This window comes from Leuresthes tenuis, unplaced genomic scaffold, assembly GCF_036924035.1.
Source record: "Leuresthes tenuis unplaced genomic scaffold, fLeuTen1.0.hap1 SCAF_11, whole genome shotgun sequence".
Classification (NCBI taxonomy): Eukaryota; Metazoa; Chordata; class Actinopteri; order Atheriniformes; family Atherinopsidae; genus Leuresthes; species Leuresthes tenuis.
In genome coordinates, this window is record NW_027325365.1 from 8,442,398 (window position 1) to 8,564,293 (window position 121,896).

At 39.5% G+C, this 121,896-nt stretch overlaps 2 protein-coding genes across 6 annotated transcripts; both read left to right on the forward strand.

Annotated features, from left to right (window-relative positions):
• Positions 1-49,697: 49,697 nt before the first annotated feature.
• On the forward strand, positions 49,698-57,616 carry cxcl14 (chemokine (C-X-C motif) ligand 14). The gene is made up of 4 exons (XM_072395270.1): positions 49,698-50,085; positions 51,631-51,736; positions 54,783-54,896; positions 55,636-57,616. The coding sequence occupies exons 1-4, from the start codon at positions 50,022-50,024 to the stop codon at positions 55,649-55,651; spliced, it is 300 nt and encodes a 99-aa protein (XP_072251371.1). The 5' UTR covers positions 49,698-50,021; the 3' UTR covers positions 55,652-57,616.
• Positions 57,617-58,536: 920 nt separating this feature from the next.
• On the forward strand, positions 58,537-118,041 carry fam13b (family with sequence similarity 13 member B). Of its 5 annotated transcripts, none has more exons than XM_072395307.1 (24): positions 58,537-58,776; positions 73,714-73,861; positions 74,827-75,048; positions 79,353-79,565; positions 80,443-80,620; positions 80,732-80,876; positions 88,648-88,775; positions 101,674-101,718; positions 103,849-103,944; positions 104,334-104,481; positions 105,892-105,989; positions 106,445-106,496; positions 106,669-106,798; positions 107,807-107,881; positions 108,447-108,720; positions 108,958-109,096; positions 109,861-109,942; positions 110,605-110,802; positions 111,956-112,170; positions 112,623-112,706; positions 112,801-112,896; positions 112,994-113,349; positions 113,978-114,079; positions 114,636-118,041. In XM_072395307.1, exons 3-24 carry the CDS (start codon positions 74,883-74,885, stop codon positions 114,757-114,759), a joined length of 3,144 nt encoding a protein of 1,047 aa, XP_072251408.1. In that variant the 5' UTR covers positions 58,537-58,776; positions 73,714-73,861; positions 74,827-74,882; the 3' UTR covers positions 114,760-118,041. The 5 variants fall into 5 exon arrangements, with proteins under 5 accessions (XP_072251408.1, XP_072251410.1, XP_072251409.1 ...); XM_072395309.1 differs by having other exon boundaries at positions 107,810-107,881; XM_072395308.1 differs by having other exon boundaries at positions 73,718-73,861.
• Positions 118,042-121,896: the final 3,855 nt, after the last annotated feature.

The following is a 121,896-nucleotide window of genomic DNA, read 5'->3' on the forward strand; positions in this document are numbered from 1 at the left end:
TGAGGCATTTTCCTACTCACTTGTATAGCTTTGGGGTATAATTTTTCGAAATTGACTGATATGCATCACCAGTATCATTGACATTTCCAATGTTTAGAATAAACATTGACTGGCTCATATGGTTGGAGCTGCAGTGACAGATTTTTGCCACTTGATGTTGCCATAGTTAGTGTATATTTCGTATGCCAATGGAACCCAGCGAAATAAATGGTAAAAAACATTCATTTTAGGATTGCACTGAATTGGTTTCGGCTGTACCGAATTCTGTAAGACAAAAACACATAAACAGTGAATTTATGCACGTTGTTGCATTGCAACATGTATGCCAATAGTTTGTGGCTGTATTCACACTCGGCATGATGAAAAGCTATAAGATAAGAAATGCAGACACTAAAATCTTGAGAAAGACAGTATGTTAAAAGTGTGTGCCTAAATTAAATAGAAACCACTCTATTACTCCTGCACAAGAACATGAAAATATGAAGACAAAAGGACAGAAAGAAAGACATAATGGATATTTATGTGTGTGTGAGGAGATGTAGGTCTGTTTCCAGTGCTGTTGAGAAGTAGAAGAAGATGAATATGTGCATTTTACATAAGATTGATATGGCTCTCTTGTAATGCATGGCTCCCCTCTGGTGGCCAAAATAGAGGCGCACAGCGTCTCGGTTGATTATTTAGACAGGTTCTTGCTCTGCTGTCTGACTTTAAATTATGTCTCTGTTGGTGATATGATATTTATAACTGCATATTGATTTTGTACTTTAGATTATCTCAACTCCATAGCAGACGAACCACAGTAAACAGACCATTGATTACACACAAACTAACATTTCCTGCAGGTCAGCAGCTTCACTTTCAAGTTGTTCCTTTTCATGCCGACAGGTTCGTCGAATGGAAATCAATGTAGTCTGAATCACCAAAGTCCTGACACGGAGTACATTTTTACTTTTTTATTGTGCAGTAGGTGTCAGTTTCAAGTTTTATTCATCATTCGAAATGTAACCCTTTTAATAGAGAACACAAAGAGCAGAAGATTTAATGTTAAAATGAACACAAACTGTATGTTTACAAAACTACCAAACTATCGATTGTCACGGTAACTGAAATTATTTTTGAAAATAGATATTTCCCACCAAGAAATCCATTTCCATGCTCGCACAAACACGTGTAGCCTGAGGCTAAAGGACTACAAAGTGCTTAACCTTGGAAGTTTTAGCAGAGGTGAATCTCAAACTGGCTTCAACTAGGAAACCACGCTAATGAGCCTTGAAGTGATTTGGTATGAGAGTCATGGGATGAGGTTAGAGTGTGTGAGGGAGAAACAACAGATGTGTTTGTGTGTGTGTAGATGGCAGAGCATGACGGGCAGTGTGTGAAGTGAATTTCTCACCACACAGCTGGTGATGGTTGCCATGAGAACAGACGGGGGCAGATGGTACCCAAATGGTGCCTGTATGACACACAAACACATACACACACATTTGCAAACATGTATTAATTTGGAGTTCAGTGTAAGGAATTCGTAAATGTGTGATTTCATGTATGTTACGGTCGTGTTTTTCTGTGTTGGTTATTGTTCATGAAAGTGCATCCAACTTGGCAGGTGATGAGTTCAAACTGGAAACATCAAACAGGAGGGAACATGAGTTCAAACGCCAAAGAAAACAATCTGCTTTGCATCCTTTTGCTTCTTTTTGGCAGCAGCCATTAGGTTAATGTAAACACATACAATTCCACATAATATTGGTGATTCTTAATTGATTTGCATCTATGTAACGTCAGAGATGAATGGCTGCGTAAAGCTGATAACAGTGAGATTTAGAATTGTGTTCTGTTTCGTTATGAGATTGGAGGACTTTAAGAAAACCATTTTGCAAATTCAACCCTTATCCTAAAGTTTCCAGGTTCCCTCTGATGATGGTTTCTTATGAGGAAAGGACATGAGGACGTGAAGCAAATCACCTTGAAAATATGTAGCATAATTTTGACTATGGAGGCTGGTTAAGGTCCCTTTGATTTTCATTAGCTTCCCTCGGTGCTCCTCTTTAAGCCACTTGTGCACATCATTGCTTATTTGCCCACAGTAAAAGGCTGAAGCTTAATAAGAAATGTCTCTGGCTAAAATACGTATATCAGGAACTTCAAACCCCTGCCCCTTAGATCACAGAAAAATTCTGTGTATGTGCTTTTGATGTGTTAGAGAGTGCAGAGCCACAGCTGAGCCTCAGGGGTTTTGGTTCCACAAGTGTGGCAATTGATTTGGCCCAATAAACAAGGTCAGACTGTGCAATAAGACACACGCAGAGAAACAAAAACAACTAGAAAGAGAGGGCTACACAAGAGATATGCAATGAAAGAAACAGAGCACGGACAAGAAACATGCAAGATGTTTTCATCCAGTCTCAAATGAAAGGTTAGAAGTCAATTCAATTCAGTGAAACTCAGTCAATTCAGTGAAATTAAGTAACAAGTTAATGTCTTTGTTTGTAGGGTTACAAAGTGGCCTCTAGTGAGTGGTTTACACAAAATGTCCTCACAGGTCCACCTGATCTGATCCCAGAAAGAGCTGATAAACTCTAACTCTTGTGTGAGCAGTATTACATCTGGGGACAAGCCCATGGTGATCTTTGCTTAAGCTCTATAAACAATGAGAGAGAAATCCTCAGTTCAAGATGTGAGGAATGAATTATCAAATCTAAGGTGTTATAAGTGGTGACTATGTTTGGTTTTTGCCCCAGATGAATATTTTTATATTATCATCCACTGCTCTCATTCTACCACATCTTCATTATAGTTATATACTATATAATACTCTCAAGGTAATGAATGTGTTGGCTTTGACAACCCAGCCTGGCTTCAAACCACTCTAATATTGCTTTGATTTTGTCTTCAAAAAATGTTTCCTTTTACCTTTTTGTTCATGGTTATGTGACAATAGATTGATTGATCACAGGTGAAAAAATACCAGATGATATTCTTAGAGCGTGATTCAGATGTAATAACATCAATGTAAATCCTCTCAAGACTAAGTTCAAGTACGAGCCAAGAATATTTTGGGACATGACACCTCATTTCTGCACAGATTTCACAGCTGATTGATGTGAATTAATTAACTTTTATTTCTAAGTTGTCAAAACAAAAATGTGTGCCTTTCCAAATAAAAGCAAGAGAGCATTTCTGTGTTGTAAAGATGGTCAAAAACATGACGCAGTGGTGAGAAAACCTTTGGAATAGGTCCAAAACTTTGTGGGGTTTTTTCTTTTTCTTGCCGGGTATCAAGGTCGTTGGCTGAAAATTCAGACAAGATCATATTTTTCCATTATATGCAGTCAAAAATACAGCAATCCAAGCAGGTCATAAGTCACCCAGCAGCTTATAATTGACTGTTGTTCACCACAGGATCGGACTGCTGATACTGAAACAGCCCGGAGGTGCACACAACCTGGGAACAAGTCAGTCTTAACATCCAAGTAGTCATGTCTGCATGAAAAGGCTCAGCTTATATACTGTATTTTGGCCTTTTATCAAAAGCAGATTAAAAGCATTGAAATGATATCTCGGCGTAGACCACATTTCACCTATCAGAGCAATCTAACTTCGGAGAATTATCCCAAAACTGCTCAGTATCATTCAATCAGTGTTTTTGCCACATTGCAGCTTCTTGATAAGACTCTATAGTGAAAGCCATCAGTCTGACCCAGGAAAGGTGATCTCTTTATTGTTGTATCTGTATTGCTTTTTATCATTTCGCGCATCTTATCTGGTAAAGAACAGATTCTAAGGAATGAACGAGTGTATGGTGTCACGCTGTGTAGACCATAAAGCTTGTGAGGAAGATCCCCTAATTCTAGAATAACTCTGCTTTTAATTCCAAATATTTGCTGGCTTAAAAAAAAATGCGGATCAGCTCTTGAAGATTAGAATTTTAAGAGCAATGTGTGAGAAATAACTGCTCCCATCATCCACAATACTACAAGAGTGATAGAATATGTCAAAGAAAACAGTCATGAATTATGACAACCAAGGTTATACTGCAACAGTGTGAAATGTTAAACACGTATTATACACTTCCAGATGTTCTTCATTTTAGAAATAGTTGTTACATAAAACATGTATTGCTTATGCTTGTGACTGAGTAATCTAATTAAAATTCCTTCTTTTACGAGTGCAAGCCTGCTGTTGCCTTACTTAACTCCACTGATTGAAGTGTGTGTTTTTGTTCATGTGTGTTGGGGAGCTGATGAAGAGGAGTCATGGAGTGGCACAGTATCGGAGCCTTTGATGAGTGTGAAGCTGGTTCCACTGTGAATTGTATTGTTACAAATGTGTGAAGTTGGAGTCTCAGTGTCCACTTCTTTTAAAAGTAGCCATGTTCACACACAAACACACACATATTGCATATAACTGCATTCAAATATACACATATTCACTGTGAAACCTGCAAACAGACTTTTCTTTGTTGCGCGATTCCACTCTCCTGCTCTTTGGGCTACCATCTGTTCTCGGCAGTCAAGCTGTCTTGGCAGCCCCTCGGGATTGGGAAGCCTTCAACGACTCTTTCTCTGCCTCCCTCACATGCTCACACAACCATGTTCAGGCCAACAAACCGACCGGTCGTGATCATCGCCACTCACCTAACAAACTCACCACTCAGCTAAAAGATGATAATAATAAATAGATAAACCCAGTTTAACATGGTGAACCAAAAACATATAATAAGTGTTTTTGAACTATGTGTCAGATAATGTTCCTGATTTAATTTGTCCATATTTTGACAAGGAAAAGGAAGGCAACTTATGGGTTTACTCATGTTTTCCTATACTTTTGTGGAATTTGTTCAGTGTGTTTAATAAATGAACCCATTCAAGCATACAGCTTGTTTAAAAAACCTAAAGATTTTCCAAATATGTGCTTCTAAAGTGTTTTATTTCTCCGCCTCTGAAGAACCTATAAACATGAGACAAAAACCACGTAAGAGGTTTAACCATTGACTTTTCTGTGAATTATTGACTTTACCCATATCTTTCTCTCACACTAAATTCTTTTATATTCCCGTTTTTAAGGAATTGTTTGTGTCTTGAAAAGTTCAGAGCCCACATATGTTGTGTTGGGTTTCTGTGGGACTTAACATGATTGTTGAAGAAGACAAGACAAGAAAATCAGTTGCTTCTAAAATAACTTTCATCATGACAATGGTACTCAAAGAACGAAGGAAGGATGACTTTGTCAACAACTGCTGGAATAGAAACAACTGATGCAACCCATTTAATGAATGAAAGCTTTGTAATCGGAGTGAAACCAACAACAGCGATAACAGATGTAAGTCATCGGATCAATAAGATCACAACTTTTTCCAGTTCAAATGTTGATTTCTAAGACTTAAAATGTATGTTTGTCTTGAGCTGTAAGACACTTTTTGAGGATGTTTTACATGGTTTTGTGCATGGTGCTTGCATGCTTTCCCTCCGTTGATTTGTTCTCCTCCACAGTCCAAAGACATTTTGGTTAAATGGGAACTGTAATGGTTTGAAAGTATGAGGTTGATTAAAGGCAGGGAATCGATGTGCAAGCCTTCTAATGGAACAGTTTGACTGTGAATTGCTCCTCAGACAAAATCCAATATGGATTTGCCACTTTTGCCATCTTACATTGATTTGTAGAACTCAATTTGGAGAATTTGAAAGTGCAATACATAATACTTTTTCGGTTTTAAGCATTTAAGCAAAGACTTTTGAGTAATAAGTCATGGTGTCTACGTTTTGTGTCACAGATAAATCTACTTTAATATGCTAACTAGCAAGCGGTAACTCCTATCCTCAGTAAATGCAGCTCTGTATCACAGCAGGTGATATTTCAATATGTTGTTAGGCATGTAAAAAGACAAGTGATCAATGAACAATACAATAATTTTAAAACCAGCTCTGCTCGTCCAATCCGCTGGCCTATGGCCTATTGGACAGTTTACGTAATCTGTGGTGGACAGAGAAGGGGGTGTGTGGTCACTGTAGCAAGAAAAGATTTATCATCTTGTCAAGATCGTCATGCCGGCTGGCTGGATGTTTTCTTTGTGTCACAGAGTTTTGGATCGGTGGGCACAAATACAGCTGGTTGCTCAATGAGCAGTAGAAATCAGTGCAAGTCTTACTAAAGAACAACATTTGTAGAAAATGTATTTCTTTTTTCTAAATCACTCCCTTAAGTTTTGGGACATTGGAAATACAAGTGATACGTTTGCTGTTGTGCAGCTTGTTAGTTAGTAACTTCAGTCCTTTTTTCTTTTCTTTTTTTTCTTAAATCCCCAGAATGTGTACACCACACTGATCTAAAAATGTGTTCATGCCTGACTCTCAGACAGCTTGAATTTAGACAGAAGTTGTGACACTCGTGCCCTGTGTTTTACAAATTACCTTTACTGTGCCTCACTTCAGGCTACACCTGTCACACCCCAGAGGGAAGGCACACACAGTTTAAACTGATCATGGGCTGACGTTTGACGTATTTTGTAAGACAAGCTGGTTCCTGTGAGATGTCCCTTTCCAAGTATTAGTCCCCCCACACACACACTCTTTTTTCTGAATAATTGTGCTTTCCTTAATATTTTTGTCATATTTTTGTCAGGACAATTGAAATGAAGCACCTGGTTGCTATGCTAAAATCAATATGAATAAATAATGTTTATCTCACACACACACCAGTACATTCTTGATGCTCATTATGGTGATCTGTAATGTCATGAACAAGGATCTGTAAACCAACTGGAGGCAGAGACCACCTGTGTGGAAGTAATCTGTCATGATGTGTAACAAGTTTTGGTGCTTGATTTATCTATACATTTATTTATTGGTACATGAACATTATGCAGAAAAAAAAGCTGGTGGATGTCATTTAATGTTTACAGATAAAGTTACAGACTGAAGTACAGAGGAAGGCTTTGACAGCCACACATGTAGACTCAACTCGTGTTAAAACAAAAAAAAGGAACAGAAAGACAGTATTAAGAATGTGGGAGGACTTGTGTGTGAGAGGGAGACAAATCAAAGAGTATGCCTGAGTGGTTTTGATGTTATTGTCATATAAGAGAGTCCCACGCTCTGCATGACATTCTGCTTTAACCTGGGGCTTAACACACACACACACACACACACACATACAATATACGCCTCTTTACAGCCAAAGTAATAAACACACTAGCGCACGTTTAGTGCCAAGAGAACATAGAGTTTCAGTGGCTAACAGAATGCTTTGAAGTGTGTTTTCTGTATTCATGTTGACAACAACAAAAGGTTGCAGAACTGTGTAACACGTGAGTGATTGGTTGGGTGCATTCCCACAGATTACAAACCAGTGCAGAGATACAGACAGAATGATTGTTTTGACTCCTTGGAAAATGTTTCTTTTAATTTAATATTTTTCATTGTATTCACTCCCGCTCAGTGTACAAATGTGGTAAATTGTACCACTGATGATATTGTTTAACAGGATTCAGAAGCAGAGATGTGAGGGAGGTGAAAGGTCTGACAAGAATTGTTTGTTCTGTGTAAAACAGGAACTCCTGAACTATTGCCAGATCAAAAATGCTTTGCAGCAGCAAACAAGCTGTCACCTGTGTACAAGATGTTTGGGAACTTTTGGGTTCCACTGGGATATTGCAGCTACAGTTTTACAGCTGTTCGCTGTTTAAGCTGTTCAGTGACTGATTGAGTGACAAGTAAAAAACACACCATCATTGTTATATCATCTCTAAAGTAAAAGCAGAGGTTTTAAGTGTTGTTTGCCTGTCAGCAATATTAGAGTCGCCTCAGAGTATTTGGAGATAAAAGTGGTGTTTAATGATTTAAGTAGAAAATGGGAGGCTTAATATTATAGAAAAGTTATCAAAACTACATTTTTTAAACAAATATAGCGGCATCTTGTTTTTAGCTCAGATATGACATCATTTGTCCTACATTGGTTTCACATACCACGCGGTGGGTGCTTCGCTCCTCTGCTGAACCCGTTCATGCCTACGTGTTCTGCGACACAAGAGCAGATTGGGCATGCCGCCAATGTGCTCTGCTTTGAAGTTGCACACATACATATTGATGCATTCATTTGAGTCTGCCAGATCTCAAGAAATCCCCCTTTTCAGATGTTCTATAGAGTGGCTGGAAGTTGAACTTTGAACCAACATTGTACAGGTGCAGCTCCTGAACATGCCTAGAGGAGACTGTCTTGCCCTGAGAATATGATAAACCAATATCATTAGCTGCTGTTTGTCTCCTCCTCATCAGCAGTGACAGCACCGCCATGACTTTCTTCGAACAGCTTGACAGATAAATCATCTGCATCTAAGTCTGCAGCTGGAAAATATATCTACCTCCTTGATATCTTTTCAATTGCCTGGCAACTGGCACTGAACTTAAACATGATTTATGCATGTATAGCGTCCCCCCAGTTCTACACCTCATGCCTGCAGCAAGCACAGTGCATCCTACATCCTGTGTAAAAGCAGAAATGTGTAACTTCGCTCCAGTCTGATACATATCAGTGAGCTATTTATAAAAAAGGACCACGTAGAAAAGAAGGGTTTTGTTGTCAGGTGTACTGATGGCTCACAGGATCAACAAGCTGAAGTCTGAGACTGCTCTCTCTGTGCTTGATTTCCCTCATAATTAACAGTGCACAGATCATTCAAAGATCATTCACAGATCATTCAAAGTATTCTAACTCTGAGGTGCACCATAAGGGAAGGGCAAAATCATTTTTAAAAAATGATCATTTCCTCTTAAACAGTAAATCTCCATGATTTTCTATATTTTATTTATCATTTTCAGATCACATTTACAGACTGCGTTTTAAGTCTTTTTTCTGATACTTCAGAGGTTTAGATACCATAATGAAAGTTTGTTTTTGCAAAGTGTCTTAACCTGAAGATCCAGCAGCTTTCTTTATGTTTTCTTATCAACAAAGGATCCAAAGGGCTTCTAATGCTTTTCTTTCCTCCTGGACAGCATCCATCATTATCTACTTTATAGTTTTGGAGAAATTTGAGATGTACATATGACAAAGCTCTAACCATCATGTCAGTCATGGTCAATTTTTTACTAATTGTTTAGTAACAACACAAACTTTGTGAAAAATTAACGTCTATATGGTCTAATGTATCTAATAACATAATAGTTAAACTACGTCCTATTAAACCAAGTTGTTATACAATGATTTACACAGTGGTTTATGCCTCGTTTGGGCAACATTTTCATGAAATATCTAAAACCGGCTTCCTCCCTCTGTCCTAAAAACATGCATGTTAGGGTAACTGGTGATTATGAATTAACATAGGAGTGAGTGTGTGCGTGCTTGGTTGTTTGTTTCTCAAAGGTGCACCTCACCTGATGGCAACTGGGATGGGCACCAGCCGCCTCCACCACCCTGAATTGTGTTAAACAGGTTTAGGAAATGGATGGACGCATGTGTCTGAATGACTAAATGAAAAACACATCACCATAAAATTCACCATATATGTGTATATTTACAATAAGTTGCTGCCATTTCAGTCTGATTGCATGGTTAGTGAAGTTATTTATAGTTTAATAAAAACTCTATTTTGTGAAAACTTTTGGTGAATTTGGAAAGAAAGGACAGTTCCGCTTTGTTTGTTTTTTTAGATATGCTTCTTTTTTAACTGTTTGAGAGATTCCTACAAAATATTTGAATGCAAATCACAATTAAAATTTTTCATATGTAGGAGTGGAACCATAGTTTCCAGAAAATGTGGATCACGTGTTGAAATGAAACTTTACATGTGGGCATGGAGTCTGGAGGTTCACATTATGACTTCCGGTAATTGCAGCAGTGTTTAAAACTTCCTCCTTTAAATCATGGTCTCTTTGTTCTCACACCCTTCCTCCATCACTGTTGTAATGCACATAACTACCATTCACATCATCTAAATCCTCTGTGCCCTTCACATCTTACTCCTTTCTCTTTTTCTCTCCCGTGCATGCGATGACTTTTCCCCTCCAGCCCTTCCTCATCTTTTCCTTTGTCCCTTTTTCCTCCATCCCATTACTTATCCCTTCTCTCTATTTCTGTACCACCACCCTCTTGCTCATTTTTTCCAGAGCTCTTTGTGTTTCTGTAATCCTCTTTCTGTGGCGCTTTCATCTCCACCTTTAAAAGGCAAGCGGCTGCAGGCCTTTTTGATGGCCGTTGGATAACTCCTTACGTGTGTGTATGAGAGACTGTTAGTGAGTATGAAATCCAGCCTTTTCAGTTTTTATTACTCTTTTGGCTCCACATCACATTCTCAGCTTCCAATAATAAATCTGAGATGCAGCCTGTCACTTGGTTCATCAGTGTCAAGGTCAGGGCCACATCTCCTGGCTTTATTGCGATATTTCTCACCCATGTCTAAATGTTTTGCTCTTTTGGAAGGAGAATGATAGAGAAAGGAATCTTTCCCTCCTTTTTCTGTTTCACCCATTGACTGTGATTATTTGTGCCATGGTCCTCTTTTCTTCAGGGATCATAAATCTATAAATACTTACATGTAAACAGCTTTAAGTCCAGATCAGATGATATGAATTTGCTAAACTTAAAAGTTTGTCTCGGCCTAAATGACCTTGAAACAAATTACATGTTGAGATCCAAATTTAATGACCAGTATGTGTTTTTGGTTAATTTGATCAGTTTAATGTTCAGATTAAACTAACACTGTTTTTAACAGCAAGTGAACGTCACACAGCACAGTTGTCAAGAACCTAAGCTTGCAACTTTTATCATTCCCAAAGTGATAAGATTACAATATTCTATCTGAAAGAAGCAAAGAATTAAATCCGTTGTAAGGAACAACTGCTGAGATGTCATGGGATGAAATGCATGTTTTTCTTCTCTACAAGTAAAAGTGATTCATTAAATCTGTGCATGATGATGAGTTTTAGCTAGTCGATCAGAGACATGCTCCTGGGGATTCTAAGTTGACAAGCTTATATTTCTCAGGAGCATCCAACCTTACCTTACAAAACAGCAGCAGAATTGTCAGACAGCAGAATTTAAAGAATCCATTTGTGGCCTAAAACCAAAGGTTTGGACCAAGCAGTATCCACTGCTGGTAGCTACTAGCAGGTTTCATGTGTGACGACAATCAAAATGAATGCCTCTTAATGGTCTCTACGAACTGCGTGTCAGGGTTTCATCCAACCTATAATTAATTCACTTGTTTGCCCACACCGTTTTCATTGGCATTTATCTCTTGGAGTTTATTATTAGTATTTACCTCTGCGGTGCATGAATATGTCTGCTCCTGTCTCTTTCTTTCTTTTTCCTCTGTTTGCAAGACAACGTGAAGAGGACACATTATCAACCACAACATTAAAACCACCAACAATAGCTTGTGTAAGTCTCCGTGGTGTCACCAAAATTGTTTCGACCCAAAAGGAAATGAACATAATACTTCTTGAGATTCAGACAGAGCAGAGCATTGGTAGCAAATACTTTTGGCTCTTTTCCATTTGAGTTGAGCTACAGGTAGAGTTCAACCTGGTTATTTTGCTGGACTGCCGTCCTCGTTCCAGTTTACATGCACATGATGCATATCAAGTTATTACATGTCAGTACAGCTAAAATCACTGCACAGACATTGTTTTTAAAATATTTTAATATAAAATATAAAATCTGGATTTTAATACTGCAGAGCAGCAGTGTTAGTTGAAAGTTTTAATTTCTGATGTGTTTAACTGTCTGACAGAACAAAAAAGAAAAAAATTGTGAATGAGAGCAGATTGGATGAATGATATTGGAAATATGTCTGTGTAAAAATCTACTTATGCTTTATTGTTTTTCCACAAAAAAGAGGCAAAAAGAAGAAACTCGACTCAGGGGGCCAAGGCACTTTGTACAAGCTTGCATTATACACATACTTACACGAACACACTTAAACATATGCACATAATTGTTGTTTCTATTTGATGATGTGAACCCTAACTGCATTTTCTGGTTGTGTAAGTCCAGAAATTAGAAGCTGCATTCTGGTTGGATTTTGGTTGGATCCACACTCTTTTTGCCACAATCTTTTTTCTGTGGTCATGAAAACACGCTTTAAATCCGTATCATGTGATCATTGCTTTGTTTCAAGATTATCAGTTTTATTGGCACTAAGTAACAAGAAGTCCTGAGGAGATCGCGATCTGTTTATCAATGTCAATATTAATCAGTATTTTTTATGTCAGCCATGTCTGACTCTCACATAGGATGTCGGAGGTAGAACCACAATCTTTATCAACCTTGAATAAGCATCATGCTGCATTTAAAATTAACTTATTACACCACTTCTCAGTCTGCACAAATCATTAACCATGTATCTATAGTGTTAGCCTAAAAAAATGTCTTTGTTTCTGATTATTTCATGTCACCTAATGTTTGCTGCCTTTAAAAGCTCCATACTGATTTTTGAATGCTCCTTTAATACATATCTGGTCATAATCTCTGTTTCTTACATAAAAGTGAATTTTGTGGAGCTGCATCATAAAGAACTGCTTTAAGAACAGGACAACAAAGTAGAAATTGCTTTTTTGGTTTGACTTTTTTATTTTTTATTTTTTTTCAAGGATCTGATCTTGACAAGGCTGACCTCTCCCTCTATCCTTTCTCTGGACCTCATTACTCTCTCTGTCTTGGTTTCACACACACAGCAGAGTCCAGGGTGAGCTTCTGGACCTCATTAGTTTTCCAATTAGCTGCTGTCATCTGTCAAGTGTCCTCCTGGTTACTTTGGGCAACCATGACTCTGCCCTGATTCATCTCACTGGGAACAGGTGGACTTCCTGCCATATCTTTTTTCCCCCTGAAGGAGAGCGAAAGTGATTCCTCACTTTGAAACTTCAAAGTTCTTCCTGAAGTTAGACAAGAGAAGTAACACAAAACATCCACTCATCTATCAGGGGAGAATTCATCTCAAAACATTAACACAGTTAGTCTTTAATCCAATTATCATGAGAAATTTTACTTAAACCTCACACAGTTTTCCCTTGATATGGCACATATTAGAATCCATTTCTTAGAAGTTATCATTTTTATTTCACATTGCGGCACAGGTGGTACAATTTACAATTTATTTATTCAGCAGCCATGTGAGCAGAGACTTCTAAGGCAATTTCAAATTTGCTTATGTTATGTTAAGAAGAAACAAGTCGATAACATTATCCCGGAATCTCCACCAAACACAAACATCAAGGGTGTGTTAGTACACCATTAGGTGAACCTTGCGGTTTAATAATTACTTGCTGGAGGCAAAACTGACATCAACCTTATATCTAGATTTTTGAGGTTTGGTAAATGGCCACACCTACACATGGGCACACACAAACATCAGCTAGTTATTTGCTACCGTGCATGCACATGGCAGCACAGAGTAGCCACCAAGCTATTAAAGCTAATGGTTAAAGAACGTGCTCCTCCTGAAAAAACAACTTCTTACATGGAAATATTTGGTAAAGTTGGTAGAGACTAATTGTAGTTACTTTCACTTATGTACAAACTTGAAGTGAGTGAGCTTTATTGTGCTTCTGCTAGAGGTTTCTTCCTGTTAAAAGGGAGTATTTTCTTTCCACTGTCGCCTCATGCGTGCTCAACGGGGGCTGTTGATTTCCTCAGTTAGGTAACTTTTTTTAGCCTGCTTTGCATGAATTTTTTCATCTGATTCTTTATTATATGGCAATTAATTGGATTGTGTTTTTGAAGTGGCTTAAGGTGACATTTAAAACTGAATGGAATTTGATTTAATTTGGTAAGACATTGCACACCAAAGACATGATAAGACATGTGACAGACATGTGACAAGTCTGACTTGTCTGACAAGTTATCTAAAGGTGTTCCCCATGGTTTCCTAATGAAATGGTGATAAGTGAGATCGGTAAAGAAATTCAAGAAAAAATTCACCTGTTCACTATAAATGTGAATATAAACTATATCTGTTTTAAAATCATTTGATGTATTGTATTACAGTCTTTAATGTATTATTAACAAAAACAATCATTATTATGATTTGAGGTGTCATCAAGCAGGCCTACTGTAGGCTGAAACACGAATTATGAAACAAGTTATGATTACTATTAATTGGTAAATTAATCAAATCTCAATCAGATAAACACAAAATGATTGTAAGATTTAATGAAACATATCTGTTAAATTTATCAACATGCAAAAATTTCTTGGTTTACTTATTGCTCTGTAATTTCCTTGTTTTGTTTAGTTATTTTGTGTAGCGTTTACCCCCTTGTGTTTTCAGTTAAGTTTATTTCCTGTTCTGATTCATATCTGATTGCCTCACGTGAACCTCATTTGTTATCACGTCCTTCAGTATATATCCTCCAGGTTTTCCTTTGTTCTATGCCAGTTCATTGATGTTTCCGTCCAGTCAGTCTCCATGCTGTTTTTGTTTTACGTTATGCCTTTGGATTACATCCCACTTTGGCAGCATCTTTTGATTACTGAAATAAAGTCCTGCATTTGACTGTAGTGTTAGATCAATGTGAGCCCTGTATTTTAATATCTTATTCATATTAACTACAACCATAATATCTTTTTAAAACTAACTATCTAGTTTTTGTGTCTATACCTAACTAGAAAATTGCATAGACTAAGCATAACAAACTAGCTGTGAGTAAACCTAACCATACATGGAGTCAAAGAGTGTCTGAATGAAAGCAAAGTGAAAAAAGCTGCTGTTTTTAACATCAGTTTTATGTTTGTTGATCCTGTTACTTTCCTCCAACCACATTATGATTCCATTGTTGCGTGTAAAGTCATTAGAATGACATTAGCAGCGTTTGCTTAATATAACAAAGTACATAAAAAATGTACAAGCTGTGGTGTTGTTTTCTTTTTTTTTCAACAATTAACAAGTCAGTTAACTAGTCAAATGTAATACATGTTAAATTTATGCTGTGTTATTTGCTGGAACATGTTACATACATCATCTGGGGTTAAATGCTTTTCTGTCCTCATAAAATATCTGCAAAGTTTTTTTTTATGTGTTTTGAATCCTGCATTTTTAATCCAGTTCTCTAGCTCATGTTCTGTTTCCTTGCTGCCTTTTCCGGTCATCTCAGTGTTTTTTTACTTACCATATAATTGTGTAGTTTCTACAAAGGGCTAAGTACATAGTTAAAGCACATCACAGTGGGAATAATTACTTTTATGATATTTGTTGACTCTTGTAGGTGAGGGTTTATTTATTTTTTTCAGACAGAAAGATTAAAGAAACCCAAAGTTTAATAGTTTACAAGAGAGTATAGAAGCTAAAAGAAAAGTGGCACATCCTTAACCCTCTGAGGTCTATGATCACGCCAGCATGATCAGATCGCATGACGTCATTACAGTTCAGACCCCAGAGGGTTAAAGGAAATTAGTTTCCATGGCTGTGAGGCTTGTGGGACGTTAATGTTGTCTTCCTCATCAGTCTGCAAGGACCCATCACTTGTGCATCTGAATAATCTCCATTCAGAAAAAAAGTAAGGAGCAGAAGAACAACATGGGCACTTTAAAGCAGAGACTTTGCTCAGAAACTGTCTTCATCCACACCTCCAAAAAGTGCTGATTACACACCCATGAGTTGGAAACATCACCACAGCTGTCACTGAAGGTAGCATCACCACGGCATCATGGCTCCACTTCCCCACAATGTAATTGATTATCCACCTTTGCACAAATCGCCTGTATTGAAACCCATCAGCAGTTTCTGAGATTTGTTTCTCCGCGAATGGTTTTCATCAAAAGAAGGTTCAGCTTGTAAAGCTTACTCAGCAGGGCAGAGAGTTTGTGTCAAACCAAACTGCATCCTTTGAAGTAAGACAATGAATTACATAACAACTGCTCCAGCTCTTGTAAGTGTTACATTAACATTTGGGTTGTCAGTGTCTGCAGGGGGATTTTATAACAAAATGATGACATGAATCACCATGCTTATCTGCAGTCTTCCTCGACTGTATTACAACATGTTCATTAGTTTCACTTCTATTTGTTTTATTTTTGTCTCATGTGGGATTTGGATCATCTTATCGAGATTGGCAGCAAATCCACCAGGATACGTAGATGTAAATGAGGAAGACATGCAAAAGAGTCGCTGATTTTGGCCTCTGTCTGTCGGCTGATGGATCACAGAGCTGCTATAATTGCTACAGCGAGAATCTTCCATTTGTTCCATTCGTCACTCAGAAGCTGACTGATCCACCTCCGCCCTCATTTGCAATATTTGCTCCCCCTGATTTTTTTCATGTGTAGTCTATTTACATTTGTTCCCCCAGGATGTCCTTTGATACTTTGAGCACACAATGTTTCTCCAAGAGAAAAGGGAGAAGTCAGAGCATTCCTGGAATTTTTAACAAACACCACATGCATTAGGGGGGAGAAAAAAGTAGTTTATGTGAATATGCCACCTCCTACAATAAAGAATGATGGATTTCAGATCTTCTGTTTGGCAGGGCCATGTAACCCTTTCCTCCTTATTCCTCCTGCTTATCTGAGCTGCACTCATTAATTTCACAACTGTTCTGGTTTGTTTTGTAGAAGGTGTGAGAGAGGAGGGAAATAGGCTTGCAGGCAGTTTTGTGAAGATTTATTTACAAGTCTAAGTGTGTTATTACTGATTACTGATATGAAGACTGAGCAGGCCTCAGGCAAACATCCTGAAAGTGTTCATTTTAATCTAACAGGAATGTGATCCTCTTATCTAAAATAAAGCAGATTTCAGACTGTTTAGCAAGTTTTAGTTGCTGGTTCCTCATTATACATTACAATCCATCTAGATATTTGTATTATGGATTTTTTTTATGCTTTGTCAGTCCTTCTCAACAAAAAAAAATTATATCTATTGCAATGTTTTTATTCGTGTATCTTACTGGCCTGTCTCTTGTTCTTCTCCATCTCTTACCATCATCCTCTTCCCACTCTTACCAGTTTATTGTAGTCAACATTACCCTCATGAGTTTTTCACAATTTATAACTGTTAATTGTTAAAAATTCTCCATATATAACAGAAACTCAATAACGTGAGGATTTATGCTTGATTTAGCTCCATCTTCTTAAGCTCAACCATATAACTTGCTGCAACAGCCCAGTCTTTTGCCTTCTGAGATTTTGCTGGCTCTATTGGCCTTTACTAAAGGTTGAGGAGGGACATGAAAGTGGGAAGAGAAAAAGAGGGAAACATGCAGCAACGGGACATAATAAAGGTTGAATAACCAGCGGCTCAATAATCTCGGCTCAATAACAGCTCTGAAGACAAAAAAAAAGACCATGTGAGGAGAAATATACAGAAAATGCTACAAAATCCTAGAAAAAACAAAGACATCAGCTCTTAAATGATTCAATTAGAGCCTGAAGGCAACCAGAGGAACGTTAGATTTGAATAATAAAAGCACCAAATGCTTCTATTATTCATCCAATCTAGACATTGTCAATCTGAGATAGTATTATAATTTATAAATTTTTCTGGTTCTCAGAAAGCTCTGCAGGAAAAACAAACCACATGAGGAAAAAGAACTCTGAAATTGCTTCAAAATAAGTCCAATCGCTCATTGAGAAAAAAATTAATTCTGTGTAATCTCTGTCATTAGGAGGTTTGGTTTGTTTGGTTTGTCAACGGGCTTTGTGTGTTTTTAAAGGGGGCAGCCGGTGATAAAGGGCTTTGTGCAGGATTATCTTCTTGATCTTGTTGCATTTCTTACAATTGTGACTCATTCCTACAAGTTCTGTATGGTGGCCCATGGAACCCACAGGATTCCTGACCCCCACAACCATCTAATGTGTAACGTCACCTGAATGCTTGCAGACAATGCCCTAACTTTTGTTTCGCTCTTAGTCTTTCAGACAGACCAATTTAGCTCTGTGTTTGTACTGTAATGTTCTGATTTAAATTTCCTCTCAACTTCATCTTTTAATCCCAACATTTTGGCTTAATGCACAAGAGCCACTGTCATAAGAGGGCATGCAGTTTATTACCTTACCATCTACTGTCGCCTGTGGCAGCTTTAAAACCTCACATTCCTCTGAGATGTATGTCAGGTCCTACGGGATCCCAATACAGCCCTCAACACTAATGATTTCCTGAGCTTAAAAATGTTGTTTTTAAAGCCTAACCATGTATGTTATGAATGCATCATACAGCCATAAAACAGCAACTGAAAACATGAGGAAACAATGAGGGGACCCAAACATGACATTTAATAAATAAATTTACTTTCATACAACACTTGTTGGAAAAGTTGTGAAAAACTGAATTCTTGAAGTTCCACCAACCAGCACCTCCGACCTCCAAATACAGAGTTTTTCACCAGGTTCAACAGTCCTTATGCGAGGATTTAAGGAAATACAATTTCACATATTGCAGGATTGGCCACAATATTATCAAAAATCACTTGGGTTGGCAATTTGGTGATTGTTTCCACTTTGTTCTACAGATGCTGTGCAATGAACAGAAAGAAAAAAAGAGAAATGAGTGTCAGAGAAAGATATGTCCATTAAAGAAAAATGAAATGCTACATGAGAGGATTGAAAGAGAGGAAAGGAAAAACAGGAGAAAATGATGGCAGCGTGAGCAGCAGAGACATACTGCAGCGATTCCAGGACTCTCTGAGGAAGCTGGAGGGGCTACTGAGGAGTGCACGTGTGGCTGCGTGGGGTGCGCTTAGAGATGATGAGCACGTTTGCAGACAAAATACATAAGCAGTGTTTGCAGGCATGGAAGATGACCGCATGAGCATGTGAGCCTGACAATTCTGCACATAAAGCTGAGCTCTCATGGGATGCGAGCAGCCGACAAATGTGGATGCACGTGAGAGCTTTGACTGTATGTTGGAAAGAGTTGAGAAAGTCGAGGGGAAAAAAGTGAAGACTAGAAAGGATGAGAGTGGGTAAGAGAAGCTCATCTTCCTACAAAGATTTGCAAGAAACTATATGTATGCAAAAAATAAGAAAATATCTATATTCCTTAACTTTGCGCTCTTAATCGTAATAACTTTAACAAAATTTAAGAAAAATGTTGTTTAAAAAAAACACTCAATTGGAATCCGTGACTTGGAAAAATTCAACTGACTGGATGTGATTTTAAAAAGCGAAACAGAAAATTTATTTAAAATTTCAAAGAACTTGTTTAAACTTAAATCAAGCCTCTAGGTGAACTAAACTTTCCTTGCAAATTCTGTGAAGGAATTGTTGTCAATATATGAATAGTACATGTGGGATAGAGCTGGACTCGCGTAATTCTGATGATGGTCACTGCTTTCTGACATCCTTTCTGAACAAAAAATAAACAAAAACACTTAAACTACACTGAGAGCAAGAAGGAAGAGATCTGATTAGGCTACAAATTAATTAGATGAGGACACAGTAAGTGTCCTTTAAATAAACACTTCAGGACAATAATGTAAGATGGTTCAGGGTTTTCTTTTCTTCTTTTGCCTCTTTAGAAAGTCCTTTTTGCCCTGTTTGGCCCAGAGTGCTGTCTCATGGGAAGTGACATCATAGTTCATAATACTGACATCAGTGTGCGCGTCAGAGATGTGCCCTCTTGTCTTTAGACTCCTTGTTCTTTTCAGAGCCATTTCCTAAGAACACCCAGCACACAGATGGAGAAAATCCACTTCAAATCACTTCTGGCAGTGTCTGGCAGTTCCAAGTTAACATAATGCAGGACTGTTTTTTTAAAGGTGCTTGACTGGTGAATAATTTGGCCTCACAGTGCACAGTTAGACAATTTAGGTCCGGCAAAATCTTTATACGGTGCCTTTATAGCCCTTCGTAGTTATTTATATTTAAAATTTGAAAAAACATAAAACAAAACTTAACTGTTCCTTAAAGTTTTAAGACAAGTTGCAGTGAAGAGATATTTCTAAACAATTTGAAAAACTGTTAAATCCAGCAACATCATAACACAAAAAGATCGTTGGTTTAATCCCCAACTTCCAAGTCTGCATGTTGAAGTATCATTGGGTAAGGTGTTTAACCTCGCATTGCCCTCCACTTGATAAATGCATTTAATGTAATGCATCAAACAAACACTCCTTCCACGTATGTGTGCATAAAGAGGGGGTGATATATGTGTGAAAGATGTTGCCAGTGCAGAGGAACACCATCAATGCTGACAGGCTTTAGAGCAACATTTGTCACATCCAGATATCTTTTTCTGGGAAGGCCTTGCCTATTTCAGCAAGACAATTACAACAACACGGCTTCTTGTCTGCCTGCAGGCCAGACCATTTTCTATTGAATCCTTACCAGACAAAAATGGGACAATGTTCCTCTCCCTTAGGTCCAGATGTTTCCAGATTGTGGTTAAAAGAAAAGGGGGTGCTGCACAGTGGGGAACTTGATACTTATACTACTTATATATACTTAATATTTTGTATTATATGTTTTCTGTATTGTTTTCTGAGGTTTGTTTTGGCCAACATTTATTCTCATTTTACCAGTTACATGCGTTGCTTTTGGAAAGTAACCAACGGTATGGGTCACAGTTAAAAAAGCACACACATCAGCCTAAAATAATCCATGTGGCCGAGCTAGTCCTTCATATTCTTCTAATAAGACTCTATATTAAAAGACAATAATTCAGGTGAGCTGTAATATAAAAACAATACTGGAAATATATTTTTTGAAAATAGTATTAATCGCCAAAGGGAAATTATAATGTTAAAGTACAAATTAACGAAGAAAAGAGAAAAAATAAATATTGGCAAAATATTGCCATGTCCCAGTGAAACACATAAAGCTACATTCATTTATTATAATTAAATTATTTAAACTTCATCATTATTTCTTTTCATTTTGCTAATACTCTACATCAGTAGTGTTTCCTCTTCAGCTTGTCTGGATTTGGGGTCTTATTCATGGCGCTACTGGGGTTTGGAAACCTCAATCAGCTGCTCCGACTTGTAAGCATCTTGTTGTGTATTGTGTAATTTGTTGGCATGGTTACACATAATAACATAGCATGACATAAAATGCTGGAATTATTATCAGAAATTCCCTTTTAGCAGCACAGCATCCAAACCAGAGTGAAAAAAAAAGTATTAAAATTAGGGGGGTGGGTGATTTGTATTTTTACCGAAAATCCCAAGAGGATGCAAAGAAAGAACTTATATTATCAGAACTACAGCAACAGGTTGGTAATAGACAAGCAATAGAAAATCAACAACAAAAAATCACTAAAGTTATGATATATTTTTCCAAAAATAAAATGGTTTCCTTTAGTTCTCCTTTTACGTCGACAGACTGACACATGCATGTTTGCACAAGCATTCACTAAGACACACCTGTAATTATTTCACTGATGAGCACCCTACAACATTTCACACACCTTTACCACTCAGGCTGTATCTGCACAGATTGTCATGTTTGGGCTGCCACCCAGTAAGGCTGAACTGTCCCTCTCAAATGTTTTGACATGTCCACAAATCTCCACCTGCGCGGGGAAAACGATGAAAAGTCTGAAGTGAAAATCCTGCCAATAACTATCATTAACTCCATTTCCGCACAAACATCCTGACTGCTGGGTGGAAATCTCCACTGCAAAACAAACATGTTTGTTTCTGTTTTCATGGCAACACTCATGTGTACAATGTACCCTTGTGCACAATGACAGTCACTCACTTTCCCAATATCAGGTTTCCATGCTCACGATTAATTGCTTTTTTTTCATAAATATACCTCTTCTGGTGTGTAGATGTTCTAAAAAAAATTAATTGAGTAACTTTATTGATCAGAATGTAGAAAATCCAAATAATAGCAAATTGAAGTCTTCATGCCTTTCATTCTTAATTTTGAACATTTGGCTTCTTCTTTTTTTGTTGTGCCCATTTTATTCTGATCACTGATTTATTATCTGTAGGTTTCAAAGTAGCATGGTATAAAATCCTTCACTCTGACTGGAAATGTAGTCTAACTCCCACACATGAGCCATAAATTATCTTTATCTGCTTCTGTTCTATGTCTGTGATGCAGTTTGTTTTAATAATAGTACATCTGGAGAATCAACACACACTTAGCCAAAGTTTGCATGAAAACATCTAGATTTAAAAGTGTTGTGCAGCTCTGTTCATAGGATGTGACTTCAAACACAGCAACTAATGGGACTTTACAAAAAAGTAAGCTGATAAGCAAAGGAAACTGCTTAGCTAAATAAACGGAGCACTGAAATGTGTACTTCTTGACCCCATAAAATGTGGGGTTAGTAATCATCTTTTTAAGTTAAAATCACTGGACTACAAAGGATTTCCTCTTTCTTTCCAAGGCATCAAGAATGTACCTCAAGCAGATTGATTTAATGATTATTATGACACATCTACTCCTGTCTTTACAATGGGTCCCTGATGTTGATAAAGCAATAAAATTTGAGTCTGACTGTTTTTGGGGGACTGAAGCAACAGTGTTTCTTTTAGCCAAGAGAGAATATACCACATATTATGAGAAATATGTCATTCTAGAGACATGTTTTCAACAAAAACACATTAATATGACTACTCAGAGTCAGACACAGAAGGGTTTATTAGGCCAGACACCAAAAAGGTACCCACATATGATTCATGTACAGAGCCCCTTGTGATGGAATTTTTGTTACTATTACTAACCTTTATTCATACAGGTTATCTCACTGAGACACAGAGCCTCATTCTTTTCAAACAATAAACAGGTTTGAACTATGTCACTGTTTAATTTGATTGGATCATGGTGCTCAAACATTTCCAGGTCCATCTTTAGTGCAGTGTTTTATCCTGTTAAGATTAATCAGTGAAAGTATATTCTAAAAATGAAAGCTGAGTGCTTTCAGACAGTGCCATGTACTTTAGTCACCAGCTGAGATGTTAGCTGGAGCGCAGGTTGTCAGGTGCATGGTGTATTTGATATTGAACTCCAGCACGCCCCCCCCTCCCCGACTCTGTTAGGAAATGAAACCTCAGATCTCATCACTAAGAGGATTACTTAGGAGAAAAAGACTATCTGGGAATCACTGGGGGAATGTATGCGCAAATCTCTGTCATTCATCTCCTCAGGACACACATTGACTCCAGGATGTGAATTTCTTCGCTTTTCATTTTCTTTTTTTTATAGAAAATTAAATGGAAAAACTCACGTGGATCCAATGAGTCTGAAGCATGAAAATGTTGTGCATAAGCCTTACACTGGCAGATTACTACACATACTGTAGCTGCTCTCTACAAACAGGAACTTGACTAAGGCACATATGCCAGCACATAACTGTCCAGAACATTCACTTTCTGGACATCTTTCTCATCTTTATCTCCCAAAAAGACCAAAACCAGCACTGACTGACATGTACAGCTCGTTTTGTTTTTATTTTGCTGTGTTATATTGTGTTCAGCACTTTGGTCAACTGTGACTGTTAAAATGTGTTTTATGGATAAAATTGACTTTATTTGTATGGAAGCAAAGAGCATACACGCTAATCGAAACATTTGAATGTCTCATAAACATAAACATAATAAGATGGGGTATTCACAGAGGAACCACCATAAAGACCTTGTGATCTCGAGAAATCAAACCATGTTTTTCTCATGATAACATGTCGTGATCTCTAGAAAACATAAGGCCAATTTCTGGCGAAAAGATAAATGATCTTATTAAACGAAAACAAGTTGCGTTATCTCGAGCTAAAAAAATAGTCAACTCTTAATCTTCAGATAACTTCACCAAAATAAATCATTTCAGGCAAATTATTGCTCTCGGCTCCAGCGATTTGATACTGATGTTGGAAAACTTGTCATAGTATATTTTTTCTGCCATCTCCATGGTTCTACTGCTTCACAGAGTAAATGGTTCTGTCTTCACGATGCACTTTTTGTTCTGTAGATTGTCGTGAGTCATTCCAAAATAAATGTGTTCATCTATGGCTAAAAATAGCCTCTTACACGCATGGGGTAATGCACAGATAATTCCTATTTAAGTAGGATTTATCAAATAAATCAATAAAAAATACTTTGACCAGCTGTAATGGAAAAATAGCTAGGTCTCTTTTCTCAGAAATATCTGGCTTGTTTACATAACATAGCATCTGACTAAACCTCATCACAATCTAAAATTTGATTGCACAATTAGCAAAAAAGTTCCTGCTGTTTGTTCTCAGATGCCTCAGAAGAGCACATCAGGTGTCGTCTGGCTCCAGCAGCAGCCCGTGGTGTTCACGGGACCTCATGCTGTCTGCTCCCAGCTTCCCTTCATTCTTCGTTCACCTTGCTTTGTCTCGTCAGAAGCAGTTTTGGTTGTGGTGATGCATTTTGACCACCTTCTGGCAGGGTTTGTGGCTTAAACACAGAGACTGCAGAAGAAAGCACGACTGATCGCAGGGAGGAATGTGTGCAATGAGTGGCTGTTTGTCAGATACACAAAACACACAAAAATGTTGCATTCATTGATTTTACAACACAAAAACTCCTTAAACGAGGTTTAGCTGTGTCCAGGACGTTCTAATACACCTGAAAATATTTGTCGGGGATATTTAGTAAACTACCCCATTCCAGTTTTTTATAATTTCTGCATTGATTTCATTGACCAAATAGGCCAACTGGTATCTGTTATTTCCCATCCCACACAGCTATAAAACTCATGGACGTTTGTCTGGTTTGGTCAAAACCACATGCTCGTGTGGGCTGACATCCACAACTTCCTTGTCTCAGTCAATTACTCGAGTGTCTAAATGCAAATGTTGTAAAGATGACGACACAGATAAGATGGTGAATGGCTCCACTTGCATAAAAACCCACTCAGGCTCAAAGAGCAGCTAAAATTGTGTCATGAAAAACTATGCGTGAAGAAGGCGTGGGACAGTCCTGAAGTACGTCAATCGTTCAAAGAAAAGAAGGCTTTGTTCAACTTACATTTTTTCCCATCCAGCCTGAAGCCACATGAAAGAACCAGAGTGACTCACATTTAATAAAGAATCATATTCAGTCATTACAGCCGTCATGAAGAAGAAATAACAGAGCGCTGAGTCAACACAGAAGCGAGGCCTTTTGTGCTTCCTTCCGATTCGTAAGACCTTTTTGTATTCTTTGCCCTGTTATAACTCATGAGCAAACATGATCACGGACATCAGCCATGGGCAAAAATGTAGAGTCGTTGTTGCATTGTCACGTTCGTCTATACTCTGTGTGACTCATATGGCATGAACCCATAGTGCTGAACAAAGGGCGGCAGCATCAGGTAATATGCTGCCATGCATGTCTCCATACATCAAACTAACTTCTTGAACACTTGATGTCCAAGATCAAACTGACAATTAGCCAAATTTACAATATTCTTCCACTTTTCTTAAACCTCGTCTTCATGCATTTTCGCTCACATGCTTGACCCTAACTGTGGAGGGGGAAGTGTATCTTTTTTGTATTTCTGTCACCCAATTTAAGATTTTACGCTTGCATGGGCGTATCCCACTGCTTGAGAAAATCTTTGTCTGCTCACATCTACTCATATTTGTTCATGTTCATATCCTGTCGCACTGCCTCAAAATGGTCCTTCAGTTGTGCTCCAAATGAGCACAAAATGAATGCTGATACAATGAAAATATATACAAATAGATAGTGATTCCTCTGGGGACAAAAAACATCTGTGTGAGTTGAAATTCAGCTATTTGGTGTCTTATTTTGTATTTGATGTTTTGATCTTCATGTTTTCAGCTTATGTTCTCGCTCATGTCACCTGTTTCATTGTCATCAGCTGCACGTCATCACTAATCACTCCCTCCACAGCATTTAGTCTCCTGGTTTCCTTTCACTCATTGCAGAATCCTCACCAACCCTTCATGTCATTGTCACAGAAAGTTAAGTCCAGGTTCTGCCACCTTGTTCACAGTTTGTCCATAGTCTTGTTTATTTATTAGTCTTGCTTTGCCATAGCTTTTAGTACTTTTGAGATCCGGCTCTGCCGCGCCTTTTGTTCGTGCTCCTTGTCTTGTGGTTGGAAATAAACCTTTTTGATTTTGAAAGTTCTGCATCTGGGTCCTACCTTCATCCACCGTTCTTGACATTTTGTTTTCATCACATTTTTGCGACACTGCATAAACGTGTTGAAAATAAATAAGGGCCTCTGGGGGAAAAAAGATGGATTTACTCTGTGCACAGGCTGCCTGTAGTGTTAGTTTACTGGTTGTTAGTATTTCTGCTATGATGATGTCCAGTGTGTACACTTATGTGACTCAGACAATGAAACATGTCTGCTATATTCCTTATGTCACTGTGTCCGTGACAGCTGCAGCTCAATGTTCTATGTTCTCTGGGACATTTCCTGTCCCGTTCTTATGAACATATCTCAAGAGTGCCTTAATATATTTCTTCAAATATGACACAAACGTTCACCTTAACTCGAGGATCAGCTAATTAGATTTTGTAGTCAAAGGTTAATGTCACTGTAGTCATACTTCTGGACTTTTTTTTTTGGGAATGTGATGAGAGACATGAGGGAATCTTATTACATCTGCAAGCAGTAAAATGTCAAAACCTCACGTCATTTTTCTTGCAAGTTAAGAATTAAAAACAAGAACTATGTCCAAGTTACGTGCTCAGAGAGAGGGAAAAATTACATTCTTAATTTACATAATCGGGTTGAAATTCAAGTCAGCTGCACTTTTAAAGGCCTAAAAGATCTGCATGTGTATGTGAGGCAAAATAAGCATTGGTAAAGGAAAAAGACTAATAGACAGATATTAGGTGTTTGTCAGAGTGGGTGGATAATGAGAGGGAACTGAACTTGATTTATTTAAAACTAGAACAAAAAGCAAAGCTGGAAAACCATGAACTAAACAGTGGAAACACAAAACCCCTAAGAAATAACAAAACCAGACAATAACCATGAACATGAAGCAACGAAGAACAAACCATGGACAGTAACGGCAAGGATCTGATAATCCTTGTTCGTGACAGTAAGAAAACAGAGAGCTTAGATACTGCGGGAACTGATGAGTGAATGATTGCAGCTGAGAGAATTTAACAGCGGTGAGCTAATAAACTGAACACGGGGACTGAGGAAACAATGAGTGAAAACATGGAACTAGAAACTAAACAAAACTAAGGCAAGACCCAAAGACCCAAACTAATAAAGACAAAACACAACTATCTTCAAAAGCAAACTGAAGTGTAGAATACAAAATGAAGAAAACCTGATAACAAACCAATAACTCAATAGTGAAACAATGAACCTAGAAAGTCAAGAACAAAGTCTAAAAGATACTCAAACCCTAACAGAGTTTAATTGGTGAGTCTAAATTGACTGTTGGGGTGTGTGTGAGGATGCATGGTTGTTTGTCTCTTTGTTGGACCTGTGATGGACTGGTGACCCATCCAGGGTGTCCCCCACCTCTTGTACGATGGCAGCTGGAATAGCTGCAGCCCCCCCTACGATCTTGAATTTGATTAAATGTTAGAAAATGGGTGGATGGATAGATAAATGATTAATATTGTAATGCTGATGTGAAAGTGTTGATTATATCACAACTTCATAAACTGAGAAACATGAAATAAATAGTCCCACTTGAAGAGTTGCCAGCAGCTGCTTGCCTTTAAACTGATAAATGAATTTAATCTTTTTGGGAGCACACATCAAAATACTTTTGAAGAACAGCACTATCATAAGAACTATATTAAATCTAAGCCAACTTCAGGCTGTTCTGAATATGCTTTATCAACTCATAAATACTTATATTTAACTGTTTTGAACTAACCAGCCCTTCATCCTGTTTTAATATTTTTATCAATAGTTGAGGTTCAAGTGAACATTAGATTCACTTGCCGGTGTTTGACTATTTGAAATCAGTCAGTGGTTTGTAGTTTTTATGTGGTTTATGATGATTTTGTTCTTGAGTTATTTAACAAGGTATCACTTGCTGCATGTCTTCTTAAGAGCAAACTTACTGTTCTTTCTCAAAACTCTGCTTGCGTGCAAAGATGCTCTGCTTTAACTCAAAACAAATGGGCATGGAGTAATTGTTGTCCTGAAAGAATTTAGTTCAGAAAGGTCTGAATATCCTTCAGGAGTTGCGATAACTTTCACGGAGATCAACTACAGTCAGAAGAGAACGAAAGGTTGATTTGCAAATCCATCCTCAGCTAAATAAACATCTTCATGTTCATGAATTTAGTTTGGTGGTGTGAAGCTGGCATTCATCAGCTCAGAGTCAGCCACATTTTATTTTTACAATTAAATTAGGAATAATGAATAAACTGTAGATAAAGTTGTCTAATATTTATGTGATCACATCGTACAGTCATTTTAAAACAACAACACACATCTCAGTGCCAATAGAATACAACCTCATGTGAATACAACCTCAACAACACCTGACATATAACAATGTCTTTATTTTTTTTAAACAAAAACAAAGCCCAAAATAGAAATGCATCATGAAAAAATAAGTACATCGTTACTGCTTCCATAGGTATTGAGGGAGTAAGTATTAGCCAGGTACTGCTAGTCAAATGGGCTCGATTAAGTGATCATTAGCAAGTGCGCACACCTCTTGCACAACATTTTGTTGGTCTGTTGCATTCAGTTGTGAGTTGACACAATGCCAAGGAGGAAAGACATCAGGAATGGTCTTAGAGAAACAATTGTTGCTGCCAATCAATCTTGGAAGGGTTATAAGGCCATTTCCAAACAATCTGGAGTCCATCATTCCACAGAGAGAACGATTATTCACAAGTGGAAAACATTCAAGACAGCTGCCAACGTTCCCTGGAGTTCACCCCAAGGTCAGACCGTGCAATGCTCAGAGATACTGCAAAAAATCCAAGAGCTACATGTCAGACTCTACAGGCCTCATTTAGCATCTAAACCCAAAGACTAGCCTTCAACCTTAATAACATGACCTTAAAAGTGTGAATGAACACAAGTAATTCAAAGAAGAGTGGGACAAAATTCCTCCACAATCATGTGGGAGACTGATAAAGTCATATAGAAACTCATCAAAAAGTACTTCTACAAGCTGTTGAACCATGGGGTGTACTTAGTCTATCACAGTGCTTTTTTCATTTTGGCTATTTAATCAAAGAGATAATGACTGTATGTGACGTGTCATGTTGTTGATTGTCTGAGGTTGGATTTTCTTCACTTTAAGACGCGATAAAGGCCATATGATTTTTCATTATGTCCTGATATGTGAAAAACAAAACCTTTGAATTAAAAGAGTGTACTTTTTTGTTTGTTTTGAATAACAAAAAATCAGGAAGAAATAGAAGATGGCCATAAACTGAAACATGAGCAGTATGTTGATGCAGGGCAGTAATTCTAGATGCTATAATTACAGTTTCCCTCCTTGTTCATGAAACACTGCCTGGTGTGTTATTTTCCAACTACTCTTTCAGACAGACAAAGTTTGCTCCACACTGTAAGTGTATATCGCATCACTTCCTGTAAAGCAAACAATGCATAAAGATTCTGGTTGGGGGGGTGGGGGCCATTAGGCCTCGGACATCTGCCTGGCCCGTGTCTGCAATCCCAAGTAGCCTGAGCCTAACAGCTACATAATGAGGGTACAAAGAGCTGGTCTCTGTGCTGATGTGTGAGTGGGTGCTTGCCTTAAAATGTGGACACAAAGCAGTGATTAGGTGTGTTTATGTGTGTGTGTCTGTGTGTGTGTTTAGCAGACAGTCAGGACACAAAGCTGCTTTTATTGATTGAAAAAAATGCCCCGTTCCCTGCTGAGAGGGCTTAGGACAAGTGTGTGGATGTGTGCACTTAAAGTGTAGTGTCACTCTTCTCAGTCATTTTGATGGTGTGTGTGTGTGTGTTCTGCCCATGTCAGGGCATGTATGGCTATGTGTTTATAAGCCACTTCATGTGTGTATGCACGTGTTTGTAAATGTGCATGTGTTTATCTACGTGTCTCTCAGTACTCTGCATCTCATTCACATGAGAGTTTCCACTGCAGGTCGTTAGCAGTTATTTGGATGCTGATGGACTTTGTGTGTCAGTTAACATACACACATACTCACACAAACTTGTTTCTCTATCTTTGTGGCGATTCAACAAAGGCATAATGCCTCCCCTAGTCCCTTACCTTAACCTGAACCACCACAGTTTAGTGTCTAATCGTAACTCTCACCTTAAGCCTAACAGTAACCTGACCATAAAACCAGGTTTTGACCCTCAAAAATCCCTTTGAAAACGTGGTGCCCTTTATTTGGTACCTACCTACAAAACACAACGGACCCCAAACATCCACATCTCAGGCTGAGGGTGGCTATTTTTTAATGTAAAATATTCTGCACACCTGCTGATATTGGAGCAGGATTGGAGCTGATATTCAGCTTCTTTCTCTTGGTCAGTAGGGGGTGAGTGTGTGCGTTCATTTGACTTGGATGTAACGACGATCCTGAAGCTCCTAAAGCTCACTCCTGATGGATCAGATCTTACACAATCACAAACTTTAATCAAAAATTGGTTAACATCAACATTGTGCTCTTGAGAGTAAATTTCAAAACTCAATGCTTGATGGACATTTTCTATAAAGTTGCTCACAGCTGAACATAAAGTGCTAAAAACACGTATTGGCACTGATAGTTGACAGTGCTTGCAGGTTTCCTTAGATCGACTGCAATGACTGTTTGAGCCTTTGTTTGATTATGTTGAGGACTAAGAATTAAAAGAAAAACCCTGAAGAATGAGGGGTGATTTCACAGGAAATGTGCCCTCTTTATAGAATGAAATGAGACCCATCGTCAGCTCTGCCACGGGCCTCGAGTGTCCTGCTTACCTCACCTTTGTGAACCATTACATTAATGTGTTTCTGTGAATGGAAGGAGGTGACTGACTGATCACTCAGTCCTGTTGGGATCCTGTAGCTGCATGTCATATCTGTTACCACAGGCTGTAGCTGCAGCATCATCGTCTTCCATCACCTGTGACATCTCAAAGAGTTCAGAGCTGAATGTGTGAGTAGGTGAATGACAGAGTTAATAACGTGCTGCCGTGACAGATGAGAAGGCATCTATGGCCTTTCACCACAACAAGAGGTCTCAGGTGTCTGCTTACCTGTATGACCGGTCTTGTGCATTACACATATCAACACAAACCTTGAGTGACGTAGCGCAAGTCATACTTCTAAAGTTACTGTGGTCAGAAATAATCTGGTTACTAATGAACTGGTTCATTAATGACTAATGAAGACAATGTAAAGCTGTCACATGTCCCTCATATCAAGACTCTTTCTGTGGCCTAGTTAGAACAAGTTCTATTAAAATATGTGAAAGTCTCTCATTTCTTAAAGATAGGTTGTCTATGAGGGTCCAGTTTACTCTCATAAATGTCAAAGTTCTTTCTCTTTTTTTATGCTGAAATAGAAACTTTTTTTAATAGTTTTCATCCAATTTTATTAGGTAGAATTGTCTGATATACAATAGTAATCAGCTGACAGTTGATAGGATTTAGATAATCATTTTCACTGTTTTGGGTTAGACAAACAGATGTGTTTATGTCAGAGAATACTGTATCTTTAAAATAATGTCTCAAATCGTAAAATTATGTGAATTTACAGTAGCTGAACTTCCTAGACCCATCAGAGGGAGTCCCCTTGAATTTTGTGTCCTCAGCTTTGAAAACACCATATTATTTAGTAATGTTTGAATTTCTAATTTCAGATTTTCTCAAAAATGTAACATTAGTCCCATTAACAGATTTTTCACAGATGTTTAAAAAGTTGGATAACTAGATGGAGACTAACATATGAAACCTTTTTTTTTTTGGACAAACATATGTTTATGTTTTAATTTTACTCAATATTTGAGGTCGTAATTCGGACTGATTTGATTCACCTTTGTTGGGAATTATCCTCGGCCAGATGGAGTAAAACAGGCCCAAATCATCCCTCTACCACCATGTTTCATAGATAAGGATATGGTTCTTGTGCTTGATTACAGTGTTTTCTATTCTCCAAATATAATTCTTCTATCTTAAAAGTTCTCTTTTGGTGTCATCTGTCCACAGTTTTTTTCCCCCAGCAGTTTTCTTGTGAGTCAAAAGGAACTTGAGGAAGTTGCAGACGGGCAGCAATGCTCTTTTTGGCTTTCTCCTTGCAACCATGCCATGAGCTGCATATTATTGTGGGTCAGCGTTCACCTGGTGGTGGTTTCATGAACACTAATGTTAGAACATGCACGAGTGGCCTTTTGTTCTTAAAAGTTTCCTCTGGGTGCTTTTATGAGCTCTCAAACTATGACACATCTTTCTCTTGGAGGGATTTTTCTTGGTTGCCCACACCTGGACTGGCAAACATTGGTCTTGAATTTTCATTTATTTGTTTCGAATAAATATTTTTTGGTTTTTCATCTATTTTTTAAACCTTTAACAGTTGTTATTTTCTAATGTCTTCAATGTTCTTCTTTTTTCATGTCAGACACCTCAACAAAAGTGTTGTGAGAATTAGAGTTTTATAGATCCTGTTCTTTCAATAAAACAGAGCAATCACCTGATTGTCACTCCATTTACTGAAATCACCTGACTGTCTCTAATCATAGAGGTTAAAGTTGATGCTCAAAAATATTTCATATTTGATCATTTCCTCAGTTAAAAATGACCAAATATCTCTTTTTTAATTACGTTTTTTTCATTATCCCCATCTGAAAATCGAATAATATTTTATGTCATATTAACACTGAAATTTTAAATCTAGGGGGTTCACAAACTTTGAAGGACCACTGTATATCCCCCAGCTCCACAAAAAGTGAGGTTTTGGTGCTATCACTTCACAAGACTTGTAAATTATTGAGGAGTCTGGTCACGTTTCCAAAGGGTGTGCACCTTGTCTCGTGCCAACGTTAGTATTGTGACCTATATTATATTTTCAGCCTTAATATACAGACCAGACCATAAATCTTTCACTGTCGTTCTCCTCTTGGCCAACATTATATGCTCTCAGAGACCTAAACAGCTCAAATCAGCTGTGTCTGTTTTTCATATGTTGTGAAAGTTTGAAAAAACTTCTTTCTAGCTTAACTCTCAGCTCTTGTGAGCTGTACTCGACTAATATCATTCAGTAGCTTCCAGTATTTTCAGGGAACCACCTCAAGATGCACCAGAAGCTCTATAATTAATGTACGACTCAAACCTTAACAGCGTGATCTCCTTGTTTTCGTCTTTCAATAAAGTGATACAAAATCAAAGTAAAACACAAATTAGATACAGTTATTATTTCTCTTGCAAGCACTTAAAAGTAAATCAGATTAAAGAAATCTTTAAAAAAACAAGGTCTTATGCAAGACAAATTTGCTGGTAAAGCTCACTCATAAACAGATGCCCTGCCACAAGTCAGTAGCTGTTTGTCATCTAGACCCTTTTCCTTTCACACTTTCTTGCTATAAACCTCAAACATAAGCCATTATCTCTATGTCCATATAAAAAATCAAGCATCCACTGATGTGGTGTTTGATGTGATTCCAACATCTGTGAGGAAGCTCTGTGAGTTAGACATGAGGACACAGTGGTCATTTTGAGAAAATTGGGTTTTATTTGCCCAAAAACTGAAGTAACTACACAGGGCCATAAAAGGAGGCCAGAAGAGTAGTAACTCAACAAGTAACTCCAGATTAACTGCCCAACAGTATCAAACTGACCTAAGACAAGAAACCAAAGGGATCAGACCAGTCTGACACATAAAGGGAAAACTCATACTAACAAATAATCTAACAGCGAAGAAACAAAATCAGCGGTTAGTTTCACGGTTACTTCAAATTAATAGTAATCGAACAGGAGACTAAATAGGTAACTCATAAATAAAAGAAAATACAAGATATTTAAGATAAATTCCTAGATTATTGTTAAGAGGAAATTAGTTGTAAAAAGTATTCTAATTTCTGGCATCACCTGTCATTATTAGGTTATTTAATAAATTTGCAGCTCTTCACAAATTATTGAAACTGATTTTTTGTTTTATTAGAACTGGACGCAAAATCCCAAGTCCTCAGGAAACTGTGTGAGGGAGAGCTGACACAGCTGCTGCTTTTGACAATTCACTGTGTTATGAACACATCCTGGATGTCATTACTCACTAGAAATTATGAAACAGTTTTGTCTGATTTCACGTGGTTGGAATGACCTCACCCCTATTACTTTCTAATCAGCAATGATCAAAGTGTAAGTCTGGGGTGTAGAACACTCAAGCAAAAGATGGACTCAGACAGATCCATATGTTGTTTTTGGAAAGATTAAGTAGTGAAAACAGGGCCAGCGTGGCACAACCGAGGTGACTGGACACTTGACTCAGTAATGATGGACTGCAAGCAACGAGAATTGAGCTTCAGTGAGTTGAGTTTGGTTTGAAACATTTTATTGCTCAACCTACACAAGTTATTTTTCTGACTTAGTACTTCTCTATGATATACTGTACACAAAGATTTGGAACAGAGAAGGAGCTTAGCAGTTCTGGTTGTTTTTGAACACGTCTAAAAGGGTTTCACAGTGTCTAAATTTTGTCATTCGAGAGAAAGTTTGTAGATTTACAGCCATGTCATCTCATTAAAATCAGATACTGAGCACTATTTATTTCAAGAGGAGTTGAACTCATTACATTATTCTAGCCAAGTGTAGGTGTCTTTTGATCTGTATGTGTGTGAAAGAAGCATTTTCATTCTCATGACATATGCAGCCTAGATTAATGCTGCCTTCCGTCCAATCACAGAAATTTACATTTTTAGGTCATTTGATATGTTTCTAAATGCCTCTGTTTGCTTATCTGTGGCTTGCCAGCTATTTCTGGCTTCTCTTTGAATATCTGAATCTTTATTGGTGGATTTTATTTTATTTTTTATTTTTTGGGGGATTTTTAAACAACAGCAACCATACTTCAGTCATCTTGGAAGTGCTTCTTTGCCTTATTATCCTCAGTCAACAAATGTCATATTTGAAATGCACAGAAAGGGCCTTGAAAAAAGTATCTCCTTCAAAAATATGCCTTTGAACAATTCTTAACATCTATATCTACAAATCAACAAAGGAGCACTTTGTTACTTTAAATATGTACAGACAAACGGTTAAAGTCTTATGGCACTTGATAATTTACTCATAATCGTTATGAAGTTTTGTCTTCCAAACATCACACAGCTGTTGGGCTACTGAGTGGCAGCTGTTTGTAAAGAAAACAGCTGTCAGAGGCAGGAAGTAAATTTGTCCATGTTTTGGTGAGTAAATATGTGGTGTGTGTGCAATATGTGTGTGCAAAAATTGTAGGGGTTCAAAATGTGAGGTTTATGTGTAAATGGTCTGTTTTACTCCCCAGTCTTTTCTTGTTTTCTCCCCAGAGTGTTTGGGCAAATGCTTCCCGGGGGTCTGAACACCACAACGGGTACCAGATAAGAATGTTTGGGGTGGAGGAGTTGGACTAGTCTGGTTTTAGGTGTTAGAAAATGGGTTTTTAGGGTTAAACCTTGGTTTTGTAAAAGTATGTTGTGGACACATCTGCTTGAAGGAAACTCTTGAAATGATATAGTACAACTATATTGTAAAACATCCTTGTTAGGTAGAAGTGGTTTAGCCCTGATCTTCATGGTAATTTTGGGTGAATAGATAATTTGCTAAAGATAGCTAAATTGCTTGGACAGTACTCTGCCTTGGGTGTCTTTGCTTTAATCCAGCAAATCAGAGACTTATGTCTTATCACAGTCACACTTTAAAAAAGTGCTGTACACCGAATAGCCACAACATTAAGACCGGGTAAAGTGAGCAACACGTCTGATCTTGATCCAGTGCAAAGTTCTGCTTGGAAAACCTGCGTCCCGGGGCATTGATTTTACTTTGACACCTACCTTAACTTTTCTTCAGACCAATCACCCCCCACAGCCGTACAGTATGGTAGTACCACTCCCCTAACTTCTTATGAGCTGCTTAGGAAAGGCTATAAAGCATGTCAAAGAGCCTGGAGTCTTCTCCTGACCTCTAAACTCTACAGATACCAATCTGATGGGATCTAGTAACATTTGTGGGAAGTAAGCCCAATACGTGAAGACCCTCCCCACAGGGTCCTTTGCTAAGGTCCTGGTACAAGCCACTCCAGGACACTTTCACATGTTCTTTTACCTCACCTTGACTGGTCAGAGCTCTTTTGGCAGGATGAGAAAAAGGTTGGTAAGCAATCAAAGTATAGAAAGCAAGAAGCTTACTTTATAGTATTTAACAAAAAAATTCAACGTCAACCATCTAGCAGCTTGTGCGGGCAGCAAACTGGTATTTATGGAGATGGTAAAGCATTTGCAGTCAAGCACACACCAGAAGCTACAGTTAAACACAGCAGAGGGGGGGGGGACAGAAAGAGCCTGGGACGAGGCAGAGATCATGAAAATGTGCAGGGGAAAAATGTCATGCTCAACTAGATTTTCTTTCAGTCTAAATGGCTTAACAGCACACTTTCTATGCTTAAACGCTGCAAACATAAACCCAGTACTGAAAACCAGTAGGTTATAATATAAGGAACTGCCTGGTGGAGCTGAATAAATCTGGAACCACTTATTTTAAACAGCAGCCTTTCAAAAGCAAGACAGGCAACAGCCCTCGGCTGTTTTCTTGTTTTCCCACAGTTACATTCATACGTTGGCATATTCTTGTTTACAAGGCCGTTCTTGGTCTACTCCCATCTTACCTCTCAAACTTCCTCCACCTGAAGAGTTCAGGACCTTATAGCCTCCATTCACAGGATATTTTATTATCTTCAGTCCCAAGGGTACGAACGGAAATGGAGAAAAAAGGCTTTCATGTATGATGCTACCTTTGCCTGGAACAAACTGCAAAAAGACTTGAAACTTCATGACATGGTCCTATTGGAGGCTTTTTAAAAAAAATGCTGGATGACTTGGAGGCAGATACATCTGTTTGTAGATGTTCTGCCTGATTTACAGGTTTGAATTTGATACATCAGTCAGTTTATATGTGTGTTGATATGTCTGTTTGTACATTTTTATATGTGTGCTGCTGTCTTGGCTAGGACACTCTTGGAAAAAAGTTTTTTAACCTAAATGACGATTCTCCTGGTTAAATAAAGGTTAGATAGAATATGTTATGTTATGTTATTTTGGCGTACTTAGAATCAACATTTCAATCAAAGCTGTCACATTAATGTAAGGTCACCTTGAGAGTCCAATCGATCCTACATTGTAATCAGAACGGAGGCAGAAAAGAGCAGCTACAGTGTTCAAGCTGGCATCACTTTGTTCCTGCCTCGAGCTACTGTAGTGAAAAACAGTACACAGTGTTTTTGTGTGCTTCCCAGATTGAACAGCTGTGAAGAGATGCTTCACAACTACCAGGTGCAACACTTTGTGTATCTTTTTGAAGAAACTTTTTGAGTTTTTTTCTATCTATTCAAACAATGTTATATTGCTCCCGCTGAAAGCTTTTGTGCTCCTAAAACAGCACCACGGATGTCTACTTACAAAGACTTATAGGGTCCAGTTCAAGCATGTCCTGTTTTATCCAAAAATAACTAAATAGTGAACACATTTTTAACAAGAAATGTCTTGTCCACGGGTTTTGATCAGCTGCACGGTTCATGTCAGGACAGCACAGGTCTGAGAGTCTTTTCTTTTTTTCACTTCTTTTCCCACAAAACAAACGTGGATAACATCTCACCCGCATCTGTTCGCTGAAACATTCCATCTCAACTTGGCAACGAGGAGCGACCCTCAGAGAGAGAGAACACGAAGTCCTGAAAAAGAAAAAGAAAAAAAATACGCTGATCCATGTTAGATTTTAAGGTTGAGTGAACATATTTCACTGATTGGTCCATTAGTCGCTTTGAGACTGAGAACCAGACAGTATTTCTGTATAACCATCAAAAAGGTTTCCTGGAAGTCTATCCATTGCCTTTGGTCAAGAGGCGGGGCATGCTCGAGACACAAGAGTTTTCAGAGTTGTTTAGGCAGTAATGAAGACCTTGAAGAAAACAACATTTATTTTCTATATTTCTATATTTATTTTATTTATTTATAACAGAAGAGCTCGAAAATCTGAGAGCACGTCCTCAAAGTCTGATTGACAATCATGGAGGGTGATTTGCCATTGTATTGCATTATATAGATTTTTCTTTTTTTTTTCCAAATGAATATCTAAAAATATATTCTATGTAATGTCCTTTTCATTTTGTATTATTTTCAAAACCTTTTGAGTTCCAAGCTTTTACGTCTAATTTTCAAGGTCATTGGACTAAAACTAATAAAAAAACTTAAAAAAAACTTAACACTGCTCAGTAGCAGCAATGAAAACACAAATAGAAAGAATATTTGGTACTTCCACATTATGACACAGAAATGGTTCTAACCTGCCAGGGCATGAACACATTTCTTTATTTTTACCGATAGTTTCTTGAGTGGTTTTCAACTAAGTTTAAATTAATTGTGAATGTTTTATAGTTCAAGCTGAAGAGCTACAGATTCAGGTCAGTTTCGTTCACAGGGGTGCAATTCTGTTAATCTTATGAAATATTACTCGTCATCTACAAATCAGCTCAATATAAACCTTGTTTTTCTCTTGGAGTCTGGAAAGTTTAACATTTCTGACAGAAAGCTGGAAACTATCAAGCCCATTCTAATCCCAAACCAGCAGCAAGCCAAAAGATGACTGAGAAGTACTTGAATCATTGACTTCTTTATGTGTTGTGACTGCATTTGTTTGTGTGTTTGCATGAGTTTATGTATGACTCATACATGTATACAGAACTGCAGGCCACACAGGAAACAGTGAGGCCCTGGTCTTTGAGAAGGATATGTTTAAGACTAATTTCTGCATTTTCCATGAAATTCATGAGAGGATTCATGGTCACCACAGAATAAATCCTAATGTGTCCTCATGATATTTCTCTGAAATTGTCCCAAACAAGATGCTTTTAGTTTTCAAGCTACCTCTGACAAGTTAACCCACTCCACGACATGTTTACGTACAACCTCTCAAAGGCATGTAGTTTGCAGCTGATGACCCTTTACAGGTCATGACGTGAACATTTTCTGTCTGGTAGTTAAAGTCATATGAAGTGTCGGACTCAGGACTCAGATTGACTCTTGTGCGGTTTTTTTCTTTTTCTACCTGATGATATATCTAATTTGTTCATTTCTTACAAATCAGACATCTGGAGATGCAGGATGGAAACAAATCACACAAAATGATCCAGCATTTTTGCATGGCACATACCCACATCTCCCTTTTTAATCCTGTTTTTATTTTCCTCCTCTTTACCCTCCCTTGCTTAAATTAAATGTTGGACTCTTAGCTATACTCTTAATTTCAGTGCGCTGTCAGCTGTGGCCCGTGTAACCTAGTTGTGAGTGGATTTAGCAATGAGTTTTTAGAAATGGCCTTGTTGATGTGATGTGATGTTTAAATAAGAAATTATATAACATCAACATAAGCCAGGATCAGTGTCATGAAATACCTCAAAATAGGACATGTCCTGGGAACAGCATATGTTGCTTTCATGCTGAATTTTATCACATTTGGAGCACATACACGAGTGCTTGCTTGGTTTTTCCCTCTGACTTAACATCCCTGTCATTGGGGACCTCGTACATATTTACAAGTTCATTCTTGTTTGACGGATGATTGATCGCATATTCTTTCAATTCTGCTTTTCGTTTCAGTATTCTGGTTCATATCTGTTTTGTGTCTGTCTCCAACAAAGTTTAAAATTATTTTTCTGAGCTGTCATGTATCTTCAGCTTTGTGGTTTGAGGCAACAAATTTACTCTCACATACCTCAAAAGATAAACAGTGGTCCTCTTTGCTCAGCTCTAATGGTCTCTCTGTTTATGTGCTAAGTGACACAGATATACCGAACTGCAAGTAGGAATCTTTTCTTCTGCATACCCACCTTTACACATGCTCTCCCACTCTGAAAAGCAGTTTACTGTCCATAGAATCTTTTGAATTTATGAAACTTTTCCCTTGTAAATCCATTTTAGATGGGCTGCACTTACAATAGCTTGTTCTTCTCACCCATGTTAGTAACTTTGGAGCTGAATGCAAGGCATTAGCCAGTGGCAGTAATCAAGTCAACAGTCCTGTTACTGGACACTCTGTTCACTTGGTGCCACCTGAGGCAACTAAATTTAGAAGTATGTTAATCCAGAGATAGTCACAAAGCAGTAGTGGTGAGGACCCAAAAGCAGATGAGGCTCTGAAGGCAGGAAGGATTAAGAAAAATAATACATTTTATTCAATTAAACAAGAGGCACCGCAGGAAAGCAGTGTACATAAATTCGGAGTGCACCAACTTACAAAAAAAACTGAATAAAAACAAAAGATTTGGCATGAAAGTAAATCCAAACCGAGCGTGAGGACAGGCGGGGAGCACTCAACTAAGCAAGATGAGGATATGGCACAAAACAAAGTGAAATCAGTGGGACCTACTGACAAATGAAGGGTGCTTGTGTTAATTAAGAAACCATGACCAGATACCCGGGAAAGTAAAAACAAGGTAAAAGTCTGAGGACGTTGAAATGAGAGCAGATGAAACTGAAAACCCTAGAAAATCTGAACAGTCTATCACAGAAGATATGTGAATAAAAACGACAAGTAAACACAAACAGGAACAAAACAGAAGAAAATTTCAATTAAAATAATGCTTATACACCCTAACAGAGCTGGAAATATATCTGGATTTCTGGAATAGAAGAAAGAAAAGGCAGAGGCAAGTTTGTGATAAGTTTGAGATGTCACATGGATAAATAACTAATTGACGGCTAGTTAGCATTATTGACCTCACTTATAGAACATGCTCAATATGAAACAACATTTTAATGATTACAGTCAGTGTTGGCAGAACAGTACAGAGGTAAAACCAAAAAACAGTCCTAATAATTTGGGTCATGTTGTCATTTCAAGATTGGAAATATAATAAAATAATCAAGACTGTCATCAGTAGAATGATGTTTTGAGAGGTGGGTATGTTCTTAATTTCTGACTGATTTTATTAGCAGCTCATCCAGCAGAAGATAAACATATGACTGCCATATTTAGTTGACCCCAAAATGGACGAGTGGTATTTGAACACTGACATCTGTGTCCTGTCTCCCGAGTGAGCATCAGTACAAAATGAGACCCCTAAATTTCACGTATGAATTTAACCAGCCCATCAAAAACAAGGCAACTAGTACTTTGAAGTGAAAGGCAAAGATGGGCAGGTCATGTCTTTGCCTTTCTAAGAAAATTGAAATTGACATGCAGCTCATTTGTGAACGTGATGCACGTAACGGGAGAAACATAAGTGGGTGGACTCCTCTCATTACCTAAATGGTTTATGAGAAGTGACGTGAATGTAACCTAAAGATCAGAGAGAGAAAAATAAATAAAAAATCCAAAACCTGCTATTATTATAAACCCTGCTGGCTTTAAACTCATGAAAGGAATGTGAGGAGAACATGACAACTTCAACTGCAATTACATCTCTGCCCGGGGCAGTTGGCCCTGCCCTCAACTCCACCTCAAGTCAGCTGTTAGGAGTTATCCCCACACACCTGCCTGTCGTGCTACAAACCTTTCTGCATACCTTTGTGCCCTTCTGCTGGAAGCTCTGTTACACAACTTAGACTCACAAAAAACTTTAGTGCCCAGGGAGTCAACAACACTGAAATATTGTGGTCTTTCCTATGATTTATTCATGGATTCATAGTCAATTGCAGAGAAACAGCAAACCACTGCCACTGCTTTAGAGCCCATTTTTACCTGAAACTACTTCCCCTGTATCTGTGTGCAGCGTCCGTACATGCCTGCACCATTGCTTAATGCAGTTACCTACCTACCTGTCTGACCATATCTGATCCAGGAGTATGGTCATACCCCAGTGACTGCAGATGTCGAGAGCCTGGAGTTAATTGGCCAAGTGATATATTACAATCTATAGGAAATCCTATGAGTAAAGAAACTTTCTTAGAATCAAATCTCTGATATTTTACACTTGATATACTCAGTGATCAAAAATAGTTTCTTTAATCTGAGGATGTTATCTAAAGTCCAACCTTTTTCATCATTTATTGATTGTAATGCTCTGTATGCTGGCGTCAGCCAGGCCTCCATTTCAAGGCTGCAGTTGGTGCAGAATGCCGCAGCTCATCTGTTAACTCGAACATCTGTTCAGCACTTGCTTCTCTTTACTACGTTTTAGGATTCATTTCAAGGTTTCGTTGTTGACTTTAAAGGCACTTAATGGGCTAGTTCATTTTTAACTGTTTGACCTCTTACAACCATATGTGCCATCTTGGTCACTCAGCTCTTCTGATCAGCTGCTTTTAGTTGTTAGAGGAGACCAGGCCTTTGCAGTTGTAAACCCCAAATTATGGAACCAACACTTCAGATTTAGTCTTGTCTTAAAAAACACTTTCAATTTCTCGTATTTTAATTCCATATGTAAGTTGATTTATTCCTTTTAATTTCCAATAAAGTTTCTGTCTTATATGTCAGTTTTTGCGATGCCTTAATTGCTTTTTAATGTACATCACTTGTTTGTTTTTTTCTACTTGTGCTTCATAAATAAATTTGACTAGACTTGACAGGAGTTTTAATTTAGATGTTCACACAACAAGGTTTCAATGATTCTTTCAAAGTCCTTTAACAAAGGTTTTGATCTGAACTAAATCTGACAGTTTTTTAAGTTTGATTTAATCTCCTTCTCACACTTACTGATGTCAAACACAAGCTACCATCACAGAGAACCAGCTGTGATTTCCTCAAAAGACACACAGTAATAACATGACTGTGATGATAATGTGTTTACCTCCTGAGCTTTGAGTCCTCAGACAGAGGAAATCTGTTTTTCATGGGAATATCTTTCTGTCCTCACTTGTAGAGGAATCCTTTGCCAGAGAACTAAACTAGTTTACGGAAAGCAGGTGGTCATTTTATTGTTCAGTCTTAAAAATGTAGGTTGTATAACTTATCTTAAAAACATAGTCACATAGTATGGTGCAGATTATAAAGTTTTTTAACTTTTAAAATTTTGATTAAAAAAATGATTGTGCTATATATTTTGGGCCGTTATGGAACGCAGACCAGCACTATCAAAATGAAACAAAATCAGTAGCAGTGACAGAAATGCCACCTCCAGCATGTTTGTAAACCTCTGAGCAGACTCAGGAAATTTCCACAATAACAATTACAGTTTAATTTTGGAAACATGTTTTCATGTTTTAAAGCTGATGAGCTGTCAGATACAATCAACCCAAAAGGTTTTTGTGTGCTGTTTGTTTCCCAATACCTCTCTGCCACTTTCTCTCCATCTTTTACCATCTATTACCACAAACCAGTCTGAACGCACCTTTCCTGACATTGGAGTGAACTTTACGTTTTTTTTCCTGTAAATTACTTTAAGTCTGCGCTTGTACTGCTGCCGAGCCCAATGACAGCCATTAGACACATAGCCAGTCAGCTCATCGAGACAAATGAAGTCCACAATCTGGCGTGCGGTCCAGCTCCATGTAACCAGATGTGGTCCTTCTCTTTGGGACAAAGATGCATGAAGTTTTCTCAAAACAGCTGTCCTACTTGATGGTGTGATGGAAAATCTTTCTATCCTGTAAATGTATTAAGTTTTTACTGCCAAAAAAGGCATTCATGATGCTACCACAGGCAGACATCTTTTTCTTTTTTTAGATTAAATTAGACAAATTGATATCTTAGAGAACCCAGTTTAGTGAAGACACATTGAATTTTTGTGGTCGCTTCATTTGGGGTCAGAAATCAAAGGGATTTCCAATGTTTTTTATCACATTTACTTTCATTGTTAAATTATAACCCTGTGATGGGCTGGTGATCAGTCCAGGGAGTACCCTTCCTCTCACCCAGTGGCAGCTGGAATAGGCTCCAGCCCCCTACTGATCCTACATTGGATTAAACAGGTATAGTAACTAGATGGATAGATGTATGTCAAATTTGGTTAATTTCAGTTTTTGTGCTGCTGTCATTTTTTTATTATATCAATTGGTCTTAAATCTGTGGAATCAATTTTTAAATACATTTCGGTTACTGCATTTTAAGCTCATTTCTGGGTGTCTAAAGAACACCGGATGATGAGTTTTTCTCCTGCCACTTATTTAATACTTGATAAAAACAACAATACAGCGTATTAATTGTTCCAATTGAATAAAGACTTCCAACTAAAACAACTGAATATTTAACATTGGGGGCACAGTAGCTTTGTAATAAGTAATACGAAATGTTAAAACATCCTACAGAGCAACTGAAACAACAATAGTCTGCAGTATTACCTATTAATGTTGTCATGATATTCTGCTGAGAAAGACATGAAAACTGTTGTCAGAACTACAAAGTTTTTTGTTGTGATCCAGAGAGGCCTCAAACAGAAACACACAAGAGTTGCTTATGAACATGAGGACCACGTTCAGTAAACACTGAAGTCAGTGTCATCAGTTTTGCATGAATTCTAAAAGATATCTATCCAACATTACAGAGGCAGTAAACAAAACGTCTAAACAAAAATGTTTGAGCATTGTCTGTGCCAGTTTTTCTAATAAGAGTAATGCAGCTTTACAGAATAACATTAAACTTTGCCCTCTTGGTGCTGCCAGAGGTAATGCTACGACCCCTACGATCATTAGGATTCATCATCTGGACACCATGAATATTTGTGTCAAGTCAAAAGTATTCATTTAATGTATTTTATACATTTAGGAAATTTCTAGTCTAAAACTAAGTGGTACACCCAATGATGGACCATGCGGCTGAAATTTTGATAAACCACATTGCCACTGCCACATTGTGCATTTAACCTAACAACAGATAGTATGATAGCACAAAGTGGAGCACATGAGTTCCTCTAATGTGCAGTTAAATTTTGTCAAACAGAAGACAAAATTGAGAACAGCTACTTTAGAACTCTCTAGATTTCATAAATGATTATTTGAATGAGAAGATGGCACCAACCTCTACGTAGCAATTGTTAAAAATGTTGCTCTTTATTTATAAAGCCACCTGTGTTTATCTGTTTATGTATAAAGAAATGAACACACTGTTGAGATTAGATCATAACCATCGGTGAGCATAAAAGATATCAACCATCTTTAACTGATGTAGGAGGTCAATTTCATCAACTATTCAAGGCTAATTTGTTTTGGCTGATATTCTCTGTTTATTTAGCTGCTACCCTCAGTTTCTATTTCCTGTATTCAGCAAAGCTAAGCTGATCTAATGGATGAAGACAACGGATGTCCGACTGATTATCAGTCATTTCAGCTGAAGACTGGAACAGACAGCTCACTGATGTTTTTTATCACAAGATCAAAAACACTTTTTCAGGTTGTGCACCCATGTAATTTTTCAACGATGTACATGCTCGTGGTCATGTAGACACGCACCTTCAAATTTAGACATGTGACCGTTGAAGAAACACACGCACTCAAAGGTCGGTAATGCAGAAAGGCAGACATGTCAGGGCCGCTGGTTTGAGTGACGAAACGAGCTGATTGCATCAGTGTTCTGGGCCATGAGGTGAACACAAATACACGCAGCAAGAGAGCAGAGTGAACACACACAGACAAATCCCTCATGATGCAGGATGGTGATGAATGCTGTTCAATCCTGTGGCGAGGGCATCCCAGGTGGGAGGGGTCAGACCCCCTTCTCAGGGCTATCTTTTACAGGCCAAAGGTTCAGCCTGATGGCATCCCCAGATACAATAGCTGCATTGACTGCATTTTTTCATATGCAGAGAAAAGAGCAGAGCTTAAAATTCCACAATGTTAAAGAACACATATTATGACACAGTTTCCTGAGGTCTTAATGAAATGTCTATGACATGCTTTGATCAAAATAACATTAATACCTAGAGTAAGACTCTGAATACTATACTCACCAATGGAGAAGGGAGGTTTGTCTCTCCCAAATCTGAAATATTATTACTGGGCAGCTCAGCTCTCAGCTACATCACAGTGGATTAACAGTGACCATGAGACAGGTTGGGTTAAAATAGAGCAGAAATAAATGCAAGGGATTAGTCTATCAGATTACATTTCTTGAGCGAAGAACTTTGGAGTAAACTTAAAATAAAGAATACGTGGATTAGACATACCCTGTCTGTATGGTCTGTATGTCTGTAAAACTGGTGGAACACCCTTTCTGTCATGTGCCATGCCAGTTCCTAGCAACTTAGACCTCCAACCATCAATGTGGGATAGTGGATTTAAAGTGAGGCAAGCTGAAAGCCTAAACATAATCAATCAAAAGGTAATGGATTAAAACCGTTCAACCAACTATTAAACCAGTTTCAACTACCCCAAAACCAATGTCTTTTGTTATTTACAAATAAAGCATTATATCCAGAGCCATGTAGAATGGGAGAAGTTGTCACAGTTTATGTTCTGTTCCATGTCTTGTCTCGTCATTTCCTGTTTTATTTTGAAAGCACTGACCTTTTCCTCTCGTTTCAGTTATCTTGCCCTTCCTCCCGTGTCAAGCGTCTCATTGTCTTCCCTGATTCCCAAGTGTTTCTACCTGTTCCCCTTGGTCCCTCATGTGTTCAAATAGTCTGTGTTTCCCTTGTCTTGTGCCAGTATGTTGTCTCAACACATGAGCATCATTACCAGCCCCTTGTCTAGTTCCTTGAGCCATAGTTTCCACGAGCCTGCAATGAGCGATCCTCCTGCAGTGCTATCTTGTTTTATAGATTATTCTTGTCCATAGCCTTAGTTTATTTATTCTAACACGGTAAGTTTCATAGCTTTGTTTTTGCTCCGTTTTCAAGGAGTGATTTTTGTTGTAACTTTTCATAGACGCCTCCGTTAAAGGAGAGTTTCAAGTTTATCGTTATAGAGCCTCTGTTTGGTCAGAGTGCATCTTTTGTTTTACTCCGCCTCGTTAGGAGAGTGTGACATTGTTTTGTTAAGCATTCATAGCTTTTTGTTTTCCTCCCAGTTGGAGAGTTTTATGTTTGTACCTTTCATAGCTGCGCTCTTCCTCCGCTTAGTTACAGAGGAGAGCGCTTAGGTTTTTCTTAGCCTTTTTCTTTTGCGCTGCCAGGAGATCGCCCTGTGCTCTGTGTGCTGCCTTTAAATAATAAAACCTTTGGAACCCACACGACCCTGCATCTGTGTCCTGAGTCCCCTGGTAAACCGACAGAAGTTAAAAAGAGACCCAATGGGTGTGTAACAATATTTTATCATTCACTCATTTTCTATACCCGCTTAATCCAACTCAGGCTAGAGCCTATCCCAGCTGTCATTGGGCAAGAGGCAGGGTACAACCTGGACAGGTCACCAGTGCATCACACGGCCTCACAGAGACAAACAAGGAAAACAACCATCCACACTCACAATCACTCCAAGGATCTGTTTAAAGTCAATATTTCATTATGATAATGGAAAAACATCTACCGACCAAGAACCACTCATATATTTACCGGATGCTAATAACTGGCATGGCAGAAAACACCCTCAGTACAAATTAAAAGTGGGAGCTTGAATTAAGGGACAGGACCTGGGAGGACGTGTGCATGAATAGCCATCAAGGTATCTACTGCAGTTTGAATTTGATTGAAAGATTAAAATTAGCTTCATTAACTATCTCATCACTTTATAAAAACTCAATGTCACCCCTGTGCTGGAGGAATTGTGGCAAGACAGGAGATCATTCACATGTCTGTGAATGTGTGATATAAAATGGGAGACACTGGGCACTGTCATTCCTTTGGATCCAATGTTTTTTGTACTTGAGGTACTACCTCAAGTACAAAAAACGTAGAAACGTATAGGAACGTATAGAAAGAGACCAAAGATATATGCTTCACATACTGTTACTTTGCTTGGAAAAGCAGAACTATGAACTGGAAGAAAGCTACTTTCTTCAAGCCCAATGGATCTATAGACTGAAACAACTTTATGCAATAGAGTACATGACAGCTAGAATCCAAATTCAAACTCACAGGAGTCCAGTTATGCTATATCTGAGTACCATTTCAGATAACTGTAACCAATCACTGATGTGAATAGGACTGTCAAGGACTGTTCGGAAAACGTTCAATATTGTACGTAAGTTAGGAATAAAACCTACATTAATTTACACTTTTATCAAAGCAGATCATTTTACGGGTTGACTGCACTCCACCACTCTTTTCCACAGGGTCTGCCTCTTTTGATATCTGTAGTACTTAATAACCCTTGGAGCATGTTATTATTGTACAACAGTGCACCAATGATGCATTCACTGACAAATGTGGAAAATGAATGTCTATCAGCTGACAGTTAAAATAAGAAAAAAACTGCTAATTATAAGACCGATTTCCTTGTCATGATGTAAAGCATTATATAAAGTACTGATGGAGTATTATTAGCTCATTTATTAGCTAATTATTTTATTTATTTATAGGTTTCATCTGATACTGAAGTTAGGCAGCCATATAGAGGAAGGATACTGTGTAACCTTGTAGAATGAGATACATTTTAACTGAAAATCAGTTAGTGAAAAATAACCCAAAACAAAATTTGTTTTTGAGTTGGTTATGACATCAGACACTCAAATATATGCTCCTCACATGTTAAGTGTCTTCAAACTTTGTGTTTGGTACTATTAAGGACCAAAATGCAGCTTTGTGAATGGACACCGGAGGAAAAAATCCACATAAATGTGTTTTACTGGACACGTAATGAATGAAGCAGTCACCAACTTTAATATCTAATTCATTTAATTAAAGAAAGACTTTCTAAGACTTTACTTAGAAAGTGTTAAAGGAAGTGCAGAAAGTGGCTGCCTTCCACTGCCTAACAACTTCAGGTTAATCGGGGTAAAACTAAATTTACCCTAGGAGTGAGTGTGAACTGTTTGGCTTGAGAGAAACTTTTGTCATTGAGTTGTTTGTCTCTGTGATGGGCTGGTGACATGTCCATGGTGTACCCTGCCTCTCTTAACTACCTACTTGGATGCTATTTTCTTTTTATTCTAATCTAACTGAAGCATTTTACATGAGTTCAAGGGTCAACCAATCATGACCATTTTTTAACACATTTGTTTTGTTCACATTTATACTCTATTTTGTGATATTGTGCAGTTTTTAAATATTATAATGTCTAATTTAATAGGGAATATTTCTTGCCTTTAGCTTTTATGGGGCATTTTTTTTAAAACAAAACAAAACAAAAAACTATGTTTTTTTAAAATGTAATGGTCCAAAATTCGTCTTTTTAGAGTTAGCTAAAATGTTAGCCAGGAAACAACAACGGTCTTTAGTTTCCATGGATACCGGCGCTCTGGTTTGGAGAGGAATTGTAAACCGATAACCAGAACTTTCTCTGAGCACAAATGTATTCCTGACAATGTCGAGCAACAAAAATCAAATTTTAAAGCTTCACTTTCTTTTCAACCGATTACTATTCAGAACATAAACACATAACATAAGTCAATAAATGCACCAGTATCTGTCGCTTGTGCTTTTACTGTCCTGAGAAATGTGATGAATAATGGCCAAGGATTTCACTTTTCTCTGGAAGAAAACTGTGGAAACAGAATTCACAAAACATTCTCTTTTCTTTTCTAAGTTTTAAAATACAGGAGTTGGCTAAACCTTTTCGTTGTGCCGTAATTTTGTGTCCGTCTGAAATCTGACAGGATAATATCATAAAACGACCGAAACAGATCTCGTCCCACCCTCGTTTTGGTGAACAAAGTGTAAATTATGTGGGGTTTTTCTTCTCGTCCTCCCTCTCGTTGTCCTCCACTTCTCTCTCGCAGGCCACAAGTGTTTGATTCGCTGCCTGGCCGTGCATTTTAATGAGCAGGGGGCAGCAGGCAGCTTTTTAAAGGCTGCCTGCCTCCCTTTTGGAAGCGGCAGAGACAGAGAGAGACCCAATCGACGGAGATTCATCCAAGCGCTCAGGACGCACAGACGGAGTTGCAAAAACAGCGATCCAAGGGGACTCCAAAAGCAGAAAACCCTCACCTCACTTACCTCTGCCAGTCTGTTATCACTGCAAGTGGATTTGATCTACTTCCCGTTATACTTTTATAACACACGGATTTTTAGGGACTTCTTTTACAAAACAGATTTTTTTTAGCCTACCTGTGAAGACATGCATCGGTGCACAGTGGTACTGCTTTTGTTAGTGGTGTCCTTATACTTCCTGAGTGCAGAAGGTAAACCTAAACGCCTTTTGGTTTTATAATTGTTCCTTTTTATTTTTGAAAACGGCAGTTTTGCAATTAAGCTATGGTGATGTAACTGGATAACAGACAATAGGTGAAGGCTGCGTGGGCTGGTTTCATGCCCTGTTTGTGTGAATGTGTGGTGGTGAAGGGAAAGATTGAGGACTAAAAGTCTAAAACTAAATCTTCCTCTCTAGAGTTTGCATGAAATTAGAGTGGAGTTGATGGGAAAGATCCTCCAAATCCTCAGCAGAAGCTAATGTATAAATAAATAATGATTATATAAATAATGATTTATACCAAACCCTGCTGCATGCTCCTTGTTTATAACCATATTGTATCTGTAAACATCTTTCATTTGAACCTAAACTGTTTTGATGAATGCAGCCACTCTGTAAAGGTCAGATCCCATAAAGTGCTTTAAATTGGCAACTCTCAACACTGAAACTCATTGTGTCTTACGAGACAAGTTAAGCCAGTAAATGTTGCTGAAATAATTTAATTGTATTCCAATATGTCAATGATTTTCACTCAAAACTGTACACCTAGTAGTATTGTAATGATTTGTTTCCTCTATTTTGTTGAAAATGTTCATATATTAACATAATTTTTGACAGAAAGGGAGCCTAATACTCTAAATACCCTAAAACAATATATATCTGGCACTCAATCCTTTGTCATTTAGGGCTATAAAACTGATGACTTTTAACCACGTTGGTTTTCTAAGATGGTTGATGTTTAGAATGTATAAACAGAGGCACAGAACCACTTTGTTTTCGATAAGTGTAACCGTGAATCTCCTCTGGTTTGTCTGTGAAGTGTCAGAGCTGGTCCCCTCCACCAAGTATTAACTTCTGTGCTTCCCCTGTTTTATTGGCCTTTGTTGTCGAGTGTGTCTCTGCTCTCTGTTGGCTCCACTGTGGAGCTTGTGACAGATTTAGGGGATGGAGGTCAGCGTAGATAGCAATTGATGGATGGAGAAAACCTTGGGCTATCTGGGTCATCTCAAATATACAGCCCAGCAAAAGTAATTTCCCCTGCCTGTTTATTCAGCAGCATAGAGAACCCGAAAGCTGGACCCCAATAAATGTATTGGTAACTTTAGAAATGTGACAACATGTAGCAGCACATTGCAGTGCTTCTTCCAAACGAAATGTCTTATAGAAAAGAGCCATGAAAAGTGAGTTCTGTGCAGTTGTTAAAGACGTTTAAGCCTTGTGTTCTCCTGCATCACAAGAATCATGATCGTGAATCATTTTGGCACTGCTAAGATTGTGAAGGGTTCTAACCATAGTAATGCTACTTTTCAGACATGCTTTAAATATGATTTGACGTGAAATTTCAACAGCTGGGAATTTGATGTGTAATGTCAGTGTGACATCACTGTGATTTGTGGCTAGAAGTCATTGTGAGATGGTCTACAGATGATTGTTTTCCTCTACTTTTAATCTCCTGCATTACATCACAGTTTAGAGAAAATACATTGACTGACAGGCACAGAACTCGTTTTCACGGGTGTGTCAAATTTCTTGGCAGCATACAAGTGCAGGTGCACCAGAAAAGGACCCAAGATCCGATACAAGGATGTACAGAAGCTGGAGATCAAACCCAAACACCCCTACTGCCAAGAAAAGATGATATTGTGAGTTGTACTTTCATTCTTTATCGGTCTGCTGCTCTTCACATCTCATTTCTGCTACCTTCTTCTATCTGTCTGTGCTGTATTTTTTGCCTATTATTTTTGACTGTTTCCCATCTTTTCCTTCGTTCCTTTCCCCGTAATTCTGTTCTCTGCTTGTTTGCTTTTTTTTATTTTCATCTTTTCTTCTTTTGCCTCCTTCCTGTTCTCATGTCTTCCCGCCTCTTGGTGTGAATACAAGTCAGCAGATGATCAGCACACTTAATTACAGTTAAGACATTTGGAAACTGTAAAAACACAGTCGTCTGTGCTGAGAGAGCCCTAAGAACAGGTTACAGTGTGACGAGGATTTATCCATGGCCCACCCCCAGAAGGTGGGGCAATAAAGGCTGGAGAGTTTGGAAGGAGGGAAGCACAGACTTCCAGAACTTTCCAGATGATTCAAGTGAGTAGACAGCAGACTTTAGATAATCATCAGTTATCTTTTCATATGTGTCTTCTTGACATGTAAGATCGTTACTTTCTTGGTAGGTTGTGGCTCGACTCAAAGGTCTTACCTTGAATAACAAACTGTCAATTTTATCCATCCACCCACAGCCCCTCTGGCATCTGAACTTTAACCCATTAAATCACAGCTCAGGCACAAAGAGAGCCATTATTCTCAGTACGAGTGGTGCAAAAGGAAGCATGAGCTTCCTTGCTCAGAACAAGATCTCCACACTGACTTGTAGTTACCTGTGGCGTACAGAGACACACTCTAAACCTAGATGAATAAATATTCCTAAATGCAATATGTGCTATTTAATCTTTGAGTTCAAGTGCTGGGAATCAAACATCACATGAGTTAGAAATGTGGGCTTTGATTTCTGTGAGGAATGTGTTTGAAGTTTAGTGTCAAAGCTACACGGAGGCTCGACAAATGAAAATGTTATGTTGGCCTCCGGGAAGTCAGTTTAGTGTGGAGGCGCAAACTCTGCTGCCACCTGCTGCCAAATCCCAATCACACAAACAACTCAATGTGGGCGACAGCAGGGAACAGTTTAAAGGGACGTGTGTCCATTTAGCAACGATGGAATATCCAAACTGATGTTTAAATCTGTTTATAAATGTTTATTATAGAGTTGAAAAGTAAGATGGATTTGCTAAGGTTACTGAGCAAGAGAAAACTTTAAAGTGAAAATTGGCAAAAAACAAGCATACTGAAAGATGATATTATCCTCTTACCAAAAGAGTACTGTGGCAGTAAGTAGGCAAGAAACCATTTTTAATGTGTCAAATACATAAAGTAACAGAGGATCTGTAAACAAAAGTAGTTCAAACGTAACACTCTTAAAAAGTAAAAAGTAAATAGGAACAATCCCTGTTTAATCTGCGCGTGTTAATTATTATATATGTCCACGGCTATGAGACAGTGTGATGTGTGTTTAAGTGAAGGCAATCTAGTGAGTCTGAATTTAAAGAAGCATTATCCCACTCACAGGGTCATTTCTGTGTGTGTGCTACCTGCCACACGGCCATCACTCAAGGGTTCTCTATTAGCATGAGATGGGGGCCACCAGCCGCTAGAGTCCAATGAAAAATGAGCCCCAGCGGGCTCCGGAAAGCCATGGAAAGAATGAGAGCGGGAGAGAAATGAGTATGAGAGCCTCCTCTCTGGATGTTTAGCTCACGGCTCTCAGTTTGGCATTCTGAGCGGCAACTCCAAAGCACAAATGCACACAACAGGGAGCCCCAAATGTCCCTGTTCTTCCTCATTTCTCCTTGTTTTCTCTATTTACTCTTTCATCTTCAATCTTTTACACTTCATTCTTTTACACTTCATCATCTTCCTTCTCTTTTATGTGATTGTCACCCCTCTTTTGTTCTCATCACTCATGATTTTTAGAGCCAGTGGCTTCAGCCGCCCAGGTGAATGATAATGAGCAGGAAGCAAAGCTCAGATTAACACAGTAACGAGGTTAAACTTCATCCCTGCTGAGCAGCCTTGCAGATATGAGTCAATTAGCATGCATGCAAACACAGACGGTGTGATGTTCTTACCCGTACACACTTTAAGAGCACAGTTCTTCCATAACAAAGCACACACAGTTATCCAACTGAAGCATTTAAGGCCAAACAAAGTGGCAAATGAATGGGCAGGAAAATATATGCGGGACTCTTTAATTGAATCATTATAGCAATTGACTGCAAGAATCATGTCTTTTCTCTTCCACTCTTTTAGCATTCATGGTCTGCTGAGGCTTTGAGTGTGTCTTTAGATGGAGAGGCGCCCCTCTTTTTTCCACCACATTCTCTTATTTGGTCTGAATAAGCCACATGCAGGCAGACTGTCTTCATCGTTACCTCAAACAGAGAGTTGCAGACACACCGTTTGATTCAGCGAGCTTACATGTCACATTTTTTAGTGGCAGATCCATAATATTGCCTTTTAGCCGAAAGGTTGACCAAGCTGTGCGAGCTGGTCATTTGAATTGTGGAGGCATTTAACTGTGGGAGTTTTATCAGCAGCAGTGAAGAATAGCAGCTCAAGTTTGGGGCAAAAACATGTCAACTGTGCTACAACCTGCCAATCTCCATTCAGAGGACTTTGACTGACTTTTATGTGGGCTGAAAAAGTGTTTTTCCTCTATTCAGCTTCATTGAAGTGGTGCCTCTTGTAGCTGATCTTCTTTTTGTCAACTCATCAAAATCATGGCATTGTCATTGTATTTTCTTCACCAACCATTTCATTATACTGCATGGCAGCAGTCAGGCTGCACTTACAGGGTGTTGTGGGTGAAAGTTCGACTTTTAGGCCCTCTGCTCTGTGTTTTGTAGAACTTCTGTGAATATCCGTGTGCCATAAGGACAGTTTGGAAGATTTAAGGCCATTCTTGCTGACTTCTTGTAGTTTAACAGAGATTTGGACACATTCAATTTTTACTTTTGACTGAAATATTCTGCTCTTAGGCACACACACACAGCAGTGTCCAGGACAACCAAAGCTAAAATCTGACCACCATAAAGTCCATTTTTGATGTCTTTTTTTCTTGTCTGCTTCTCCCCTCAGTGTGACGATGGAGAATGTGTCTCGGTTCAAGGGGCAGGAGTACTGTCTCCATCCCAAACTGCAGAGCACTAAGAATTTGGTCAAATGGTTCCGCATTTGGAAGGACAAGCACAGGTAATGAGCTAAGGCATTATGGGCGATTTATTTGTAGTGCAGCTGCATTTTAAGATTTTGGGTATGTTAGAGTTTAGTTGTGGAAATGAACGTGGATTATCAACTGTGCCTGATGAGACTGTGCATAAATATTTACCAGTATTTAATCATATGTGGTTTGCTAAGCACAAAATAGTGAATAAAAGCCTTTGTGGTTAGTATGAAATGTGTAAAACAACCTATTTATGCTTATCAGATGTACAAGTGTAATCGAGAATTATTTCATGTTAAAGAAATAGTTCGAAAATGTTAGAAAATATTTTTTTGGGGGGATGAAAACCACTCTGCTGCTCACGGCTGGTTGGCTCTGCATAAAGATGTGAAGCAGCTGAAAACACCTTCCTCCCATCACCTCTGAAATTCACAAGAAAAACTCTATGCCAGTTTAGTAAGATACAAACTGAAGCACCTACTTTATGACTGCATGATAAACCTTGACCTCCTAACACACAAACACATATACCATCCTTCGTTATGACTGACTATAAGCTGAGGACAAAGTTTTTGTAATTTTCTTTGTTTCCTTTTTTTTAACATCCTTAAAATCTCTGGGGAGATTTCAGGGTTAGAGATAAGTACTTTGTATAAAAGAAGGTTTACAGAAGGACTCAGAGTTTATAAAGTGGAGCTGAATCATCCTGTAACTCAGTCTCCACTCTTGAAATTAACGTGAGCTTTCCTTTTTTCATTCCCTCCGCAGGGTGTACGAAGCCTAACACCTTAGCTGCCCAGAGCACACGGATCAAGTGAGACAAAAAAAGCTGACAACATCACCAGGGCTGTTTTGCGAAGTACAAGATTTGACCTCCTGTGAAGATGTACTTCTCCCTCTTCTGCCGGACATCTGTCAAACACATTAATCTGTAGTTTCTATATAATCTGGTGGGCTTCTTTCACTCAGCCATCGATCTAGTTACATGACTTACATTTCCAGTCTTTACAACTATAGTTAGATTTGCCAAGTAGAGGAGGAGACACTGCCATCTGTCTTCAAACAGTTGTAGGTTTGTTCAGGTGTTATTTAAAGGGACTTCTCTTTTGCTTTGCCTTCTAGGATTTCACACAGGAAGGACTGTGTAAGAGATCATCATGAAACAGACAAACCTTCCTTTCAAAATGCAGAACTCTGTATTCAGAATGACAGGATGTATGACCTGGTTAGCTGTGTTAGGAAGTTGTAGTTAAAATGCAGTGATAAAGTAAGTTAGATTGTATTTGTAGAGGAGAATCAGTGTGCTGTTGTTCTTTGACGGTGGTGATTCGCCACTGTGTTCGTGAAGGTGTGTGTTAGTGAGAGTGTGTGCATTCAGCATGCCTGTGCTCCACACATGTGTCAAACAAGCACACGTCACACCAACCTCTTTGTGAAATATTTTCTCTTTTAACCTTCAGGGCGTAGATTCAACACGTGATAAACAATTCAAATAAATCATTTGTGCCACCGTTTGTTTATGTGAGTTGTTGCAAAAAGTTGATTAGATACTCAAAGAGGGCAAAACTATCTGTGATATACTATGAGTGTTTGAGCATCTTTAGTTCTCTGTCCTAAATGTGTAAAGAAGCAATATATCATTCAAACTGGCTCTATAACCATTTGACCTGACTTGGGTTTAACAGTGATCTAAAGAAAAAAAAAACCCTCATGGCAGCACCAACACAAAGAATTTCTCCACATTTTTCAGCCATCAACCTGTTTATGGCGTTCATTTATTCCTTTTGAGAATGTAAATATTTTAAAATAGATCATAAATAAATACTTTCATATTCTAGAAAGTCTGTAGGCCAGTTTAGCCACTTAACAATTACTATTCAGCCACTGTGTTTTTCACGAGGACTGTTTTCATTTGTAGATTAACAGAGTTGTGCATGACTTGAGTAAGAGCAACGACATGACGGCCTTCATCGTGATAAAAAGCATATAAATCCATACGTAAATGTGGCTCGTTTTAATCGTTTCTGGACAGCAGTGGATTTAAACTGCACAGAGAAATGACCCAAATTAGGTTTTTGGAAATTTGGTGGATACATATTTTCTGTTTGGCCTCTTTTTTTTAGTGTGTGTGTGTGTGCGTGTATGTGTGTTTTAATTAGATAAACCTGAATATTATCAGACTTGTCCTTTAAGATTGGCTATATGTAATTATGCTATATCAGGAACATTCAAAGACCAGTGTGGGAATTTTGATAAACAAATAAATAAAACTTTAAATGGGAACAACTGAGCAGAAAAAAACAGTGCTCAGAAATATAATCACTGCCCACATTCAAAACAGTCTCCTCTTTGATGATCTGTCCTCCATCTTTTCTGTCTTTAGATGTCATTTACACATTTCATTGAAATGACTGTTGGGTGTTTTTGTGCCAACAAAGATCATTTGCGCACATTTATCTGCATATATACAAAAATATCACATTTTCCTAAAGAATGTGCATTACTCTTGTTTTGTACCTTATATGAAACATTTTGTACATTGACCGGCCGACATGTTAGTGAATATGAATTCATCTTCAGACCTATGTAGTGTCATGTTTATTGTATTACTGCATCATAGTTATATTTCTTTTTTTATATATATCTAAGTATTTTGAGGGTGTGTGTTTGGACTGGCCCACCAAACACACAGCTAGACGTTCCATCGAGTGTAAAACAATAAACACAGCAATAAAGTGTCTATAGAGCAGCTTGTGTTTGCATTTGATTTATTGGGTTAATTTAACTTTAAACTGAATCAAAAGACACATTAAAAGGTTGCAAATGTGTAAACTGTGAAAGTGACAAAACTCTTTCAAACCACAGTGATGTACTATCAACTGTCCACCAGGTGGCAATATATACAAACTGATTTATCGTTTAAGCGCAATGAAGAGAGTTTATTACTGAGTATTTAAATGGAGTTTGTACACCATCGCCAATGACAGTTTAATCCACACATACATTACATTTTGGTTTCTATAGGTGGTGTGTATGTGAAACACTGATGTGCACATTTTAACCCACCAAAAAAGAGGGAGAAAATGAAGACAAGCACACAAAGTAAACCCCAATTTCTGCAAATATAAATGAAAACCTGAGGAATGTGCTTCTAATGAGAGGATTCAGTATGTTTGTCTTGCGTTGTTCTGTCAGTCTGATACCAGAGCTTTATGTGTTAAATTATATTTAGAGCCCAAGGGGATAGAATAATACCAGGAGTCAAAATGTGGATGTAATACGTTGATTAATATACTTGTGTATATATAGGTATGTATATTCTATATACCTATATTCTATATAAGTATGTATCGTGTGTGTATATTTACTTGTGATACTATGTTTCTCAGTGTATTTGTAATTATATATATTCAGTAACATAGGATAGCGTAAGTTCAGCAAATCTCCTCTTATGTCGTTTAGGTTTTTTCACCTGAGCATATATGAATAAATTAACTGATCAAACGATCAAATAATCAATCAAAAACGTTAAAATTATTGGCGCTTGCCCCGTATCTGCCTGTCTGCAAGGCGGGGTCATTATTTGGCAGCTGTCCCCCGTTGTGTTCACAGTCAGAGGGGCGGGGTCAGTATTTGGCAGGTTCGTCCCTTGAGGGTGTGTATGTGTGCGCGATTGTGTGTGTATGCGAGTTTCTCTAAGCAACGACCTGCAAACGGGCATCCGAGCTAAAAGAAGAAGAAAAAAAACGGGAACCACATTAATTTCGAGTGTCTTTGCAATGTTCCCGACGATATTCCTACATCGTCTGCTTTGATTCCGTCGAAGTTGTCGCCTCTCAAGACGTCGGCTACTAAAACCAAACCAGAAATTGATGCATCTTGCCCCGCGTTCCTGTCTGTTTTGACCTGGTAAGGTACACCGGAGCAACTGATTAGCTTGTCTTGCTAGCAGCGCTTCTTCTGGATCTCTCAGCATCTCAGACGCTAACTAAGGCTAGCCTGCTAGGCTAACTCTGTCTGACGCTTTTTATTATGGATTTATTCAATATTGCCTGTAGTTATACTTAATTAATTAATTTACTATGGCAGGGTCTTTATTTTGAAGTTATATTTAAGCACAAAGTGGCTTTAAACAGTTTTTTATTTTTAAATTAAATTTGTGTTCACTGGGAGCTAACGGCTAACCCGTAGCAGCAGAGGCAGTCCCATCACATCTGTGGCTCCTCCGCAGGCGCAGAAAGCTAACTGGGAGACAGAAGCAGAAGAAAATAAAAACTGGCACAGTGTGAAATGTTTTAAGGGTTTTTGAAGCCACAAGTATAATAGTTAAGTGCGTGTGGGTTAATCTTTATAGATATTTGATGGGTAATTTAAACTGACAGCAGTTGTGTGTCCAAGTGGTTCTGCATTAGGAAGATGTGTTTGACAAGTTCACATCAGCTGGTTCTGCTCCGACGGTTATTGTGCACGGAATATCATGCATTTTGTGTGTCGGATGTGTGGAGTTGGTGCTCTCCTGAATTGCGGGCGTCAAGTTTCGTTTTCTGGTCTTGTTTCTGGAGAGCTTCACCACTGACATTGATGCTTCCTGCTCGGCTGTATTTACAGTCTGTGCTGGAATGTTCTGGTGTTTTGTGGTGCTGTGTTTGACGTTAACCCCCCCTTTCTTTCCCTCTTCTGATCCAGGTCCAGACGTTTTAGCTCCCCATAACTGATATCTCTGTTTCGTCTCGCTGATGCGAGGGGCGGATGTTAATTTCTGTGTTCTTTAAATTCTTGCAGATTGCATAATCGTTTCCGGCCATTGCTCTGAATTAGAAAGGATTGGTCTCTGCATATGGTGTACAGTAGACATCCGAAATTCGCCATGTATTACAGATTGACATTGTAGACCTTTAGGCTTAAAATGACTCAGTTATTAAAATAGTTTCATGTGATTTGGGTCAGAAATAAAGCATTAATACTCTATAAGCTGCATGTGAGTCATTGTAAAGCTCTGATTCACAGAGCATGTATCTTTAACTTCACCATCCGTCTTTTTTAAAGCAAAACTACAACTAAAACCTATCTTGTTAGCTTTTTATTGAAAGATTTGGCTGATTTCCTTGGTAGTTAATGCCTTATTTTTCACAGCTAGTGACCAAGGTGATCAAGGCTAGTTGCCCTCATGATATTACACTTAATGATTAACAGTCATATGTCTAGTTAAGGATTTTGTTTACCTATTCTATTAATATGTCAATAATAATGAATAACCAGCCAAATGTAGATCATTTGACTTGTAGCAACACTAAATCTGTGTTGCTACTATCAATAAATGCTCATCAAAATGTCATTCATTGGAGATTAGAAACGGTTGACTGTGGAAACGGTTTAATCCGGCTTTTTAGTTGTTATGTAAAACCAAAGCCAACTTTATTTATTAAGCACTTTAAAACAACCACAGCTGAAACAAAGGGCTGAATATAAAAGCTATAAGGAAAAGAAAGCAGACATCTGACATGTATATAAACATTACATAAGAACAACAAAGAAACTAACTAACTATGCTATGTAACCTGACTGTTACCTCAACCTAACTAATTGCAGGTAGTTGTTATGATATTAAAATAATGTTATCTTTGGTCACATTTGTAATGAATTCCTAATTGCAAAAACCAACATAAAGGACTTATGTCATCTGGACATGTCTATTCTAAATATAAATGTCTACTTAAGCAACTACTTCTGCTTTGCATTCTTACCATGTAATGCATGTGGCGTTGAGCTCTTTGGATATAATAATGTCCTGAAGTACATTGTACATACATGCGGGTGGGAAATTTGAAATATAAATTTACTAAATCCTACAGAGACCAAGATATAGACTTAAAATGTGTGTGTGAAGGATAATCTATGTTTAAACTTGAATGTAATAATTAATTATTTTATGCAACAGAGTTTTACAACCTGTTACCAAAAACAGTTTGGATATTGTGAAAGAGATGGCAGATATGTTTGTAGAGGACCCGGAGTAAAGGTCAACGTTGCCGTGCTGCTGATGTTGAGAAAACTGTTAAAAACAGTTGTTGAGTCAGCGGCCGTAATAAACTTTGGATTGTTTATCACTCGGCTGCCAGTTTATGAACACTTGGACTGAAACTAAAGTAGGTCTAAGCAGAAGAGTCCTGCAGTAAATCATACCTTTCTGAAGTATAGAATGCTCAATATCTGTTTGAACTCTGTGTTAGTTCATGTCATCCTCTTGGTTGTTTTTCTGTTGATCATAATTCCGCTGCACAGGCAGGTATTTCTGATATTTTGTTGTGGTAGAGGTGATAAAATAAATCAGCTGCGTGTGATCATTTATTGGGAGGCTTTTGTATCAAACTGGATTAGCTTTGAGCTGCAGCTAGGCCCATCGAAATGACAACATAATCACCTAATTACAATTATTTCAGATGACGATTTTCTTTTTATAGTAATAGTTTCAAGGAACCTTTATATCTTTTGAGGTTAGACTGGCACTCATCTTGTTGTCTGTCCTTCTCCTGGTGCCACTTTGATAGCACCTGAGTAGAGAATAAGTCCTGCTTACCCGCCAACACTCAAGCAGCCACATTTTGGGGACCTGTTATTGACATTAGCAATGTAAATGTAGCGGTAAAGCCAAACGCACAGATTTTCAAGGGCATAGTTTGTTTTTTTAACGCGCTATCGCCACTAATCTACAAAGCACATCTGATATCCCACCTACTTCTTCTAGAAGGTAGAACTGTGCCATTAAACTGTTACACGGTCTAGATAACAATCTAAACAAGCAGATAAAGGCAATAAATCCTTAGTTACAGCTGTTTATATTAAAGATAGTTGTTGGCTAATTTTACACGATTGTGAAAGCCCTAGCTGGAACTATCAATCTTTTTCTTTTCTGATTATACCACCAACTATTTTCTGTGAATATTAACCTACTAAATCTGTCAAATTCATGCAGAAATAAGGGTCTTTGACTGATTTTAACTACTAAGACTTGATATAAGCTAAAGCCGACAACAGACACAACTCGGCTGCCTTGTTTAAACTGGTTTAGTATATAATAAATTGTCATAAACTTTCAATTAAGTGTGATTGTCAGTGTCAAGATAACTCCATGAAAGTATGCTATAAATGCAAACTGACATACTCCCACTCGGTCAGTCTGACTAAGCTGAATCTGCAGGCTTTTATGCGACAGATCTCACGTATGCACATACCAACAGTGTCAGAACTCTCCAGTCTCCTACAGTGTGAGATAAGAGGATATGTAAGATGACCCATAGTTTTATATGGAAGGAAAACACGCAGGCACACGCAGCAGTCACAGTAGTGTCATAATCACACAGCTGCCTGTAGTGTGGGACTGTTGCGCCAGGTCGTTGAGTGAATGGGAGACTCTGTGAATGGGAGCCAAGATAAACTGAACATGGCTTAAATCTCTGTAAAGCCGGACAAACACTGCCAGAAACCCATCTGATTTAATCCCAGTCTGCTCATGTTAATACCTGTTCAGAAAATATGTTTTGCAACCTCATTTTCATTAGTCAAAGCCGTCATTTGGTTTCATAATTAAACATTATCATTAAGTATTTAACTACAACTTTCAGAGCAGGATAGGGTGAAACAGATGATAAACCTACATTTGTAACCTTAATTATTTTGAGAAGTGTTTAAGAATGAGGATGCATTGTGAACTCCATCAGGATGGAGATATTCTAACCCTGAGGGAGAAGCTGTGAGAGTCCCGAATCAAACCAAAACTGGCCAAAGGCGGTTTCATGCAGTGTAGCACCAACCTGGCCCAAAGATTGTGTAAGTGGAGATGGTCCGTCAGATTGTTCAAATAAGATTGGCTTCCACTGGAAGGAGATTTGTTATTCTTACTTACAAATACCTATAGCATTCTTTACGTTCACTAAGAGAGTGCCCAGGAAATAGATGAAAATCTTTCAGTTTCTTGCCATAAGAGTTGAGTTGAAATGATGATTAGACCAACACACTGTTAACATATCTGTGTGTGATAGTTGGGAATGACTCAGTGTTTTTTGTCCTAGGAGATACTTGGTGGATTTTTTTAAGCAAGTAGTATGAAGATATCAGCAGGTGGTAAGCTCAAACACAGGATAAACTATAAACTTGCAACATGGATTTTGTGCTTGATTAAGTGTGGTACACTGCCTCTCTTGTGTGACTTGAAGGATCTGTTTGCTAATGTTCCTTTCAAATAGTCTTGTGGCATTCAAACCTTGGTGGGAAACAGGTTCTTTGTTGGTTCTAATAAACAGAGCCGACAGCTTCTCAGGGAAAAGTCAGAAGCTTTGGAACATGAGTGTTTACTGGTTTGAGTCTAAATAATATGCAGAGTGCAACCTTCCAGACCTACATGTTAGCATTTATTTGTGTGAATAACTTCTCTTATTTAACTGCGTGTCTCAGTAGCTAAAAAGACTGATTGATTGTGTCGTGGCCTTTATTCGCTGTAACGCGTCCTCAGGTGCTGGTCAGGTGATTGGTGAGTCCCTCAGCATGTTTTAACAGAGATGAGCTCGAGTACATGAGCAGGCAGAATTAGAAATCCTCCACTGAGCAGCTGGTTGAGCTTAAATAATCTGGGGGGGTTAGAAAATGTTCTCAGTAGGTTTAAGGGCAAATCTTAAGCATTCAGCATCTGTTAAATGTGTCAGTCCTTTAGAGAGATTGTGCTGCGATGAAAGCCACATGACTTGAAATTCAGAATTACAAACCGTCAAAGACTATCTGTAATCCTCACCTCCATCTTCCACATTAGTTTGAGAACTTTTGTGTTAATGTGTGATTGGAAAGTCCCCGACACTGTTCCTATCCCCTTTCAAACCAGTCTCTGTTTATTTTGTTGGTTATGATACTGTACAAACTGGGTGCTTTTTACTCCCACTGTTTCTCTGGTATGCTAACATGCACTGATCCGATCAGAGGTGGATTGAGCTAAGTACAGAAGTGACACATTCAGCTCCTATCGCTCGGGACACATTTAGACGTGCATTTATCCGTATGCATTAAGCAGTCTGTTTGCAGATATCCTCATTTTATAACTGCAGCGTCATCTGACAAAAATCACTATTAAAGTGACTTTTGATCCACACACGCTACAACAAGGAAATCTTTACAACCGTTATGGTCAAGGAGGGAGAAAAACAAAAACTGGATGCAGCTCCTTTTATGTGTTAATAGAATTAAGAGGCCCTATTCAGGTCAGTCAGGCCATTAGTCATTAGGATCTCACTATCTGGCTCAGTACTCAGTGATTCATACTCACCTGGCGTTAGGTAGGCCTGCTTTGAAAATACATGAGCTAATACATTAATTCAACCTTGACCTCAGAGACGAGCTCCCCTGGAATGAACTTGGTGGTTGCGCTGTTTGGATCTGATCACACACTAGAACAAAGTCTGTTTTCTGGCAGCAAACCTTATGATCGCAACCAGCCGAACTTGCTCTGGAGCCATGCACACCTAGATGAATTATAATTATATCACACAGTGTCTTTGTGAGAGTTTTGCTGAACTTAGCATCCTTTCATCTCAACACATCTCAACATTAGCAGTCCATACACATACTCATGGTGGATAGTTTCCACCTAATTCCATTCGTAATGTATAGAAAATCTCAGAATCCTGAAACCAGTGTTCATGGATAATAACTGCATTCTACTGTCATGCATTACATTAGACCAAACTACATATAAATATGTATTAACCTTGACTTTGAAAGGCAGTTTTTCTTGCTTTTGAATTGTTAGTTTGTGCAGCTGCGCCCTGTCTCAGTACTGGAGTCTTATCCACACCCAGTCGAGTAGCAGTTCAGAGTAAATGAAAGTAATGAAAGTTTGATCTTGGTTACTTCTGGTTTTCAGTGTGACTGCACAATCAGTTTGCCTGCTCAGTGTTTACATGCTCCTTTGTCTGCTTATTTGTCAGCTTACTCTTACAGCTGGTGTTTAGATCTATTGTTTACACACAAGTGTGTGTGTATACACACACACACAGATGGTAATGGTAAGTCTTGTACTGTCCTGTGTAACTGATTAGCTCTGTGTTAATTGAGTGTTATTTGTTTCCATGGAATGACAGCAGTGGGAAAACAATAAATCTGTAAAAGACTGAATTAGGAAGCTTAAAGAGCAATTAATTGAAAAATAAATCAGGAAACGAGAAATTGTGGAAACGTGAAGGGAAATAAATACATAAATGTTTTTCTTTAATTTCCATATGACTTTATTTATATAACATTCTATTTTTCCAAAATTATTTTCACATTGCTTTTTCTTTTTCTCATTTTTAAGGCTTCTGATGCAGATTTACTCTTGTTGTGGCACTCCTATCCTTTCATACAATCTTCATATGACAGAGCAAAAACTATTCAGTGATTCTAAAGAAGAAGTTTTGGGTTTCTTCAGTGATGTACGGAAGTCTAACTTCCTCGCTGCCTTGCTTTCATGAAACCATCAGACATGCACAGAATATAAAAACAGACAAACAATGCAGCGAAAGCGGGATACTAGTCGCTGTTGGTGGTGGTTCAGACATTTCCATCAGTATGTGATGCAGTAAGAGAAAGCGGCGACACAGATCAATTTTAGATCAATACATTTTCATGTCATTGTCTCAGTCTGGTGGTTTGGACCCAGTTACTCTCTCTCCAGGCCATGATACCATGAATTATCAGCCATTGTTAGCAATAGACAGTTACTACTACTATTACACTTTATTGAGTCGTTGTTGTATCAAAAGTATTCTAAAGGGTTCATATTTACCACATTTAAGTTTGTAGTATAACCGTTTATTACAACATACTTTTTAACATTTGGTATTATTTATGTAACAACTGAATACCCGTGAACTGTTGTGCAGTTCCTTCTGCCACTCACCGAACAGACTGCAGTCAAGGAGTCAGCCGCCACATTCATGTCTGTATTTTCATCATGACTCCAGGTCTCTCTTTCTGTTTGAGGCACCGAGGAGCAGCATGAGGGACAGATACTTTTGCACTGAAAGTAATTAAGGTTTTTTCAAAAAGTTGCTACATTATTTTCAGGGTGCTGAAAGGTTCTAAGAAATATCACTTGTAGTAGTAGATTTCTCTGTGAGTAGGTTGATGAATCTATTTGGGCGCCATTTGTGCGCAGCTGTACCTCAGGTGGAAGAACAGTTGTCTGTATGAGTGTTTGTGTGAATGTGTCTTATAGTGTAAAAGTGATATGTACAGTCAATTTATCATTTAAGCACTGGGCTTGCCACGCAGTATTGACATTGTGTGGAAAACCCTGCACTAGATTCTATTGTATTAGTTGTAAACGGACAGTCTTCACTTATTGTTTTTGTCAGTTTCATTGTTTCTCCCACAACTTTGCAGGAGACAGACTTTATCACCATAGATGTCAGCGTCGTATAATCAAATAATACCCGAGTAATCAGCCAATGCTGCAATGCTGTAGACTGTGTGTTAAAACGTTTTCTGCTGAAATCACTGAACATACGTCATCTTTTTCAGGATTTTATTAGAGCAGAGCACCTGTCTGGAAACGCTTTAAGCGACTGCAAGTTGACACGTAGCCTCAGCTCAGGGATATACTTGCTTTTTAATCACACGTTCACATAAGCAACTAGTTCTGTCTTCAGTATAGTTGTTCACTTACTTTCCCCAAGGTACTACACTCGTTACCGGGGGATTCCACTAGGGGGCACATCAGATAACTCGGGCCAGAAAAAAAAACATCTACGCCGTCCCCAATCCATGTCTCCAACAGTTTCCTCCGCAGACATTTGCAAAATGATGATGTCTTCTGAGCTAATTTTAAAAGCATATTCGTCAATGTGCCTCGGTAAAGACACATCGTAAAGATATAGGTAATTGCGAACTTTCTCTTGTAGCTTGTCTTTAAAACTCTCCTCTGTTCTTACAGCTACCAACCCAATGACCCTACATCTGGTCAAATTTGGCCCTGCACTGCCTTTAAAGGTCAGCGACATAATGGAGCTTGCAAACAGCTTGCAAGCTTGCAAACACGCATACTTTCCGAAGACGTGCGCAGATAAAGCTCCAAACAAACATAGATGATATGCAAGGCATGCACATTCCTAGCCTTGATGAAGTAATTTTAAGTCTGTTTCTAACAGGTGTAGCCATCTGACAAAAGTCATCGAGAAATATGTGAATGAGAGCAGCTTTGTTGGGAATTTGACAGTATAAAAATAAACTTACTCTTTACTGTTTTTACAAAAAAGAAACAATAAATGATGAAAAACTATGAATCTTTGAAGCATGTGCAGAGGTATATTTATTTGTATACAGGCAGGAGTCATTCTGTCCCCGACTGCATTGTCTGGATGTAACCAGCTTGATTTTGTTCCATTTTAGTCAGATTAACATGTTTACATGCATTTAAAAGTCTTGTTTTGATCAGACTAACACAATAAGTCGTTTGAATGTGCTTACTATGGCGCATGGGTACAGTGTTACTGTCAGTGTTCACAACATCAAGTGCAGGCTATGAAAATCGTTTTTGAATGAAATCCCCAATTACAGACTTTAATCAGTTGGCAACCATTTTAGTTTATGTTTATGTTTTTTATGTCACTTATAGGAGACATAAAAAAGTGAAGTACATACAATCTATTTGACTGTTCACTTAGGGCGGAAAAAAACCCAAACTTGATGCAAATGTACCAAACAAAATGCTGCTTTGCTTCCACTCCCACAGATGCCAACACAGAGCTGCATTTGTGTTTCCACTGTAGGCGTCCAAGGCTTTTTCAATGTCACAGTCCTTGGAAGGTTAGAGCAACGTCTGATAATGGGGATTATTAGGCTCGATAGTGGAAGGTAACCAGTTCGGGGAAGTGTCGTTAACCCCTTCCACTGTGTGGAAATTCTTTATCGATAAACAGATTCTTTTTTCTGACTGATGTATTGTTGATCTGTGATCATAGAAAACAAAAGAAGTATTAGAGTTTCACCTTAGAGACCTTCTGAATTAAGATTGATGAGATTAATTAAGATTAATTGATTGTTTTCTGACAGTCACCTACTTGTCGCAGCTCTGGAACAAATGCTGTTGGCTGGATTTGACGCTCACTTAAAGTTTTCCTTTATTTTGCTTTTTTGTGCAACATAAAATACAAAATCTTTGAAAAAGAATGTTTTTGTTCGATGTTCCCTGCATCTTCAAAACAAGTGAAGTTCCAAATGTACTTGTTTGGTGACTGTAAGTGATAGCAGGGCCTGGAAAGCCATATATCCCCTGAAGACATGTCCTTATTAATTTATCACTGACATGGCCAGTGTTGGAGCAGCTAAACTAGGTTAGAGCAGCGAGACTCAGGCTTCTCTTTACCTCTCTTATTCTGCTTTCCAATTGCTTCTGTTCCCGCTCTTGGTGGGTGCCTTTTTGTTTTTCATAACTCCTCATTTATCACCCAGCCTGACTTTCACTGCTGCTATCTGCCTGTTGGGAATAGAAACAGTTTCATTGAAATTAGTTATTTGCTCCTCAAATTAAGTTAGACTCTTACTATTTGCGGGTGAGTGTGAATTATTTTGTATAATATAGATAATTAACTCATTTAATTCCAGTCGTTATTTCCCTACTGCATATTACTTGCATATATTCATGTTCAGGCTTTTAAACACAGTGGAGGAGCTATTCCCTCCGAAAACAAATGATAAATGAAGAGATTAATTGATAAGCCACAATGTGAGTGTTGTACATTTACAGCATACCATAATACCCTTTCTATCTGCTGTTATCGTTCATGCTTTTTGCCTCCGGAAAAAAATAGGTTAATTTGCCCGTAAACGATGAGCAACGATCAGTTCACTGTGGTTAGGGCGAAGGTAGATAAGTAAACTCATAGAAATGTTTTGTATCTTAGATAAACTTCAGTAAATAAGTAACCAGAGCTGTGTAAAGAGGACATTGTTGTACATAGTTTCCTGTTATGCAGGCATATCTGTGCTGAAACATAACAGCCAAGTGAAACGTATAGTTCTGTAAAATCCACCACCACTTTGTAAGACTCGCTTCAGCTTTCTGTCCTAACAGGGTTTATCTGACCGCTCAGTTTTACTTACTGTTGAGAGGAGAGACAGGATGGCCAGTAGCCCTCATCCCCACCTCACTGATACAAGTCACACAAGACGACGTCTAAAAATGTGCACAAGCAGGTTTGAAGTAAACTATGGCAACACATGTTTGTGCAGGTCTTAACTGTTACATTTTTCTTTGTGTTGGTATAATGCAGGCCCTCATTTGCCTGCATTTCACTCTCCGAACCCCCGTCTATTGATTTATTTATTTATTTTTATATACAGAAGGCTGATACAGCTGTTTATGGTGGAGGTGTGCTGCTGACAACACTGAGGTCAAGATGAAACACCTGCAGCAGTTTAAGCAGATTATTAATAAACTTCCTGTTATGCAGGTTTATTGCAAAGCAGTTAAAACATCCTGGATGGCTAATGGACCCGATGTCAGTAGAAAATCAACATTATTTCCACGAGGTGACTCATTGCACGTGGTGTGCACCAACGAATGGAAAGGTCTTAAGATTAAAGTCATGAACTTGTATATTTGTTAGGTGCTTGTTTGTACTTGTTTACCAGGTTAAACTAAATTGCCTGACTCGGGATCGGATGCTTCTATAAGTCATTCCAGGAGCTGCTGTGTGAAAATCGGCTAAAAGCGAGGCGTTGTTTTCATTCCCTTTGTGACGGATGAGGATCTTTGTCACATGCTCAGTGGATGATAGAGCAGATTTGTATCTCTGCATTCTGTGTATTTGTCACGTGAGCTTTGTGGGTGTGTGCTTGTTTGGATGGGAAATGTCATGCTCACATTGCAGAGTACAAGGAAGCTGTGTGGTGTGTAAGGGTTACGACACAATAGACAACAAAAATACCAAGCATTCATTTTCATCCTGGTGGTTTTAGGGAATTTCTGGACAGTCCCCGTCTGCGCTCACATGTTTTCTGTTCGTTTAGACCTTTAGAGATTTCATTAAGAGAGAGTCACAATGATCATTTACCTGAACTTCTTCAGGTTGTCGTATTTTTTGGGTTTAAGTCAATTTTAGACTCTTTGATATGTTTTTAATCTGTTCTCACCACTTTGGCTTAGAAATCAGATGCATTTTAACAAGTGAGAAAGAATCTGGCTGCTCAAATGTTATTACTCATTTTAAAGTTACTTGATCTTAGTTTACTGTAATTATTAACGATGATGATGAACGATGTAAAGTTTAACCACTTTTATCTCATTTTGGGGAATTTCATAACATGACGCAATTTGGAGGGAATTTTCTGATTAATTCGGAAGGTGTGTGAATATTTTCTCATACACGTACTTCGTCCTGATGGAAATGAGGCCGTTTAGCAGATTTAGTAAGAACAGAACGGGGTTTTTCTTCTTCTTTTTTCTAACATCTGCATAGATATTTAAATGCTTAACGTGTGAGGAAATGGGTCATTCGCTCTAAGTTGAGCTCCTCAGAGCAGTAACAGGAGGATTTCGAGGTGTTCAGTCAGGTGTCTGGTTGTTGCTTTGCAGGTGTTGAACCTGTGACCTTTCTGTTAAAAGCTTTTGTCCCACAGAGCTCTGTTCAGACCTCACCTCTGAGGGTAGGTGCTGTTTTTAGAAGCAAACTGAAATCTGATATACAGTTGGCTCATTTAAATTTACTGTCAATGTCGCTGTGGGTGGAGCTGCTAAGGAAAACTTAGTCTGAATCTGCAGTCTCCTGGTCTTATAAAGCTCAAATATGTCATTTCTTTACTGTCAAAATACATTGTCTTCACACTTGTTGAGGTTGGTTGTTACAGGATGTAAGTTTGTTTAGTCTAGACTGTAGACTTGCATGCATTGTGCTGTTTTTAACACAAAGGCTACCCTTCTTTTAAAGAGAAAAGGGCATTGTGTTGGTGGAGACAGGCAGTTTGAGGTGTTGGTGAAGCAATAAGATTCTATCAGAAATGCCAGATGGATTGGTTAAGCTATTTATCTGAAGGTTAATTATATTTCCTGCTTTTATGTACTTAATTTGCAACAGTGAATCCGTATTAAAATAACTTTTTACAGTCTTGTTCTCAAGTTGTGTCCCTCCTTGTAAACGTATACACGGTGTCTCGGACTGCCGCTCTACATCCCAGTCCTCATTTTCTCTTTCACTTTCTCTCCAGCACTGCCTCAGTTTTCTCAGTTTTCCCTCTAACAATGTCCCTTGTTGTTTAACGGGAGCTTGTCATGCATGATATCTGGGATTAAGACACAGAAAAGCTTTTCTAGACTGTTCCATTTCCAACTAAACCATTGCTCTCCATTCCTTTGGGGGCATTTTCCGTGCCAGACAAGGCATTGGTTTAAGAATAAAATGTTCTCTGATCTCCATGCCTCTCTGTCTCAGTGGTCAAGTGTGTTGAGCCTCTTACCGTTGCTATTTAGGCCTGTGAGTGTAATATCATTACACATAATTGAATTAATATTCTCTAGTTAGGGTTTTCTTACCAGATTAGTTTGCTGAGGACAGACACATTTGCCTTGTGGAGCAGCTTTCGTTTTCAGTAGTGAAGGCGCTGGCCCAGTATGAGAATTTCGCCAGGAATAGTGGGATTTTCTTTAGCTTTTAAAGAGGCTTACTCACTTGAAATGCTAGTTCAGCTGGTTTTAGAAGAAAAAGAGGCTGAAGAATGCCTTTTAACTCATAAATCATTATGAGCAAACGTAAGACCCTCATTAAACAAGCTTTAGTAAAAGCAAAACTGAGCTGGAAGTTGAGCTTCTCAGGCACAAAAGAACTTCTGGTGTGTAATACTTCAGTGCGGATTCAAAAGGCAATTATTAGAAGGTGTTTCAGTGAATATTATATGTTGCAAGTGAAACTTAAAACTCTGGGACCTAATACATCTCATTAAATCTGGTATTTTACATTAAATCAGATAATGGCGCGTTTCAACAGCCCTAAAAACATTTGGCATTGGGGTGAAGATTGGGGGGGCTGGTTAAAAAGAAACATGGCTTTATCTGATAAATGAAATATGAAACGTCTGGATGAGCACTGAACCACAAAACCTGGTAAAAGAAAAGAAAAAACACTTAGTGTACCTAGAAGGTCAAGATTTGGGTTTTATATTTGTCAAAAGTTCAAATGGATCATTTTATTTGACTGTTTCGGGCTTTGTAAATCCCATATTTTCCACACCATAAGGCGCACCTAAAAGCCTTACATTTTCACAAAAAACGGCCGTGCGCCGTATAATCCAAAATCTGTCACAGATACCACCATTTTGAATTTACTGCGGGGGAGCGCCGAGCATTAAGCCCCCTCTACATCACTCACCGCTCTCCCTGAGAGAATCCAGGGTCAGGCGGATCCCATCCATTCACTCTGAATGGGGGGAATATTGTATGGAGCTCGTACTGAGAGATTGAATCGTGTCATCATTAACGCTTTTGCCCATGTCCCAGGGAGTGCCTGTTCTTCAGTCTGAGATGGGTGATGCAGACCGATGTGCAGTTTATAAGTTTATAAGTGTAAAAATGACCCGCTGACACAGGGACATAATACATACTCTACGTTAGTTCTCTTTCCCCTAATAAAGATGGATGCCTCTAAGAGTTTGGAAAGAAAATAAGAATATGGTTTTTTTGAAAATATAAAAGTTGCGTCCAGCAAAACTTGATATTAAAGAACAGTTTGGATGTTGTGTTTCCTTCCTTCCTTTTTCATCTCATCGTCTCTATTTTTTCTAACCTCAGAACATTCTCAAAAGTAGAACTGTGTTTTTAATAATTGGATATAACTGGCCACATTTCAGCATAGACCAGCGCCTCGTAAGACATCATGTCTGACAGTCATGTCTCAGATGACTGGTCTGCCAAAAGTAGTGTATCCACAAGTATAGAAACAGATAAACATGTACGCATTCGCTCACATTGTGAATTGGCAGCAGTTAGGTCCATTAAAATTCACATACACAGATTATATGTGACAGTTTGTGCAAAGGAGCATCCACTGACCTGTAAGACACTGACTGGGCTTTGTCACCAAGCCTGAGTGGGGGTAATTATCGTATTCAGTCTTCCAGCTGACTCTTGCACAACCTGACATCTCAGGCCTCGAAGCGCGGACAAGAGGCGAGGCGAGGCCAAAAGAATGGGGAAAGACAGGAAGTAAAGGAGAGCAGGAAAGGAGAGTGGAAATACCAGAGGGGATTAGAGAAAGCCAAAAAAAAGAGAAATTTACTGATTCTTCAGAACCAGAAACACTAAAGAGAGATAAAAAGGAGCCTTGTTTGTGAATGAAATGGCTTGAGCTTATTCTGACTCGGATTCAGGTTTATGTTGACACGTTTCATCACAGCTGTTTTATTTGATGATTAAGGAAAACGTTGTATTTTCTTATTTTCATTTTGCCTTTGTTGTCATCCACTTTGCAAAAAATGGATTAATTTCACATGCGGTGAAATACAACTGCGTGTGAATACGGGTGACGGTGATCCACGTGTTTGGATTCCTGGTAATAAAGTGTCTGCGGTGAGCAGAGACCTGGCGTTCAAACTGATGCACTGTAGGCGGCGCTTTATTACTTTTACCTGTTCACACACAGTTGCAGTTCTGTTGTCCCAGACAGACGAGCATTTATCTGATTGTTAATAGAAATATCTGTTACATTTAAGTACAATGCACAGTCACAAGTCCAATCTTTTTGCCATATCATTGTGTATAACTTTTTATCATCCTTCCTTCTCTGCCCTTTTCTTCTACCATCCTCGTTCTTATCTTCTCTGTCTTCCCTGTAGTTAGAAGGGAATCCTGCTCGAGGGATTAGCGGTCCGTCAATGAGGAACTACCGGCTCATCTTCTGCCACAACCTGAAGCAGCCATAGATGATTCAGTGGTTTACTGGCCAGGGGAGGAAAGGATAGGACACACTTTCACTGCTACACGGTGAGTCGGCACAAACACACAGATGTCTACACATGTGACTGAGAGGGGAAATAGACCATAATTTTTTACTAAAATGCACATTCGTTATACGTGCTTTTTCACCACCAAAGCAATTGTGCTCACATTTTTTTTGGTATAACTTGAAGAGCTATCGGGTCAGGAAGTTCATGCAAAGTTGGAAGAAAATATGTTTTTTATTGGTGAGCCAAAATTTTCACCCCTCACCTCTTGAAAGCCTCAAAATAAAAGGACTTCCGGTGCCAAAATGGCTACAAAAAAATGGCTGTGCTGCCTGTTTAAGACTCTTAGACATGAGACTCTTTGATATGTTTTTAATCTGTTTTCACCACTTTGGCTTAGAAAGCAGATGCATTTTAACAAGTGAGAAGGAATCTGACTGTTATTACTCATTTTAAAGTTACTCGATCTTAGTTTACTGTAATAAGCCAGTGACGATGATGATGAACGATGTAAAGTTTAACCACTTTTATCCCTCATTTTGGGGAATTTCATTACATGACGTAATTTGGAGGGAATTTTCTGATTCATTCGGAAGGTGTGTGATTATTTTCTCACGTCCTGATTTTTCGTCAGTTTTAGGGTTAAGGTTCAGAGTTATTAATGTTTTTAACCCTTTTGATGTAGGATCTTTAGTTTAGTGTCATTTTAATCCACTTTTATTGAACAAAGTTGCACTAATAATACATTTTCAGTTCAGATTTGCATTCAGAGCCCGTAACAAATAAAATAAGACACTCTATGTGCCGCTTTGGATGATTTTCTTTTTGTTTGTTACTGTCTCTTAATCACCTTAATCACCCCTCCCTGAGGGCGTAAATATGACTGAACTTGATCATTAATGTTTCATGCAAAGTCTTAGATGCCACGAGGGACTTCACGTAGAACCTTCCATCTCTCTTTTTGTGTAATCTTCCTTCCTTTTTCTTTTTTTTTTGTTTGGGAAGACGTGAGGTCTTGGCGGGGTTGTGGTGAGGAGGAGGAGGCGGAGGAGGAGGAGGCCATGAGGAAGAGCGTGTCTCCGTTGCCAGGCAATGAGGGCGGGAGCTCAGCCAGCACCACACGGGTGTTTGGAGTTCCTCTGGAGGAGGTGACGCGCACACACACTGTCAGCGGCCAAGAAGTTCCTGCTCTGGTGAAACACATTGTCGACTACATCGAGGAGCACGGTGAGTGATGGAGACACAGACGCTTTACGAGCCTTCGTTACAGCTGAACTCGTTTTTATAAGACAACATAAACTTTATTGATCCCTCCGTGGGGAAAGTTCACCATTACAGCAGCTCAAAAAGACATTTTCAATGTTAAATTATATATACAATATAATTGTAAAAGAAAATGATATACAAACGATGACATTTCAACAGATTATTGCACAAGTTACAGTGGCAGCGTCAGCAGCAAGTGGGCATGTATGGTTACAGTGCAGCATTGTACAGTCTGACGATGGAGTAGAGAAACACTTACACTTGGGGTGTAGCAGTCTGTTGCTGAAGGCTCTGCTTAAGGAAGTCACAGTCTGGTCCAGTTTACAGAGATGCCGGTCTGGCTTTAAATGTCTCAGTTCGATTCTTCACCTCCTGGGTTACTTGTTAAGTACACGTGAGTTGTAAACATGAAATCAGAGGGTTTACATGATGATTGCCGAATAGTGAAACATTCATTTGACTAAAACTCACGTTCATATTTGAATGAGAATTTTTTTCATTCTACAGCATCTTTGCAGTAAGAATGCTCAAAGTGACCACACCTGAACAAAAAAGTCAAAGCTTTTAATCTCTTTGAGGATGCTCGGATAGGAAAAAGCCACTCGTTTTTTTTGTCTTTATTTGTTCTAAACAATCAGTACTGTGATTTAAAAAAAAAAACAAAGTAAAGTGCAAAGTATGAATAAGAAACTTTGTGCTCACCTCGTAACATAACAGGCTTTAGATAAATATCAGCTGTAAAGCAAGCAGTGCTGACCGTGGATTCAGGATTTGTATTTGTCGAAGGGAAACAGTCCTGTGTTTGTAGATAGTGTTACTTAAGCTGGTAAGTTTTACGTAACTGAAAGGGAAATAAAAGCTTTGCAGCGAGCGTTAATCCATGTGAATCCAGCGAGGAACAGGAATCTGAAAGTTAAAGCAAAATATCTACTTTTTCTGGTTAAACTTTACTCTTCCTGAGTCTGGTGACAGGGAACAGGATCCGAGAACCTCTGCTGCTGACAGCAGGTGAGCTCATCCCAAATATACTTTCAATTCAGAACCAATAACAAGCATTTTTAATGAGCTGCCTGTGTTTGACCTGCACACAAAAACTAAATATATCTTTACTGGGGTAAAAAATAACAGCTGACAGGGGATTTTTTAAAATTTTTTATTACCTCAGTAGGATTTATTGTTAACTCGGTGTGTTGTGCACCTTTAGCTATTTTTCTAATTCTCAGGTCACAAATTGTTTTTATTTGATTCCACAGGACAGATGTTTCCAGTAAGCAAGTGTCAACAGCTGTGGTGCGAGAGGAATATGAAGCACGTGTTGTAACAATACAACGAAATAGTTTAATTTTGATACTCGGCACACTGTTGTCAGGAATATGTAAATAAAGTCAAAGGGTGCAAGTAGATCCTGTGATCTGGGATTGGATGTCAGCATGTGACAGTGCTGCCTCCAGCGATCAGTTTGTCACACACTGAAGTCCTGATCAGGGAATCCTTACTCGAAGTCTGTCATGATTAAATTTCTAAAGTTAATTTCTCTCTTTGAAAGTGAATCCACCACAGCTTCATAACTGATTGATATGTTATCTGTATCAGCCATCGATTGCTTCTATTCAAGTCTGTTAGCTTTCATTGTTGAAACATGAGATAAATTCAGATGAAATGTTACATCTTGGTATCTGATTAGCTAAGATTAGTTTTGTGAAGTACATACTGTTGAACGTTTCGTTTGCTGTCTCCGAAGGAGCCCCAGCAAGTAAGGAGTGGAAAAATAACCTGAAAATGATTGTTCTAAGAAGAACTTTGCCAGAAGCTACGGTGTTAGTGTGTCCCCGGTCAGTGGGGCTCCGGTGTCAAAGACTCGGTCATTCGTTGTAATAAGCTGCGACCCAAAGAAACCAGCGGGGCTCCATCTGCAGATCTCAGTGGTCAGAAGGGCACATACCAACCAGGTCAGGAAGTCTGAGATGTATTCGGGATCACGACCGTATTACTGCCTGTTGACCTGTGGTGACAGCACTTGCGTCACGATTGAACCAGAGTATGTTGTTGAATTTCCAGCATGTTGAATTTTCGGCCATGGAGCCAGCTCCATGGCCAGCTCCATGGCCGGCTTCCTTTTCCATTACATAACAGTTCTGCTAATTGAAGCTTAGCAGAGAAAGGTTAGGAGGCTCATGTCATAGCCTTATGTCATTTTCTTTATAAAGAAAATAAAAAGGCAGGCTGTAAGGTCAGAAACTATTGTTTTTTTAACAATGAGAATTTAAGGTTTTGAACTGAAAAGCCTTAGAAATTATTTGAATTTGGCTCTTAACAGAACAACTTCTGCTCTGATATTATATAAAATTTTACCAAGTGAAATGCTATTTATGTGATCTCTTTTCGGAGATAAAAGCAATTAGGCGCTCGTAAGGGTAAAAATGACTCATAAATTATCCTCTATGGTTCTAAAACTGGGAGCAGATATCTTAAACCACACAAAACCTCTGTTGTCACTCTGAAGATAAGGATATTTTCTTTTCAGTGGACATATTTGCAGTCTGCTGGAAGAAAGTATGTCCTGAAATCTCATCAAACGGGAAGTGAAGCAGTTGGTGGTTTGTGTGACCGTGTGAAGTTATGTAATAAGTCTGTAATCCTCCGAGGTCTCCGCTGGAGCATTAATTAGAGCGATGCTGGCTGTCAGGAAGTTATTCAGCCTCTGAAAAGGCCTTAATCCGCCTCTTGTTTTGTGTGTGATGCCTGATGTTATTGTAAGCGGTGTGTGGTGAAAATTAGTTGATTTATGATTTAGATAGAAGGCGATGCTCAGAAACAGAAGACATGTCAGAGCAAAGCTTCAGCAGGGACCAGCGGTCCTGGTAGATTTTGTTTGTGCACTGTTGTTGAGCAGTGTCACGATGTTATTATGACAGAGACATCAGAGAAAGACTTTTTCATTTAATTAGATTTGTTTTCATTTTGATCACAAGTACAAGTGCCTCGTCACTCTGCGCAGCCACTCTGCATGTGGACTACTTTGTGTGGCTATAAAAGGGAAAATGTCCCACTGGACTCCTTTTAGGCAACAGTGTTAACTGGCTTGTTAATGGATAAGAAAGCAGGGCGTTAACAGAACACAGGAGGTGCCACCAAGCAGTCATTTCATAATCTGCATTCCACAGCATCGATTGAATATTAGGTGTTGCATATTTCATGTGTCCTTCTGCAACAGTTATTGTGCCTAATAATTAACATGTTTCAACTGGTTTTATAACAAGTGACATAACCAGGTGTAGCAGGGAATATTCTGGCCTGTTTAAGGCTTCAGTATTATTAATTTCTACAAAGACGTTGAGTAAATATTCTCGATACTCATGTGTTTAAATCTTAGTTTAGGCGAAAAAACGTGTGATCACAGTGTACATAACACCACCGTAACGTGGTTGGAGATTGGCTGATGGCATGTTCTGTAAATAAGAGAATAAACAGGAAAATGACAAGGCCTGCTGATGCTATCCGGTTATTCTTTCATCACCGTCACACTGTGACGTTGTCACATCTGTAACTGATAACTGTCAGCATGGCCCGCTTCTTTTTATTTATTTTTTTACAGATAAGGAAAAAGGCTGCAGACAAAAATGCAATTCTCGTGACACACAAACATGCATATCTCAGAGCTTTTGTTCTTCTGTTGAACTTACATAAGCAGTGTGCTCGTGTAGAGTGGATCATTCTGTTCCCACATTTTTAGACCAAAATGATAACGACAAAGGTCAAGAACTCCAACCATCCTTCCCTTTTTGTCGCTTACTTCCAGCTGAGTCTCTTTAACGTGTCAGCATGTCAGCAGACATGAGCACGTTATCAGGCTGGCAATTTCAATCAAACCTAAGGGAAAATGTAAATTGGATCTGACAAAGTTTATCCCAGTTTTTCACTGTTGTTAAAGTAACTTCCTGATAAAAACTCTTTGATTAACTCAACAAAGTGATGCGTCATCTGATTGCATCTTCAGTTTTTGGCTACTATGACATCAATACACCTCTGGACAGGATTCAATGTGAACACGCCCAACAAATGCATCCAGGACAGGCGCACAAATCTGATCACAGTTTGTAACTTACCATTTAATTCACCATAAAGGGACGATATTTTACCAAGAAACCAAAAAATATTCCGTGTCGAAGTAGAATTTGAATTAAATTGTGATATTGAAAGTTTGTGTAAAGTCGGTAAAAGTTAGAGGTCCACTTGTAAATGATTGCCGCTCCCCGTGTCATCAGGTCATCTGGACTTTGAGGGACTCTTCCTGGTTAATGGCAACGCAGAGCGGGTGGACTGGCTACGTCAGCGCTACGACAGCGGCGAGGAGGTGGAGCTAGAGAAGGAGGCTGATTTGGCATCAGCGGTCAGTTTGCTCCGACTCTTCCTGCAGGAGCTTCCTGAGCCTGTCATCCCAGCAGCTATACAAGGACACATACTGCAGCTACACCAAGGTGTGTGACAGGGACACCTGCACTTCTGCCTCACTCATTCAGCCAAACCAACAGCTAGTACTTTTTTTTTTTTTTCCGCATTGTTAGTTAAGGAAGCAAATCTGAGCACGTTTCAACTTCATCTTTACCTCCTAGAATCCAGTTTGGATACAGAGTGTCTGATCTGTCTATCCGCATGTCTTTATACACTAAAAATCAACACATGTTGATAACCTTCTCGTTCTTTTTCTGAGCTTTTTTATTCTTAACGTTGATACGTTTGGGTTTTTTGCACAAACAAGCAAAATGCGATGGTGTGAATCGTGGGAATATGTTAAAGCATCATTTTTTCTCCTCCTGTATTAAACTAAAAGGTAGAGTTGCAGATGTTTTAAAGAACAGTGTCCCATCACTTTCCTAAATCTCCCATTTTCACATTTGTTCTGTTTCCATTTTTGTGTCTTGTCCTTTTTGCTTCTGTCCCTTACATAATCTGTTCTGATCCCTTGTCATGATGATGTTTTCCTGTTGCACTCATGCAGATTATAGCAGAGCGCTGGTGGGGGTGTGTGGACACTACATGACGTTTTATTTCAATGCGTTACATTCTACAAAAGCCCTCTTTCTTTCGTCTGGTTCACCTCGTTTAACTTTTTCAGTCCTAAAGCATTCAAAATGATCTTATCTGTCTGCATCTTTTCTTTTGAGAAGCATTTCATGGTAATCTGTGAGGGAACAGGATGGACTTGATAATCCATCATTTGCTCCAAAGTATCTTTCCAGTCATGAAAATGGACTCTGTAGCAACTGGTGCATGTCATAACTAGAAACCCACACCCTTTTCCGCTGCAAATTATATTTGTAGCAATGATTTCCTGTCTTCTATTCATAAACACAGAGTACAGCAATGAAGAGGAGCTGTGTAGAAACCTAAAGTACCTGCTGCAGCAGCTTCCCCAGTTGAACTACAGCCTGCTGCGTTTCCTGTGCCGCTTCCTTGCCAGCGTGGCATCACTTCAGCAGGAGAACTGGAATGTCGGGGCGCTGGCCGCCGTCTTCGGGCCAGACATCTTTCAGTAAGATTCCTCTAAATGACGTACTAAGAGTTGGGATTAATTATGATCAACTGCTCAGATGCTACAGGAACAACAAACGTGAAACACCCTTCTCTTGCTTTCCATCTGCAGTCTGTCAACCGAAGGAGAGGATCTCCGAGATCAGGAGTCTGTCAGCAGAGTCCTGGCAGAGCTGTTGGACAATCAGGAGGGCCTGTTTGACTCGGAGGATGATGACGTCTCCACCACCAACGACTACAGCTCCATCAATGAACAGGTTCGGCTCTTCTCCTTTTATTTGTGACTCCTTCTTCTTGATCTGACAACGATTTCTGTTCTCTAAACATTTTATAAAAACAGGATTCATATTGCACACATTATATCCATAGCTTATTCATAATAGTTTCCAGCATGTGAATGGAGAGGAAGATGGTGTAAATTTATTCATTTTGTCCTAGAAAACCATTGTATCACATTCCACATTTAAATCTATTGTTATTCAGTTTGTCACCTTCCCCAAGAGATCTTAAATACTAGGTTTTCTTTCATCTGAACAAAATCACAGTCTTTAACATTTCTGGTTGACAGTCGAGTCCTTTTAACATGTCATATATTAACCGACAGATCACAAATAAAATCACAGAACAAAGAACAATAATATTGTACAAAAGAAAATGAAACAACTCGTGCATTGTTGCGAGGTTCTTTGCAAAGATGACAGTCCAATACAGGAATCCGTTGTCCACATTCCTGACATAATGGCAAAGAGATCCAATCAGAAAGCTCTTTGTCTTCCTCCTCCTGTTTTTTTCCTTTGTTTTTAGCTTTGTTTTGGCTTTCACGCAGATAAATGTTGGATTTAACTTGTTTTTGGCCTCACAGACACACACACTGCAGATAGACCCCTTCATGAAAAGTTCAGATTTAAAATTGATGACAAAAAGTTGAATGAGGTGGTGTAAAAAACTTTAGAATTTTCAGTATTGTAGGATGAAAGATGTTTTTCCTCTCCAAAGAGTCGTACTGGACTATCAAGACACCTTGAAGTTGAGCTGAGCTCTTCATTTCATAAATCACTGATTGGAATTGTTGGCTCCACCTGCAGTACAGTAGATGTTATAAATGCTCACCCGCTGAAGGTATAACCGTAATTACCATTCTGCTTTGTTTTGATGGTTGTTTAGGGATTACAAGACGGCGTGTTTTACAAAAAAGAGAAACCTCTACCCTGTACAAAGAAACAAGATTCTTCCTGTCAGACTTTGTAATTATCTGCTTTAGATCTGACATCAACATCCAGCTGTGCTCATTCCTATTGATGTTCTCATGCCGTCCACAGAAATACAGACAGAAAAGAAGACAAAGTCATTCTGTAGACACAATATTTTCCTGAGCCCCACCCAAACACACCCTCGCACACACACACACACACACACACACGCTGTTCACACGTACATTAAACAACCTCTGATCCATTTACCCGGTATTTAATGTGACTTAATGAACTTACTTTACTGTAAGGAGCATGTTGTTTTTCACTGTGGAAGAAGGGAACGTTTAGCTTTACAGAGGTCAGATTACATTGTTGTATTACGTGATAACATATACACATAGAAAATGTCAACGAGACAACCCTTGATCAGTATCTCACACACTATTGTACTTTAATTCCTCTAACATTTAAGTCATATTGTCCGACACCGCAGGGAGGCTGTGAAGATGACCTTTAAATGCTGAAGTGAAAGTACATACAGTCACTATGAAACTCTGATCAGGGGGAGGGAAAACAGGCTTTGATATCTACTGACAATAGGTCACTTATTTAAGAAGTTTAACAGTTTTTTTAAATTTTTTTTATTGGTTTTGATATTTCTAGTTCGAACTTTTATTGATCTTTAACACGTGGGTTAGGTTTCTGTTTTAGTGTTGCTATTTGCTGCACTGCTGTGGGAAAAAGAGCTCCAGCTGTGGCAGCTTTATAATCCTCGGCCCTCGGATTTATCCTCTGCCACATCTCCTTCATTAAAGAGTAAATCCTGAGCTCTCTTGGGGCTCTGGCTCGCGCAGTTCCCTGATTTTCTGTTTTATTTTTCAGATTTGATATCTTTATCGTTGTCAGTCTTTCTGTCCCATTCTCGTTTTTTTTTTTTTTATAATCTGGTGTGTCAGATGGACGAAAACACAACGGGGAATGTGAAACGGATCTGTGAGGCCATATCTGTGTGCTGGACCGTGTGTTATGTAAGAAAAAAGTCAGAGAGAGCGCTGAGAGAAAAAAAGGAAGAAAGAATTGACAAGAGGGAGGATAAGAAAAAAAGCTGGTGATGACGTAACCTCCACCCCCTGCAGTGCACTGGGGATGGCTTTCTGTGTGAACTAACCCTCATGTAGGGGATTATCTCCCACACACACCTGCCTCCACACAGGTTAAAATAGAAAATTAAAGAAAATGTGATGCACTGTGAAACATCAACAAGTAGCTTTTAACAGAGTGGCACTACACAGATGAAGGGAGACGGTTGTATTACGTTGTGCTTGGGCCCACAGTGAGATAATTTTAGGTGAAAACAACCCAGTGCCGAGGCTTGTTGGTGCCATTATAACTTAGGGTGATGTATTTATTTTGATTCACTGTTTGAAGAAGCTTCTCTTTGGTGGAATTTACACGAAAAACAGTTCTCATTCCCTGATAAGAGTAAGGATTTTCTCCATTTGTGGGTATTCACTGCTCGACATTTTTGGCATAGCTTAGCACAGAGGCTGGACTGTTGGAGAGTCAGTTTTTGGTTCCTCAGCACACGTTCTCAGGCACAAACCATGACGTAGTTTTTAATCTACCACAACAAGTTGGGGCTCAAACGGGGTTCTGCAGCCTCTCTGCTTTGGTGTTTTTCAAACTTACAGGTACAAATTAGTGTGGTGCTGCTCATTGGTTGTGGTTGCACTGATTCAGCTCCTTCAGCTTTGCTGTACTGGGGCAAAGTTTTGTGGATAGACTGAAATAATAACAATTGTCCATTGCATCTGCTGTCTGCTCTTGTCATCTACCCTTCTTCATTCTTTTTATTTATCATCTCTGAAGGCCACACGCTGTTGGCTTTTTGGAGAATTGCACGTAACCCGTCTAAAGTGGTTGAACACCACAAATCCTTACTCTGCATGTGGTGAGATTGACACAGACGATACCAACACTACTTTCCACCATAGTTTGGCCTTTATAGAGCACGCACCATCTTAAAAAGCTTGATTTTCTGTGTTCTTAAGGGCCGCTGTTGGCTTCTCTGTGCCATTGAGTCTCAGATTTGTGATTTTTGAGCTCCTTTCTTCCCTCAATAGTAAAATGTTTGCTTTCTGATGTCTTAAAACTACCCCAAATCCCTTTAAAACTTTTGTCCATCACAAGCATTCAGTAGAGCTTCAATTACACGTTTTACAAGTTTTAAAACCTATCAGTTGCGCATCTTTTGAGGACATTATTGGGCTCTCAGACCGGATGACCATATATTCAAACAGCTGCTGTTCTCAAGTTGTGATATTATTTATCCATTTACACAAAGCAGGTGGCAAATATTCAGTATAGTTTCTCCATGAATGTAACTGGACAGAATAAAGCAATAAGATATATTTACATGATGTATATTCGAATGAGATGAAGACATAACAAGGGTATTCTGGACTGTGGTAACTTCACAAGTAACAGAGACTGTTGCAATGTGCAGCTGCAGGGAACAGTCTGTATAGGTTGAAGCATGTCCACTCACATGAACCTCTGACACAGCTGATAAGCCACTATAAGTGGTAACCTGGTTACGTTGAAACACGGAGCTATTTAAAGAGGAGGTGGGCAGGAGGGGAAATGTATATTTATCTCTGTAAGGGAACTCTCAGTGTGAACAAAGAGATGTGGACTTTTTCCCATAAAGAAAGGCACCGCAGCACTGTTGATTTATTTTACTTTCCGTGGCTGCAGAGAGTGTGAATAAATCAGTCGCTAACGCATTCAGAAGTGAAGATGAACGCCGGATCACACTGCCCACTCACTGCAGGAGCGTTAGGCCTCAGGGCTTATCTCCTGTGGTACAGCTAGAAGTAAACAGTGTAGTCATACAGCCGGGAACCCACGGCGAAGCAGAGAGAAGATGAAGCCAAACAACTTTTTTTTTCCCACAGGTCAAATATCATTTGAATTGGTTATGAGACAAAGGAAGAGGAAAATTCTCTCTAACATTTGAGAATTACATCATCATTAATCTTGAGGCGTTATAAGGTGTTAAACTCCATCAGTTCTCATCAGTGGCGTACTCTTATTGGTGAAGAAGAGAAGGTAGAGATAATACGATTAAAACTGTAATGATTGTTCACGGTGACTAAAGATTCAGTTATTAAAGGGTTTGTGGACAGACCTCCTCACAGGATGGCTAGCATTAGAAACACAAAGCTCCCTTGTTGTTCAGCTTGTTGTTCAGCCTGTGAGGAAATGAGGCTTTCAATCACAGTGATTACATCGTAAAACTACAAGCATCTGCATTTCTCCTCAAATCTTTGCCAGTGCTGTAAAAGATGAAGGGAAAAGAGATCTCCAAAGTTAAATGTTTCATAGCATTCAGTTTTAAATAGAGAAAAATCTCTTGCTTACCTCATTTATCCTTGAACAAAATCCACCTGTGGGTTATGCTTTGCTTCCTGCAATAAACAAGAAATCTCTATTAAAATGTTAGTTTCTTGTTAATCATTCTAATGTGGGAATGAATGAGGCACTCAAAGACGAAGTTTGGGTGTTGTAGTGTCAGTGTTCATGTCTCACATGAGCTGATGATGTCGGTGCAGCTCGTTGTTTTCTTCCAGAGACTCTGGAGCGCATCGCTAAACGAGGGCCAAGGCCACGACCTTTTGCTGCCGAGTGTTCTCCGCCCCGTCTCCTCACCCACCATACAGAGACGCTCTTGTGTATCAAACAACGATGCTTTACATCTGAAAAGCCCACATAAAACAAACCGAGCCTCACCCTCTGTTTTTAAACCGATTTGTGAGTCAATGTGATTAAAATTTTCCACAGTCTTAAGTAAGAGGATCATTTTTTCAGCCCCATGAATGAACATGCAAGGTCATCCTGGCCGGGGATATTAGAGAAGCTGCTCTTATCCTCTAATGTAGTTACGTCACCTCAAAGGCTTTCTAATAACTTAGTCAGCACAACCTTTATTGCACTCATAAGTCAGTTTATGCCATTTGAATGAACACCTGCAGCCCGGGGAGCTGTTCAACAATCAGGCTTCATTGTTCAACTCCTGCATGTTGATGTGGATACACAGGAGGAACTTTTGATTTAAAGTCTAATCCAGGCAATTTTTACTGACTTGAATTAAAATATTGGCTATGTTCAGTCATTCCTCATTTATATCAATGCTGAATAACTTCTATATCTAGGTACTCTATATCCACCCTTCAGTTAATGCTTTTTCTGGTAATTTAATCAGAAACATTTGGAAAAATCTGTGATCTGGATGTTGGCAGTAAGAAGCTGTTGGTTATATTCCTACTTTTTTGATTTGTCCCTGAATTCTTTGTTCCGTCAGCTCAGACTTTTCTTCCTTAATAAATAATAGTTTCATATCATTTTGCTTTTTGTGAGTTCAACCTGAATGTTGTAAATTTGCCCATTTTAGTAAAAAGCATTTGAGTAAAAGCTAATAGACCACATTTCCTTTTTATTTATTTATTTTCTTTGTGTTTTGGGTGTTGTTAGCAGCTCTGTAACACGCATGTAATCCCAGTGGAGCTGAAGCATCCCTCGTCGTCACCCTATTTAAACATAAATCTTGCCTGTAAATGCACTTTTAAGACTTCCGTCAGTAGAAAACATTTCAGAAAAATGTAATTGGTACAAAATGGTCTCTTTTTGATTGAGACGCAGAAAATGGAGAATAATGACTCGCTTTACATAAGCGCAGAGATCGGGTTTTTAATCGTGATTTAAACAACCTGCACAAAACGCCACATCTCTTAATGCTCCAGATCCTGCTGGTTGTTCAGCTCTGTGGTTCAGTCTTCTTCTTTCTTAAAGGTTGTGATCTGATTTTTACTCAGACACATGTCGCAGCATTATTCAGCAAAGCTGCACGGCGTCGAGCTCTTTCGTTGTCTACGACGGTGCCGAAGCTGGCTGAGAGTAAGACGTCTTTATCCACGTCACACACATACACACACATTCAGTTTTGTGAGTCATCCTCGCAGATCTGCACATGTGACGATGCAAGAATTACCCAACAGCCAATCGCGGCTTTTGGAACAGAAGTGTTTCCGTAGCAACCGCGCAGTGACAGCAACAGATGGGGTTGTTGCTGTGAAGGAGAGCAGCGAAGGAAGGAAATGGAATAGAGGACAAACAGATCAATGTATCCAGATTAACCTGTTACCCATATGTCTTCCAGGATTAGACTGATTCTTGGTGTTTAAAACTTTTTAGGGGCTTTTTGATCAGTGCGTTAGATCAGCTCACCATATTGCAGATTAAATATAGCAAATATCCTCCTGCCTGGTGTCTGTTTGGGTCTTGTTCACATGCTGCCAGTTATTAGTGAGATGATCAGTTATTTCTGTCAACATATTTACTTCTTGGCCTCCACTTCTGTCTAACATCTACCTCCCGTCTCCTTCTCTCGTTCCTGTCTCCTGTTCTATCTATAGCCGGCAGAATCATTATCACTCCTTCCCTCTTTCCCTTTTGCCCTCTCAGCCTTTCCTCACTGTATTCACCCCTCAATTCATTGCTTTGACCTCCGCCCAAAAGACAAATACCATGTAATATTTTAAAGATGTTGACAAGTTTGCGTGATTTCCGTTAATATTTGAAAACCGCGTATCTTCGCCCCCGACGCGTCAGCATCATAGATGAATGAACCCATTAGAGGCACTTGTTAGTTCGTTACTTTAACAGTGATGTGATTAAGAATGTACTTTGTTCAGGCTAATTGTAAGTCATTAAAAAGAAAAATAGGATGTTTTTATTCAAAGTTTTTATGGCGTGTCAAGAAACGAAAAGGGTTTGGTGTGGTATTGTGGACTTTCTCTTCTTCATAAAGGAATGTGTCATGTGACTATCATGCTTAGGTACATTGCTAAGTCAACATGTAAATGATATGTCCCTGAGCTCTACTTTCAACACCCCATCCTTTACTTCTCTGAACCCCCACTGTCTTCACTCCCCCAGCTGTCCTTCAAAGATTTTCTTTTCTGATTCAGTGTTTCTGTCTCCCTGCTTAGCTCAGTATCTGTGTGCTTCATTAGCCTAATCTATACTTAGATGTCTCAAGGAACAAACTGGAATATCTTGGCCCCGTTTTGCAAATGCAATCAGTATCCCCACTTTGATTTCAACGTCTCTAAACAGATGCTAAGGATGCGTTTACTCTTATCGTTCACTTTTCTGGTACAAAAGCAGAGGTTTTAAGACACTGAACCATCAGATGAATTGGAAAAACAACATATTGATGAGGTAACACCCTGTTAGATGACTTGTCTGACATATTTAATTGACAAAACCTCCAAACCTCAAAAGTAATGTTGTGTTTCGGGCGAAATGCGCTCGATGGATCTGAATAGATTGGATTTTAGTTGTGTTTTCTACCATAAAATATGTCACAAAGACCTTATAAATTGAATAAAGTTGTCAAAAAAGCTTCAGGAGATGTGCACCAAGGAAACGGTGGCTCCAGTTCCTGTGCCAAACTTCATGAGTAACATAGCTCCAAAGCAGAGAGCAACTTAGGTTTGTTATCTAAGAGTTTGTATGCAAGCAGCTGGAGACGCTGGAGATCCAGTTGCCCTTCTTCAAGCTGATATGACCCCAGGGGGTTAAATGTCAGTCATTTTACTATTTCAAGAAAACTATTCATCCAATATGAATTTAAAGATAACAGAACAACATAGTTTTTCTATGTTATATTGAGGATAAAATGCATGAGCCCCAGCTTTTATTCAGTGGTTGTATATCAATGATTCTGTTTTTGTTGCAAACCTTTGGTCTTCACTTTTTTTCCTGTCTCCAGATCACAGAGCTGCTGGATGATGACAAGTGTGAGGCAGAATGTGAAGAGCTTCCTCAGGACGGGGAGGAAGGACCCGCAGCCTCCGACTCACCACAACACACGCGCACTGTCGACAGCCCCGAAGCCAGGTGAGACTTCATCTCAGAGTCTGATAAGGAGCGTGTGAGACATGTGGCAGACTGCTGGTTTTAAAGCCAACGCTCTGCAGTGATGACAATATTCACAGATTTGTACTGACTGTTGCTTGCGTTTGTGTTTTATGAAATTGACATTGTGTTACTCTGGACTGTGGTGAATGTGTTTTCAATATCATATCCCAGATGATTATTGGTTTATTTTAGGTATTAGTAACTTAAAAGTGGGTGTTTTTGGGGCGATTTCAGCGTAGCAAGCTGGGTTACACTGCTCTCTAATCCGGGCATCTGCCCTGACACAGCTTTCATGTTTCATGCTCATGTCTGAACTCACTGAAGTTGCTGGAGCTGTGGTTACAAAACACAAAAGGCAGTCTGGAAGCATATCGTCAGTCAGATACTATTCATTAGCTGGAGACATTATTAGCTGCCTTCTTTTAAAAAATGTTTTCAAAAGAACCCTTTTGAAGACATTTTTCGCCATTTGTGATAAATAGATATAAGTATGACCCACATAACAAGAGTGTGAGCAAAGCTTTTAGTGTGTTTTATGCTATGCTGCAGAATCCTGATGCTTTTTAGCTGGTAGCCTACCAGATGAAGAATGTTTGACACAGTTATGCAGAGATACTGAGTTCCTTCAGATTTAGTCTGAAGGTCTAGAGATCAGTCCTCCAGTTGGAACATCGAGATCCTCTCAGGTTCCTATGATATCCACCAGTGTACATGAACACCTACACATTTACACCGTGTACACGTAATCATGAGCAGAGAGCTCAAGTGAGCGGTCAAAGTGTGCACAGTATGCTAGGAGATGGGCATTTCTAAAAATAAATAAAGCAAAAGCCCTTCGATAAACCTTCAGTCTCAACAGAGAAAGCACCCCCTTAGTCATCCTAACTCTTATTTTCATTGCTCGAGCTCAGACTGCAGTTTTACTAAATCTTTGGGATAAGCAAGTTTGAAAAGCTCAAACGTTGCTTTTTCTTTACCAACAAATCCTTCAATGCTGTTTATCAAATATACTGGGCGGTGCCAACGAAACAGAAATGATGAAAACAGTAAAAATATTCCAACATTTGTGCGTAAAGACAGTCTGTACCCTGAAACAGGTGAGCTGAAAACTGATGAAGGTGTCATAATTGGGGGGAAAAAAGGATCTGCGGTATTTCTCAAGCAATTTGTTTTATGTGAAAATAAATGACCCTTCCCATTCAGCTGAGCGTGCATAGCTGTCTGCAGACCCCTCGGTGGTTTATGCTGTGTGTTACAGCTACGCTGCTGTTAATTACAGGGATATTATTGCCACTTTTCCTCATGAGATCATTTTATGTGACTATTTTGTGTCACTTCCTCTTTAATGTAAGTTGTGGATCCTTCAAACTGCTTTTTTAATCCACACGGGGGGCATTTTGTCATCATGGAAGCAAATTTAATTACTATCTTCACAGGATGGGAAGATTTGTGTTTAGTTTTGTGTGTGCACACCGCTGATGTTTCTCTGATCTGCAGCCCTTAAATCCAATCACACCCATCCTGTGGGACAAACAATACAATCCTCTCTGTGTGTTTCGTAGTTCTGCACAATGGTTCACTGTCTTTGAAGGATCTGGGTGTGAGTTTGCAGGTTGTTGGAGCTTACCTGTTCTCCCCTCTGTGAGCATTTTCTGTGAGATCAGCTTTCTCCCACAGTCCAAAGAGATCAGATGAGTAATTCCACCCCAGCAACCCTCTACAGGGTACGCAGGTGTAGCTGATTGATGAAGACTTTAGATGGCAGCTCTCGTACAGAACCGCACTCGCTGCTGATAAACATGGAGGGATGCAGCAAATTACTGGAATAAAACAAAGCCGACAAGAAGGTTTGGATCTTGACATCCCAAGTGATGTTTTTCTTGTTGTTGGCATTAATTATCTGTTAGCTGAAACAGGCCTGCAGCCATCATCCCTCTGACCTTGCCTGGCCTCCTCTGGTCTGGTGGATTACTGCTATTTCTGTAGCTGACACTAAAAAGCTCTTTAACTAACGCAGAGCCTTAGCGAGTACAAAACACCAGCGCATAGGCTTCTTTTTAGATCAACAGTTTATGCAATTACTGTTGAATGTGTGTGTCAGTATCTCAGTTCTATGTTTCACATCTGAGGAGACTTCATAAAGCTGCCATTGACATGTTTAAATCTGCATGACCAGTGTCATGTTCATGTTAAAGGCTGAAGCAATGATTATTAATCACTTTATTGATTAATCCCTTAGTTATACTTAGAATTTCAGGAAATAATGAAAGTTACCATCAAAGTCCAATTTGTAGTACTCAACCTGTCAGACACAGAAGAACTGGGTTTACTGACCTTCAAAAACTAAGAAAAATGACATATTTCAATTTTATAAGCAGGAACCTGTAAATATTTGTCTTTTTTTTTTTTTAACTGAAAAAAGACTTAAACTGTACAATACGTTACGAGTTGACCAACTGATACTAGTTGTTATGGGTCAGTCTAGATTTTTGAGGTGAAAAACAAACATTTGTTGTTATTTTTCAGATTTGCATAGTTATATGCAATGGGGAAAAGGGTGGGGTCGTTGTTTATTAACTTCCCTGCAATATGTTTCACAAACTAGGAAACAAACTTTAACGTGATAAACTGGATTGGCTTATTTTGGTTTCTCACAGATTTGCTTAAAGACAGAGATACGCACAATGTAGATATACATGTGATAGATAAGGTAGACAGACGTACACAATATACACAGTCTTCTTCACAAGATGTACTGGTTTTATAACCCGACTAATCAGAATGGTTAGAGATCAGTTTTCTGTTGATTGGCTGTTTCATTACCTCACAAAGTGTTTCAGCTCTGCTCATGTAGAGAGTGAAACTTATGAATCTTTGTCTTTTTGTGCAAGATGGATTTTGCAATTCCCAAACGTGCCGTGTCAAGAACTTTTCGAGCGTGCCATGGTTCGCTGTGTTTGAGGGAGTTCCTTTGACTCAAAACGACTTGTGTGTTCTGGAGTGACCTTGGCGCTCCACGTGTTTGTCACATATTGTCTGACATGTGGTTTAACTGCCTGTAAAAGCTTTGAAATGGAGACAAAGTTCTCATCCTGTGACTCAGCATGTTGTTTGCATAGCACTTGACAGACGGTGAAGTCTGTCCGCTGTTGCGCTGTTGCAGCGCTCCCTTGATAGACTCCAACAGCCTGTACACACACTTAAACACACACCTTACATTCTGGCAGCGTTTCACATCTAAATATAATCTCTGGTATTTTCCTGATCTCTCTTCTTACCCCATCTCCGCTTCCCTCCCTGTCTGCCCCTTGGTGGAAAGTATTTTTCGTGAGGCCACTAAAATGTGTTGCCAGCTCGAGGAACGGGGGCTGCTTTTGGCCCCGGTGAGGACGAGGAGGCGGAGGACAGGACGGAGGGATGGATTAATGTGGGGAACAGAGTGAGAGGAAGGTTGGCTGAATCGCAGTACAACCCTGAGCGATTTATTGATTTGCAGTCTGAGTGAAAACGCAATACCAGACTGGAGGTGAGAAAAGGTCGACCCACACAACAGAGTTCAATCACATTACTGAACGCTTGTTTTTGAATTTAAGGTGAAGAAGAGCTGCCCCCCCTCCAGTTTAACTTGTCAGTACTCGCCACTACATCCATCAGACCTCCCTGAATAACGTGTTGTGTACGTCACTCTTAAAAGATTCTTGATGTGAGATTATGTGCGGCTTATTTTCACGTGGCTGTGATAATTTATTGCCTCGCATGGCACCGCGCCATGTTAACAAACGCTGCTCCTTACAGTTGTGCCAACATTGTGCTCGTTCCTGCCCACAAATAAACAGACACCGACACGTGCGCACATGTCTCCCCTTTGGGTCACGTTCAGTGTTTTGTTTTTGTTTTTTTATGGCAAGCGCCTCGCGATTCGTGCACTCGCACTTCGCCGATGTGCTCGTAAAACAACAGCGATAAGAGTCCATTTATTCACAGTCGTACATCATGAAATTAGTCTCGAATCGCCTTCTCCAGAGTGCTCAGGCTTTTGTTTGTATGCATGCTTTCCCTAAACTTCCTTAATTTCATTCATAAATGACATTTACAAAGTGCCCTGCCTGCCGGTGTATATTCGTCATTTCAGGTCTTTAATCAGCTCAAGACAAATGTTCCGGGACTGCTGCCTCAGTTACAACACAGACATCTTACAGCAATGCTTGCCTGGTTTTCTTTGGCTGCTTCATGGTGCAGAGTGCTGACAAACCTTCATTAGCACTCAGTTAGCACTACAGTATGTGCCCACAGGCTGACCCGTGTCTTTTTTGGGGGGATTTCTTTAAGTGTTGTTACTTCAGCTGAGCAGTGACAGAGCAGAAAGGTACATGCTGGATGTGAAGTGTCTCCATGACCTTTTATATTTATATATATATATATATAGAGAGAAGCTGTGCACTTTTAGTGGTTTGACCTAGTTGACGGGTAGATCCTCTGTGGATAAAACCAAAGAGAGAGACTGACACTTTTAGTTTTCTTTGTTTTATTACTTCTGTGATACTGTTGCATGCTAACATCAGAAACTTTGAAATATTTTCTGAAACATCAGGTTTATTTCGTAAAAAAGTTCAGCGATGGTTGAATTGTTTATTTGATAATGAACCGGTCCTGTGTGTTAACATCTTATAGGAGTTTAGTGAAGATAAACAGTTTATTTAATGATCATCCCAAGAGAGATTCTTAGTTTCCCGCCCATCTCTTCTTGACTGGGTCGAGTCGGGGGCGCCGGCATTGGGCACAATGTGTAATATGATACATTGCCTGACCTAGATAACACCACTGGTTGATGTGTGCTATCAGTTCTCATCCACAGTTCTGGTTCTATCTAACTTTCCCAGAGAACACCCTCAATCTTAAACCATAGAGAAAAGATTAAATAGCGGCTGAAGCCTCCTTATGTCGACGCTGTTGCCATCTCAGGGTTGTTAAACTTCTTCATAAATCACATGACACCAAACAGTGAAGCTGAAAGTAATGTCTCATGAACAAAGCTGTGTTATCTTTATTTACTGTAATCTTTTACCTAAGAATGTCTTGAATGTCGTAAGTTTTAAACACAATTAGACACTTTAAACATGCTTTACTTAGTAAAAGTAAACCAATACTGACTCATATAAACTGTCCCACACGTCCATAAAGTTGTATTTTACTATATTTCTTTGCATTTTGCACACTTATTTTATTCGCTGAGCTTTTACCCATATTTATATTATATATCATATTTTACCCATTGTTGCTGTCTTGTACCGTTAAACATTGCAGCTGGTGTTTTTTTCCCCTTCATTTTGAATAGAATGACTTTGTGTTTAATATTATCTTTCACCCTGCATGTTATTACATTTTCTTCTGTACTCTGATTGTTTCTCAGCACGATCTATGATTCTTGTTTTCTGGCTGAAGGTCGAGACCACTCAGTTTATTCTGTCTTTGCTATAAAAGGCTGAACATTTTGAACCGTCTCGTGTTGTTGACGCGGCAAAATGGTCTAAAAAGCTGAATTTGGTTTATTTGTGCGACTGCTGCTCTTTCGGGTTAGTCTTGTGATTTTCAATATGTTTTTGTTATCGGACCGCAGACATCATCTGAAGACTTATTGAATTTTTTTAAGGTTTTTTTTCAGTCTGGATTGGCCACAAACTCCGACCTGGCAACCCCACACAGCCATTAGTTAAACCCTGATGTGGGATGACTCCACACTCACTCACACAAGGTTACACGTAGGGACTAAAACTTCTCTGGTGACATTTTTGTGGTTTCTTTTCTCTTTAGCTTTTGTTCACATACGGATCCACCTTCACAGCACAGTTCTCTTCAAAGATCCAGAAAACAGTGTGGGGGGGTATTCCTTTGAGGAGAATTGGAGATTAAAGGTCCACACTGCAGTGCATAAAGTTTGATTATATGTGTAATTATCTTTAATTCATTCCACTCAGTCGAGGGTTGTATAAACAAGAGTGTTAGGAGCCGTGTCATTATGGTCATGTTGTTGTTGCATCAGCATGACCAAGCAACAGTCAAATTATAGATGACTCGCCTCTTTGACATTCTTTTACTTGTTCTTGGTAAAGACTGTTTTTCTTCGTGATACTGATTCTGTCTTTAAACTGAAAGACTCTCCTCTGAAACCTCTTTCTGTTGGAAACTTTCTGCCACATGGAAATGCTATTAGGATATGAGGAATTAATGTAGTTTTCTAGAGTTTATGAAAACATTTTGATTTAAATTACTTAGATTTAGGATAATATTGGGGTCCTTTATAATGTCAGCATGATATGATAATATAATATACTATTTGAATTTGTCACATCTGGACTGGCAGTACCCGCCAGCTCTAACGCCTTTTTAACCGTCTCCTGGTACCTCTCAAGTCTGGAGTGATGCACACATCACATCACAAACTATTATTATTGTTATTATTATTTATTACATACTAATAAACATTAGAGAAAGCCCATAATTTACAATAACAGCAGCCTAACTTGACCTCTTTTGGTTTTCCAGGAAACCTTCAGGTTTTAGAGGCTTTTTCAGGTGTTAATAATCAGCTCCTGATGTCAGTCTTTCTGCCTCTGACTGGTCTGTAATTTGTTAAATGCATTAATGTGTTTGGCTGTCATCACAAAGGCTCATACGGGGGGATGTACAGGTGTGTGTATTTGTTTCTGTGCTAATGTAGATTGTGTGTGTGCGTGCGCATGACACAGCCCTCTGCAATAACTGCTGAGTTCATCGGCATCACTGAGAGGACCAAAGAATGAACCTCCCACTTTCTGCCTCTAGACTGGCCCACATAACTCCTTCCCTCTTAACAATTGGCTCCCAACTCCAGCCCATCACATCCCATTGGTCCTCCTGAGGTTGTTGCTTGGTTACATCAGAAGCTCTTATATTTGAGCAGAGCTCAGGATGTTTACTGCAGCACTTTTACAGACAGAGTGCGGAGTGAGACAACCTCACTCACTCACACACACACTCACTCAAAAACACAAACGCATACACGCACCGGTTCAGAGGACGCCACAGTATGCACCCTGGTGACATTCTTGCTCTGCTGCTCGACCTGCTGGTACTGACGCTGACACCCCAAAGTGCTCAACTGGGATAACCGACCCACTTGATACAAGGCTGACCTACAGGCGTGTCAGATACTGAAAGAGGAGAACTGTGACAGACAGAACCACACAAACAGCTGGATACTGCTCCTACAGGAGATGTGTCAACTGTTTACCAGGCAACAAAAGGAGAAAGACAGAAACCGTGTGGAACTTGGCTAAAAGTCAAGCTCACATCTCGGCTGGACATCACATAAAAAATAAAAAAAAAAACGGCTTGGACTTCCGTTACTTAGGCTTTAGCTTGCAGAAGCAAAGAGAACAAACGACAAAGAAACTTCCAGAAAAAGCCCACACACACCTGCAGGGTGGACCCAGTGGCACATCAGAGACAGAGAAAACAGCTGGAAACATGAGAATGGCCTGTGACATTCTGCTGCAGAGGTAAACAACAGTGTTATGCAACTCCTGTTGTCTGACTGGAATACTTGATTGTATGAATGAATGGATGGATGGATGAATGAGTGCCTAGAGGAGAAAGCGGTATTTGTGGTTCAATGATAGATCATGCTGTGAATGAAACGCCTCACGTATTGATTAGCTTATGAGGAGGGGATGAATTGGTGGAAATCCTGTTGAGTTATTCAAACATTGTTATAGTTGGAAGAATGGAGGGAAATGTGGTTGGTGTTTGTTGCTCAATGTTTATTTACTCAGAGGCGATGAGATGGGAGAGACAATAGGAAGTCTTCAGAAGGAGAAAGGTGGTCATGGCATTACTTAACAGCTGATATTAGGTTATGCAAGCTTAATGAAAGTGGGGGGGTTGTTGCCTGGGAATGTGTCAGCAATTTGGTTCACAGTGGGGACGACAACTGCAGCTGTCTCTTTTTAATTAGTTTTCCCTGTTAATTTAGGCCTCATCTTTTCATAAAATTTGGCACATTAAACTATAAGTAGGTGAATCTACTCACAGTTGAAAGAAATCAGTTGTTGGCTTTTTACATGTTTATGTTACTGAGCAGCAGCAGTTCTTACAAGGTTTTTAGCTGTCTGTTTATTTTGAGAGGTCGACAAAAGGGTCAATTTTGATGACTACTCTAAACCTGGACCGTTCAGGCGGTGACATAATTAAACACTTGTTTCAGTCTTAAACAGTAGATAGCTTTGAATTGTTCAAGTTTAAATCTTGTCTTTGTCCTTTGATCTTCAGCTCGAGGATACATAAACATTTGAATATTTTTTTATTGGCTAATAGATTTATCAATAAAACATTTAATTGATCATGGTGGTTCTTGTTGTATATTGGTTTGAATTGTATGCATTTTATGATACTTTTGTTCCAAAATCTTTGTGAAAAACCTGAAAAATGTTGAGAGCAAACTGTTGGCAATCTTGCATCAGTTCCTCGTGACTGTGCAGGAAGAATGATGAATGAAAGCAGGGACGGGGAGGTGGCGCACCACTGTGCAAGATTTGTTGAGTTAACTAAGCAAACACAATTGATTGTTTTTACATTGCCAAATCACTGTGGGGTAATAAATGGAGCAGAACTGTGTCAGTCATTTATATTCGCCTGTGAAAAAGCAGCTGATGGATAGTAACAAATGAGCTGCACTGAGTCACAGAGACAATCGGATCTTAAATATTTGAGTTGGTCTGTATTTGAGTTGTGGACTGTTTAAACTTAGACATCTGTTGATTGTTTCTTGGCCTTAACTTTAAGGGCTTTAAATGTTTACTGGTTATGGGGCAGAACGAGGAGACCTGTTTATGAGATGTAACATAATACTAATGATGTTGTCTGTGCATGCCAGTTGGATGTTGTGTAAAGGAAGCAGAGCCTAAGTAGACCAAATGTATTTCTGTCTGAAGTTGGTACCAAATCAGAGCAGTGATCTGGTGTGTGATGTGTTTGGGTAAGTGTGCAGCCTTGCTGCAGTCTGTTGCCTTCCAGCCAGAGCTGAGCAGAGTCAGGTTGCTGACAACAGCACCTCTGTGGAGTCACAACTCCCCTCCAAATTACTGTACGCTCCCAAACACTCTCACACTTCGTCCTTTCTGTCGAGCCATCAGAATAATTGTTGTAGATAATGTGAGGACGCTGCTGATGATCCTTTTTCCTCTTCCAGGTCAGCACAAAAAAACAAGTCCTTTCATTTTGTTCATTTGATGCAGCGAACCACAAACGTGGAGCTGTTTTAGTTGTTTTGTCAGCTGATTTGACCTCCTTGATGTTCTCTGTAGTGTTAGCTGTGTGACACTGATACTTTTGCCCTACATTTGTCACATGTATACATGACCACTGTATTTTGAGGTTGTTATGTTACACAACAACCAAATGTGACCTAGTTATGTTGATCAAACATAAAAAGATTGAAGAGAATATCAAAGCCTGACGTGGACAAATACTAATGAGCTAGCTAAATTTTGCTGCAGTATTTTAAATTCCTGTTAAGGTTCAACTATGTCTCTCAGTGATATTTATCTCCAATGAATGAAGGTTACATCCTACTGCAGGGATAAAGTGATGCAGGTTCTCCTTTGCTGGAGCTAAATATGACATTTAATGGGTGTTTAATAAGATGTGGACACCATAAAAACTGGCTCTGTTTAGTAATGCTTTCATCGGCTCTGCAGCTTGCACATCAGTAAACTGACGGATGAAACTTCATCTGTAATATTCCAAAAGTACATTGGCATGAGATCCTGCACCTCATGTTTAAACTGCACTGTGCACAAATGTGATTACATATTCACAATGAGCTAAAAAATGATTACCTTATCAGTTTTCTTTCTTCTTTAAATTAAATACATGTGTCCTGTAAGCTGCTGCGGATTAAATGTTCACGCTGAGGTCAGCAGACAGCAGATAAGTCAGTGATCCGAGCGATTCTAGCTCCTTAAATTTGCCACAAGCTCACTTTGGATTGTGAAAGGTAATGAATCAAAACTTAAGAATGATCCCCCAGTCAAATTTAAATCAGAGGGTATCTTATAGAAGAGTGATATTGTGGAGTTGCTTCTATTTGTGAACAGCCGTCACTTGCCAAGTAAGCTTTGGAAACAAGCAGACCATATGTTAGCAACTGTTACTTTATTAAACACAAATAAACTATCAACAGATTTACAGTATCACTGCCAACAAACAGCTCGCAAGGAGGTTTGAGTCGTTAAGATGTTATCCAGATCTTATCTGTGTCTGCAGCTCTGGCTTAAGGAATTGATCTAATTGGTTTAATTGGAGCACGTCTGAAGGCTGAAATGTTGTTTGCACACAGGTGCGGCACAATGGCACAATGTAGTTTTAGGTCATGACTACATGAGAGCTGCAATAAATAATGTCATCACAGGAGATGATAAAGGCCGTTTCTCAGGTTTTATAGAGTTTTATGCAGCTGCACTTAATCTACATTTCACATGTATTAAGATTTGCATTGATGCCACCGCTGCTGCTGCACGGTGTTCTTTTCTGTGTTGTTTGGTAGGCTGTGAACTTCCCAGACCTTCACACAGGTAGTGCATTGGCAGAATGGATGAGCCAATTTGACCTTCAGAGGCATCAAACTGGCCAAGGGAGGTTTCTTACACAGTTCAGATCACTTTGTACCTCCTGTTCATCAGTTCTTCTGCTGCTACTCCAACGATGCACGATGAATCATTTTTTTAGTGTTTTGCTCTAATAGTAACACCCAGCGTCTACGGGAAGTCTGCTGAATGTCGAGCACGAGTATAAACTGATGATGCGATGACCGCACAGTTCACCAACACATAACAGCACGTTAGTGTCTAACTCTAATTTTAAAATGTGTTTTACTGCACATCTGTCAGAGTTTTAGCAACCTGTCATGACTACAAAGAAGGACGTACTGCATGCTGTCACAACTCACGTTGCACCTCTGCATTACTGCAGTTTTTTTTAAATAAGAGACATGTGGTGTGATAGATGAGCACAGATGGAGACAGATTTAGATTCAAAGTTCTTTTTCATCATATGCTGCTCCCTCTCATTTTAGAAGGTGTGTTTAGTGTGACAGCCAGTACTAGATTAGTAAAGGAAAACTGCATTTGTCTTCTCACATTGAGACGCAGTAAACCTACTTTCTACTACACATTCATCTATCCTGACCAAGTGCTTCACATCCTGAGTGCTGCTGGAGTTACCTTGGCTGCTTTGGGAGGTTGAACAGGCCAGTTACTCCCTCCAGCGACAGTTTTCATTCAAGTTCTCAGGGGCACGATGGTGTAAGATTAGATGTTGTCTTTGCTACTGAGGGCCCATGGCAATTATGTAACGTCCTGAAGGGCCCTTTCAAAGATCTATTGTTGGAGATGCAGCCACACCAGGCAGCCCCTCAGGGTAACTCAGCTTCAGAGTCCTCTGTCAGATGTTATCGCTGTGTTACAGGGACAGCTGCTGCTGCAGGGAGCCTGCTGCCTCTATTCCGGTTTGAAGGACAGCTGAGCATGTTGACTAACAGGAAAAGAAAGGCGAGGAGAAGAGAAGAGAGATTCACATGAAGATCTAATGTAAACTCAGTCCATAGAGCCATAGCCACAGTTTCATCACAGTCATCTCAGTTTTATTTCTCACTTTCCCTCACTAAGTTTCTTTTTCGCTGTTTGTTTGCAGGCCTACTGTTGGATTTCTCCATTTCTCTCCATTTTTGTCTGCTTCTTCATCAAATACACACACACACACACAGAGTTAAGGTCACGGTCTTCCAAAGGGGATGTAAGGCGGTTGTGATGTTCAAAGTCAGCTGGAATAAAGGGAGAAGGAGATGAGATCAAACAGGAGTGAGACATGGAGGACAAAATAAAATGGAGCAAAATGGGCAGCTATGATATAAAAAGAAATGTTAGTGTGGAAGGAGAGGAGGAGTGGGTGAAAGAAGGTAATAGAATAAGTGAGAATAAACTCAAATTTAAAAAATGGTTGGAAAGCAGGAGCAACAAAATAAGAATGAGAAGAAGAATGAAGATGGAGGCCATGTTGGTTTCCTGCATGCCATTAATAATTCAGGCTGTATCGATCTACTTGAGCACTTCTTGCTGCATTGGAGGTGTGTGCGGTGGTGTTAAAGAGCCTCACACACATGCACCCGTAAAGGTTGCATAATGTCAACTGTTGTCGTTCCAACGACCGCCTGAAACACCCACCCACCCATGCACACACACACACACACACACACACACACACACACACAAGATGCACCCATGCGCTTTGCCATAATGTGAACGTGAAGGAGCCTTATATAATGTGGAGCTCCAGCATGCCTGTCAGTGTATGCATTTGTGAATCCAAGACCGATCTCAGCTCGCACACACACACTTACGTTCTTGCTTAAGGAAGAACAAATACAACATGACTAACACCCCTCTATCTGATCAGCAGGATCCAGCTGAGCCCTGTAGCCTAAATAACAATCTGCCCACCCAGAGCGGCGCCACTGTCTGCAGCTTTGTGTATTTGTGTGTGTGACTGTTTGTGTGTGCAATATATTTCTTGGAGTTGTCATTTGGAGCAGTGGATCTTAGATTAGCAGTGGCGGTGAACAGTAACTGATCATGCTGACTTGCATTTGTTTCAACCTCTGCTGCTCTAAAAACTCACCCAGCGCTCGATTTTTACCAACAGTTTATACACACACTTGCCTCATGACTGTCTTTCTTCTTCCCTGTTTTGACTCTTACTGTTGGAGGTCATTTTATGTTTGCATGAGAAGGGAGTCGAGGCGTACGTGATGTTCTAACCATTTTTTTTTCACCTCTCTCCACAGTTCCCACCTCTCCTCTATATCCATCCTGCCTGCTGACTCTGCTGAGTAAGTCAACTCTCTACGTACACCACGGCTTCACAAATGAACACAGAACCCTGATCTAGAACTAAAATCCTCTAAATAGATCAGACTATTTTTATTGTCGTCGTGCTGATTATCCTGTAAACTGGTGTTAATGTAAGAATATAATTTTAGAAAACATGCAAACAATTTATAACGAAGACAGAGTTGAGTTAGCTGAAGTGAGAAGGCAATAAAAGACCATCTGCTTCAGAGGCAGAACAACTGAAATGAAGAAGGGCGAGCAGACAGACCAGCGACGACAGGAAGAGATGAAGAGGAAGGAGGAGAGCTAAACTAAAGCATTTTGCATGGCCTGTTGCTTTTGAAGCCTCAGGGTTGTGAACTCAGCAATCACATGACTGTCAGGCCTCTGCTTCCTCACTGAATAAAACTGAAACCGAATGAAATGATTTTTTTATGCTGCGGTGCATTATGTGAGTGTCCTGACCTGAAGCCCTGAGTTCACAAACACAAGCAGAAATCCAGCTGAGCTGCAACAAGAGACAACAGCAGCCTCATTCATTGACTCTAACCCCACCCAAAAACTCTTAGCTAGTATTTATTTTGTATTATTGATTTATTCTTTTTTCATTCAGTGAGCTTAGTTAGCAGTGCTGAAGCTCTGGTTATTGTGACATTCTCATATCCGAGTACGATTTAATGTCATCACTCCCGTCTGGATACCGGCATGTTTTTAAAAGCCTTTCTATTGTTAACAGTCAGTCGCAGACACACTGCCTCTCCTCACTCTGTGTGTGTGTGAGTGAGTGAGTGAGTGAACACAAAAAATCTCAAGAACTTCCTTTTACGTCTTCTTGTTGTCAAAAGAGCTTCCTGCAGCGAGAGGCAGAGTTGCTGCTGCTGCAAGCAGAGACGGGCCTGCAGTGTTTATGCTAATAATTTTATTTTTGTACTCACAACTTGATCGCACTTTAGTTTTGCTTGATCATCTGCCCGTAAATGGATAAATAGGAAATGCAAGAGCAGTAAAGTTTGATCACCAGGTCTTGTTTGGATATATTGTTTACAGCTATCCTAACCAGTGTGATCTTTCTTATCAATTAATGTTTATTGTCACAGAGAAACTTGAATTACAGAGTGGATGTTAAATAAAGCTGATCCACAGAATCCAGAAAAAGTCAGATTAATCCAGATGAAGTTAGTGAGCAGTTGGTGTCGGGGTATTTTCTACTGAGTCTGCAACCTCAATGCTGCTTAAGCTGGAGTGCTGAGAGCTAACAGAATGAATAAAGGAGGAATGAATCATCATCTCACAATCACGGTTCAGTAAATGAAACCAGATAAATTAAAACTCTGCAGAGCCCGTGGATCAACTGGTGTGTGTCTGTGTAAAAGAGGTCAGAGTGTGACTGCTTTTGTTACCTTTTATAGGCTGCCGTGTCCTCTCCATCTGTCCTTTCCTTTCTGCTCTCTGGCTCCAGTTAAAGCATTACTAATCCTTGTTGCAGCCGACCAGGCTATTGACTTAATATGGACTTAATAATTGGCTCAGATGGGGAAAGAAAACATTTATGCTATTAATAATTTCTTAAAATATTAAATTCTTACTGACCTTAAGTAAATGCTGTCTGCTGAGCTTATTGAATTCAGTATCACTGAGCTGAGGAGCTCATGATACGATTAAACCCTGAATACGCCATAAAGAGATTATTCTTTTTTAAATTTAGCAGTTTAGTCAGAGTAAGGATCAGCTACTATGTGTGTCAATTATTTCTATGATTATATATGTTTTTAGTTCTGGATCTGATAGTGTATTGCTTTGTTTCCAAATCAGACTGCAGCACAGGTTTGCAGGCTTTGTACAAAAAGTCGCAAATAGCATTATTACATGAGGCGAATTACAGTTCAGTACAACCGAAACACGTGGACTGAACTGCTTTTTCTCTACTTATTTTCAATTGGTGACAGAATTATAACAGATCAGTTTGACAAAGTGTTAAAATCCTGACCAAAAAAAGTATAAAATTGAGTGGACGGTGTGTGAAACAATAATTTTGAATGAACTGAATATCCAGCTGGGTCAAAGTTTGAAGCTAAATCTTTCAGTTTGTGGTGAAATGTATGTGTTGATGAGCTTTATGTGTCTTCCAGGATAATTCAGAGGACCATCAGAGCAGCAGTGGAGCAGCACTTCTTCGAGCTGAAAACCTCCATCGACCAGGACCTCAGCAACTACGACAGCCACGGGTGAGAGTGCGCATGTGAATACATGAACCCAAACGTGCTTAGATGTGCACACATACACACTGAACTTGATGCCAGCACAATTCCTCCATGGTGAAAAGTGACATTGGATGACCTTAGATAGATTAATTTGCCACAGTGAATGTTGTGTACAGAGGCACAAAGCCAGACAGCTGGCTCAAGTTAAAAATAAACTTGTTGGGAGAAGTGATAACTGCATGTTGAGGGACACAGCTGTTCAAAGTCGATCACTACTTAAGACAAAGCAAGACGCTTAAATCTGCACTTTTGTGTCAGTCTTCGAATCCGCCTTCACTCTCAGGGTATTCATCTGTACTCAGAATGTGGACACTTTGATTGTTTTATTAACATTTTCTTATATTATTTGACAGGGTGAGTCCCTCTGAGCCTGAAGACCAGGGTTGCCATGGAGATCTGGAGCAACAAACTGACCCTGAGGACAGTCCCTGCAACACAGAAGGGGAGACCCCACTCACACAGGCCGAGCAGCACATACAACAAAGTCAGACAGACACACAGGTCAGTGGTGGACACACACACACACACACACACACACACTCAGACATTCTGAGGAAAATCTTTCATTCAGTTTCAGTTTCACTGAACATTACACTGCTTATTTGTTAACAACAGAGTAAAACGGACATAAATAGGAACTCCCCTCTACATCAAAACTGAAACTGAAATCAGATGAAGACACAACCACACACACAGTGGAGACTTCCCCACCAAGAACTCCCCGGTTCCTGCATCATATCCCCCCTGGATAACCTCATTCCTGTCTTCAGTGTGTCGTTCACTCCAAGGCTGAATGTTTGACAGGATCAGCTCAGTCCATGTCGTTTCTGCTCAGTATGCTACAGTGAGCTACATTTTACCAGACAGAGAAAGACGGCCACAGTCCTGTTTACCAATTACACACACAGAAAAGCTGCTTTGTGAGATTTTACACTCGTGCTCGGACTTCACACATGTAAAATAAGGTTCCCTTCTCAAATTCTTGACTCCACGGTCTTCAAATTTGGGTGAAAAGTAGATAAAACTGGATCACCGTTTTGAATCACAGTGATTATTTTCTGTTTGTAACACAAACAGAAAATGTGTGTCTCTGCTGTGCCACTGAATGTCTCATCAGTGCATATTTCCTCAGTGCACATCACACACAGTTTTAGTAAGGCTTGTCACAGTGGAAATCAAAGCCTCTGTGCCACTGCCAACCTTAAGGCTCAGTTACTCTTGTCCCACAAACCATTTTTAGCATCCAGATGAGGAGGTGAGGACTGGACAGAGTGACAAGTGTCTCAGGACTGAAGAGAAATCTGTTCACACCATAATGTGGAGCCAACAAGTGAGAGTAGCAACCCTGAGCCGAACACACACACACACACACAGCATTTACTCAGTGAAACATTCAGTGTGTTACACATTCACATGGGTGTGAAAAACAGGGCATGAACACCTACCTTATTCTCCTCCCTGGCACGCAAACACTTCGAGAATTCTGCTCTTCATCACAACTTTCTGACTCTTTCTGTTCTGTTAAACCTGCGCAGCTCTGTGTTGATGTACAGGATATAAATTCATCAAAGTCATATTCACTGAAACTAAATGTTTTTGAGTAAGAACTTTTTTTTTTTTAAAAGGTTCTGACATGGATGGCTGTTTTTAGAATGACCTCATTGTTTCTCCAGCCTTCATGAGCGGTAACCTGGGGCACCGCAGTTCAGTATCTGCTCTGGACTTTTACTGTTGGGGACGATGTGAAGTTCCCTGTCAGTCAGGAAGTGAAACATTAGATGGGGATTTACTCCAGATTTGATTTTCTGTTCTTGCCGTCCCATGTCTCCTGCTTTACTCTAAACCTTTAAACCTCTGATTCATTAGACACTTTTATCACACCTCTTGAATATTTTCTTTTCCTCCTCCCAGAATTCCCTGGAGTCTGTCGCTACCCTGGAGGAGGGCTCAGGAATGGACCTGGATGCAGAGGCTGTCAGAGATGCCGAGAACAACTTCAACACTGCCAGGTGACCCGTTGGATTCACACTCTTTTCTTCTTTTTTTCCTCATCAGAACAGCAACTACATTTTAACTTCACCGAGCTCATGTTACGTTGCATCAGAGACATGTTTTTATCTCCACGTCTTCCGCACCTATAAACACGCCACATCATTATGTAATTAAAACGGTCCAGGCAGCCAGTTCTTAAACGCACACTTAGTCATTAAAAATTAAGGAGAAAGATGAAATAGTCAGCTGCTGATGGAGTTGAAGCGTTATTATTTAATTCAGGATGTGGACTGACTGCGGTGTGACTCTTCCTCAGCTGTTATTTAGTCTTTCCACAGTCTCACTGTTATGACTGGACATCACATGGAGAGAAAAAAACACCTCTCCAGATTAATCGGAACAGCTATAACTGACTTTGTTACCTCCCAGAGAGTCCCGTAGCTCGTTTCTTAACCTATTTTTTTTGTTACAGGCAGGACAATCAGCCTGTTGATACCATGGAGCAGACTGTCACCATAAGCTGTGTAAGTAGTGGGGCTATATTACAGTGTATGATACATTTATTATCACGACTGGTTTAAAATCTTTCAGAGTGTAAAAACAGTTTGTTTTTTTCTGTTATTTCTCATTCCTTTCTCTGCTGCTCAGCCTCCTTCCCCTCATTGGTTTCTGTGTTCTCCGTCTCCTCTCCTCCAGGACTCAGATGGATTACGCTGCGACCAGAACGCCAACACCAGTGAGAACAACAGGAACCACCAGTCGCCATGCCAACCAAACTCTGGCCACAACCCCCACCTCCAACTTTTTCCTGACAACCAGTGGGAAGGTATGTACCACCTCGTCTCAGGTATCCCAGCATGCTCTGTACAGCATTAATATCCCATCAAGTGGAAAGGATGTTGCTTAAACTGAATCCGAATTCAGTTATTCAAAAAAAATTTCCCTTTTCTGACAGTTTAATGCTGTAATTCTGCTGTATTTGTTCGTTGAATTAATATTTAAAGGTTGTCTTTGTATTTCATTATTTAAATTGGGGGGGGGAATCTTACAAACTCTGTAAAAGGTAAAATTCATACCTGCGTCTTCAAACTGTGGTGTTCATCCTTCATTCCTCCATGTTGCTGTTTAATATCCAGTATGACTGAAAAACAGCATCATTTGCTGCCAGTGAATCTCAACACCCATATGTAGTGGTGCGTGAAAGTTTGTGAACCCATTTGATTTTTTTTTTCCATTAAATACCCTCATAAATATGGCCTAAACCACTTTTCTTTTTTTTTTTTTAAACTACTCCTACCATTAGATAAAGAAACCATGTCAACCAGTATTAAATGTCTGTTCTTTCAGTATCTGGGGATTTTTACCTCGTTCCTCTGTACAGAATAAACACAGGTCTTGGATGTTTGTGGCTTTTGTTCTTTTCAGGTCCTCCATTCGTATTGGATTCAGGGCAGGTCTTTGACTTAGTCGTTTTAAAACAGCAGCTTCATTCCTGAATCAGCTTGTGCTGACGGTTGATGTCTTGCAACCTGACCCACTTTTCGTCATGATTCAGTTCACAGACACAGACGCCCTCACATTTTCCTGTAGAATTTCACCTTAAATGTTGTTGTTCCACAGCATTTTTGTCTCGTTTTTTTTAACTGGGCTCTATTCATCTGCTGTTTTAGGTCTTATTTCTGTAGAAAAATGGCAAACTCTCGGGGACCACTGCATATGGAATGAATGCTGGTGTGTGAAGTTACGAGTGTCTGACCTCACTCCTCCTTTTCTCTGCTATCTCTCCCTGTCCTTCCTCCGTTTTCTTCTTCCCGTCTTCCTCCTCACATCCAAGCAGCGTCACCCCCTTCCCATCTCCACCTCCCACACATCGACTTCTCATGTATGCATCTGCAGAAGGAAGGCCAAGGTAAGTCGTTTCACATCCATCCACGGGTCTAACCATTCCCCCCCACCAGCTCTCATTGTTTTCATGGCAGTGGCTTGATGGTGGACAGAGAATGGGATACTAAGTTTTCACATTTTAAAATGTGTGTGTGAATATATTCCCTGCATGTGAAACACTCTTCTTCCCATCATATTTAATAAGGTTGCTGGAACCTTCTCCTCTTCCTCCCGCTGCAGGGTCACTGGGAAGATTGGTCAGGACACCTTTCCTCTGATTACACTTAACTGCCTCTCTGCCTTACCACTGTCTCATTATTGTCATGACCCCTCTTGCACACCCTCCTCCTCCTTTTTTTTCCTCTTCCCCGTGGCTTGTTAGCATACTTCTGACAGTCACAAAATCATTAGGCAGGCTTAGAGTGAATCAGCAGGGCGCCGAGTGCATCATGAGGCGTGCTGTACAGCAGCAGCCTCTCCTGCAGTTCACTTGTTAGCAGAAGATTAAAACAATCTTTTCTCTCCCTGTTTTTCTCAGCTGTGTTGGCCTGCTCTCAGTCCTCTTTTTACTTCTTTCCTTCTCTCTCCAGACCCCGTCCCAGCATACAAATCCTGGCAGGATGACAGCGAGAGCGGAGAGGCACAGCTCTCCCCGCTGGCTGGTCGCATGATTAATCTCCCCCCGCTGCCCCTGGAGGATGACAATGAGGAGGAAGAAGGGGAGGGAGTGCAGGATGACTCCCCTTCTTCTTCACGCACCCATCCTCATATCCTAGCACGACGCTTTCTAGATTTCGGGGCACACAGCACCCAGCGTTTCCTCCAGCAGGACCCGGACGCCACCTCACCCACCAAAGCACAGAGGTGCGATGAATGCCGGTGATTCAAGTGAAGCTCATCACAGCTTGAGAGTTCAAAGTTGAGAATAACTGGCTGAAGGTTTCGAACCTTTTAATTTGCTAGCTGATTTTAGATACTTGCTGATATTACTCATTTGATCTGGGGGTAGAAATGTGTTGGAATGACTGTGCTCATTTGTATCAAGTGATTTTGGGCTAAATATATATATTTATACCTTTGACTTGACTTGTGTATCCTCAGGCCCAGACGAGCATCGTTTGGCTCCAGAGAGGCACTGAGAGGAGATTCTGTGACTCACCAACTCACCAAGAAGCTTCAGCATCTGAAGAAGAAAATCAAACAGTTTGAAGAGCAGTTTGAGAAGGAGAGGAACTACAAGGTAAACACAGAAATGTGCAGTTGGATTTCTTTTCATTCGTACCGATCGCTTTTATGTTTTGACATTGAGCTGTTAAATGAAAGTTTTTTTTCCCAAGAATGGCATCTTTATATAAACTTTCACAGGTTTAACTGATAAATCTGACTGCTTTAGGATTCAGAACTTCTGGATCCTTAAACCACGAAGCTCTTCATCTTCGTCCTGTCCCCTTCCTTTACCTCCTGTCTTCATGTACTAATCTATCTGATAATCCATCCTCAAGCCTTTAGGACTTTCTGAATTTAAAGACCAGCGTAATAATGATAAATGGAAACGTTGCAGTAATTTTGGCTTGAGTAGCTCATAGCAGTATAGTGTAGAAAACGCTGGTTTGTCAGGCGCTCGAAGGAAAATAACAGCACTTTCATATTTAATCAATTCGCTCTATTGGGTATTACAACTTTTTTTTCTGATAATAGGTATAAAAGAACAGGTTAATTAAAAATGTACCAGTAAACTTTAACAGCTTCTAAAGATCCTTTGATAACTGATGTAGCTGTAAACCTCCAAAGTCATATTTAACTTGATTCATGGCAGATCGCCTGTTCTGCGCTGAAGACAATCAGAAATCCCGATAATGTGACATTTAGCATTTTTAAGACTTAATCTTTCCAAGCTCTAACAAGAGCTGAGTGGCTTTATTGCTGCTGTAAATCCTCCGATATATTATCTTGGGTCCTTTTTTTCTGAAATACCAACTCTTGCTCTGTGGTTTCTCTCTGCAGCCCTCTCATGGAGACAAGGCAGCTAACCCCAAAGTTCTCAAGTGGATGACTGACCTCACCAAGATCCGCAGACAGATCAAAGGTAGCCCTTCAGTCCACTCGTTCCTTCTTCTGTGAATGGGTATTTGTGTGTGGGGAGTGAGAGTGTGTGCCATCCTGTCCCGTGTGGGACAGCCTGACCCACCTCCCACTCCTAACCCTTGGCCTTTGTAACAACATTGCATGTATGCTGGTCTAACAAACAAACAGACATGCACATGTTCAGGGTTGACGTGGCTCTCACATGCGTGGCTCCCACCCTCTAATGTGCTGGTGCGTCCTTGTGAACCCACATCCATTACCTGCAGGGTGAGTTCAGTAAGGTGAAGCAATGGAAGATCCTTAGTTATGTTTAAACAGGACACCGTGGACACATACAGAACCCTAACCCTGTGGAAACAAGCCCACATACTGGAGTTAAAAAGTCAAATCTGACACATTTGTTATAAACAAAACCTTTTCTCCATATTGACTCATATCCCCCCCCCCGTGCATTGTTTCACCATACTGAACCACCCCAGAACCCTCATCCACCTCCTCTATGTGAGGTGACTGCTCTCCTTTTTGGAGGACGCAGCGGCTGAAACATTTCTCTCTGTTTCAAATCAAAACTGAAAATCAATAACGCGAGCACCCGCTCTCCACTTTCCTCCTTCCTCCTTCTGTCGCCCAACGACTGATTGATTGATTGATTGGCCCAACCAGGACGCCAGCACCACCTTTTACCCAGAAGCACGCTGAGGCACCAGGCTTTGCTCCATTCACACAGACGCCACCATGCTCCCTCCTCCCCTTCCTCCTCCTCCTCCTCCTCCTCCTCCTCTATCTGCTCACCTCCCCATCACACTCCCACCCCCCCTCTCCACCCCTGCTCAGGCCTGAGCTCTAGACCGTTTCACCTCAGTAAGTACAAACCCCCCAGTAAGTAGACATTCCAACACTTTAAGGGCTCTTATACACCAAGCTGACAAACGGTCGTCGGGAACATCTGGAGCGTCTGTCTCTGTTGCCCGTTTGGTGGGTTACGCACCGTCCGCTCTATCGTACCCTGTCGGGGCTTTTCAGCCGCTTCGACATTTCAAATCGCCGTCGGTTCGGGTAGTGACAGAGATTACTCTGAAAGGCTTCACAGCTCAGTGAATGACCTCTGTAGTCACCTAATGCAACTTTAACTGTTATTTTTCTGTGCATGAAGCTTAAAATGCTTAATAAAAGCACACATGTACTAAACAATCCATTTGTGTGTGATAGTAGAAACTGAGCAATGACCTCACTTTATTTTTATCCAACTGAAAAATGTTTAGACTCCTGCTCTGCATGACAAAGTTGTGCCTTCTTGCACACTTCTTATGTTGTTCTGTCTGCAGTTTGAGGCTGCTGTGTGGTGTGTTCAGGAGTAGCTGGTTTTTAGGAGACACAGCAGGCGGCTCTGCCCTCGCCGCTTTTTCTTGGCGTTGGTTTGGTGTATAAGAGGTCTAACAGTCAGTGAGGCGGCCTTGTGAGAGCATCTTGTTTTGGTGCATTTATTGTTGACGCAGCATGTGGGCATGAGATGTTAAATGTAGGGACGTAATGTGTGTGTGGGGGGGTTGATATCAGAATAAACATACTAAAGCTTTAATCCTATAATGGACATGTTTGGGTAGGAACTCTGCTGAAAATAAGTGTGACAAAATAAAACTGAGGGTGGACTGAGATGACTGTCATGATCTTGTAAATCTTAACTGCTCATTTATTATCCTGATTTAGGATATTCTCAGGGTGTCATCTTTACTAGAACTACAATATTCAGAGGACAGCTGTATTATGTGTTGTTTTGTAACCATCAGATTTCTCCAGGCTCTTCATTTTTCAATGATTTCTCTTAAAATGTTGTTGCATCTGGTTATGGTTTGTTGTTTATGCATGTTATTTGTGAGTGGCCACCTCAATCATGGCAGCTGGCTAATACATCGCTGCATGGTCCGACTGCCCTGTCAAAGTTGTTCTATGTGGCGTCCTCGTCTCTGCTCTCATTCTTCTTCATCTCTCACGTTTCTTCTTCGTCCTTCTCCAGATGCCAAACACTGTGCGGAGAGTGAGCTCAGTCCGCAAACGCGTCCACGTAGCAACACTCTACCCAAAAGCTTCGGCTCCACGCTGGATCAAGGCGCTTGCGACACAGCTGGGGAGGTCAAGGGTCCACGTCCCACCAGAGAGGAAACACTGGAGCTGATCCAGTGTAGAGTCAAAGGGAAAAGGCAGGAGGATGGCTGGCCTGATGACATCAAGGTGAGGGGCAGATATTTCTCACAGTGGAGACTGCCTTTAATGTACATCCTGGTCCAATCACATCAGATGTCTTTATTGTGTATTGGGACAAAGTTACAAAATCCTTTGCATTTGAATGAGTGCGTCACAGAGGGGGAACAAATGAATACCTCAGCCTCTATGATGGCTCGCTTCTTCCAACTAAAAGGTTGTCGAACTGTCCAGTGTAGTTTTACATGATTAAATTAAATCCTGTTTAACAACAAAAAGGCACTTTGCATAAGAATAAACAATAGTGAAAATATTTTCATCTTGTTTCAAGTTCAAGAGGAGCCAGTCTGAAGCTGTTTTATTACTGGTAAATATCTGGTGACATACAAAGCTAAATACACCAAATGTTTTTTAGCTTATTGATGCTCGCAGGAGGACAAGGCCATGAATGTTTACTTCATTGTCTCCGTCTGTGTCTGTAGAAGATGACCAAAGAGCAGCTGTCCTGTGAGAAAATGGTCCTTCAGAAGAATCTGCTCCACTACGAAGGCCTGCATGGTCGACCTGTAAGTTCTCCATCACCCTAAATCCTGCTGGGTTCAATTTTCTGTGGGAAGGTGCCTGAATACACACATTCAAACCTTCTCTACCTCCCTTCAGGTGACCAGAGAGGAGCGTCTGGTGGTGAAGCCTCTCTACGATCGCTACAGACTGGTTAAACAGATGCTCACCAGAGTCAGCATTACACCCATCACAGTAAGAATACCACACAGACTCTCCTTCATCCAAAACTGACGTGAACACGTTTACAGCTTCAGGAAACAGTGTTCTGATCACCTTCTCCCTGCTTCAGGTATCCCCCTCTAGTAAGAGGCGCACTCAAATCCTCCAGCCAATCATTGAGGGTGAAACCGCTCATTTCTGGGAGGAGATCAAGGAAGAGGAGGAGGATGAGCGGAAAGGTGGAGAAGAAGAGGACAGAGAGGAGGATGAGGAAGAAGAGGAGGAGGAGGGAGAGAGCAGCGGAGGAGAGATGCAGAGCTCCGAGGTCATCATGGCCTTTGACGCTATGACCCCGACTGACGGGTCCATGAGGAGTCAGAACCAATCAGATGGACAGAGCAACTGTCCAATGAGAGACAAGATGGAGGAGGGGTCGGGGAGGCTGGCGCTGGACCTGCGGCTGTCCAGCTCAAACGCTTCTTCCATGTAAGAGCACCTGAATGTTGAATCGATGCCTTTAGAACCGCCTGCTCCTCTTTTTAACGTCTGGGGAGAAGTTTGTGGGAGACGTTGGTATTATTACAAACTCAGATATGTGTCAGTTCAGTTACGTTTGAGTGGACAATCTGATTCTGTTGAATATCAACAATATTCAGTAAAAAATAATCTGCAGCTCTAAAGCCACCTCTCAAACCTTCTGACATGTTTTAAATCGGTTTGTCTTTCCTGAAAAGCCCTGAGAGCTTTCATGTGGAGCTACATGTGTTGATTTAAACTGCGGGGAGGAGAAGATGCTCTGATCATCTTTGGCTCCGCTGACTGCCCAGACACCAGCAGGTGTAATGAATGACTCAGAAAACTCAGGCTTCACCTGCTGTGTCTCTAATCTGCTTGGTGTCACGCTCGCACATATCCGTCACTAATCGGCTCAGGTTTGTGGGTCTCTCACCAGAATGTGATCCCGGTGGTTCATCCCTCGTGTCACTACAGTTCACTTCCTGCTCACACGGACCTCAGGTCCTCACAGATAGAGAAGGAAGATTATATTTTAAGTATTTGTGTGCATCAATGTCATGGCAGCATGTGTGTGACTGCATTTCCCATCATCCTCCAGGCCAGAGCTGCTGGAACAGCTGTGGAAGGCCAGAGCAGAGAAGAAGAAACTGAGGAAGACCATCCGAGAGTTTGAGGACAGTTTCTATCAGCTTAATGGAAGGTAAGTGGAAGGGAGACACACACAGTTTTTCACAGCTCTCAATTATCTGAGGGGAAACATTCAATCTGTTTTTCCCCTCTGAAACACACATTTAAGACAGAAGCTTCTAGTTTTGGATGCATTTGTAAAGAATAGGGATTTTTAATGCTCATGAAATAAGAGCTAATCTTTTTTTTTATCACAAATTCCTAAAACATAACAATTTAATGCAACATCATTTGTTTTAAAAAAAATATTACATAAGCTAGAATTTACAACTTTAGTTTGTGGAATCAGTCAGGCGACAGCTTCATGAAAACTGAAGCGAGGTGTCATCACAGTGTCTCTGTGGCAGGTAAAACAGCTGGGTTTGGGGTGATGATGGAAACTTAACAGCAGTTAAGACAGCAGAAAAGTCTTACGGCTCTCAATGTGAGGCAACAACCTGCCCTCAGCAAAAAGCCTGAATACTAACAGCAGGGATTCATACAGAAACATTTCAATGTTAAAATGTCAACGGACTGACTCCTGCTTCTGGAAAAAAACCAACTTTACAACGTCACTCTTTCTCCTACAGGAACGTCCAGAAGGAGGACCGGGTGCCCATGCTGGAGGAGTATAGGGAGTACAAGAGGATCAAGGCCAAACTGCGCCTCCTGGAAGTCCTCATCAGCAAACAAGATTCTTCCAAATCCATCTAGACCCTCCTCAGATAACCGCTATCACCGCACATACTGTCAGCCGTCACCAACGCCCGCCAGGGAAACCGAAACACTCCAGCCAGCAACATACAGATCACATGACTTCCACCTTCTCTTGGGTTGCTGCTGTCACGTCATGTGGAGAGACGGCTTCTATACAGTTAGCAGGAATGACATCTTAAATATCTCAATCTGATAAAAGTCACACAGGCTCATATCAAAAGAATTACTTTGGATCAAAGTAATCTCAAACGTCTCCCTTGTTGGAGTTCAATCATGCCACAAAACAAGCCTCAGTTTCCTTTTAGCGTCCTTTTAGTTCGTGCTAAATTTTCTCTCCCGTGGCGCGACAGCGTAACCGTAAACAGTCGGCAAACGCCTGCTGTGACTTCATATCACCTGGAACACGACGGCCGGCTCACCGAGAAAAGGTTCCCATCACCGTGTGTCGTCTTCTGCATCGTCAAGACTTTGCACTCGTGTGGCGTGTCTGTCTCCTGGCTTCCTCACAGCGGGGAAGCAGAAAAAAACCGAAACATTGACTACTTCATTTCAGCTTTTCTTTTTGTCGACTTTTGTGTTGCTGAGGATTCTTATCGGACAGCTCAAAGACTGGCATTACAGGCTTTCCTTCATTTGGGATGTTTCACACTGTGAAAAAGTCCTACTTTTGTTTCAGTCTCCCCTCGTGATAAAGTGGTTGTTATAATAACTTACCACCCTCACATCCTGGATGATTCACCTTTTAAAATGCAAAGTTCTTGTTTTAAAACAAGTGTATAAGCAGAAGTGTTGGGAGACATTTTCCCTGAAAGAAAGATTAACTGTCGTCTTTAACAGGGAATGAGGGGAAATTAAGACTGATTCAGATGCTCCTTCTTCATTATTTTTGTGTTGTTCTTCTTCTTTTTGTATTTTTTCATACACAGTGGGGGTTACCCATTTTTCTCCATTTCAAAATAACTACGCTTAGTCTCCCTGTGAGCATCTTTGGCGGGGTGGCTCCTACACCACGTAGAGGGCAACATTAGACAGAAGATGCTCCCAGGAAACATAGTTGTTTGTTCCAGAAATCATCTGGAAAGTTTGTTCGCTTCATTTTCTCTGAATACAAAAGCATGTTGGCTTCAGGCAGGTGAGTCCGACCAGCTCTTGTGCAGAAAATGATGAATCTTTGGTGGTTATTGATTGATCGCATCTGTGAGGTGCCAACACTGCCAGCAATGACCTAAAAAGCATGACATCCGGAGTACTAAGAGCGTGGAGACGCTCCACAGTGAAGCGGGAGAGGTCAACAGTCCTCAGGTGTGTTTTTGTCCCCTCGGTTTAATCTGCAGTCCCAGTTAAGTTTGATTTCCTGCTGGCGGGTCAAATGAGAACAAATGAGGTGGAGAAAACAGCCCGAGCGAAGGTTCAGCGCATGCTAATGAGCGTGTTATCTCATATCAGAATGGAGTTGCAATGTCACGGTGGGATTTTAAGAAGTGGGACGAAGATCTGCGCCGGTCGCTGGCAAAGTGCATTTAACGGCTGAATGTCAGAACCTTCCTGGCTGGTCTCTGGCGTTTTGTTTTCGGCAGATAGGACAAAGATGATGTACATTTCTTAGCTCGATTCAAAGTTGCCTGCAATCTTTAGTCTTGTCAGTGGACGGCAGATGAGATGATTTGAAATTGAAACTATGAATGAGACTGAAAGTTGAACTTTTTGTCAGTTGAACGTGTGTTTGTGAGGAATTGTGGGTGGGGTGGGATGGGGGGTGGTTGCTGTGTGTCTGTTGGGGGCAGTAGAGTCTGAAGTTTGATGTAAAAAGATGTTATTTGCACAGCATTCACAGAATGCAGCCCTTGTGTTTTTTTTTTCATTTGTATTTCTAGAAATTAAGCACTACTTCTATACAAATATAAATATATACTGTAAATAAAGAGGAAAAAAACAAAAAACACCCAAAAAGAATGAATGTCAGAAAATGTTTAAATTATTTCAAACATTACGTTTGGTCCCTGTTGGTTTATTACACTTGTGATGCCCTAAGAATGTGTTTTTCTTTTCTTCTTATTATTATGATTATAGATATTGCTAATGCTATCACAACCATGACAACAACCGACCTTTTGTATCTGCTCGGTACCTGTAAAACCAGCTGTAGACGTTCGTCTGGCACCGTGTGCAGCGAATCACACGACCCCGCTCTGTTTTGGGACATTTTGTCGCTCTGTGTATAAGCTAATATAGAAGCAGTACTGTAGTGAGCTTGCATGGCAACAGAGAACATATGAGTATGAAAAACACGATGTATCCTTTACATTATTTGTGCCATGAAGAAGCAGCAATAATAAACACTTGTGTCGGACATTTTTCAGGTCACGGATAATGATGTTGGATCGACTCTGGTGTGATTTGAGTTCCTATGTTTTGTAACCCTCCCCCCCACACACACACACACACACATTGAATACACACTCTGCGTAACGGATGTGTTTTTACCACCGCATTGTGTCGGCACTGCTGAAAACCAAAATACTGAGAAACACGAGCGTTAGCGGGGTTGGAGAAGCCAATGACAGATGTCTGAAAACATTCCAGTTTTTATCCTCACTCAGAAGATGGAAACAGTCTGTCGTTCATCTCTGAAGGGCTTTTTCTTTACTTTGCAGACGTGTGGCGCTTCAGTTTCTTTCGATCCTTCACGTGGACAAACCCATGTTGTTGTTTTTCATCGTGCCTGCAGCAGAGTGGTAAAAGATTCACCTGTGGTTCACACGCTGTAAACTGTAAATGTCTCCTGTCTGTCGGTGAACTGTACGCTACACACCTGAGGTGCATGTTTGTTTTACAAACCAGGAGTTCGCAGCAGAAGTCGACGTCAAAGATGTCTTTGGAGTTGGGAGACGCTCCTGGAAATGTTGTAGAGCTGATCAGTTTTTTTGATCAACATGAAAGATGTATTTTTACAGTCTGTAACAGACTCGATTTGAGTAGCAAGTCTAGATCTTGTTGCTTTATCAGAGTCCAGGTTTCCTGGCAGTTAACAGTCTGATGGCAAAGAAAAAACCAACATTGTGTGACGTCTTTGAAACTGAATTTTGCTACGAATTCCTTGACTGCTTCTTCTGGTCAGTGGACATGCGACGCTCTGTTTTATCACATCAGTATATTGTATGTATCTATAAATGTTTTCTTACTTTGAATGTGCTCTGTTGTTTCTTCATTAACAAAAAGGATGAGAAAATACAATCGGTAACAAACATTTACACCCTAAAATAAACATTTACAAGCTTGCCACTCCAGTTCTTTTTTCTGAGTCTAATAAATCGGACAGACTGAGTCCTCTGCCTGCATTTTAGTGATGCAGGAACTATTCTGGTCCATGGACGTAGAAGCATGGTTGTGTTTTTAAGCAAGGAAATGACGGAAACAATGTGTTTCAGCAGTGGAGCGTAACGAAATACAAGTTCCCATTTTTGTCACTTCATAAATGCAGCCTTGTGTATAATGGAGAGGTTTAAATTGTAGACCTCTGATTAAGAGTTTAAAAAGGAGGCATGATACACCAAAATAATACTCTTACTCACATAAATCAGTGCTTCTCTGTGCTGCTTTTAGTTTGTCCACTTGTGATTATAGAGGTGTTCAAACCTGCAGTTTATGGGTTTTTATCATTTTAATTCTACTGAGGATTTTAGCAGTGTGACATACTGATTAGTATTTGGTGCCCTCTAGCGGACAACAACAGTAAGAGCGACAGATTTACACACCCGTCGTTTAATCTGGCAGTGAGTACTTGAAATAGTGCTGATGTAGCTTAGCTTTTATGTACTTATATATATATATATATGTGTGCATGTATGTATACATATATGTATGTATATATAATTGTCTATTTATGTTTTTATGAATGTATGTATGTGTATGTCTGTGTGTACATGTATGTATGTATGAAAATGTATATGTGTATGTATATATGTATATCTGTGTATGTGTGTGTGTGTGTGTGTGTGTATGCAGGGTGAGGATCCCCCACTCTGGTTTACACGTCCTACCCTCTGCTGAATTATTTTTATCCTCAGTGGGGACAAAATTTCACATTTCAGTTCACGTTCAAAATAGGCCTACAGCCTACGTTATGTAGCCTAAGAGTGAGGTTTATCTACACAAGAATCAACAGTTTTCATGTTTTCACTGTTATGTGGTCATTTTTCTGAATAAAATATTTCTCAAAATTATCCCCCCCTCTGTTTTTTTCACAAATCGCACCCTGTATGTATGCATGTGTGTGTATGTATGTATGTATATGCGTGTGTGTGTATGTATAAATGTGTGTGTGTATGTATATGCATGTGTGTGTATGTATAAATGTATGTGTGTGTATGTATAAATGTGTGTGTGTGTGTGTATAAATGTGTGTGTGTATGTATAAATGTGTGTGTGTATGTATGTGTGTGTATGTATATGCATGTGTGTGTATGTATAAATGTGCGTGTGTGTGTGTATAAATGTGTGTGTGTGTATGCATGTGTGTGTATGTATATGCATGTGTGTGTATGTATAAATGTGTGTGTGTGTATGTATGTGTGTGTATGTATAAATGTGTGTGTGTATGTATATGCGCGTGTGTGTATGTATAAATGTGTGTGTGTGTATGTATAAATGTGTGTGTGTATGTATATGCATGTGTGTGTATGTATAAATGTGTGTGTGTGTATGTATGTGTGTGTATGTATAAATGTGTGTGTGTGTGTATAAATGTGTGTGTGTGTATGTATAAATGTGTGTGTGTGTATGTATATGCATGTGTGTGTATGTATAAATGTGTGTGTGTATGTATATGCATGTGTGTGTATGTATGTGTGTGTGTATGTATGTGTGTGTATGTATAAATGTGTGTGTGCGTGTATATGCATGTGTGTGTGTGTGTGTATGTATAAATGTGTATGTGTATGTATATGCGTGTGTGTGTATGTATAAATGTGCGTGTGTGTATGTATAAATGTGTGTGTGTGTATGCATGTGTGTGTATGTATAAATGTGTGTGTGTGTATGCATGTGTGTGTATGTATAAATGTGTGTGTGTATGTATATGCATGTGTGTGTATGTATAAATGTGTATGTGTGTATGTATGTGTGTGTATGTGTGTATATGCATGTGTGTGTATGTATAAATGTGTGTGTGTATATGCATGTGTGTGTATGTATAAATGTGTGTGTGTGTATGTATGTGTGTGTATGTATAAATGTGTGTGTGTATGTATATGCGTGTGTGTGTATGTATGTATATGCGCGTGTGTGTATGTATAAATGTGTGTGTGTGTGTATGTATAAATGTGTGTGTGTATGTATAAATGTGTGTGTGTATGTATATGCATGTGTGTGTATGTATAAATGTGTGTGTGTGTATGTATGTGTGTGTATGTATAAATGTGTGTGTGTGTGTATGTGCGTGTGTGTGTATGTATAAATGTGTGTGTGTATGTATAAATGTGTGTGTGTGTATGTGTGTGTGTATGTATGTGTGTGTGCGTGTATATGCATGTGTGTGTGTGTATGTGTGTGTGTGTGTGTATGTATAAATGTGTGTGTGTATGTATATGCGTGTGTGTGTATGTATGTATATGCGTGTGTGTGTATGTATAAATGTGTGTGTGTATGTATATGCATGTGTGTGTGTATATGCATGGGTGTGTATGTATAAATGTGTGTGTGTGTATGTATATGCATGTGTGTGTATGTATATGCATGTGTGAGTATGTATAAATGTGTGTGTGTGTATGTATAAATGTGTGTGTGTATGTATATGCATGTGTGTGTATGTATAAATGTGTGTGTGTGTATGTATAAATGTGTGTGTGTATGTATATGCATGTGTGTGTATGTATAAATGTGTATGTATGTATAAATATGTATGTATGTATGTGTGTATATGTATAAATATGCATGTGTATGTATAAATATGTGTGTGTGTGTGTGTGTGTGTGTATGTATGTATATGCATGTGTATGTATGTATGTGTGAATGTGTATGTTTTTTTTTCTGTGTTTATATATGTGTGTGTGTGTGTGTAATGTACAGTCAAAAGTTCAGACGCATATTTTCATTCGATGTTTTTCTTTATTTTTGTACATGGTAGATTACTACTGACGACATCCAAACTATGAAGGAACACAAATGGGAATACAACTTGTGTAGTTGTTTGAGAGAATGCAAAGATGCTTTTTTGTTCACTACATACTTCTGTATGTGTTCCTTCATTCATACACACATACTCATACATATATATATATATATATATATATAGCTAGCCTATGGAAACCAATTCCATGAAGCTCTCTACGCACTGGTCTTGAGGTAATCTGAAGGCCACATGAAGTTTGGAGGTCTGTAGCGACTGACTCTGCAGAAAGTTGGCGACCTCTGCACACTATGCGCCTCAGCATCCGCTGACCCCGCTCTGTCATTGTACGTGGCCGAGTTGCCGTTGTTCCCAATGGCTTCCACTTTGTTATAATACCGCTGACAGTTGACTGTGTTATTTTTAGTAGCGAGTAAATATTACGATTGGACTTGTTGCACAGGTGGCATCCTATCATGGTACCACGCTGGAATTCACTGAGCTGCTGAGAGCGACTCATTCTTTCACAAATGTTTGTAGAAGCAGTCTGCATGCCGAGGTGCATGAATTTATACACCTGTGGCCATGGAGGTGATTGGAACACCTGGATTTAATTATTTGAATGGGTGAGTGAATACTTTTGGCAATATAGTGTATATATATATATATAGATAGATATAGCTAGCTATATAGCTAGTGTATTTATGCATGTATATATATACACATATGTGAGTATGTATGTTTGTACAAACATGCATGTCATACAATGACCATGTGCAGTTCAAACCATGTGATCTCCTGAATATGTTAATTAACCAACTGTTCCTGCACTGTTTTGTGTACAATATCCAGTTTTATAGAACTGTATTTAGTTTTATTGATGCCTTTTTTTTTTAACAGTCCTAACATCAATGGTTTCCTTTTTATCCAGAATAACACAAAAGTTGAATTTTGTTAACTGCTCATAGTATAGTTTTCAGAAGCAGATACAATAAACAAAGTATCAATCGTTTACCATGCGGTGGGTC

Coding starts and splice junctions, on each gene's coding strand:
- cxcl14 (XM_072395270.1), top strand. CDS start 50,022: ATGCATCGGTGCACAGTGGTACTGCTTTTGTTAGTGGTGTCCTTATAC. Junction 50,086..51,630: donor ATACTTCCTGAGTGCAGAAG/GTAAACCTAAAC, acceptor ATTTCTTGGCAG/CATACAAGTGCAGGTGCACC. Junction 51,737..54,782: donor TGCCAAGAAAAGATGATATT/GTGAGTTGTACT, acceptor TTCTCCCCTCAG/TGTGACGATGGAGAATGTGT.
- fam13b (XM_072395307.1), top strand. CDS start 74,883: ATGAGGAAGAGCGTGTCTCCGTTGCCAGGCAATGAGGGCGGGAGCTCA. Junction 106,799..107,806: donor TCCTGACAACCAGTGGGAAG/GTATGTACCACC, acceptor CTCACATCCAAG/CAGCGTCACCCCCTTCCCAT. Junction 114,080..114,635: donor TTCTATCAGCTTAATGGAAG/GTAAGTGGAAGG, acceptor TTTCTCCTACAG/GAACGTCCAGAAGGAGGACC.